At 46.1% G+C, this 128,323-nt stretch overlaps 1 protein-coding gene, 1 long non-coding RNA gene and 3 gene segments (V, D, J or C); 2 read left to right on the top strand and 3 right to left on the bottom strand.

Annotated features, from left to right (window-relative positions):
* Window positions 1–29,785: 29,785 nt before the first annotated feature.
* Window positions 29,786–30,661, top strand: LOC102970938. The segment is given in 2 exon segments: window positions 29,786–29,975; window positions 30,348–30,661. Coding segments are annotated over 2 exon segments (357 nt in total).
* A 10,418-nt stretch (window positions 30,662–41,079) lies between these two features.
* Window positions 41,080–81,860, bottom strand: LOC102966676. The segment is given in 7 exon segments: window positions 41,080–41,315; window positions 41,581–41,687; window positions 41,822–41,839; window positions 42,408–42,794; window positions 46,088–46,135; window positions 81,389–81,691; window positions 81,812–81,860. Coding segments are annotated over 7 exon segments (933 nt in total).
* Window positions 49,920–107,532, bottom strand: LOC122235315. The segment is given in 5 exon segments: window positions 49,920–50,183; window positions 50,449–50,555; window positions 50,690–50,707; window positions 51,267–51,653; window positions 107,469–107,532. Coding segments are annotated over 5 exon segments (582 nt in total).
* LOC102970633 (anionic trypsin) lies at window positions 62,248–63,669 on the bottom strand. Its single transcript, XM_007090834.2, has 3 exons — window positions 63,313–63,669; window positions 62,814–62,950; window positions 62,248–62,525 (listed from the first exon to the last, which is right to left on the bottom strand). The coding sequence occupies exons 1-3, from the start codon at window positions 63,440–63,442 to the stop codon at window positions 62,373–62,375; spliced, it is 420 nt and encodes a 139-aa protein (XP_007090896.2). The 5' UTR covers window positions 63,443–63,669; the 3' UTR covers window positions 62,248–62,372.
* Window positions 68,910–89,634, top strand: LOC122235321. Its single transcript, XR_006213380.1, has 3 exons — window positions 68,910–69,033; window positions 89,195–89,271; window positions 89,431–89,634. It is a non-coding gene; the product is annotated as an uncharacterized LOC122235321 (long non-coding RNA).
* Window positions 107,533–128,323: the final 20,791 nt, after the last annotated feature.

The raw sequence follows: 128,323 nt of genomic DNA, 5'->3' as shown, positions 1-128,323 counted from the left end.
TGCAATCTGTAAAGACAGAAGCTTTCTGTAGGACATCCTTGCTGGTATTTTCCCTCCAGTCCCTCATCCTCAATACGTATTTTAAGTGCTCCAAGGTGATTCCTAGGAAAGTTACTGTAGTGAATGGAAATGCTAAGAGCTTCCTATCACTAAAATAATTATGACCTCATCTCAAAAGAAAAATAACAAACCCTCCGCAGTTACTCATAGAAACAATCAGAGTTGCAAGCATTACGCATTTTAATAAGAATTCGGGCAGCCCCCACCGGCAGGACAGGGTTGATGCGGGCTCCTCTCACCACACTGCGTCTTCCCTTTGTCAGCTTGGTCTTCGCTCTTCAGATCCAGACCGGATGTGAGGCAGACATGATGCCCCAGATGGAGCAAATGATGCCTACTCTGCTCTTCCGGTCAAATGCGGTCTTGTCCTCTCGCTCCGGTCCCAGATAGCGTTCTCTGAAAACACCCTCACGACCCCACACAGGAAAAGTGGCCCGTGTTCCTGCAAGATCTGCCTCCAGCTCTAGACGGACATCTAGAAACAGCATCTTCTGTTTCCCAGGCTGCTGGGTGTTTCCGGGGCTTAGCTGACAGCTCTCTATCTCTACATTTATCCGGGATTCTGGAATCTCTCACATCAGACCTTGAAGCACCAACAAAGGGAACAAGTCGCTACCAAGAATGAGTCAACAGCACCATCCACAAGACTTGAGCCCTTTCAAACCTATGAGGCAAAGTTGAAAAGGAAGAGCAGTGTCAGGTTTTAAAGAACAAGTCTTCCCCTTATATTCATACCGAGTTGAGAACAGATCCGAAAACTATTTTAAAAGGTTGGAATAAAAAGGGAGTGAGGAAAAAAAAAAAAAAAAAAAAAAAAGGAAAGCACAATAGCCAAAATAAAATCTTAGTCATGCAGAAAGAAAGAAATGACAAAACTCTGGGGAAAACAAACCGGTGAAATATAACCTATGAAGCTGGAAGGCTCAAGATATGAGACCTAAAGCAATTAGTTTTTAAATAACAGAGAAGGTAAAAGGTTTGGAAAATACAGTAGGAAACCCTAACCTTAAAGTGATAGTTCTGGGCGCGCCTGGGTGACTCAGTCAATTAAGTGTCTGACTCTTGATTTTGGGTCAGGTCATGATCTCGCGGTTTGTGGGATCGAGCCGCACGTTGGGCTCCACGCTGACAGCAGGGAGCCTGCTTGGGATTCTCTCTCCCTCTCTCTTCCCCTGCCTTGCTCATTCTCTCTCTCTCCTCCCCCCTCAAAAATAAATAAATAAACTTTAAAAATAGCAATAATTCTGGAATGGGAAAGATCAAATACACAAGACAGAAAGAAAGTACAAAATTAACACAATTTATTTTAACATCTGGCACATATTAAGTACTTAACAAATATTTATCAAATAGTTGAATTAAGGGGCTCCTGGGTGGCTCAGTCCATTAAGCATCCAACTTCGACTCAGGTCATGTTCTCATGGTTTGTGGGTTCGAGCCCCACATTGGGCTCTGTGCTGACAACTCAGACTCTGGAGCCTGCTTCAGATTCTGTGTCTCCCTTTCTCTCTGCCGCTCTCCTGCTCACACTCTGTCTCTGTCTTTGTCTTCTCTCTCTCTCAAAAATAAATAAACGTTAAAAAATTAAACATAGTTGAATTAAAAAAATCATGAGACTGAAAATTCGGAGATTTTGCTATTTTCTAAGCACAGCTGATAAGCAAAATCAATGCCAATATACATTCTGGAGAAAGTTTTCCAGTTAATGCCTTTTAAGTTTACACACACACACACACACACACAGAGTTTGTATTTAACAATAGTTAAAATCAAGATCCTTTCATATTTTTTCTCTGGGGCATTGATTAATGAGAAGGTAGTAGAATAACACCTTCAGAGCTTTCAGAAGAAAAGTGTAAAACACTTGATGAGTTTCTCAAAAGCCGTTCTCAGCCCTTCTCCTTAGCTCCCCTCAATGTTGAGGTGAGGGCCTAAATAACTGCCCTCCTGGTCTTTCTTTCAATTAGGGGTGGATGCCAGGCCTGACTCTGGTTCTCGAGAAGAAAACAGACTTCTGCTGGCAGCACTTGTGAGAACGCTTTTGGCTTTCTATGAAGAGACACAGATTTGGCTGATGTGGCTTTCTCCTTTGTCGCGTCTTGAAATCTTCTGTTGGACGTTGTATTGGTCTCCTATCAATGCCATAAAAAAAAACTTAGTGGCTGAAAACCACACAAATGTATTATCTTACAGTTCTAAATTTGGGTCAGAAGTCCAAAATGGGTCTGAACTGGGTTAAGGAAAACAAACAAACAAACAAAACAAAACAAAACAAAAAAACCCCTCAAAGTATAGGAGGGCTGTGTTCCTTGTCTAGGCTCTAGGGAGAATCTTTCCTTGCCTTTTGTAGAGCAACTTCTGGGGCCACTGCATTCCTTAACTCATGGTCTTTATCCTCAAAGCCAGTAATATCGGCTGAATTCTTTTGCTGACTCTCTTCCCTCTCCCTCTTCCACTTATGATTATAGTGGGTCCACCCAGATAATCCAGGATCATCTCTGTATCTCAAAGTCAGGCGATTAGCAACCTTAATTCTATCTGCAAACCTAATTCCCCTTTGCTTTGTAAACTAACATAACGTCCTAATTCCAAGGATTCGGATGTGGATTTTTAGGGGACCTCCCATTATTCTGCCTACCACAGACATGATGGCTGGAGCTTCAACATCCCTATTAGCAACGGGGCCAAAGCCAGAAACTATGTACTCTTTTTTTTGGTTGTTACATGAGAAGAAAAAAAAAAAATCTGCAATTGTGGTTTTTGTTACCTGTAGCTTCATACCTCTCTACTGGGTAAGGACTCACACATTATATCCCCAGCCAAAGGTTTATTCTTTTTAAACATCAAGCTGGGGTCATTCTCAGATCTGCAAATTCTTGGAACACTTACCACTCAAGACTGTTTTCTAGTAAGGCACACAACAAATGTACTCTGAATAATCAAGAAATGAATAAGGAATTGCATTCTTTATCAGGGAGGTTGTGATTGAGAAAAAGTGGTTGTAATCAGTGAAACTATCTAAAATTGTAGGATAAGTAAAATACAAAACAAAATATAAACCTGCAAAACACTAATAACAGGAAAATTAAGTAATTGAGGGTAATTATGGCAACAAAAGTAAAATGCTCAATGTAAACATAAAAAGAAAGTCTTTCTTTTTTTTTAAGGAGATTTTAAACTCCCGATTAGCAGCACGCAAAATATGAAAGAGAAATGACAAAGGTAGAGATGTCATTGGTGTTAATTTCATTCATGCCCATCAAAGGAAGTCAAGAGCTATTGTTGGCATAATTAGGCAAAAATAACTTTAATGTTTTAAGATAATCATGTAAGATTATCTTTAAAATAGAGTGTTAAGGCTGCACACCGTAGATAAAAGCTAAAAGCAAATGGACATATTTCATTCATCTAAGAAAATATAGATAAAAGATAACAAGGAAGCATTGAAATACAGAAAGGATAATTAAAGTGACAGATGTCAAACCTAGTACAATAGCCTAATAAGCATAATATTCTAGAACTATTTCTATGGTAAGTCAATGGAATAAGTACATTATGAATTTTCTTCATGTAGTAAGCAACAGAAAATCTCTTCCAATTTTATAATATAATTAAATGAGCTATTGTCTTTTCCATGGCTGGAAATATTTATATAAGTGAGACAGTATTTGGGGGAACTTGACCCTTTAATTTCTCAAATGAAAATGGAATTATCAGTGGTGGTACAAAATAATAGTGTTAGCAATGAATATATAATTTTGAAATATTTAAACCATGGAATTAAAATACACATACACATACACACAATTGGAAGAAGAAAATTGCCATCCTTTCCCTGTTCCCCACCTCCCTTCCGCCTTTCTCCTCTCTTATCCCGCACCCTCCTAACCCAAGGAATGATAGGAAGATGATGTTGACTTGTCTATAAAATTGATTAGGCTCTTATAAGCAGTAACTTACAGGCTTCATCTGAGTCTTTGTGTAGCTAAAGTAGCAATCACGTAAGGAGATAAAACTTAGAGATGAGATCTCTTTTTATTTATTATAAACCCAAGAGGATACAGTGTGAGATGGGAGATGATTTTTTTTTTTAAATCATGGTATATTAACATTCAGATTCAAACAAAATATAGTTTAAAGACTTTAATCACTTGAAATTAAAATATGAAATTGTTTATTTCCATATTGGAAGATAGAGTAAATTTCTTAACCGGATTATATTCATTCATTCCATTCAAAGTAGATTAATGACACAGAGATATTTGATACATAAAATGTTAAATAAAACTAGTGTAGGGGCGCCTGGGTGGCTCAGTTGGTTAAGCGTCCGACTTCAGCTCAGGTCATGATCTTGTGGTCTGTGGGTTCAAGCCCTGTGTCAGGCTCTGTCCTGACAGCTCAGGGCCTGGAGCCTGCTTGGGATTCTGTGTCTCTTTCTCTCTCTGTGCCCCTCCCCTGCTTGCATTCTGTTTCTTGCTCTCTCAAAAATAAGTAAACATCAAAAAAAATTTTTTAAACAAACATTAAAAAAATCATCCTTAAAAAAAAACTAGTGTAAATTACAGAAATTTCCCATATTAACTCTTATTAAATCTCTACTGACAATACTAATTGCCCCCTTCTTCCCTCCCACAAATCTTTTTATTGCCTCAAAGCAGCTTTGCTAACACTGTCCTCCATAACAGAGTAATTACTAATTTTATTACGGGCAAGGTGGGCTTCCCTAATTGTTAGGTAATTAGATTTTTCCTCCTTGTAATTTTGTTCTGTACTATCTATGGGAATTAATGTTTGGCCTTGTGAGCTGTGCTTTTCTGAATCACTCCAACCTGTTGGATACTAGAAGAAAAAAATGGCATGTTAATGACTCATGTTGGTTGTAAGATGAGGAAGGAGAACGGATTTAGTGCCACCCTGTATTATTCTCTCAGAGACCCCAGAGTAAATAACTCAGGATTTCCCCCAAAAGAAATTTTAAACACCAGATTAACTTAATGTAATATGTGTAAGAGGAATGGAAAAATGAGATATTAATGTTTACATTTCTTGAGAAGAAAATCATACTTTTGCTCAAACTAATCTTTCTACCTAGAGGGATTTTCTCTCATTGTCATCTAGTTCTCTCCTGTTGATTCTTAAAATCTCATCTCAGAGCCCAGAAATAAATCCTCACAAATATGGTCAACTGATTTTCAACAAGTGTGTCAAGACCATTGGAGGAGGAAAGGACAATCTTTTCAACAAATACAGTACTGGAAAAACTGGATATCTACTTGCCAAAGACTGAAGTTGGACCCTTACCTTACATTAGATACAAAAATTAATTCAAAATGGGTCAAAGACCTAAACGTAGGAGCTAAAACCATAAAAATCTCAAGAAAACAAAAGGGAAAATCCATGACATTGGATTTGGCAATGATTTCATAGACATGACACCAAAACCATAGGAATCAAAAGAAAAAACAGATACATTGAACTTCATCAAAAGTAAGAACATTTGTTCCCCAAAGAAGAGATATGGCCAATACAGATGACGAATAAGCACATGAAAAGACACTCAACATCATTTGTCAATTAGGGAAATGTGAATCAAAACCCCAATGAGATACCACTTCACACGTGCTAGGATGGCTATAATTAACAAAATGGACAACAACAAGTGTTGGTGAGGATGTGGAAAAATTGGAACTCGTGGATCACTGATGAAAATGTCAAATAGTGCAGCAACGATGGAAAACATTTTGATGGTTTTCTAAAAAGTTAAACAAAGAACTACCACCTAACCCAGCAAGTTCATTCCTACGTATATACCCAAAATAATTGAAAGCAGGGACTAGAACAGATATTTGTACATCATGTTCATAGCAGCACTATTCACAATAGTCAGAAGATGGGAGCAATCCAAGCATCTATCGATGATAGATAGATAGATAGATAGATGATAGATACCAAAAATTGGTATATACACATAATGGAACATTATTCAACCAGAAAAAGGAGCCACATTTCGATATATGCTACAAGGCTCACCTTGAAAGTTTTAATTAAGATATGACTTGTTGAAATAAGCCAGATACAGAAAGACAAATAGCTTATGATTCTAGCTTTTTAAAAATTTTTATTCATTTTTGAGAGAGAGAGAGAGAGAGAGCGTGAGCGCAATTGGGGGAGGGGCAGAGAGAGAGGGAGACACAGAATCTGAAGCAGGCTCCAGGCTCTGAGTTGTCAGCACAGAGCTCGACACAGGGCTCAAGCCCACAAGCTGTGAGATCATGACCTGAGCTGAAGTCGGACGCTTAACCCACTGAACCACCCAGGTGCCCCATGTATAATTCTAGTTTTATAAGGTATCTAGAACAGACAAATTCATGGAAGCAGAAAAATAGAATAGAGACTACCAGGGGCTGGGAGAAAGCAAGGAATGGTTATTATTTAATAGGTACAGAGTTTGTGTTGGGAGAGATGAAAAAAATTTGGATATAGATAGTGGTGATAATCACACAGCATTGGGAATGTATTTAATGCCACCAAACTGTGCTTCAAATGATAAATATTAAGTTGTATATATTTTACTACAATAAAAAAACCCACCTCAGCTCACAGATTGCTGTTTCAGGAAAACCTGAAATCCTATTAAAGTCACTCATGGAGTCTATGCTTTACTCTCATCACATTTACTCTGGTTTGTAAATATGTATTTACTTGTGCAGTTTTTGAGAAGCTCTTTCTCTCCCCCAGGACTGTGTGCTCCATAATGATTTCCACATCAGACTCTGTTGCTTTTCTCCCGACAATGTCTAGCCCATTGGAATAATTCGGTATAAAAGCTGCTATTGGATCAATTTTTCTAGTATTAAAGAAGGGCATTAAAATACAATCTTTTGTATTTTACATACATTGCAAATATTTAAATCTTTTGTAGCCATGACATTTGTGAAGTTGACTAAGTTTAATAGGTCATATAAAAATATAATTTAGCAAACATGGCATGATGAGGCCACACTCAAACACAGATAGAGAAACAGTCTAATTATTCTATTGTTACATCACATAATTACCCATGATTAAATTATAGATTGTAGAAGGGATAATTATTCCTAATGGCTTCCAAGAGCCATCATTTTCTTTCATTTGAATCTGGTAGGAATTGAGGGAGGTAGCTGTCCAGCAAAAGGCATAGCAACACATTCTGATTTTCGGTAATTCATTCTGCAGACGAATAACCATGGCCAAGGAAGTTTCCTCTGAGAGTCGATGTGTCTTGGGATGGATTTCAAAAACACTAGCAGAGTAGGAAGTATTACAGACTTTTATATCTAATGATCTACAATAGCTTTTGACACAATTGCTGATAGTTCAAGGGATGAACAACAAAAAAAGAGTAAGGCTTTCTCCTATTTTACTTTTTTTTCATTTCTTGTTTGACTAGAAAGTTTAAGATTTTAGGATAGCTTCCTCGGTGAATGCCTTAGATTCTGAACACCCAGAAGAATGCTGACAAAATGTTCTTCTGTCAGCATATTTACGAAGCAATTCTCCTTCCAAACACCCTTTTTCTTTCTCTTTCCTTCCTTCTTTCCTTCCTTCTTTCTTTCCTTCTTTCTTTCTTTCTTTCTTTCTTTCTTTCTTTCTCTTTCTTTCTTCTTTCTTTCTTTCCCTTTCTTTCTTCTTTCTTTCTTTCTTTCTCTTTCCCTTTCTTTCTTCTTTCTTTCTTTCTTTCTTTCTTTCCCTTTCTTCCTTCCTTCCTTCTTTCTTTCTTTCTTTCCCTTTCTTTCTTCTTTCTTTCTTTCTTTCCCTTTCTTTCTTCCTTCTTTCTTTCTTTCTTTCTTTCTTTCTTTCTTTCTTTCTTTCTTTCCCTTTCTTTCTTCTTTCCTTCTTTCTTTCTTTCCCTTTCTTTCTTCTTTCTTTCTTTCTTCTTCCTTTCTCTTTCTTTCTTTCTTTCTTTCTTTCTTTCTTTCTTTCTTTCTTCTTTGTAGTAGTGATAGTGCTACTTACAACGGGGAATTTCTGTAGTTTACACTAATTAAATTGAAGTGATTTTACCATGTGTCTGTTCATACTAGATCTGCTTTGTTAGTGGTAAGTGTATTCTCCGGTTATGTCCCTTAGTCTGTTTTTCCAAATGAAAACATTTTCCTGCCTTTGTAAATAAATGATTAAGGACTTTAAGACTGTTTTTGTTGAGACTGATAAGTTTGTGTATGATTATGATGTGTGCCTTTCTCTGTGATCTAGGGTTTTTCCATCTGCTAAATGCCATTGAATAATTTCAAAAAAAGGCTGCTAAGAAACTGGTTGGCAGAGAGACAACATTCAAGCAATAGAAGTTAGTATAATATGATAGAGAATATTTTTGGTTTTTCCCTCTTAGCAGCTGCTTTGAATAGTCTCCTTGGGGAAGGTTGTTTTGTTTTGTTTGAAGGAAATGTGTTGGTGAGCTGTGGCGGTGGGGGGAAGGGGTGATTGCAGTGTGCAGGATCCTATACTGCAGGATGCTTCCGTTAACCCAGTGCTAGTGGGGTTGACTGTTATCCCTGACTTTTTTTTTTTTTTTTGGCTGAGTATTGTATGCATATGTAAATTTGGATATAGGGGCCAGTGAGCCGGACTGAACTGTTTTACATAATAGAGGGATGGGTGCTTAGGGGTTTGTGTTTAATTATTTTTCAAACAGCAATTGGATGGAAATTTCCAAGGGGAAGGGCAGTCAAGGGGATCAAACTTCCTTTCTTCTCAGTAAAAGGTATTGGTCGAAGGAGATGTGGTTGTCAACCCCACTAATCAGGGCTGCTGGCTTCCTCAGTGGCTGGTGGGTAATGATTACAGAGAAATTGGTGGCCCATCGGTGGCCACCTGAAGCTGGATCCTCCACGGGTTCCTAATCTACCAAAAATGAGAGTGTATTGTGGTCATAATTATTACTGTCCCTGGGGGAGGAACTTATGTCTACTTTCCAAGAGTCTTGTGGGAAAATCCATGAATGATTATTTCTGTATTATTTGAGATATTAAAAGATAACTATCTTTCTAATCTCCTGATGAAGCAAAAGTGTAAACAAACCAGGTTCCTGAAGAAAACATTGGTAGTATCTTGAAGGCAAGGATGCAATGACCCTGAGTTCCTTTTCTGTAGATAATGATTATTATCTATTAAGGCCTCTGTTCCTTTCCCCCAAAATGTGAAAATCACCATATACCTTTCCTGAAGAGCCACTTAGAGATTTTCATGTGGAATCTGAGATCGAAGGAAGAGGACCTGGGGAAACAGAAAAGACACAGTGAAGCTGGAAGATGAAGGGAGAAGAGAGGCAGAGACAGAGAGAGACAGAGAGAAGAGATTCCAGGGGAAACCATGTGACCAGTCTTCCCCAGTGTTTGCAGTTATAGATAACCTGTTGTCACCTCCAGGTCAAGAAGCTTAATAGACAGGAATGTTTATCTATCTCTTTTCTCTTTACTGACTTGATGTAGATGAGTAGAAGAATCCTGGAAGTTACATTGTTAAAAAGGCAGGTGGGGAAAAAACAACTCCTCAGCCTCTGAATTACTGCTTGGAGAGAGGACTCCTGTCAACCAGAAACCACCACTGAGGACTTAACATAAGCAAGAAATAAACTCCTACCGTGCTTGTGCCACTATGAAGTTTGGAGTTTGCCTGTGACAACAGCTAATGTGTTCTGCTGGTACCTGGAGGAAAGAGATTGTTCTTGTGGGTGCTGGAGTCATTACATCAAAAAAAGTAGTTAATTACCTGAGTCGTATTAAGAGGCCAGGAGATGGAACAGAAGTTTGAATCTCGGCATCTGAAACCCACACTGTTAGGGCTCCTCCTATAATGTGTATGTTTCTGTGTTTTGGAGAAGGGAGAAAAGGAAAGCATTAAATAATACAGAACACATCTGCCTGGGTTCTGGCTTCTGTAACTGGTCATGAGTTTTAAATTTCTAGTCATTGTGACCTTCTTCAACTCTCCATTCCTACCCTCTCCAGCACCTTAGCAGGAAAGAATTCTTTCTTGGGATGAATCACATCTTTGTTCCCAGAGGTGCTGAGTCTGTGAGGTCCCAGCTTCATTGGGTTGCGGCAGCTTTTGTTACCTAGGAATATTGGACAGAGGAACACATCCCAGGGAATTCTCTGGGTTCCAGGCATAGTCCTGCTTGTCACTATTATGCAACAGCCACCAAATTTCCCTTTGGTCACGGAGATCATTCATTCAAGCTGAGATAGTGACCACCTGATGAAAATATGTCAGAAACATTTACCCGTTACTGCTTACCTTTTCCCCTCATGTTTTCCACCTGTCCTGGGTGTTTGCTTGCTTGAGGTCTAGATTTTTCCAGTTTTTCTCCTGAAATTTTCATGTAATGTCCATGAACACTTTCTTATTCTTTGATTTTTGTTTGTTTGTTTTTATGTTATCTGTTTTCTAATGAATGAGCGCAATAGATCCTGAGACTTTCCCGAAGAGAAAAAAGACACTTACAATTAAATCAATGTCCTTGTCTTTTCTCTGAATGATCTGTTTCCTGAAGTCCATATTTTCTTTGATTGCCTTGGTCTTTCTCTTTTATGAAATTATGTTACTACATAAGTAAGAGTAATTAATGTAACTTGTAACAGTCTTCCAATTTTTAATACCTCAACCCAACAGAAGTCTCTTTGTTTCCTTTTCTTTTCACATGAAGGCCAATGCATATTTTCCTGGTCAGGAAGCTCACCTGGGCATCTCTCCTAAAAGAGGTGACTCAAAGATCCAGGATGAGAGTGCCCACGCCCTCCCATGGTTGACACAAAAGGTGAAGGGGGGGGGGGGAATCATGTGTTGGAGATTTGGAGTTTGGGGCCAAACCTGGAGACGTCATATGCTTCTGCTCACATTCCACTTTTCAGGACTAGTCATCTGGTTCCATCTAGACCCAAGGGGACAGGGAAATGTCATTTTCCTGGAGTCCCAAGAGGATAATAAAGTGGTTTGATAAATCTATAACATTCTCTTTACCACAGCTGCTCTCTTGTTTAAACAAAATATCTGCTGACACTCAGTTATCCAACCACATTTATGAAAAAAAAATGGTGGTGATTGCCTGGAGCTGACTCACATTTCTCCCGAAGTGGTGGCCTCTTCCCTGCATGAGAAGACCGGCCACACGCGCTCTGTTTGTGGGCGTGGTGGGTGGGCTGGCAGCCTTCACTGGAAGATAAACAAGCTGGCAACCTCTTCTCTGGAAGCCAGTGCCCGTCTTAGGTCAACACTAATTCTTTTGCAGGATGTTTTTCCAGCTTCATGTTCTAGACATGTTCTCTAAACATATTCATACATGTGGAGGTCAGGAAGGAGACTCTGACCCAGAACCCATTGAATAGAAGTTCTTCCACCAACCGTGTTGCTTGAAGTTCTTTCTCATGTTCTGGCTATGTCCCTGTGGATTCAGGGACTTTGTGGAATGGCCCTGTCTCACTTCCTGCTTTCTCTGCTACCTGTGCTAAGGCGTGTCTCTCTCCATTCTGATTTATGTATCACTTTGGCCATAGCTAGTTTTGATCTTTCAGAAACGCGTAAGATCTTGTTTTGTTAATATTTTCCTTTCGGTATTCAGCAGCCATATTAACTTCTTTTCTTTTGTGAGTCGTTACTAATACCTGTACCTCGGTAGTTCATTGCTTTTTGCTTTTTTCACAGTGAGGAGCAGTAAATGATATTTTTTTCAATCTATCATCTTAAAGTAAAAGCTATACATTTTTCACGTAGCAATAAATGGTTTTGCATGCCAATATAATTATTTTCTGTATCATTAAATAATCTCCTAAAACAAGTCTTGACATATGAACATTAGTCCATTTTGTATACTATAATGTGCCTTCTAACTTCCTCTGGTTGAACATTTAGCTTATTTTAGTATTGTTTTTGACAATTATAAACAACTCTGCAATGGACGTTCTTATACCTGGGATGTTAAATTTATGATGATTTTCTTATATCACACTCCTGGAAGTGGGATTGTTGACTCAAGGTCTTTGCCTTTTTAAGACTTTACATAGGTATGCAAATTGTTCTCCAGAAATACCATACTGTCATATAAGCCCATCAGCTGTGCATATGATCATTAAAAAGCTTTTTATCAATTTATTTATACTGGTAACACTTACTAATAGGGCACCTTGGTTTCCTCAGCTGTAAAGTATGGTCTAGGTACTGGAAGTCTTGTAAAGATTAAGACATACCTCATGCAAACATACGTAATCACAATATAGTACACATACATAATACAGTACACAGCAAATTTTGTTTTGTTTTATTTTATTTTTAAAGATTATTTATTTTGACAGAGACAGACAGACAGACAGACAGACAAAGGGAGTGTGGGGGAGAGGCAGAGAGACAGAGGGAGAGACAGAATCCCAAGCAGACTCTGCACAGTCAGCACAGAGCCCAGTGCAGGGCTGGAACCCACAAACTGGGAGGTCATGACCTGAGCCGAAATCCAGAGTTGGACGCTTGTGGGACCCCATAAATTTTGTTTTAAAAGTAAATTATTAAAAAAAAAATTAAAGAACTAACTGGCTGTCTTTCAGGGGTGTTATGAGGATTAAATGAGATAATATATGTGAAAATACATAGATAATATATGTGAAATATGTGAGATAATATATGTGAAAATATAGAAGTGGTACATACAGAGTCTATAAGGGCAAAGTGTTATTGTTCACTCTCCTTCTAATCCAGGCTTCTTGAATGCAAGAGTAATCTAAATCCCAAACCCCTAGCTAGGACACGGGAAAGCAAGCAAATCATGTGCACAGGCTCTGAGGCTGGGGGTGGCAGGACTCACCCATCACTAAAGAAGATCAAAGACACCAACAAAGGATTGACCTCAGGAAATTTACTTCCCCTTGGCCAAGCATTCAGATTTCTTTTTGATTACGGATTTATCTGAGCATCTGTGTGTGAGCAACTTATCCACCAGACTGCCATTGTTTCCTCCCTATACTCCATCCCTGTGGCTAAGTGATTTTCTGCTCACCCCCACTCCCAGGGGGTGGGGTCTTTATATGAATATGACCCAGGGACAGAGGGGACACATTTCTGGTTCACTCAAGAGCTCTGGAGGTCTTGATAATAGTTAGCAAGAAGGAAGGGACAGAATTTTGAAAAGAATAAAGAGGAGAGAACCAGCATAATAAACTGTGGATATTTAAAGAGATAGTCTTGGATATGGAAAGGTGAATATAGAATTATTAGACAGGTAGGTCCAGAAATTATAGAATGAAGAGAGCTTGAGTTGAACAGGTGAAGTGACTATGCAGATGTGCTTCTGCCTTGAGCTTTTCTGTAAATTTAAGGTCTTTGGGATGAAATATTGCCTGAATGGAACATTTTATGTTAAAAGCCTTATTTTCGTCTTCCTCTTTTCTTCCTTTTCCCTCTGCTTTCCTGTCTGGGGTGCATCCTAGTCAGTGAAATGACACCATTGGTTTACATCAACGGTCAGCTCTAAAATACATTTGACTAGGAATGAATGCCACTAGACTCATTCACGTGATCCTCGTGTCCTGCTTTGTTTCCTACATCTGTGCCTGGAAATCAACTCTGAGCATCTATCTTCCAAGTGTTGTCTTGTGAAGTAAATGAGGTAGGCAGGTGTCAAAAACAGGAGTGTCCTTTTTGGGTTTATATCAATTAGGTTATGCATTCTTCTGCCTGTAGGAGATGTTAAATAATCAAACAAAACTTCCTTGTTTTAATTTACATAGAAGAAGCCCAGAGTGAGGCAGCAGAGAGCTGGTAAAAAGACTGTGGGGGTGGTTTGGGCAAGAAAGAAGTTTATTCTCTTTTGCACGAAAGCCTGAATGTCAGTAGTTCAGGGCAGTTGTAGAAGCTGCGCAGAGCCTAGGACCTGGAACAACTTTCTGCTTTGTGTCCCCAGAGCACTCACTCGTGGTCCAAACGTGAGTGAAGGCATCCGGCTCAGTCACCAAGGAGCAGAACAAAGAAAGGGATCAACTTCCTTTTAGGACTGTCAGTGGAAGTTGCCTACCACACCAGAGCTTACATCCCTGTCATATGATTCGCTATAAGCAAATCTGGAAAAAGTGCTTTTTTAATTCCAAATTTCCATCTGCCCAACTAAATTTAATTTTGGTTTATTAGAGAAGAAAAGTAGAGAACAGATACTGGGGGACAACCAGCAGTTTTTGCCACAACGGAATCATTTACTGGTAGACCGCAAGGAGAAATAAAGGGAAAATATGACAGTTAGCCAACCCGTCTAAAGAAAGGAGAATTCTGATTCCAGTGAAACCAATAAAAGTTATACAAGAGAGTAACTGTAATTATGCCTGTATGACTTTGCAGTAAACAATTATTTATGAATTCGTGATAACAAACACTATTTTAACTTTTCAGCTTTGAGAGTTAACTTTATAGACAAAATACATAATACTTGGCCATGCTACAGAATAGAATGTGGATGGTGTCAGCCTTCACAATGTGACAGTGAAATTATAGATGACAAAGGTAGTGCATGGGAGGAAGGAGAAGAAACAAAGATGAAATTTAGGGTACCAGGGATATCACATTATGAAGTGAGGAGTCTAGGGATAGTATGGATTTTTAAGGGATAAAGGAATATAGATTATAAGGATGTGCCAAGTGTGAATATTGTTTATAGGTACAAAAGTAATTAATAGAGAATTTATGTAAACAATAATGTAATTATGGGAGGGTATTGGGCTCAGTTAAGAGAAGGGATAAGTAAACTAAATATTCATCTACGAAGACTGTACCACCACACTCTGGTTAGGTCTCCCTTCCCAGACGAGGATGTCCATTGTTTAATATGACTGCAAGGGGGCCATTCTACGGACTGAGGAGATAGAGAGCAGGGTGTCACCATGATCTGAGTGGATAAGATAAAAGTTATATGCTGGATGAACGGAAGAAGGAATGCAGAAATGAGTGAGTGGTTCCTAATGCAGGAGAATTCCTCTTGTTCAAGTGGATGCATCAGATTAACCAGTGGGATATAATAAACCGTCTGAGCCACCTGTACTCCTCATATGACTTTCCAGTTATCGTCTGCCTTCCTACAATGCCTTCTCCCAAGGGAACTAAGTGCTGCCTAAAGAGCAGTTCCCCAGAACCCACAATGATTTTATTTTTCATTATTGAATTTTAAATTCACAGGTTGGCATTCTAGCTTATCGAGCAACCTTTGATCTTGAATAGCCCATGAGAGACTGATCCACCTTTTCTGTGCTGGTATGAATTCACGAGCCTGGAAAACTTGGGATTGCAACTTGGGCCACAAGAACTTCACTGGGGGTATGGTGGCACCACAGAGAGATCGTTTGGTGGTCACCAAAGCAGATCTCCTGGAGATGTCCTTACCCTATTACTTCCTTCCTGTCATCTACCTAGTGTTTTTTTTAAGGGAGTTAAACCCTTACTCTCATAAAACTGCGGGAAAGCTGGCTTCTTTGAAGTTGTCTTCTGCCATTGACCAACTGATCCCTTTCTCTGTCCTTCTTGGACATTCTGTGAGTCCTTTCACATGTCTGTTTGGAGCCAAAGCCTCCTTACAGGGGGGAATACTTTCCTTGTTGCCAGCCACTCCTGTCTCAACTACCCCTTATCTTAGGTTCTCAGGCCCTAATTTCTCACTCCATGAATGCTTGGGTTCAAGTCCTGGCTTCACCCCTACCAAGCTATGGGTGTCAAGAGACAAAAATTACTTAACTTTAGGACTCCTTATTTTCATCCATAAATATAATGGATTGACCTTAATGAACTATGAGGACCTTGCCATTGTGGGAATTAATGAATCTATGGGCTCATAGGCAGACTTACCTAGACAAACAGTTCCCAATGTAATCAACTAAAGAGATGATTTTATTTTCGCATACGTTTAATTCAAGGGTTCAAAAATGACAGTAATTATTTTGTTTATTTATTCTAGAGACAATAGCTAATACTTGGTGATAATTTCCCATGTTAGGAGCCAAGTGCTCTCCCTCTTACAGGCCCTGGTGACCACTGCCACTCCTTTAACGAGATCCTCGTGATCACATCCTCCCCAGATCTTCTCTTAGGTGCCTGTGTTTGCTGCCCTGCCTTTAGTTGGAAACTGCTCTGAAGGCCTGGCCCTCTGCCCTCTGCTGATGTGGTTAGCATCACTTGCACCAGCTGCTTTCTTGCTTCTTCCCTCCCTCCCTCCCTTACTCCTTCCCTTCCTTCCTTCCTTCCTTCCTTCCTTCCTTCCTTCCTTCCTTCCTTCTCCTTCCTCTTTCCTTCCTTCTTTCCTTCCTTCTCCTTCCTTCTTTCCTTCTCCTTCCTTCCTTCCTTCCTTCCTTCCATCTCCTTCCTTCCTTCCTTCTCCTTCCTTCTTTCCTTCTCCTTCCTTCCTTCCTTCCTTCCTTCCCCTCCCCCCCATCCCTTTCTATCTATATTCGGCACATTTGGGTTACATTTTATCTAGTCATATATATGCCAGAAGTCACTAACTTATTTATCTATATTGAGCACATCTTATGAATACTGCCAATGTCTCGCAAACTACTTACCTCTACACTTAATTTCTCTGCTTGCTTTCTTGTCTCTCTAACAGATTCTAATGTTCCCATAGTGTTAGATATGTAACATATGGAAATGTTAGATATGTGCCATTTGTAGGTAGTATGGCACATGCACATTACAAACTATGTTTTAATGCCTTCTCCCTTGGTTTTTCATTCCACTGATATTTTTGAAGTCTAGACCAGTTGTTCTACACCACCTTCTTTCTTTATCTTCTTATCCTTTACTTTCCTTGGACTTGGGACATTGTTCAGAAGAAATATGGGAGTTCACCTGATCTAGACCAGCCTCTGCTATTAGTAAAAATGACACAACAGGGGCTTCTTCTTCATGTTTTTTTTCTTCTCTAATTATTGTTTCATTAAGCCTAGAGGTAGTGGCCACACCTAGGGCTTTTATGAAATATGCAGAAGCCAGCTCTCCTTTTCTCTCTCAGGGTGTGTGTGTGTGTGTGTGTCTGTGTGTGTCTGTGTGTGCGTGCACGCTTGTCTTGTTTTATATATAATCAGCAGACTGTTTCTGTGGCTATGTCCTTAGAATCTTGTTTTGTATCTAGGATCATAGACTCTGAATCATTCAAAGAATAGGCATGATGTACTTAACATTTTTAATGAATTGCAGTTAAGGAGATATTATTGGTCATTTAATCAAATCTTCCGTCCATTGTTTGTTGACGCTATCTTCTGGAGGTGGTTCTGAGCATGTTGGCTGATCACTCTCATCCAGGGGAACATGCTGTCTATAACAATGCCCTCTGCATATAAATGTTTAGGAGGAGGAGAAGGAGTATTTTTGTAGTCTGATTCAACTCACTTTGAACTTTTTTCTCTTTCTCATATTCCCTGATCTCTTCACAATTCTTCCTTTGAGCATATTTGGCTTCGCTGAGAGACACTTAGTCCACAAAGTCATTTAGTAACCCTGGAATTCTCAGTTTCTGTGAGATTCCCCCGTCTTTCAAATACCTGACATTCTTAACGCTACGAACGTATACGCCAGCAGAAAAGTCAATCTTGTTGCTTTGTCTTTTGGCTGTCCAACACTCTCGTGAAGAGGAGAATTAAAAGTACTTCATTGCTTGCCTCCAACCCCAGCTTTTTCTTGATTCTCTATCCTCGGGGGAAGCAAAAGCAAGCATTTACCCCATGTGGCTCTTTGGAGTCAGACTACCTCGGGTTGGCCTCTACGTTCAACTACCCGCTCATCTGGTGGCCGTGGGCAGAATTGTATAAGTCCGCTGTGCCTCAGCTTTCTTACCTGTGGAGTGGGGTTAATAAGAAAACCCCTGGAACGCAAGGTCTTTGTCGGGATAGAGTCCTTAAACATCTCGATGCTGAGAACGGTGCCCGACGAAGCGTAAACACTAACAGGCGACCGGGAAGGCCTCCCTGCCTCTGCTCAGCGGCAGTGTTGAGTCCCTGCTGTTCTCGCTCCATGATGAGGATTAATGCAGTGGAGTGGATTGAACACACGAGCTTTGTAGTCAGTCGGCGTTAGACCAGCCCAGATGATGCCTGTGTTGTGTGACCTTGGGCAAGGGATTTAGTCCCCTGCAATTTTTTTTTTAAATATATGAAATTTATTGTCACATTGGTTTCCATACAACACCCAGTGCTCATCCCAAAAGATGCCCTCTTCAATACCCATCACCCACCCACCCCCTTCCCACTCCCCCATCAGCCCTCAGTTTGTTCTCAGTTTTTAAGAGTCCCCTGCTAGTTAAATGGAACACCAACTACCCCTTGGGATGACTCAGCTTTACTTTCGGGGCAATGATACGTGAAAACAACTAGCTCGCACCTGAGGCCAGCAACTCCTCACTCTGTGTTATCTGTTAGAAAAAAGAAATTGCCCATGCCCTATACCTCTTTAATCCAGCAACGAAAACACTTGTTTGGGGGATTTCTTTGTCCTTTATTTTCAGTGTGCCTAGGCAGCTTCTTGTGCTTCCTAAGACGCTTTCTTTAGTAAGTCTTTACTTTCCGGAATTGTTTCCAACTCGCCTCTGTCTCAACTTGCGTCAGTGAGAGAAACCCCATTATCACGGAGGACCTAACTTTCAACAGAGAGCAGTGAGGGCTGAAGCCGAGGCGTAAGCGCGGCTTTGTCACATCCTCCCAGCTCCCAGGGATGCAGTGAGGGATAAACATCCCTGACGGGTCACGTAATCGTTGCTACTGACGTGACTCATTACAAGTCTGCAGTCTCAGGGTGTGCGGAGAGATGGGGTGCCCTGGCCTCTCCCATCCTGAGCTCGAGTTTTCCACTTTGGGGCACCTGGCTCTGGGAGGGACAGCAGCCGGGCGCCCGGCTTCTCCTTCTGCCTTTCCTCTGAACCGCCGTCCTTTGTGCCTCCTGCCCAGCTTTCCGTGACCCAGGGAAGCCACGCCTGGAGCCCAGAGCACCCTCTTCCACCGCGGCGTGACTCGATTGTCACCCTCCATCCCCTTGGTAGCACACAGGCTCATCCCTGTCGCTGTTGACTCTATGCGGCTGGTGTCTGCTCTGTTGTATATAGTTTTCTCTTTCTGTCAACCGTGTCTCGACATTGGCACCTTTGCCCCATCTCGCCGTCCTCTTTGGCCACCGCCTCTCCCGCCTTTCTGTCCCCTGGCGAGCTCTCAACAGCAGCCCGGCAGGAGCGGCCCCGGAGGGTGGCGGGCGCGTCTCCCACCCTGCCTCCGCTCATCATCTCAAGTCCACACTCCTCTCGAAATGGTGCTCTGCGGACCCCTTTCACATTCTAGAGATTCGGTGGCTATTCCTGTTCTTTTCTCCAGTGCCCCTCCCCGCCCCCACGTCCGTGTAGGAGCTCAGTCTCTCTAGTGCGGAACCCCTCAAGGTCTTAAATCTCACACCTCTTGGGCCAAGCACGGATGCCTTTATTTTACAAGACAGTTCGTCCTCAGCATCTTTTCTCTTGGCACTTCCCATCCACCTATCGTCTCTCCCTGCCTTGGATCATTCGCTCATGCCATCCCTGGTGCCTTTCCCCTAGGCACCTCCAGCTGGACCACCCCACGTCCTGTGAGTGTGAACTATTCTGGCACCTTTTTTTAGATGCTTTCCTCAACAGGTTTTACTATGGACTGAAAAAGAGAAGATAGGGTTCGAGCCTAATGACCTCAATTCATTTAGTTCCCTGCTCAAAATAAGCGGAGTGAGGCTCGGGCTCAGTCAATGGTACTCGGTAAGTGTTACATAAATCCCTCTGCCTCCAAAAACACAAACCCTGCAAATCAAAGTCTCTCTCGACATTTCCCTCCCCTGCTTTATTTTTCAGAAGCGACTATCATTACCAGTCTGGTGTGCATTTTTCCAGCCCTTTATCTCTCTCTTTATTTGCATCCCTCCCTAACATATAAGCCCCAGGGGAATGTATAGCAGGCAATCCATTACTACTGGTTGAATGAATGTGTCTGTGAGCATATGCACACACACGTACAGAGAAGAAGCTGCTTTGTGTATGTTTGTGAGTGTGTTTTGATATAATTCATATTGCTTTATATATATTATTCGGCAACTTGGTTTTTTTTTTTTTTTTTTTTTCACTTAACAGCCTATCTTGGGACTATTTCCATGGTACAACAAATTGCTTTATTTCATTCAACAATACTGCTGCATAGTATGGTATGTTATGGATAGTTATTTCCCATTCCTTTACGGATGGATATTTATGTGTTTCCTACGTCTTGCCACTTATAAGCAACGCCGTAACATAAATCCTAGCAAAACTTACTGCCTGCAAGTACGTGTGTTTTTACGGAACTGTTTCTTTGAAGTGAATCGTTCCGTCAGTGTTATGTGCATTTTTAGTAAACATTGCCAAATTACCCTCCACAAAGACTACTGCAGTTTACTTTCCAGCTGTGAAAACTGAGTGCATTTCCCCACATGCCCACCAGCGTCAGATATTACTGATTCTTTTCATTTTGCCACTTTGATGAGTGAAATGGTGTTTCTTTGTTTTTTTAAAGCTTCACATTTCACCGATCATTAGATTAGGCATCTATCTGTACGTCTATTGACCCTCCTCGTTGCACGTCTATCCGTTAGACATTTTGTGTTTTTTTTCCTCGTATTTCTTGGGCCTCTCCTGGGGCCCAAGAATTAATTGCCTTGTACTTGCCTTGTGTCTCAGTGACCTTCTCTCTTCAGCCTCTTCCATTTTCCTGTCTTCTCAGATTTCCTCCTCTTGGCTTTCGAACATACCCAGATTGCAATTTCCTTGGGATAAAAGACTTGCCTCAACGCTTCTGCCCCCCTTAACCTCTCCCTGTTCTCTCTGCCCGCCTGCTATCATTCGGGAATGTTCACATCCACCGCCCTGCCCTCACCACCTCTCATCAATGATACCAGTGGTTTGACTCCAGATTTTATTGACCTTTTTATGGCCTTTTAAATATTCTCACCCTCTCTTTCTGGCCACCATCTCCTCCTGGCTCCCAGGTGCCATCCCATTTTTCTTCTTACTTCTAGGACTACCTGCTTCCTTTCTCAAGCTTTTTTTTTTTTTTTTTTTTCCTTTCCTTTGTCAAAAAGTCTGGATTTTCAGCAATTCCTGTTTTTGGAATTGTGTTTGTTCTTTTCTCTCACTTGTTACTTTGGCGATCTCACCTGTTCCAGACCTTTCAATTATTATCTCTATGTAAGTACTCCCCAGTCAGTCCTGATATCTCACTAAAACTCTGGTCTTTCACTTGGACTTTTCCCTGATGAATTGGGCCACTGTAACTTCAAGATCCGAGCACTAAATTACACTTACCACCCTCCCCAACGATCCTTGTAATTTTGCCAATTTTTGTGGGTAACAACAAGGAGAAAAACCTTATTTTCTAACCAGCAGAATTCTCCCTAGATGGAGACTTAACTTTGTCTACTAGAAGTTTGATGAATCGCTTTCAGTGAAGGGGGACAGGGGAGTGGTTAATGCCAGAAACCATGAAGCGTGTGTAAAATGAAGTGATGATGGAACTGCTTTCCAAGGCAAAGCTGACCCACGGTCCCGCTTTTACAGGCTACTCTCTTCACAACCTGAACTGTCTGGGACAGTAATGAGGATGGCTGTGGACAGAAGAGGGAAAAGGTAGCTGGCATCCAGAATGGAGATCTGGCAAAAGAACAAGCACATTTAAGAGAATTTTATGAAGCTTTTCACTTGGTATGGAATTATAGATTTACACTATTTTTCCTTTTTAAAAAAAATGTATTTATTTTAAAAAAAAATTAATGTTTTTATTTTATTTTTGAGAGAGAGAAAGAGAGAGAGAGAGAGAGAGACACCAAGCATGAGCAAGGGAGAGACAGAGAGAGAGGGAGACACAATCTGAAGCAGGCTCTAAGCTCTGAGCTGTCAGCACAGAGCCTGATGTGGGGCTCAAAAGCACAAACCGTGAGGTCATGACCTGAGCTGAAGTCAGACACTTAACCGACTGAGCCACCCAGGCCCCTATTTTGAGAGAGAGAGAGAGAGAGGGCAGCAGAGGAGCAGAGAGGGCAGAGAAAATCCCAAGCACACTCTGCAATGTCATTGCAGAGCCCGATGTGGGGCTTGAACTTACAAATGGTGAGATCATGACCTGAGCCAAAATCTAGAGTCAGATGCTTAACTGACTGAGCCACACAGGCATCCCTAGATTGATACTATTTTTCTATTACTAAAGGTGTTGCTCTACTGTTTTCCTTCTTGCATTGTGTTCATCAAGAAAACTTCTGCTTCCTTCTCTTATTCCTCTGTATGAAATGGTCTTTATTCTCTGGCTGCTTTTAAGATCTCTATAACAATGTTTTTTTTTTAATTTTTAATGTTTATTTTTGAGAAAGAGCGAGAGAGAGAAAGTGACAGAACACAAGCAGGGGAGGGGCAGAGAGAAAGGGAGACACAGAATCTGAAGTAGGTTTCAGGCTCTGAGTTATCAGTGCAGAGCCTGACATGGGGATCAAACCCACGAACCGCTAGATCATGACCTGAGGTTAAGTAGGGCGCATAACCTACTGAGCCACCCAGGTGCCCTCTCTAACAATAGTTTTGAGCAATTTGATTGTGGTATTCTTGGGGAGGGATATGCATGTGTGTGTGTGTGTGTGTGTGTGTGTGTGTGTGTGTGATGCTTGGGTTTTGTCAAGCTTCTTGGATCTGTGGGTTTAGAGTTTTATCAAATTTGGAAAATTTTCAGTCATGATTTCTTGTAATTTTTTTAATGTTTATTCATTTTTGAGAGAGAGAGAGAGCGTGAGCAGGGAAGGAGCACAGAGAGAGGGAGACACAGAATCCGAAGCAGGCTCCAGGCTCCAAGCTGTCAGCACAGAGCCCCATGCGGGGCTTGAATTCATGATCCTGAACCATGAGATCATGACCTAAGCTAAAGTTGGACGCTTAACCGACTGAGCCACCCAGTCTCCCCTTGTAATTTTTTTCCCTTCTTTCCATCACTCTTCTTTTGTAGGGGGGACTCTAATTACAAGTATATTAGGACATTTGAAGTTGTCCTATACCTCACTGAAGGTCTGTTTATTTTTCAAAAATTCTTTTTCTCTATTTCATTTTGGTTTGTGTTTAATGCTATGTTAGTTCATTAATAGTTTTTTTGTCTGCACTGTCTGATAGGCCATTCATCTATACCAGTGTATTTGTTTTTCATTTCAGATGTTGTAGTTTTCCTCTCGAAGAGTTTGATTTGGGGCTTTTAAAAAAAAGATCTTCTATGTCTGTACTTAACATGCTACATCTTCCCTATAGGCTCTTGAACATATGGGATAACTTGTAATAGCCATGCTAATATCTTTGTCTTTTAATTCTCGTATCCGTGTCAGTTCTGGGTTAGTTCTTATTGATTCATTTTTCTCCTCATCGTGAATTATATTTTTCCTCTTCTTTGCATGCCCGGTAATTTTTTTTATGGCATACCACGCGTTGAATTCTACTTTTGTATTGGGATTTTTATATTCCTATAAATATTCTTGGGCTCTATTTTAGAACACAGTTAACTCACTTGGAAACAACTTGGAAACACTTGATTCTTTTGTGTCTGGCTTTAAATATTTGTCAGGTGGGACCAGACCAGCATTTAGGCTAGGGATAATTATTCTCCACCCCTGAGGCAAAACACTTCTGAGTTCTCTACACAATGCTCCGTGAATTTTAAGGTTTTCTGATCTGGCTGGTGAGAATATGCACTATTTCTGGCCCCATGTGAAATCCAGTCACTGTTCTCTTTAATCCTTTTGGATGGTGGTGTTTCCCGTCTCAGATAGTTTCTTTGCATCTGTGCTCTGATCGGCACTCTGCTAAATACTAACGATGTGAAGATCTCTCAAATTCTCTTTCTGGGTGGCTCTCCCTTCGCAGCTCAAAGGGGTTGCTGGTCTCCGCCTGGGTTTCCCCCCTGTTTGCCACAGCCCGGAAATTCTCTCAAAGGAGCAGCTCTGGTAATTATAAAATTCACCTGACTTTTCCTGTTCTTCCTTGCCTGATGTCTAATGTCTTAACCACTATTGTTTTTTTTTTTTTTAATTTTTGAAAATTTATTTATTTATTTTGAGAGACAGAGAGAATGAGTGGGATAAGGGCAGAGAGAGGGAGAGAGAACTCCGAGTAGGTTCTGCACTGTCAGCACAGAGCCCGACATGGGACTTGAACTGATAAACCTTGAGATCATGACCTGAGCTGAAATCAAGAATCCGACACTTAACCAACTGAGTCACCTAGGTGCCCCTAACCACTATTGTTTGTTTGTTTGTTTGTTTGTTTATGTATTTGAGAGAGCGTGCAAGTGGGGGAGGAGCAGAGAGAGAGGGGGGCAGAGGATCCAAAGCGGGCTCTGCGCTGACATCAGAGAGCCTGATGTGTGGCTTGAACTCACAAACCATGAGATCATGACCTGAGCAGAAGTCGAATGATTCACTGACAGCCACCCGGGGACCCCCTAGCCACTTTTGGTTTTTATATTTTGTCCCTTACTTCATTTCGGTTGGCAGTAGAAAATAATTTATTTTTTAAAATATTTAAAAAATAAAAATGTCATTTTTACATTTATCCCATATTTAGTATTGACATTTCATCAGTCGTATTTTGTAGCTGGCTTGCAGTTCATGAGACCCAAATGTTAAATATTCGCAAATATCATCCGCTAGTCGTTAAACCGTAGACGGCGTGACTTTGGCCCTGGAGGAAATATTTATGTTCACGATATTAGTCAGTGCTGTACATGTAAGCTTTTTCCCTCCTTTTTCATCCTAGCCCCCAGCCTTCCCTGACAGCTGCCTTACCGACTCCATCTGGACTTTTCTATTTTTTTCATTCTGCCTGAAAGATATCCTTTAACATTTCTTGTAGTGTGTATCTCCCAGTTCTGAATTATTTTCGTTTTTGCAAGGCTTTTGCAAGATCTTTTCACCGGCTCCAGGGTCATTGTGGGTGTGATCAGTTGAGTTAGGATGAGGTCCTAGTGGAGCAGCGTGGGCTCCTGATCCGAGAGGACTGGTGTTCTGAAAAGAAGACCGCCATGTAAGGGGGGATGTGCAGGGACAGCACCATGTGATGACAGGGGCAGAGTTGGAATTTCGGAGGTAGCTACCAACCAAAGGAGCGCCAAACATTGTCAGTAAGCCAACAGAGGTAGGAACGGGCAAGAGAGAATTTCCCTCCACATTTCAGAGGGAGCATGGCCCTGCCGTCATCTTGATTTTAGACTTCTAAACTCCAGAATTGTGAGACAATAAATTTCTGGTGTTCTAAGCCACACAGGGTGCAGCACTTGGTTACAGTGGCCCAAGGAAACTAATACAGGGGACTAATTGGATACCAGTTTCTTCATCATAGAGGGAAGCAGAACTCTCCAAACTCCTTTACCATTTGCCATCTGAATGACTTTTCCACCTCTTACCTTCCTTGGTGGATATAAGTTATCAGAAGGCAAGTATCACATCTTATTTATTTTTGTGTTTTCCATGGCGCCTCTTTAATGTTGAAGTTAACATGCATGTAAGTTGGCAATGAAATTTGGGACCCCAAGTATGGGTAGGCAAAATAATGTTATTTTCTAAAGTTAATATCATTTTATTTTATTTTTATTAAAAAAATTGTTTTAACATTTATTATTTTTGCGGGGGAGAGAGAGACAGAGAGACTCTATGAGTGAGGAGAGGCAGAGAGAGGGAGACACAGAAATGAAAGCAGGTTCCAGGCACTGACTGCCAGCACCGGAGCCTGACATGGGGCTCGAACCCACGAACCGTGAGATCATGACCTGAGTCGAAGTCAGATGCTTAACCAACTGAGCCACCCAGATATCCCAATACAATTTTATTTTTAAGTCCCCATTCCATCGGGATACGCCTGGTTTATTTGGGGGTTCGTTAGGTAGGCCATGCTTTTCTCCTCATCCTTCTTCCTGGTGGTATCTAAGTTATGGAGAACTTACAAAGTGTCAAGGAATTGGAGTGCCTGGGTGGCTCAGTCGGTTAAGCGTTCCACTTCCACTCAGGTCCTGATCTCAACAGTTCGTGAATTTGAGCCTCGCGTCAGACTCTGTGCTGACAGCTCACAGCCTGGAGCCCGCTTCGGATTCTGTGTGTCCCTCTCTCTCTGCCCCTCCCCTGCTCGTGCTCTGTCTCTCTCTGTCTCTCAAAAATGAATAAACGTTAAAAAAATGAATCGAGAGATGTGTTCTTTAAAAAGTAAAACAAAAAACAAAGTGTCAAGGCATTGTCAGGCAGGGTACTCGGTCTTTGGTCATTGTTCATCTTTTCTGCAGAATTCTCCTTCATACTGGGTGTTCACCATCTGTCTCCACCTATGTCTGCTCCTCTTTGGTGTGTCTGTTCCTCAACCTCTGCTGATCCATGCAGGATGCTCTATGTCTTTCCTATTTCAACCAGGAGGTCTCTCCAGTCTTGGTGGCTTCTCCCAGTTCATCTGTTCTGACACGAGTGAGAGCATGGCTATACCGGATCTATCCTGAGTTCCTGGGGGTCCTTAGAGACTGTTTTGGGTCTCTCTGTCAAGAAGCATTGTGGAGACATGTCTTTGTTTTCCATTGCTGCCGTAATAAATTGCCACAAACTTAGTGGCCAAAAGCAACGCACATTTATTATCTTACAGTTCCATAATTCAAAAGTTTGACGCAGGTTTTGCTGAGCTAACACCAAGGTGTCAGCTGGGCTGAGTTCCTTTCTGAAGGTTCTAGAAGAGAATCCATTTCCTGGCCTTTTGCCACTTCTAGAGGCCATCTGCGTTCCTTGGCTCGTGGCCCCCGTCGGCCTTCAAGGCCAGAAACATAGCATCTCTCCGACCCTGTTTCCATCAGCAAACCTCTTTCTCTTCTGTTTTCCCCTTCCACGTTTACGATTCTCGTGCTTACATTGGGCACACCTGGATAATCCAAGATAATGTCCCTATTTTACACAAAGCTGATTAGGAACCTTAATTCTACCTTCAACCCTAATTCTCCTTTGCTATGTAACCCAACATATTCACAGGTTCTGGGAATGAGGACGTTGACAACTTGGCAGGGGCATTACTCTGCTTACCACAAACCATTTCTACTTCCCAGTCTGTGACACATGGGGACCGGGGACCTTGTAGTCCTCACCCTGGAAATCAGAATCACTGTCGTCTGCAAGAAACTTTGAGCTTCTGATTCTGCACCTGTCTCTCATTTCTTTTCCTGATCAGGATGTAGAGGCCAGGGCACAGAGAGAGAGAGATCAGAGAAGTTCAGGAACATCTCCTTTGTTGACTCGCCTCCCTTTCCATTAGCCCAAGTAATTTTTAACTCCTTTATAGAGGAACAAATAGATCCTGTAAGAATCTTTCAAATCCATCATTTAGGGAGAGATTTCAGTTTTAAAATGAAAAAGAGAAGAGTTCTATTTATTGTCATTCTCCTCACGCATAAAGCTATATCCTGTCAGTAGTGATTCATTAAGAATCTAGCATGGAGAAAGAAACCCAATATGGTAGCAAGAGGATTTGAGGGGAGGCTTGCCAGAGAGGCGGGCACCCACCTAAGAAAGTGCCCAGAAGGGCAAGGAGACAGTATAGTTCAAGCCAGCCTTCAGTTCAGCTTGTCTGGTTGACACCTCCTCGTCTGGGCCGGAGACATGGCTGGTTCCTCCCGCTCGGAGATGGGCGGAAACAGAGCAGAGGACTTGTATTCTCATGCACATTTCAATATATGAATGAATTGGATGAACAAGGAATATTGCAGACGGGGATGGAGAGTGAGGGATATTTTTCTAAGGCATGAACCATATGGAAGGAGCTCCAAGCTACTGAGTTGTGACAGTGATCAGGGAGTCACGAGCCAGCTGGCTGCCCTGATCTGGAGGACACGTCTCTTCGCCCTCCAGTCTGTGGTGCCGTCTCTAGGGAGGAAGGCGGCATTGCTCTCGTGCGTGGTGCTGACACTGAGCCAATGCGGGCGATGAGTTACGTCGGCTCTCACGGGCCGTGCGGGGCCCACATGGCCTTAGCTGGTGTGAAAGCCTGCCAGCCAAATGAAACGATGATGCAGCCTCATCAAGAGGGAGAACAGTTCCCTTCTCCCTGTATCTGCGGCCCCTCTCTGTCTCCCTCCCTTCACTCACGCAGTACAAATTCTGCGAGCAGACAGGAAGGAGGACAGAAAGGGAAAGAAAAGGAGAAAAGAGGCTGTGGGTATGCCTGTGGGCACGTGTCCATCTTGGGCTTACTCCCTGCAGTCCTGACTTGCATACATGTTATACGGAGTCCTATCAACAGACATAAAAATGGAGATTGAACAACTAATTGGCTACAGCAATTTTTCATGTGTTCTAAATGTTCACAGGATGCATGCTATGCTTACCACTTGCTTTACCATTATTTAAATAAATACTATAAAAGGATTCATTCAACTGAAAAGGATTTTTTAAAAAAAAAACCCAGAATACGGTCCCACAAATACAGTGTGGCAGCTGAAACTCTGTTAGAAGCCAGAACCCCAGCGTGAACTTTGAATTGTGTTACTCGACCCTGATGAAATGGGACGCATCACAAATGCCCAATGTACTGCAGGCTCACTCTCCCTGTTGGGTCACTTCTACTGCCTCCTTTCCTAGGTGCTCACCTTAAACCACTCCATCACATGCAACCCAAAGTGAATAAATGTTTTGAAAACGAATCGTTCAGGGGACAGAGCATGGCAAAGGAAGAGGGCAGAGGAGGTTCTGAGGCACGCGTCGGCCGTCTTCCCGCCATCTTGGGGTCTTACGACTCATTTCAGCAGAATGAGGTTCTACCAGCTGCCTAGCAGATTCTCAGCCTTAGCTACTATGAACTGATGGTCTGGCAATGCTTCTTGCTTCTCTGTCATTCCCTCAGCCCCCCACCCCCATCCCACCCCACTGTAAATCTTCTCGTCTACTGCAGGCACAGGCTTTCCCTGGACTTCAAAAAACAGCCAACCCTTGTAAGAGTTGCCTGTACCCGGCAACATGCATCTTTCAACCAGTTTGTAAGTGTTATACTCCTTTTACTTTTGTAGATGACAGAATTGAAGATCAGGACTTTCTAAGAGTTCCTAAACCAGAAAGAGGTAGGGCTGTGATTTGAACCCCAATCTGTTTGATCCTAAGTCCCCATGACGTTTTCACTACTCGTGTTGCATTTTGGAGCATAAATTAGATCTAGTGAGGTCCTTAGAGGCACACGGAACCTAGGTTCTAACTTTGATGGGTTCAGTAGTTGACTCTGCCTGTCCAGGTCTCAGATTCTGTCTGCCAGGGACGAGGAGGTTGCAGATCCCTCGGTTGGCTGTCAGAACAGCTTCCTTCCCTCAGAACTGAGCCTTTTTTTGCTTTGAATACCCTGAAGACCTAAATCTCTTGAGCTGTGATCCGCTTTGGTGTCCTTTCCAGCCACCCAGGTGACATGTCCTAAAGCCGGTTTCCAGCTTCAGAGACTGAGATCTCTTTTCATCGTCCTGCCAGGGTCACGCTTTCTCTGATGGTTTCGAAGCTTCTCGATGGTCTCCAGGGGGAGCCAGAGAGTCATCTGTTGTTTACAGGGAAATAATGAGTCATTAAATATATTTACATACTAGGACTTGCAAGATTTCAATAAAGATAACCAGTACAGGGTAAAGCTGGTTCCCAGGGAGGATGGGGTGATTCATCACACACTTAAGAAAAGACCAGCCTCATTTCCGCCCCAGCTTGAGGGGAAATGAGCGCTCTGTTCTGTGGCAACAGGTCTGCGAGAGGGAGGGGCCCCACAGCCACAGCTCTGGCCCAGATGAGCCCACCCGTACCAGATGAGCGGAGGCTGGCTTGAACTATGTCCTGCTGTCTCCTTGCCCTTCTCCTGGGCACTTTCTTAGGTGGGTACCGCTCTCTCTGGCAAGCCTCCCCTCAAGCCCTCACGCCAACCCCATGCATCCAGAGCCTCAGCTGTCGGATTGACCTCTTTGGTACATTCCTTCCATTTTCTGGAATAAATATGGGACTTGACTCCCAGGGGCTGGCGTGCTGAATCTTAGTTTTCTCTATCCTCTGGGAAGGAGTTTGCTCTCGTGGTCTCCCCTTGTCCAGTGTCCCTCTGCGCCCTTGGCCAGAGGGAGGGTGCAGTCTACTCTTTTTGATGGATCCCACGTGCCCGAGCCATGGGAGGGCCTGAGCCTCCCCTACGTCAGGCAGGAAGGCAAGCTTGGCTGGGATCCTCCACTCTAAGGGGCCTTTCACTTTTCCCTCAGGTGTCAGCGCTCAGACCATCCACCAATGGCCACCTGTCAAGGTGCAGCTTGTGGGCAGCCCGCTCTCCCTGGAGTGCATCGTGAAGGGGGAATCAAACCCTTATCTATATTGGTACCGGCAGGCCGAGGGAGGGCCCCCCCAGCTGCTCTTCCGCTCCCTAAATATTGGCCAGGTAGACCCTGAGGCACCACGGAACTTCACAGCCTCCAGGCCCCAGGACGGCCAGTTCATCTTGAGTTCTCAGAAGCTCCTCCTCAGTGACTCTGGCTTCTACCTCTGCGCCTGGAGTCTCACACTGAGCCGGGTGAGGTAGACATTTGTGCAAAAACCCCACCCTCTCCGGGAGCCCTCCCTCTGGGGTTGGGCGGAGGATATTTGGGTTTCTGATTGTCAGCCAATGTGAGAACAACAGAATCCAGCCAGATTCTCCTTCACTAAGTTCTCAGGGAGAAGAGAAACGTATTCGCGTGTGGGCCCTGCGAATCGCACACACACGGTCAAGTCCCCAGTGTACGGATGCCTAAGCCTAGGCTGTTACCCTCCAGCCCTCAAAGTGAGCTGGACCCTGCCTCACACCCTGTTCTCTCAAAGTCCCGTCTGTCCACACTGGGGAGTGAGAGAGTCGGGAAACGCCTGCAGCGGGATGTGGTGTGGTGGCAGACAGGTGGACAATTATGAAGATGCCGACTCAGGTGACTTACTTGGTTAATTTCAGTCACCTGGAGAGTCTCCTTTTGTTGATCTTTCTGTGGCAAGTAGACATCTTGGGGGAGCTTGGGTGAGGCTTTGCGGCGGGGAGGGGCCAAGGCGTTCAGCCGACTGTTCTCGTGTCGGCTGGAAGTGCGCATTTGTTAGTAGCAGAAACCACACTGAGGGATTTTGACTATTGATTTGGATTTTGGGCTTTTTAATTCGTGTTCCACTGTGTCTCATCCCTTCCCTTGTAGCGAAAGAGGGAGCAGAGAAGCAGATGGTGACCAAAGAGATACAAGAGACAGGAAAAGGACGAGGGCACGCGTGTATGATGCTAAAACCCTAAAAAGAGAAATTATTTGGATGAGCATGAAGGAGAGGAAAAGGCTTCTGGGGGTGGCTGGGAAGAGATGCCACGGTTTCCCTGGCAACCAAACTTCCTTCCTCATCCCTGAGTCCCTCATTCGTCCCTCGTCCTCCTTATTCTTAACAAGGTTTTCTTTTCTAATGTCCCTTGTGCTCCACGAGGGGGCACAAGAATCTTAAAATACTCTGTCCCTGGGATCACTTCATCTGGGACAATTCAGACATTTGTTTTTATTTTCAGCATCATTCGATCTGCAGAGGGAAATCTGAGACAGAGACGGGTAGGGTTGGAGACGGTATTTAATAATGCCCCGGGGCTCCTATCGCCCCTTCAGTATCTACTTACGTATTAAGCAGCTATTATGTGCTGGGCACTCTGAGCCATCACAGGGATCAAAAAAGAAAAAAAATGTAGTGCCCTCAAGACGGTGCTGGGCCTAGTCACAGCATGGTTTTAATCAAGGCTCTTGGTTTGCTTTTTTCCCCATGTGTGAGAATATTAATTGACGAAAGCAATCAGTAATGCCATGACCACAAAAGGAAAGATGCTTGTACGGCACAAGTTTGGTTCACATTGAAGAGTAAACGATGTTTCAAGCCAATGTTTATTTGTTAACTGATTATTGAACGTTGGTGGAATTGGATCTCTCCCCGAAACAGTGCTGTCTGATAACTTGGAGTTAATAGACTTTAGAACAGGCTTAGTTTCACACAAAAACTGAGCAGATAACAGAGAAAGTTCTCACATTTGTTCTTCTGATCCCCCTGTTTCCTGTTATTAACATCTGACATTGGTGTGGTATATTTGTTACGTTTTAAAAAAATTTTATTTATTTTTGAGAGAGCGCGAGAGAGAAACAGAGTGAGAGTGGGGCAGGGGCAGAGAGAGGGAGACACAGAATCCGAAGCAGGCTCCAGGCTCTGAGCTGTCGGCATAGAGCCCGATGCAGGGCTTGAACCCATCAACCGTGAAATCACGACCTGAGCCGAAGTCAGACACTCAACTGACTGAGCCACCCAGGCGCCCCTGTTACTTTTTATGTCTTACCTGTCTATGGTTTTTGACAAATATACTGTGTCCTGTATTCCCCATGGCAGTGTCCTGTAAACAGTCTTACTGTCCCAGATCTCCTGCACTTCACCTGTTGACTTCTCCCCTCTTTCCCTGATCTTTTCACTGTCTGTATATTTTTAAGGCATTTAGTTTTTGAGGCTAAATTTACTAGTTGTCTTAACCTTGGGCGAATTATATCATTTCTCTTTCCTCAACTGTCAAACTGATTGGATTAAGTATATTAAATGAGGTAATGTCATGTTATAAAGCCCTATTATAGGGTCTGATTTTCAAAGGATATTATTTTCCTCTTTTAGCTTACAAGATATTTTGATTCCAACTCACCCAAAAGAAAGACTTATTTTTTTAAGAAAAACATTAAATTTTAAGCTATGTATTAAATATTTTAAAACGCTGAGCACACTCAGATGGCAAGCCCGCGAAATTTTCATCCTGTGTGGTACCCATTCCGATAGGGGTGCTTTCTGGTGGGGTTTTATGCAGCTTCAGAATCCTTCCTAACTGAAAGGGTTCCAGGTAATCACCACTCGTCAGGTGGAGTTGGTAGGAGGGTTAAGACAGATTTTTCATTCCTATAAGATATTCAGAAGTTCTGGAAAACCTCATGAGGGAGATAGAATTTTAGCGAGTGTTAGGTTTTTAGGAGTCTAGTGTTTAGATAAACAGAATGTCATTCTCAGCCAGAGTCTGTTTCAGTAGAAATGTGGAGGTCCCAGTGGATATCGTGAGTTCCAGGAAAGCCGTGAGTGAACAGCTCTGATCATTGCACCGAGCGACAGGGAGACGAGAGGACATTAGCAGGTCAGGGGAGGCTAGTCGAGGAGAGACTTGAAAACCATCCAAATTCATCAAGACAAATTCCTATCCTCCACGTTCCTGCCCTAGTCATGACTATGAGTCCTCATCCCTAACGGTTTCCCCATGTCTAAGGGCTCGGAGATCTACAGTCGCTTTAATTTCAGGGGACAGAAGAAAGCAGCCCAGACACCATCTCCCGCCAGGAAGTCACCAGTCTCACTTACGCCTGGGGCAGAGGAAGCTGCCTCCTCTCTAGGAGAGGTGCCAGGACCCCGTTCTTGGCGGACTCTGGAGGTGTGTCAGGAAAACCATTCCCACGCTTGTCATTCCTAGGCCACCGACATGTGGAAGACCCCAAGCTACACGCTGATGGCCAGCAAAACTCCACGCACTCCTGGGACCGATAGGAAGAAAGCCGGGGCCTCTCTCTAGCCAAGGAAGATGGGGAAGGCCCAGGTTTGGGGAGCTGGTGACACTGAAATTGGGCTGCTTCGTCTTTTTGTCCAGGATTATATGCTTTGGGTTGAGCATGTCCCAGCCCTGTGAGCTGCTGCAAAGCCGGCTTGGCCTGTTGTAGAGCCTGTCATTTCCTAGTCCCTCCTTCAGGGTATTGTCTCTCTCTGGTTTTCTGTTGTCTCTGCACTCAGGTCTCCCTCCTCCTCTTCCCCAGATGGGGTAGAAAATATCTGTCACGCAGACCTCGCAGATCTTAGCAGTAGGGGACGATGCTTCGAGAAACCCAGGGAATCAGGCACACAGACACCTGCCCAGATACCCAGGGACCGTCCATTTTCAGTCTGTTGATTATCTAGGGCTCTTTTTCCTGTGACTCATTAGCCCCTCTCATTAGATGACTGGAAGGAAGTTGGGGGGGCACAAGCGGGGGTGGGGGCCCATTTAGGGGACAGGTGGGAGGAGGGAGTTGCCTGAGGGATGTGGGGCCAGAAGGGACCCCAGTTGGGTCAGAGCAGTTTTGCAAGCTGTTTTCATTCCTCACTATCTCCAAGGTGCCCCCTGCGGCCTCTGCTGGGGCGGGGGGTGAGGGGGGGTCCGCCTCCAGCAGGTGTAGATGCCTGGTTGGGGGCGGGGAGGTCTGCATGGGACACTCAGGTGCCTAGATTCCCCCTCCAGAGGGGTTTTCCTCTCCTCTCTGTAGTTGTATTTTCCACCACCAGGGTGCTCATCTGAGGCCCAGGTAGAAAGAGTGGCAGGGAAGGGGTGGGGGCGGGATGGGGATGTGGTGAGTGTGGTTCTCGTGGTCCTCAGAGGGCGGGTGGTGGGGGGAAGGACTTTCACAGGCCCCCAGATGCAGGACCTGGTAAATGTCAAACCACATCCTGTTGTGAGTCCCTGAGATGCTCCAGGGGCAGGTGGGTGTCTGTTGTTACTTGGGCTGATGTTGCTCAGAGATAAACAGCTCAGCAGCCCGCACTGGGCTCAGACACCCCCAAACCTGCCCCAGTTGTCTCCTCAAAGACCCCAACCTGCATCTCTTTACTTCCTGCCTTTGATTCCAGGCCACTGTCCTTTCAACACTAGTTTCTTCTCCTCCTCCGGGGCCTGGCCTCTTTCCTGGAGGAGGGCCAGGGAACAGGTGTCAGGCTCCAGGTGCCGGTTGTTAGCACGGGGTTCCCGGGTCAGCCCATCCCCCTCACACCAGAGGCAGCCTCTGAGGCTCGGTGGCTCAGTGAGTGATTCGGGTCTAGGGAGAACTTAGATCCCCTGAGTTATCTCCCTCATGGTGATTCGGGGCCTGCAGACCTCGGATCACCGAATCAGAAGAGCGGAGTTTGAAGATTATTTAGACATCACTCTACCCCATCTCGTTACTTCACAGACGAGGAGACGGAGGCACAGGAAGCGACATGAGCTGTCCAGGGCCACGCGGCTGCGGACGGAGGGGGACCAGAAGCGAATGCTCTGTGTCAGAGCAGCTCCTGGATCTCAGACGAAGCTCAGAGGAACGTGGGCTCCATACTGAGCTGTGATCTCGCTATGAACGTCATGAGCCACTTGTGTAAGGACGAGAAAGGCGCAACGGTCAGACCTGAGTGGCAGTTGGAGGGAGGGGTGAATACGATGACTACAGCTTTAGACTCCTCAGAAACTAGATGGGTTGGAGAGATGAGCTGACGAACTGCGATAAAATGAAACAAGTCTTCCTGTTTCCCCTCCTCCGCCCGCCCCCCTGCCCCAGAAAGAGAAGAGCAAAGGTCTGCACACAGGAAAGCAGCATATGGCTCATTTGCAAGACCTGTGAGAAAGACCCAGGGTCTGAGTCAAAAGTGAGCTCTGCGAGCGGGTACAGGATGTTGAACATTGCCCTAACGGACCCAGTGTGGACGGCATCGAAACTGAGGAGGCAGAGCTCTCTCTCTCCCCTATGTAGGTCAGAGCCCACCTGGTGCTGCCTTCCGGGCCGAGCACCACGCTTTTAGAAAAGTGGGAGGGTAAAAACAAACATAAATGTTTTCAGAAGAGGGTGGCTGGGCTGGGGAGAGTCAGAAGTGCTCCAAACTGGGCCACCTGAGGAAAACATCCTGTGCGATGCATAGCGTGTGCGTTAATAAGATGAAGCCACCTTATGAAGTCAGGGTTGTGATTCAGCCCATTTTATTGGAAGGGAAGCCGAGTCTCCAACGTGATCGTATAGCTGATAAGAGCAGAGCTGAGGCTGGAACCTCGGTGTCTTTGGCTTAAAAGTCTATATTCTTTGTTGTCCTCCTGTTCTCCTCTCTCTGCTGTATGCTTTCCCTCCGTTGCACGCTCAAGCTTTTAAGGGTTCTGCTCATTCTCTCACAGACGTGTGGACTCAGCTGGGGTGGGCTTGCTAGCTGTCACAGGAAGTGTTCTCATGGGAGCACCATGATGGCCAACGAGGGGCGCTACAATGGGATGGATGGATACGCAAACAGGATAGAATTCTTCATGAGAGCCATCCGGTGATGAAATGGCCTGCTCAGATGGGGGGTTCTCTGTTCCCAGGACAGGTCAAGCATAACTGGGGGGGTGCAAGACTGCAGTGCATGCTTCCTTACCACCCAGAGTGTATATGATTCCCCGCCCCAGTCAAGAAGAAGTCTTACCGTGGGAGTGAGGGTTCCAGAGGACCGAGCTGGAATCGCTGGAGTGGCCCAGGACTTGGGCAGGAGTGGTCATGCCCAGGACCACCCTCAAGCCACTATCTTAAAAACCACTTCTTTATGTCAATGAGTTTGACTGGGAAGCAGTAGGGCCCTGGGGTTCAGTCTCCTGTGAAGACCACACTTCATACTCACGGAGGACAGCTGAGATAAGTTAGAGCTGGCTGATGACACTATCCTGGGGAGATAGTCACAGCCGTGGGCTCATTTTCAGGTCCTTCTTGTTGACATACAGATCCACTCACTGATCTCTGGGACCCCATGTTTCCCAAGGAGGGAACCCTATTAGGAGTGAAGTACAAAAAAGTAAAGATAGTGGGTGGAAATGGAGGAGAGTCCCAATGTAATTGGGACTGTGGGCATGTGGTGAGCAGGGACTATGTCCTCTGTTGGAAGGACATGATTCAGGACATGGTTCGGTGCTGTCACAGTAAACCCTAAAGAGAAACAGACAGGTATATTATGTTAAGGAACCCGGGGACCTCAGCTCCATAAACACAGCTCGAGAGAAGAAAGTCTCCAAGATGGGAGGGGAGGATATCCAACTGTGGACTGAGGCAGGAAACATTTTGTTTGGTTAACATCTCAGATTATGGGTTATTAAGGCCAAGCAGTCACCCTTCTGGTAACTATGGGAGTCTGCCACAAGCAATGGGAATGAACCATAATTAAAATTGTTGTCCAGGCTTTATGGCCTTCCAGGCTCTGTGTCTTATACGGGCATAGAGTAATTTCCATGGACGGGGCAAAAGTGAACCGGGTGATGAAAGTTTGAGAAGAGGTCAGTGGGTGAGCAGAAGAGCAATCCATCCATATGTCAGGCGTCATGCTGAGAATTGATATGGGTGTTGTAGCCATTTGTGATCTCCACCAGCATCTGCTAGCACCCCTAAATGAAAATATGTGTAGGCATGAGCGTGTTTTTGTGGTACACGTATAGTTTCAAGAGAGGGCTCAAGTACCAGTCCTCCGTTCTCACATCCATGATCTCACGAATGCTCCTCCTACATAGGACATTTAAGGCTATGTGTCACACTGACTGTTAGGGGCTGAGATCAGTCAGGCTGCCCTTCCCTGGGTCCCTATGGAAGAAGAAAAATAAGGAAATGTCTTATGGCAGGAAATGGATATATTAGTATCTATCAGGATCTTCCCCCCACCTTGTTCTACAATCCTATTCTCTTTCTTCTCCCCCCTCCCTCCTCCCTAGTTATTTACTTAAGAGAGAAAAAACATCTTTGTCTCTTGGATGGTCCCAGAACCTTCTTCCCCCATCCCCGTTGCCCAGCCTGTGTAGCTTGGCCATGAGCCATGCAGTAGGAAGGTGTGTGGGTCTTTGACGGATACTTGTGCTAATAGAAAAATTCTTCTGGGCAAGTGACAGTGGCTTGAGCAGCCCTTCTCCATAGGAATCTCATCCCCCACCAGGATGTTCTTCTGATTACATGACCAGTTGGATGCTCCCTTTTCCCTCTTAATTTCTAAGTAAATCTCTAAAGGTCACAGGGTTGAGGTTCTTCTCCTGGGGAGCTGCCCATGACGAGTCCGGCTGTGTCCCAGCGATGGTGAGAACTTGGGGGCCCTGGACATCCTCCTAGAGATGTTTTGCTTCTAAGTTTCTTCATTCAGTAAGCATGTTTTGCCCCTGTACTGGTCTCACTTGTGGAGTTTGTCCCTAGATTACCTTCTGCCCACAGGTTTCTTCAATGGGATGAAGTTTAAGTGAACCTTGGGTTGGAACAGGCAGACAGGCCTGGGCCAATGATGAGTTGCTTCAGTGCTGTCCCATTACAGGGATAACTCTGAACCCAGAAACTCTTTGGGGGCCCCTTTATTTTTATTTTTTAAAAAATTAAAAAAAATTATTTATTTTTGCGAAAGAGAGAACACAAGCCGGGGAAGGACAGAGAGAGAGGGAGACACAATCTGAAGCAGGCTCCAGGCTCCGAGCTGTCAGCACAGAGCCCGACACAGGGCTCAAACTCACAGACCACGAGATCATGACCTGAGCCGAAGTCGGATGCTTAACCGACTGAGCCACCAAGCACCCCACTTGGGAGCCCCTTTAATTGGAAAGGCCACATATCCTACTTTGCCGGGACAATCCTTATTCACCTCCTTTGTCCCAGGATCCCGTCTCTCGCTTTCAGTAGTGTCCCCGTTCATGCAATAAATGTTAGTATTGCCTTACATCTAACCTGTCTTTGCTCAGTTTCACCTGGGGAAGGATGGATGGGATGCCCAGTATTGGTTCCAAAAGACCTACTTAGAAACCAGAGAGAGGGACAGAGGCAGAAGAAGTTAACTTCCTAGTGCTGGGAGTTGAATACTGGGGAGCTGGGGGGTGTTGTCTGAGGGAGACAAGAAAGCAGCTGTAAAGATTTGGGGAAGGAGGCTCTCCTTGGGTCAAGCGGGCTGTGGGGTGGGGACTAGATGACATTTGTAACTTTCTCCATCTCTATTACGTCTCCTGGAGCGGGCAGGTAGAGGCTCATTCATCCTCCAGAGGACATTCCTTGGGTCCTCACCTCCGCCCACATCCTCCCAGCTGCCAGTGCCCCTGCTCAGCAGGCCCCCTATGAGGATCACCAAGCCTGCAGGCCCCATTTCCTGTGGGGGGGATCTCCTCTTCCCACCTCCCCTCCATCTCTGTCCTGCTCTTGCTCAGTCCCCCTCACTTCTCTGCGCCCACAAATGCCTGTCCTCGATGCCCTGTCCCCGGCCACCCCCTCTGGCCCACACAACACCCTCCTCTCTCCGAGGCACATTCTTGTCCCTTCTGTGCCTACTGTCCCTGGCCCACCTTCGTGAGGAAGAGCCATGCCTGTCTAAGCATGGGAGGTGCTGCTCTTCTAGGTACTGGTCTAGGACCTAAACCCCCCCATTTGGGGACTTCTTAGTCATTATAAAAACAAATGAACAACAACTAAAAAACTGCTGCTGTTTGAGAAATCTAGAAATAATTACAACTGATGGGAAATTGCAGGCGTGTGAGGCATTCCCAGGGTCACCCCCGCCCTGGGCCATGTCCTTTCCCGGCCTGTGTGAGCTGGGTCTAGAGAACCCTTAACCACCCCCCTCCCCGGTTCCTAGACACTCAGTGCAGTGGGATGAATAGCGTCCCCCCAGAATTCATGCCCACCCAGAACCCCAGAATGTGACCCAATTTGTAAACAAGGTCTTTGCAGATGTAAACTTTTCATCTCGGGATGAAATCCTTCTGAATTCAGGGTGTGTCCTAAATCCAACGGCTTGTGTTGTAATAGGAAAAAATAAGGGGAAATCCAGGCCCAAGAACATGGGAAGAAGGTGATATGCAGACAGGCCTAAAGTTGGAAGGATGCTGTCACAGCCAAGGGCCACCAAGAATGCCAGAGGTGGGAAGAAGCAGAGAAGATTCTCCCCCCTGGAGCTTCTAAAAAGGGATGCGGCACTGCCCACGCGTTGGTTTTGGCCTTCTGGCCTTCAGAACAGTGAGAGAATAAATTTCTACTGTTAAAACCATCAGGTTTGTGGTTCTTTGTTACTGCAATGCTAAGAAACAAATACACCCAGGGATCAAGGTCCCTTTACTCTGTTACTGTGGGTCTTGGGCTGGAGGTTGGGGGCAGCTACTCCAACGTCACCCGGGGACAGTCACACCCCTCTGGCCACTACTTGGAAAAAGCTTCCTGAATTTCCATCTTCAAAAGAATGTGCCGCAGTTTCCCGGCTTACCAGCCATTTGATCTGCGAACGGTGGCTTCCTTACCAGTGGAGTAGGGAGAATGACACCTGTTTCTAGGGTCACCGTGGGGATGAACTGGGGCACCCTTGTGCCTCGTCCAGCCCCAAGTCTGGAACCAAGCAGGCTACCAAAAAGGGATGCCACCTTCCTCAATCTTTCTCAGCTTTCAGACTTCCTTCTCACCCCTTTCTGCCTAAGCCAGCTTATCTCCGGTCTCTCTCACCAGTCTGTGCCTTCTTTCCCCTGGTGCATCCCTCCCTTCCCCTGGTGCAATGTTCTACCGCAGTGACTGTGATTTGCTTGTGAACCCAGAGTTTACCCCAGGAAGATAACTGTCTCTGCCCAGGCGGATGTGCTTGACGGGCTGCATTTGGGGTGGCCCGCTCTCCATCCCACTGAGCGAAGGGTCACTCAGGTGTCACACCTCAGCCCCTACCGGACCCCACCTCCCCCCTCCCCCAGGGCCTGCCTCCACATGCCCCACTTCTGTGAGATCTCTGGACTTCACTTATCAGGGGTTTCAACTCTGTGCCTTCTTCGGGATTCTTCTAGATAGGCAGACTGGAGCTAGGTCTGAAGGAGGCATTAAGAACAGACGTGGATAAAACCTAAATGCATAATAAATGAAACTTGAGTCTCGAATTGAGAAATGACCAAGCATTCCAACACACAGGTTGCCCTGCCCTGTGCCCATGCCAAGGTGGGGTTAGGGCTCTCTTGTGCCCAGCTCCTTACCCTGCAGACCAACCCCACACACCGGGAGCCTGGAATGGCTGGTGTGAATCAGGGAGCCCATCCTCCCTCAGGATGAACAGGAGGAAGCAGCATCGCTTAGGAAGAAGGGTCAGTGGTTTCATGTGCCAGAGGGGTGGTGCCTTTGCTAGGTCTTTGGAGGGCAGAACTTCACAGACACTTCTGAGACACAGACAGGCCTGGCATGACGCTTTTTATTGTTTTAGTCTCTTTCAGTGTCAGGGCTGAGGAGCTCAATCCACAGGGAAGTGGGGCGAAGGGACAGATAACCCGGCAGGAAGGAGATAAGAGGCGGAGAGAGAATCACGCTTTTAGAAACACAGGCTGGAAGCATGTAAAGGAGAATCCGGGGTGAGGATTATGAACTCAGGATACGCTTTTGGAGCTGGCCTCAGGAATCCTTTCTCTTGACCTGAGGAAGAGAGGGCATTGTCAGGGTCCCAGGGGCCACAAACAGTAAGAGAACCTGACTCTGCACCCGACTTGGGGTACAGCCGCTGGCTCTCCCCATCCTCTGGTGCCGCATCCTGTAACGTTCTCCCCAGTCTGGCAGCCACCTTATCATTTCTTTGAGACACAGGAAATATCAGGCCCGGGTCGGGCTCTGCGGTCCCCTCACATTCCAGGTTCTACCCTCTCCCTCCAGCCTGCCCTCCCCGTCCTGCCCGCCTCCGTACCTTGGCCATCAGCACGAGGACGCTGACCAGCAAGGCATATAGGGTGGCCTTCCCCAGCAGGATCTCATAGAGGATGGTGGCCGACAGGACCCCCTGCTGGTAGGACGCTGTGGGCGGGAAGGGACAGCACAGAGCTCCCTGTGAGCCAGCGCCCCTGGCTCCCCCTCGCCCCCAGGGTCCAGGGGTGCCCCAGCTCTGGTGCCGGGGAGGCAGAGAGGAAGTGGGGGAGAGGGTCACTCACCCGAAGTGAAGCCACAGTCTGCAAGAGAAAAGGGGGAGGGAAATGGATGAGAGACCCCATCTCCTAAGGCAGAGGAAGAGCTGCTAAGTCGGGCACACCTGAAACTAACCCGGTGTCACCTGTCAACTGTACTCCAGTTAAGAACGACACGAAGGTCACTAACATGACAGGCGGAGTCTGCCTCGCAGGTGGGCATGGACTCCCAGGCTCAGACCAGCCCGCTCTCAGGCTGGACGGTCCCTCCTGTGCTGAGCCAGCGCAGCCTCGTCATCCCTGAAACCCATGGAACGTGGTGGTACGGGGGTGGGGGCACCTCGCTCGGAGCTGAGCCCCACGGGCTGGGACACAGAGGGGCCCCAGCGGCAAGGCCCTGTGGGGCTGAGGATGCGGGGGGGGGGGAGGGGAATGGGGGGAAATGAGCCCGAGGGGCCCGCTTACCCTCAGAGTGGGCTTTGGTCTTCCCGCTCTGCCCCACCCCACCCACCCCCCGTTTTCTGCATCCAGTCTTTCTGGTCTCCTGCCTGCCTGGACCCCCTTTCTGTGCCCCAACTCACCCCCTGCCCATCCCCCCCGGCCCCCCGCTCACCTGCTCTGCCCCAGGTGTCGGCACTGACGTTCTGGGTGACGGGTTTGGCCTCGGGGTAGTCCCATTGGTCATCCTTCCCGAGCCCATAGAACTGGACCTGGCAGCGGAAGTGGTTCCGAGGGTTGTGCCAGAAGGTGGCGGAGACCCTCAGCCGGCTGCTCAGACAGTAGCTGGAGCCATTCGCGCTGGACTGTTCCTTGTAGGGCTCAGGGTCCGTGCTGACCCCGTCGCGCACCTCCTTCCCGTTCACCCACCAGCTCAGCTCCACGTGGTCGGGGTAGAAGCCTGTGGCCAGGCACACGAGCGTGGCCTTCAGGGTCCTGGAGATCTCTGCTTCTGATGGTTCAAACACTGTGACCTTGGGAGGGCTCACCTTTTTCAGGTCCTCTGCAAGGGAAGAGGGGTTGGGGCCAGGCCTGGTCTGAGAGCTGTCTGGGTTTGGAAGGACAGTGTGTGTGTGTGTGTGTGTGTGTGCGCGCGCGCGCATGTGATGGAGAGGGAGACAGAGAGAGACAGAGAGAGACAGAGACAGAGAGAGCTGGAAATGGGGTCATCCTAAAGCAAAATTATGGAGTTGTAGGTCCTGTGTGTTTGGGGGTCACTGTCCCATTCCTCTGTCATTGTTCTCCTGCCTTTCCTGTCCTTTGTAGTTACCCTACAGACATTTTGAGTAATGTCCCTTCATTAATGTTATTTGATTTCTTCTCCATCAGTAAAAGCTCACCTGCCTACATTTCACCATATTATGTAGTAGTTATTTCAGGGGAGCGAGCACAGGATTGGAATCAGAATAATAGGATCCAAATCCTAAAACTTGACGTTGCCCACCACTGTGACTTTCGGATGATGTCTTAATTTCCCTGCATCATTCTTCCTTCTTGTGAAGGGAGGATTAGGACACTGACTCTCCAGAGGGGCTGGGGGGTTTACGTGATGTAAACATTCAGAAGGCTCCCGTCCTGAGCCGGTGAATTGCATCTGAATCTAAGAGGCTCAGGTGTAATGGGGAACTGGGGATAAGGAGGGCATTTGGGGGCTGGGGATTTTCTTCAGATGACAATATACAGATGGCATAGGGTCATGCACCTGTGTGAGGGTACACTTTTGTTTTATGGTGTGCTCATGAGAATGTGAGATTTTCTGACTTTTTTTTTTTTTGAGGTTCATGAGGTCATCCTAGCCATTCATCTGCCTTCAGGTACCCCCCAAGGTTCCTAAGCTCAGACGGAGAGAAATGTCTCCTTATGTCAAATTCAAGGATTCTTCAACCTTCTTTGCTCTTTTGCTTCCAAATGTTATCCTTTTTTTCTACCAATCAGCTCCCTAAATAAGCATCTGAGATCCTCAGAGCAAATTCTTGCTAGCAGTTGCTTTGAGACAAGTTTTGTCCTGAGCGTCTCCTCTGCAGAGTCTTGGGTAAAGGCCCAGGCCACCTTCTCATCAGCCTGGCTCACTTCTCCTGGGCCTACTCTCCATTCATTTTATCCCACTCCTTTGCTTTCTGCTGATTTTTTCGTTTGTTTCTTGGCAATTCTGTTAAAATGCAAAATCTCATTCTTATGAGAATCTAGTTTAGCCTGGAAGATGGAGAAAATGTTCTTCTAGGGGATGCTTCACATTTCTAGGGCTGTGACCTAACTTCCAGGGCCAGCCTCATGGGTGTGTGACCCGTGTTCAGGACCCCACGTTTACAAAGGCCCCACTCTTGGCTTCCTGGCTGCTGTCACCATCTTGAAATTCTTAACAAGAGCCTGGCATTTTCCTTTTGAGCTGATCTGGCCTCCCAACCTGTCAGCTTCCTCTCCCTGCAAACGTCTACTTGCTAACTGCCCCTATGTCCCTAGGTTTTTCCTGGCTGACCCAGCCTGAAGTGCTAACAGGCTAACTAATAGCTATACTTGCCCAGCTCCATCAACCTCCCTGGTCAGCCTGGCGTGTTCAGTCTTGTCTCAAAGACCCTGGCTCTGGAATTGTACCAGCTTTCCTGGGGCACCCCTCTGACCCCCTCATTGGCAAACACTCAGTTCTTCCTGCAAAATTAATGATGTCCTTTGAGCTACGTGTGATGTTTACTGGCAGGACAAACAGGACCTGGACGGCGCTCTAGGGCACTGTCTACACAGCTCCTTGTGAGGCCGGGTCACTTTACCCTTCCATGTTTGTGAGTCCCTGCGGGGTGCGGGTGAGCTTGCCTAGGTGGGTGTAAGTTTGGTACCAGTGAGCCTCTGTTTGTATCTGCTCTGTGGGTTGGACTAGCCTCAGGCAGATTTGTGAAGTTTCTTTCTTGTTCCCAGTCCACCTCTCACATATAGCCAGGCCTCCTCTCCATTATCCACAGGTCAAATCCTGTCCCTCCTTTGGCACTGGGCTCACCCTCTGCCCTCACCCCCCAGGGACCACCGAGGGGAAGGGTGGGGAAGAGAAGGGCTGAATGATAACAATCCGCCATTGCCGAGTACTTGACATACAGGGTCCTATGTCATCTGCACAGCAATAGTAAGTGGTAGGTATTGGTGATGACATTGTAGAGGGGACCCAGCTTCACACAGATTCATCTGCCCAAGGTCACCCGCTCACTAGTGAGCCAGGGATTGGGACCCAGTTTTCTCTGGCTCTAAAGCCTGGTCTTTTCCTCACCCCTGCTGATTGCAGGAATCTGGCCTTTTCCCGGGACAAAGTTTAGCCAAGCCCCACTGGCTCCAGCTTAATGACAGTCTAACTGCAAATAGTGCCTGTTGTCATCAAAATAGTCCAGGTTCCTGTACCAGTCTTGTGAGTTTCTTCCCCTCTGTGGCCTCAACATTCTCAGCGCCAGGGGATGTTCCATCCAGGCGCTTTCCAGATCTAGGAGCTTGGGATCCCCCTGGGAAGTTTTCTCAAGCCACAAACACCAAGTCTGCATTTCAATGTATGTTTGGGACAAATGAACTCCTGCCCACCTGGGCTGTTGAACTTGGTGTGAGGTCTGAGATTTCAGGCTGGGTGGGGGTGGGGGCAGAGGGAGACATGAGGGGTTGTGAATGCACCCCCCCCCTCCCCCCCGGGCTGAGGTTCCAGTCCAGCCCAAGGCAGGACTGGTGCTGTAGGCACACCTCAGGGGCCTCCCGCTTAGGAGAGAAAGGCAGGGGGTTAAATCTAATTTTAAATGCTGAACAGTAAATCAGGGAACCCTGCTTGTTTGATGCCTTCCTTCACTATTTTTCTGGCCTCTCTCTTCCTCTCCCGCTTTTCATCCCTTTCCTCCTCTGTCCAGCGGCCTCCCCTCCATCGACCCCTCCCAGGAGCCGGCTAGGCCGGGTGCCCGCCATCCCTTGCTGGCCCTGCTTCTCCCCTCCCCCGCCCTCCAGCTCCCAGCTCTGCGTAGCAGCTACATCTGCGCCTCCCCCAGCCCGGAGTTTCCCTTCTCTGTCTGGTCCTCTAATCCGGTGGCCCTGAGTCCTAATCAACCCTCTCGTCCCCCACTCACCCTGGCCCTAAGTACCTCCGGAGCAGGAAAAGAGACCTAAAGCCCCCTTTGCCCTCCGCCTGGTTCCCGGCTGGGAGGACCCGGTCCCCGCCCCCCTTGCAGGGCTGGCCCCGCAGATGGACAGCGCGCCCCGGCCCACCCGCCCCTTCCACGGGGACAGAGGGGCTGGGACGGGGACGCCGGTGGTGGGGGGGAGCAGACTCCCCAACCTTACCTAAGACGGTGAGCCTGGTGCCGGGGCCGAAATAGCGCTCGTAGGAGCACAGAGGTCCAGCCCCGCACGCAAACCCAGCAGCGCCCACCCCGCCTCGCAGCCCTGGCCGGCGCGGGGAGCCCGGCGGGCGCCCAGCGGGTGCCCAGGGGGTGCCCAGGTGGTGCGCAGGCGGGACCGGCCCTGGCACCCGCCGCCTTCCCTCCCGACCCCGCGACCACTCACCCACGACGGTCAGCCGGCTGCCCGCCGAAGGTAGGGGCGGAGGCTGCACAGCCCCGGGCCCCCTGCCGCGCACCCGGCCGCCCCCCGCCGCGCTCACCTAGCACCGACAGCCGGGTTCCGGAGCCGAAGTACAGAGGATTTTGGCTCACAGCCCCCGGGCGCGGCACAAAAACAGGCCCGCCCCCTGTCCCCGGCCCCGTCGCGTTCCCCGGCGCCCCCCGGGCACCCCCGCTTACCTAGCACGGTCAGCCGGGTACCTGTGCCGAAATACTGAGTTTCTGTGCTCACGGCCCAGAGCCCCAGGACAAAAACCCGGCGCTGCCCTCTCCCGCCAGCCCAGCTCCCTTGCGCGCCCTGCACCCGGACCCCGGGAGTCCCGGCCCTGGCGCTGAGCCCCGTCTCTGAGCGGGACCCCCAAACGGAGCCGGGCAGCTGCCCACCTCTCCATCCCACCCCGCGGAGCGCTCGGTCCTTACCCAGCACGATCAGCTTGGAACCAGCCCCAAAATACAGCTGCCCGGTGTTTGCACGGCCTTGGGAACCCAGACTCAAACCTGCCTTCCCGGACTAGGGCCCAGGAGGGGCCAGCACCCACTCCTTGAGAGCCAGGGTCGGTGCGGGAGGTGTCCAGGCTGGGCAACGCACCCTCCCTCCCACCTGGAGCTTTCTTACCTAGGACAGTGAGCCGGGTCCCTGGCCCAAAGTGCTGCTCATTATTGTAGCACAGTGGGCAGGGGCTGCCAAAAATTTCTGCTTCTTCCTACTTCCCTTGGCACGAGCTGAGGGTGCACTCTTCTCCTTCCCAGGCTTCTCTCTCTCCCCACTTAGGGAACTAGCCTGACATAGTAACCTGGATACTGCAGGAGGTCATGGCCAATTTGCAGAGGAGAATCAGCTTGGCTTGGGGACAAGACAGTGGAGGTGGAAAATGAATGGGGATTGGTGAAGGGTGGTTTGGGCTGGAGTTAGGAAGTGTTCCAGGCTAGACCCCCGTCTCTTAGTACTTACAGGGCCTGCAACCTCTCTGGCCTTAGTTCCTTCATCTGAAAAATGGGATAACATCTTTCCCACAGTGTTGTTGTGAGTTCTTCACAAGTAACACATGTGCAAGTACTCTGTCAAGGGCGAGGTTTGTGAAAAGTGCTGTGTGATGATCCCACTTTGACACTTCCTGGGAAGCTGTCTGGAACAGGGGGATACAGAGGCGTTCCCTGAGTCCAGGTCCACGCGAGCGCCCATCAGGGACCAGCTCCCCAGACCTCTCCCAGCCACACCCCATCCAGGAGTGTTCCCTGGGCTGGGTGGGGATATTTGCTGAGGCAGAGCTTTTTGTAAAAGCACCTCCTCTACCTGAATCATTGTGTGCTACTCCCACCCCCACAATGTTACAGCGCGATACAAAAATATTTCCTTCCCTCTGGCCCCCTCCCCCAACCACCAGGCAGAGACAGGAAGCACAGGTGGCAGAGGGCTGGTGGGGCAGAGAGGCCCCTTCACGGAGGCATACACCACTCTGAGGAGACCTATGTCGCCGGGTCTCCCCTCTGGGACTCACTGTGCCCACCTGCACAGACTGGCATTTATAGTGAGGCGGGTGGGAGGAGCCAGGAGTGGAATCCACAGAACAGGTGATGGCAGCTTGTGGCATGGGGACAGACAGCTGGGAAACCTCTGTAACCCCCCGGTGCTCCCTGCACTAAGTCCAAGCTCCTCGTCCTTCGTGTATTGCACACGCAACATGAGCACCTACTATGTGCCAGGCCTCGTGCTGTTTGCAAGGACCTGAGCCTGCCCTCAGATGAGCCTGCACCGACCTCCCTAACGTCTTTTCCCTGCATTCCCTGAACCTCACCTCTGGCTAAGCACCCACAAGCACCTGGCCCTGTTGTTTCGGCTCTGGTTCATGCCTCTGACTGCCCACCACCACCCGCCCATGCGGATGATCAGACCCACTCTTCTCTGAAGGGTTTGCCACCTTCTCAGACTCCTCCCTGATGATCCCAGTGGGAAACCGAGAGCTAGCCTCTGGCTGCATTTTAGCAGACAGCTCACGTTGCCATTTCAAAGCATCACTTTGTATTTCAACGCTTTCTATACATGAGTTCCCCCCTCATGGTCAGGGAAGTGACTTGGATATCTTTATTTTCTTGGGGGTTAATAGCAGAACATTGCAGTGATATGGGCTTAATGAGTGAGTTAGTGCATTTGCACTATTAGTGCACTATTAGTGCATTCATACATATCAGCATATATATATACAATATATATTATATATGTGTTGTAGATACTAAAGGTCCCTAAAACCAAGTATCAGCCCTATCGCTATTTCTAGAAATCCTTTAAGAAGTCTTTGTTGTCTCATATATATGTATATATAATTGTATGTACATGCGTGTGTGTGTGTGTTGTATATGTGCACACACACATCTGAGTACCTCATGTGTTGCAACACAGAGAGAAGGCTGTATGTCACAGTCCTGTGAGTGTGGCTACTTCAGACAGGCCTTATGGTGATGTCTTCTCCTGAACTGGGTCACTTGGGGCCCACTCCTTTATGCACTCACTTACTCAAAGATCGTTTGTTGTGTACTCACACTGAACCAAAGTGCTATGCCATATCCCAGGGACACTGTAATAAAACATGTCCTTGTTCTCAAGGAGCTGAGTGTCAGGCGGGGACGCTTGAAGGGGTGAAGGGACAGTGTCCTTCAAGTGTGGCCTGTGTCTCATGAAGGGGGTGTGCACAGGGCACTATGGTAGTCAAGTATAGGATGCATGTGGGCCGCCCTCAGGGAGTAAGGGGCAAGGAAGCTCCTGAGAAGGCTTCTTGGGGGGCAGATGTTGGAGCTAAAGCTTTAAGAATAAGTAGGAGTCAGAGTACTAGGTCACTCCAGGTAAAGGAGGGCAAAATAGTCTGAGAGCACGTGGGTCAGGGATGCAGGGGGAGACGAGTGAGTGAGGTATGCGTGGAGCAAGGAGGCAGAGGACCACTGCCGGGTCCCCTGTGCCATCCTCAGGACAGTGGGCCGCGTCACCATGGTGACAATGAGACCACCAACAGCTCTTAAAGGATTTCTAGAAATAGCAATAGGGCCGATTCTTGGTTTTAGGGGCCTTTATTTTCTACCCTGCCGGGAGGGATCAGGGGATATTTTCACACCCCTCTGCTACTGAGAATACATCTCCAAGTCAGCGTGTTCTCTTCGCGGCCGGGAAGCCTGCTTGTCAAGTGAAGACGGTCGTGTCCTCAGTGAGAGGGTGGAAAGGGAGCTGGCCGATATGTGTGAAAGCAAGCTGCGTTAGCCGGGGCTACCTGACCAGTTGCCGGTGGACACGCCTGTGGGCGTGGGCTCTTTCTCAGAACACCTTTGTCCAGGGGGGACACGAAGTTCCTGTAGGAAACGTCACCATTTTTCTGGGCTGTTCCCGAGTAAGCCTCTTTTCATCTCATCACTACCATTCACATTTACTAAAGTTCTCCTGGCAAGGGAGGAGGATTGCCGACCACAGGTTGGGTCCCTCACTTTCCTCGAATACCTGTGGTCTCTCTCCTGACTCGAGTCACATGGAAGTCAGAGATGGGAGGAAGACATATCCCCACACTCACAAGGCAGAGTCAAGCCAGAACAGGCCATTTTTATTGATTCAGTCAATTTCGTCACGCGAGGCCCCCCTGGCTTAGGGCAAGTTGAGTCATGAGCGACCGCGTGTGCATGCACATAAGGGGTAGCTACTGGGGTAAGCAGAGGGATGAAAACAGCTCTTCAGAAGCACTGGCTATAAGTGGGAAAAGGAGGATCCATATTGGGGCAATGGCCGACTGGAAGCTCAGGACTCCTCCTCCGAGCTGGCTTCAGGAATCCTTTCTCTTGACCTGAGGACGAGAGGGCATTGTCAGGGTCCCATGGGCCATGAACAGTAGGAGAACCTGACTCTGCGCCCGACTTGGGGTACAGTCACTGGCTCTCCCCATCCTCTGGTGCCGCATCCTGTAACGTTCTCCCCAGTCTGGCAGCCACCTTATCATTTCTTTGAGACACAGGAAATATCAGGCCCGGGTCGGGCTCTGCGGTCCCCTCACATTCCAGGTTCTACCCTCTCCCTCCAGCCTGCCCTCCCCATCCTGCCCACCTCCGTACCTTGGCCATCAGCACGAGGATGCTGACCAGCAAGGCATACAGGGTGGCCTTCCCCAGCAGGATCTCATAGAGGATGGTGGCCGACAGGACCCCCTGCTGGTAGGACGCTGTGGGCGGGAAGGGACAGCACAGAGCTCCCTGTGAGCCAGCGCCCCTGGCTCCCCCTCGCCCCCAGGGTCCAGGGGTGCCCCAGCTCTGGTGCCAGGGAGGCAGAGAGGAAGCGGGGGAGAGGGTCACTCACCCGAAGTGAAGCCACAGTCTGCAAGAGAAAAGGGGGAGGGAAATGGATGAGAGACCCCATCCCCTAAGGCGGAGGAAGAGCTGCTAAGTCGGGCACACCTGAAACTAACCCGGTGTCACCTGTCAACTGTACTCCAGTTAAGAACGACACGAAGGTCACTAACATGACAGGAGGAGTCTGCCTCGCAGGTGGGCATGGACTCCCAGGCTCAGACCAGCCCGCTCTCAGGCTGGACGGTCCCTCCTGTGCTGAGCCAGCGCAGCCTCGTCATCCCTGAAACCCGTGGAATGTGGTGGCACGTGGGTGGGGGCACCCCGCTCAGAGCTGAGCCCCACGGGCTGGGACACAGAGGGGCCCCAGCGGCAAGGCCCTGCGGGGCTGAGGATGCGGGGGGGAGGGGGGAGTAATGAGTCCGAGGGGCCCGCTCACCCTCAGAGTGAGCTTTGGTCTTCCCGCTCTGCCCCACCCCACCCACCCCCCGTTTTCTGCATCCAGTCTTTCTGGTCTCCTGACTGCCTGGACCCCCTTTCTGTGCCCCAACTCACCCCCTGCCCATCCCCCCAGGCCCCCCGCTCACCTGCTCTGCCCCAGGTGTCGGCACTGACGTTCTGGGTGACGGGTTTGGCCTCAGGGTAGTCCCACTGGTCATCCTTCCCGAGCCCGTGGAACTGGACCTGACAGCGGAAGTGGTTCCGAGGGTTGTGCCAGAAGGTGGCGGAGACCCTCAGCCGGCTGCTCAGACAGTAGCTGGAGCCATTCGCACTGGACTGTTCCTTGTAGGGCTCAGGGTCCGTGCTGACCCCGTCGCGCACCTCCTTCCCGTTCACCCACCAGCTCAGCTCCACGTGGTCGGGGTAGAAGCCTGTGGCCAGGCACACGAGCGTGGCCTTCAGGGTCCTGGAGATCTCTGCTTCTGATGGTTCAAACACTGTGACCTTGGGAGGGCTCACCTTTTTCAGGTCCTCTGCAAGGGAAGAGGGGTTGGGGCCAGGCCTGGTCTGAGAGCTGTCTGGGTTTGGAAGGACAGTGTGTGTGTGTGTGTGTGTGTGCGCGCGCGCGCATGTGATGGAGAGGGAGACAGAGAGAGACAGAGAGAGACAGAGACAGAGAGAGCTGGAAATGGGGTCATCCTAAAGCAAAATTATGGAGTTGTAGGTCCTGTGTGTTTGGGCGTCACTGTCCTCTGTTGTTATTCTCCCACAACTTTGCGATTTTTTTTCTGGGTTCCTCCATGGACGCACACACTTAGACTCTCTGGGCTAAGGTAGCAATGGGTCCTGATTCTCTTGGCTGTCTTTGCAGAGTCTCTTAAACAAGGCCTTGTTCCATATCTATCAAAAGAGTATATGTGTCTCTTTTTCTTCCCCATTCAAAGTCCTCTTCGCCGTGTGACTGTCTCTTGTTTTAGATGGAGAAGCAGCTTTAGTAGAGCTGAATGAGACCGGATTGTGAGGCAGAGGGTTCTCTTGCTAGCAACATGATCCTGGAAACCGAATCGACTTTTCCTAATTATCATTGTTCTCTTGTACAAGGTGTTGAGTGTCCGTTTAGGGAGGGGGAGCAGGTACTAGAATTCGCCTTTGTTGTCTAGAAGACTCACTGTCCTGTTGCGTCTGACTATACTTTTTCCTAAATGCTTCTTTTCCCAACTCACTTTTTTCCTTTTCTTCCTTCCCTTTTCTCTTTCTTTCTTTCTTTAGCATAGATCCTGCTTTGAGGAGCCATGAAGTCTCTGGCTATTACCAGATGCTCCACATTCGTTGCACTTATACTGGGGCACATGGGGTATGTGCTAGCTTGCCCGGGTTGGCTATAATCCCGTGAAAGATATTGCTCATGGATTGAACCCTTTTTTCCTTCCAATGCCCAGCAAGCCTCCCTGCCAGCTTTGGAAATCCTAGTTCACAGCCAAGCTTTACATTTTTAAAAGCAGCAAAACCTTGCTGGGTATGAACAAATTCCAAATTCCAAGGGCCATTTCATCTGAGCATTCATGTTGTAAAGTCCTGGGCCCTTTTACATGCCTGTCAGATAGGGGAGAATTTCTGGAGTTGTTGGAAGCCATGACCTCATGTAAAGACACACAGGGATAAAAGAAAACACATCCATCTTTTAAGCTTCCTTTTTTTTTTAAAACCAGAATGGACTCTGCCATCTATGGCTCTATATTGACCAGAGGAATGATTTTTTTGGAGCAGAAATGTGGGGAACCCGGATGTTTCCACTTTATCCAAATTTGAAAAATGTTTCTAATGGGAAAATTGAGACAGAGGTTGGAAAAAGGCCAAACTCTGACACGTGATGATGAGCGCCAGGAGCAGAAAGGATTATCACGATGAGGTGAGCCTTTTATAAAGGTGTCCGTAGAAGTTAGTCCCTAACAATTTAACACCCCCAGAGGCTGGCGCTATTACCCCCATTTTATAGATCTCAGAGATTCTGAGATTTCCACTTTCCGATTGTTCAACCTCCCCCCGCCCCGCTGCCAACTATCCCTTGAGCCCCAGCATTTCGAACCTCAGTAATACGTACTTTCTAATTATTACACTCATCGGCATGTGCCTCTGTCTCTGCAGGACAGAGTCTGCTCGAGCCAACCAATCTGGTAGGACCAACTCTCCCGTTCTTCCCGCCTTGTCTCTGTTCCCAGCCCAGACTCATCCCATCCCTGCCCTCCCCTCCGCCTGCCCCCCTCCTCCGGAGCATGCCAATGGTGTGTTAGCGTTTTGTGATGGGCCCCTTACCCTACCATCCCAGCACAGGTCCTGAGGTTTGGAAAATGGGGCCTCAGCCTCTTTTCTTTTCTTTGTACCTTATCTGTTACTAAGGTGGCCTAAGTTTCCAGTTGTATCAGAAAGTTTATTCACATCTATCTTCTCGGATCCTGCCAAGAACTATGTCCCTCAGACACCCCTTGCAGCTTTCATGACACTGTGACGCGCCTTCTGTTCCCAGGGCTCAGAAATGTCCCTTAAACCCCAGCCTCGCCAGTCTATACCCCACCCCCTGTGCCTCCAAAGCCCTAGATCCCTTCAGGAAGACACACATGGGTCTTTGGAGACTGGTGGAGATGGAGAAGGAGGACAGGGAAGGCAAGGGTGGAGTTCTGAGCAGGTGGACGGTGTTAGAAGGATTTTAACATAGAAAACAGACCCATTCACCCAAATGGAGTCAACCATGAAGGACTGGAGTTAGCTCAGGAGGGAAAATGGAGAAAATCTGACTCAGATAGAGAAGGGAAAGTAAAACAACACACCCCTGAAAAAGAAGAGAGTGAAAGAAGGAGGACCGGAGAATGAGAAAACAGCAAGAAAACACAAAGCCCCCAAGACCAAGTCTACCCCCGAGGGTCTGAGACAAGCACAGCAGAGCAGCCAGAGAAACTCCCAGAGGGAGGGGGCGGCTCGGACTTCTGTCCGTCACCCTCGTCTCCTTCCTGGACTGATGGGTCATGCATGGGCACCCCCCCCCCCCGCCCGGAGCGTGGCCCCCAACCTGTCACGGTGAGCCTGGTGCCCATCCCAAAGTGGAGGGGTAAGTTATAGGAGCACAGCTGCAGGGAGCTGTGGTAAAACCTGGGGCGGGGGTCTCCTGCCAGAGGGCAGGTCCTAGCTCCCAGGGAACGGGCTCTGCCACCTTCTCTGCCTGGGTGCGTGGCTCTGGACCTGGAGAAAGGTCCAGGCATATGATGGGGAAAGAGGAGAAGGCTCAGGGTGGGAAGAGGCACACACATGAGAAGGAAGGATGAACCGAGGAAAGAGCGAGGAGGTCACATCAAGGACTGAAGACCCAGGGAGGACAAATAGAGGGTCCAGGTGAGCCACACCAAGAGCAATGGCAGCCACAGCTCTCCGGAGAAGGTCCCCAGGATATGAGAGTTTACCTGACCCCTGACAACCAGCCATGGGGAGAGATGGGGCCCCGGGTCCCAGGGACCACAGCTCTCCCACCCTGGTCCTGCTCCTTACCTGAGACAGAGCTGAGTCCTATCTCCAAAGTACTGTGCCTGGTTGCTCCACAGCACAGCAAGAGTGTGACAAACCCAGAATTGCTGCTCTGGGGCCTTTCTTTCCAGAAGCTAGCATCCACCCAAACTTCTGGGGGCTCTAGCACCTACTCTGTTCCCCACACTCTCTGCGCCTTTTCCCGCTGTGCCCCCGTCCCCACCCTGTCTCCGGAGTCCTCCTGGGACTGTACTTTTCCAACACACTACCCCCCAGGGAGGCCGCTTGCTTCCCCAAGACAGAGAGCTTGGCTCCACTTGCAAAAAATTGTCATTGTTGCACAACACTGCAGGCTGGTAGGAAAACTGCCCACCTGCATGCAATTCCTGCCCTTCCCAAGTGTACCTGCCCGCTCTCTTCTCCCTTTCCGTAGCAGAATTTTGGCACTGGGAGGGGGAGGGGGGTACACATACAGCCTGAAATGTCAGGGGACCAATGTGGCCATGTGACCCCCACCCCTTTCTCCCATGTCCTTCTCTTTTCTGGACGAGGGGGGAAAACAGCAGGACGAAGCTAGCTCTAAGGCTAGAGGCTTCCCATCTACCGTGGCCGTGATGGGGTGTGCTCCAAGGAGACGGGAGATGGACACGGTGACCCCAAGACGAGACTACTTGCCTCCCAGCACGGGAACCCAGACTTGGCATGGCCAGTCTGTGAAATTACCAGGGATGGAGGCCGTCCCCTCCCGATCGCCTCAAGGCAAGAATTCAGATCTTTCTGATAAAAATGTGCTTTAAGCTAAGCCCCCAGAACGGAGGCTCCATCTGGAGCCCTGCCCCTCCTTGTAGGTTCCCAGCCCTCCAGCCTCGACGAGCTTACCTACAACAGTGAGCCGGCTCCCTTCCCCAAAATAGAGGGTCTCTCCATAGCACAGCCTCTTAGATCTGCTTCAGAACCTCCCCTTGTCTGCTGAGCTCAGCTGGGATTCAGGGACAGATCGGGGTGTTCGTGGATCTCTTCACTCACAGAGACACCAGCCCTACTTTGCATATCCCCGTGCATATCCCCGTGCATGGACAGTCAGAAAAAAGGAGACAGCGTGGCCTCCTGTGAAATCCAGAGCAAGGGAAGATATGAAACCCCTGCAGAGAGTTCCAGTCAGTGAGGAAGGTGGGCCAGCATCAGGGCTCATTGATTGCCTTCTGGGCTCTCTGTAGGTTTCCTCTGGCAGGTAACTACTCAGAGGGGGCAGTGCTATCTCCTCTCCCTCCTCTGCCGGAACCACCGAGGCTCAGCTCTGAGTTTACAGAGGACCACCGGTGGCTGCGTGGATTTACCCTGACCGGGACCCTCCAAGGTACTGGTTCCCAGATGCGGGCATGACATCTCCTTGTCCAGGACCCAGGGGCTGGGTGATCCCTTCCCTCCCACACTTTCCGGGATAGAATCCTCCCGGTCACACCCTGCCCGGAGTCCCCACCGCCTTACCGACGACTGTCAGCTTGGTCCCTGGGCCGAAGGTATAATCATAGCACATCAGAATATGGCCACTCTAAAATGGACCTGCCATTTTGGACCTGCTTCCCCTATGAGGGGCTTGGAAAGACCCAGAGTATAGCTTACCTATAACTGTGAGCCTGGTGCCTGCTCCAAAGAAAACTTCAGTGTTCACACAGTGACTCCAGGCCAGGAGGCAAACAAATTTGAGGCGTGGAAAGAAACGGGGGCTGTAGTTGGTGTCTGAGGATGCTGGGGTCAGAAATCCCCGCCTGTGTTTTACCGATATTGCATAGAACATTTTCAACTCTGACTCCTGGGGCCACAGAGCATGGCCAGAGTGTATCCAGAGGGTCCCACACTACTTTCTTGATTTTTTTCTGAGGGTCCATTAAAAGGACGTGGATCTGGAGAGAAAGGCAGGGTCCTAGAGCCAGTGACCATATCCACGGAGAGCGGGGATATCTCTGGCTTCTTCCTCTGTGGAATGGGTCACCTCCCATGCACCTTCCCACTGACCTTGCCCCGGGTTCTGTGGGGCTTGGGGTGAAGGAGTCTCCCTGAGTCCTTCACCCGAGGGGCCACTGAGACATTCTTCTCGCATCTGGGCTCTCTGCCTGGAAGATTCAGTCCCCATCCAAGCCTGTCCTTATCCATGGTCTTGGCTCGACAGGTGAACAGGGGTGAGGCGGAGGCGTTCTGACCTGAACCACCCTCGGGCCAGTGACCCAGGACAAAAGTGGAGAGACTGTGGGTTGGGAACGGCAGAAAGGTTTTTGTAAAGCTTTCCCGTAGAGTTGAATCACCGTGGCCCCCCCTGTCCCCACAATGTTACAGCTTTGTACAAAAAACGACCCCTCCCATGGTTCTGCCCATCAGAGCCTGGGAGAAACCACCAGAGCAGCTGCTCCTTCAAGGGCATTGGAGGGCAGGTCAGTGACATCACTCCCCCTGGTGCGAGGCGGTGGCAGGGGTGCAGACCGGGCCGGGGAGGGGCTCCTCCCCACCCCCATGCCCTTCCTTCAGGATGTTCTTGGCTTCTCAGAGCTGTGTGTCTTTGCAAGGCTGGCTGCTGCAGGGGCTGGTTTTCCCTGGTTTCCGCCCCTCTGCAAGATGTCGTCACTGTGGGGACCCACCCTCCCCACCCCCCAACCCAGCAAGAAGCAGCAGCCCCCTTTCAGCCTCAGGCCTGCCTGTGGCTCTGTCACTCAAAGGCCACAACTTTCATCCGGGAATGGGATCCCGCAATACTCAGACCCTTTGGCCCAACTCGAACCGCTAGGGTGGTCTGGAGGGGAAGTGACCTTGAGCTACACTGCAGGGACGGGGTGGAGGACAGGGGCGTGTAGGGGTCCCTAGGTAGAGACAAAATAACAGCTGAGAGCTCCAGCATATTTTCAAGTGGGTTTGGACATGGGAGGGCTCCTGTGTGCATCAGCCTCCCTTCCTGTGGACTTCAGACGTCAGGTTAGGAAAAGGGAGTTGGGGACATGGAAGTGAATAGTCAGATGCATAAAGTTGCAGGAACACTCAAATGCAGTCATGGACATAGCCTTCTCCTTTTTATCCCCGAGGGGCAGACACATTTAAGTTGCTGGTAGATGTTTTACTTTCCTGCACAAGAAGACCTTGAAATTCAACCTCCAGTTGAGTGGCCTGGATCTTATTTCACTCGATGGTGTTTCCTTTTATTGCCTTTCAAACTGTGAAGTTTCAAACTATTAAAATCTGGAAGAAAAAAAAAAAGACAAACTTCACTCCTTAATGATGACACACTTCCGTGGAAAAATAAACGCAGAATCCAAAGAGAAATGACAATATGGGGAGAACATTTGCAATCTTCCTCATGAGGGCTAATCTCCCCAGTATATAATGAACTCCTAGAAATCAGTAAGAAAATAATCCAGCAGCACAATAAAAATGGCAAAGAACAGATGGTTCAGAGAAAAAGTACTGCAAATGGTGCTTCACCGTAGGAAAAAAATCTTGCAAAGAAAAAGCTGCATTGAAATATCTTTGTTCACCAATGTGACTGACAAAATTGAATTAGGGAAGACATTCTATTAACTTGTGTGTCGTGGGATATGCATTTCTACACGTAAAAGGATACCCATCTAAGTGGGGACCAATTTGGAAATATCTATGAAAGCTACAAATGCATTTACTTTTTCACCTGGAAATCTCACATCTGGGCATTTATCCTGTAGTGATTCTTGCAGACAAATAAAAAATGTTTGTAAAATATTTGCATTATCTGGGGGTAGCAAAGAGATTGGGGAAAGTCCAGTGCCCATCAGGAAGGGACTGGATAAGTGATCTGTGATACATCCACAAAATGGAATATTGCTCGATGCTAAAAAAAAAAAAATACAAATGTTTCATGATACTACAGAAAGCTCTCTAAGATATATTGTTAAGTGGAAAAAAAGCAAGCTGCAGATTAGCATTGCTGTACATTGCCTTTTGTCCGGCAAAGGAGGGGAATAAGAACTGCTTGCTTTGTTCTGCATAAAGATACACCGCAATGATACAAAAGAAACTGATCAAAGTAACTGCCTACTAAGAATGACTGGAGGAGACAGAAACAAGGTAGAAGTAAAAAGCAACATTTTTCAGTCTCAACTTTATTGTATTGTTTCAGTTTTTGAGCCAGGTGGCTATATGATCTATTTAAAATAAAACTTTAAAAATTTAAAGAAAATACAAAGAAAACATTGCTTTAGGTAATATTTTGAAATGTGCTACTTAAAAAAGAAACCTACTTGTGTAATTTACAACCTCATTATTTTTTCCAAAGAAGATCAGTTTACCTAAGAAGATATGTTATGGTCCTGACTTGACATACTGGGTCCCCAATCACTCAGGAAGCTTGTGAAAAATGCATATTTCTCAGTAGTCCTTGGGATACGTTGTGTTAAAAATCTCTAGTATTGGAGTTATTATGTATTTAAATAAACAATCAAGCACAAAATTACCCTGGGTATTTCCATTTCAGCATGGCGCTTGGGATGCACGTCTTGTCCCCGGACCAGGAAAAGCACAGGCGCGAGCCATGAAGAATGTCAGAGTGCTATCTGGTGGTGTCACAAGCTGGGTAGTGTGGCTCTTAGAATTTAGGGAAAAAAGGAAAAGACAGTCTGTGCTTTTTACTCACGAACAGTGCTGGATCTCACAACACTCTGCCAATAACCTGAATAAAAGGTCACGGATGGCCTTTATCGAGTGGAAAGTGGCAAGCTTCCTTCTTTATTCCTTTCCCACACTGAGGATCTCTTTCGTCGATGTAATGATTTATTTTGATCTATTTCCATTTTCCTGCCTTATTGCATATGAGTAATATACCCTCTAGGTAAGTTTCCTTTCGGCCATTTAGCTGGGGACTCTCCACCAGGCCGGCCTTACAAAGAATACCACTCTGCCTACTTCCAATCCTGATGGAGTTTGCTCCCGTTTGCTACTCAGTCATGCTGTCAATGTGTGTAAATGCCCGTGAAGCTTTTTTTTAAAGGTTTATTTATTATTTTTGAGAGAATAAGAGACAGTGTGAGCCAGTGGGGAAGGAACAGAGAGAGAGGGAGACAGGGAATCTTAAGCGGGCTCCGCTCTGTCAGTGCAGATCCTGACGCAGAGTTTGATCTCACAAACCGTAAGAAGCGACCTGAGCTGAAATCAAGAGTCCAACACTTGCTTAACCGACTGAGTCGCCAAGGTGTCCCAAAGCTTCCCCCCCGCTGTGAGAGGAGTTTAGCTGGTTAGGCAGGTGTCCAGTGGGGTCATTCATCATCTTGGGCAGCAGGGGGCAGCCTGTCCTTATTTATTTTAGACGGAAGTCCTTGCCATCTCAGCGTGGCCACTTGAGGGCGTGAGAAGAATGTAGTTAGTGCTGGAGGGGACCCCCCCCCAACCCCCCCACCCCCCCACCCCACCCCCCGCCCCAGCGGGAAACTGGGTTACCTGCCTGCCTTTCTCAAGGCTGAGGTGTGGGAAGCAGATAAACAAATTGCATCTCACATGTGTGTAATTCTTGAAACTTTTCAAGTGAGTTCTAGATTCATCTAAACCCCAAATGTGTCTCCTGATTTCCTCAGATGAAACTGAAATCTGAAGAGGCTAAATGAGTCGCCCCAAGTCATACATAATGAAGTGACAGCTGGCACTGACACCCAGCCCTCCCTAAGTTCTAGGGCTCTGCTGGGGCCACTGCAGGGTACTGAGGCCTCCACCCTTCAAGGAAGCCTGCCTCCTGGAGCCAGACTGCCGGGACTCCCACCCACCCCAGGCCCTCTACTTATGTCTGTGAGGCCCTGGGCCAGTTACCAAGCCCCTTTAACAATAATACCACCTACCTTATGGAGTTCTTGAGAGATCTGAATCAGATAATACACATAAAGCTTTATTATGGTGGCTGAATATAGTCAGCAAACACGTTAGGGACTACTGCTTTCACGGAGAGCACTGGCCTAGGGATACCTTTGCTTCATTGGTTCTCACGCTTTAGCGTGCGTCACAAGGACTTGGGAGTCTTGTAAAAATGCAAGAGGCCAAGCTCCATCGCAGAATTTCTGACTCAGGAGGTGGGGGAGGGGCGCCAGAATTTGTAGGTCTCCTAAATTCCCAGGGGATGCTGGTGCCGCCGGTCCCCCAGTCTGCACTTGGAGAACCATTGTTCTGGAAGGCGCTTTCTTTCTTCTGTACATTTCCCTCCAGTCCTAGCTCATACTTGAGTCATTCAACCACTGGGTGTCTATTCTATTGTAGATGTTGTGTAATCACTAAATGTGCCAGGATGAGTAAGACAAGATTACTTGCCTAAGGAGCTCACCGTTGAAGGCCAAGTAGATACAACCACAATTACTAGGCAGCAGGAGCAGGACTGACCGCTGTAAGCATGCGGCAGGAGGAGGAGGAGGACTCCTCGCTCAGACCACAGGGCCAACGGGGCCAACACAGGGCTGGGGGGGAGGGGAGGATCCCGGAGCAGGAGGCGTCAGAAACGACTTTCCTAAAGAAGGTGAAGGGGCAGGTGGGAAGGCATCAAGCCAGCTGGACCAGTAACACGCAGAGCTAGAGGTGAGAGGTCCGTGGCGTGTTCGGAGGAGCCACCAGGATCTCTGAGCACAGGAGCAGAGACAGAGAGGAGAGGAGAGGAGTGGAGAGAGACCGAGGATGGAAATACAGGCAGGGCAGAGAAGGAAGACCCTCCCATCTGCAGGGTAAAGAGCTCAGGGTGTATTTTAGAAGCTGTGGGAGGTCGGGAGCCGATGTCACATGCAGGACCTCTGTGACTGCAGTGCTGGGAGATGGTCAGGGACCAGAGCCCCCGTGAAGCGCAGGGAGGCAGAGAATGGCCCGCAAGTCTGTGAAAGAGCAGAGCCCACGGCCAGGCAGCATCTCAGACCCCAGCAGCAGCAGGAGAGACAGTGAGGTGGGTAGAGAGAGCACAGGCTTCGGGGCCAGGCTAACGAGGAGCCCAAGTTCAGATTTACTATCTGTTGGAGGAGGGACCTGATAAGCCAACAACCTTCTCTGAGCCTTTGCTTTCTTGTCTGTACCACTGGAATAGTAACCACTTCAGAGTCAAGAAGGGACCAGATATAAAAATGTCTGTAACGTGCCCAGTGTGGTAGACACGTGTGGGTCTCATTACATGGGATGAGTAAGAGGCAGATTTCTGCAGAGTGTGGGGGCTGTTGTCTCCCTTAGACACACAGGAGCATGTTGTGGGGGAGGGTCCAGTGTGGCCTTCTGCTGCCGGGAGGCAGTACGACCTGGGCTAGAAAGAGTATGTGCACAGGGGGCTCAGCAGAGGCCAAGGAGATTGGCGCAAGGGTCTCTGAGGTGATTAGCTCTGGGTCCCAGTGAAAGGAGGTAGTGAGACCCTGCAAACTATGACCTGTGTGGTCCCACACGAGCCCTGCAGTCCAGACCCGGGGGAGTCCCAAGATCAAGGAAACTCTTTAGCACAGCCTTCTGCAAGGTATTGTTCTCTAGTAAATAGCCCCCCATTGCCCCCTACTTATTAGTTTTTAGATTCCTTCTCTTCACATGCTGCGAAACCAGTATTCCATGGAACATATCTCGGGAGCTGGGGCATTCTGTTTGTCTCTAAGGGGTAGAGCCCTGTCTGGCCTCAGATGGGAGGATGTCCACAGAGCGAGGGGGCAGGAAGGAGCAGGTGCAGACACAGGCAGTTGTGAGAGGCTCACTTTATTAGGATAGGGATGGCAGGGGGCCTGGGGGCTTTAGCTGTTGGCTGCTATCGTCTCCTTAATCCAGTCTGTAAAGTTGCACACCTTGGTGTAGACGCCAGGCTTGTTCTTCTGGGCACAGCCATAGCCCCAGGAGACGATGCCCTGGAGCTCTCCTTTGCAGACCACAGGGCCACCAGAGTCACCCTGGGGAGGAGGCAGACGGGACAAGTGTTAGAAAGGAGAAAAGGAATAGAGCCACACGCAGTCTGAACCTTAAAAGACTGCGTTCTGGTCAGATCTGTGGTTCTGCACCCCTCCCATGGTGGCCCGTTCTCTGTTCTCACTCGAAGATGACTGTCACACAGACAAGCCTTCCTTGCTTCTTTACGAGTCCACTGCACGGAGCCCTCCTCCACCAACCCCACAGCCCCGGCCGGGTGTTCCAATCCTGCTGCTGGGCAGGGGTCTCAGCGTGGGAAGGGGTCGAGTCACCTGGCAGGAGTCCTTGCCTCCCTCGAGGAAGCCAGCGCAAACCATGTTCTCCGTGATCTGCCCGGGGTAGGCGGCTTTACACTGGGCCTGGCTCAGCAGCGGGGCGTCCAGGCACTGTAGCAGCTCCGGGTAGTTGGCTTTGAGGAGCAGGAAGAGATCAAGGAAAGGAAAAACGGGAGTCAGGCCAGGAGAGGGGACAGCCATCCAGTGCTGAACACGGAGGGCGGCCAGGGGAGGACTCCAGGCACGTAAGCCCCAGTGAGGGACAATGGGGTTCGGTTCCCAGAATGATCACTGCTGACCCCCTCCCTGGATGTGACAGTAGAAAGGGCTATATTTGTCCTATATTTCAATTCTAGGGAGTCAACTCCTTAAAGCTTTGCCTCTTTCTAGCACCCAGCCCCGAGCTCGGAGTATAGAGGGGTTCAAGCTCAGGGGCATGCTTGGTTCTGGGAAATGCGGGGAAGTCGGAGGGTGAAGCAGTGGGGGTCCCACTCACTGCCAGAGCTCAGGGTGTTGCCCCAGCCGGAGATGAGGCACTGGGTGCCGGCGGGGGCACAGGCGGAGGGCAGCGATATGGTGGACACCCGGGCAGTGAGGGCTGCAGGTGAGGAGAGCTTGATAAGCATGATGTCATAGTCCAGAGTCCAGCTGTTATATCTGGGGTGGCGGATGACCTTGGCCGAGTTGATGAACTGCTCATCCCCCTCCAGGACTTCGATGTTGTGCTCTCCGAGCCTCACTTGGATGCGACTGTTAGGAAGAGAAGCATGGGGAAAACCTCTTGTCCATATGCCCACTTTTCCCCAGGGTTCTCCAGGTTCCTGCTCATGGGTAGGACTGTAGCAATATCACCAGGCAGGAGAGGGGTGGTGGGTCAGTGCAGGTGTGAGACCAAGAACTTTCTGCTTGAGAGGTGGGTGGTCATGGAGCAGGGATGAGGTGAAGCGACCCAGTGGGGACTGCTCCTCAGCCTGCTTTCCCCAACAAACCGCCATGCACCTGGCACCACAGGCACAAATGACCTGCTAGAAGCTTCCCATGCATCCCTCAGCCTCTGTCATTTCACTACCTACACGCAGCGACCTTATTCCCTCCCTTCTCGGTCTGGTAAGTGCCATCATCCTGTATGAGCTCACCCAGTGGTTCTCAAAATGTTGCCCTGGGACCTGCAGCCTCAGCATCACCTGGAAACTTACTAGAAGTACAGAGGGTTGGTCCCTGCCCCTGCCACCACCCCTGGATCTGCTGAATCAGAAGCTCTGGTGTGGGACCCAGCGGTCCATGGTTTAGCAAGCCTTTCAGGTGATTCTGATGGAGAACCCTTGGTCCGGGCAATGATCCTCAGCTCTGACACAGGGTAGAGTCACCAGAGGTGGAGAGCATTAAAAACTCACCAGTGTTCAAACCCCTCTTCCTGAAAATTCTGAGTTAAGTGCCCTGGGATGGGACCCAGGCGTCACTATTTTTTGAACAGATCTTAGGTGGTTTCAATGGGTAGTCAACTGGCAGAGGAGACTCGTGCAAGGTCCTTGCTGCTTTCCCACTGGACCTCACCACCCCCAAAAGAGTCCCTCCCTACTTTTCTGACCCATAGCCTTTGCTGTGTCATCCATTTGCTTTGGATGGGAGAGGTTTTCTATCCAGTGCTCCTCTTTGCCCCCTCACTTCTGTGAGTGGGTGGCTGGTGACAACCTTGCCTCTCAATCCACCCATCTTCCCCAACTTCTGCACTCCCGGGCTGACCCAACACCTGATAGGGCTCTGGGTGTGGGGGACCCAGCACTTACGACTTGTAGCAGTGAGCCGCAGACACCACCCACTGGTCACTGATGAGGGAGCCGCCGCAGAAGTGGTAGCCCGAGTTCAGGGACACCTGGTAGGGGATGGAGTTCTCCTCACACGTATAGCCCCCAACGATCTTGTCATCGTCGTCAGTGGGGAAAGCAACTTGAATGGAGAAAGGAAGGGAAAAGCCAATTCAGCGGATGTGGGCAGGGGGAGCCTGGAGCCCTGTGGTTGGATCATGCTAATCAGGAGTCCTCAACAGGCACAGAGATGACAGACTGGCAGGCAGGGAGTGTTACATCCCCAGTAGGTACCTGAGCGCATAGCTCTCTCCTGAGCCTCTCCGTGTGTCTGCAGGGCACATAGCCCGGTGCCTGCTGGGGCTCAGGCCCAGACCTCTGCCGGGGGCACCGGGCAAGAACACAGGACATGCCTCACACTGCACTCGGTGTGACACAGGTCTGAATGTGGTTTTCTCATCCACTGAATGCTTCTCATCCATCATTGCTCTACTCCTCATGGCTGTTTGAGCCCCAGATTGTCAGGATGGATTGGCCTAGAGAGGAAAATCTGGCTAAGTAGCCCTGGCTGTACCCAGCTTTTCCCATAGCTAAAAATCTACAGGAGCCCCCAGGCCCATTAGGCAGGACAAAGGTAGACCAGCTGTTATTGCCTAATAGAACAGTGATTCCCAACCTTGGCTACACACTTGGGAATCCTAAAGTCTTTTAGGAAATTAAAAAATTCAATACACAGGGGCTACTGGGTGACTCAGTCACGTAAGTGTCTGATTCTTGATCTCGGCTCAGGTCGTGATCTCACAGTTGTGGGATCGAGCCCCACAGAGGGCTCTGTGCTCACAGCGCAGAGCCTGCTTGGGGTTCTCTCTCTCCCTCTGTCCCTGCCCCTTCCCTGCTCACTCTTGCTCTCTTGCTCGCTCTCAAAGATAAATACATAAACTTAAAAAAATAAAAAATAAAAAAATTCAATGCACAGGCCACACACCAGGCCAACTAAACCAGAATTTCTAAGGATAGGACTCTGGCATGAGTATTCTTTCAACTTCTCTAGGCATACCTGAGGTTGAGGACAGCTATAGGAGAGCTATCCCAGAGTTGCCAGAATTAAGCCTCAAGACCCCCGGTTCATTTCATGGATGACTGGCACCTGGTCTCCCTTTCCAGCCCCTCCCATCAAAGTCCTAAATGGGTCGATGATGGGGTTGGGAATGAGGTCAGCACAAGGTGGGAGAGTCTTACAGAGAGCCCAAGAATGAGGAGGAGGGCTCCCTGGCAGGGGAGAGAGACTATCAGAACCCAGGTAAACACAGAAGAGCGGCAAAGGTAGAGCAGGTGTCTCTGCCAGGAGAGGGGCGAGTGGGGCCCGAAGCCACGCATGGGACTCACCAGCAGCTCCCACAAAAGCAAGGATCAGGAGTGGAGTCATGGTGGCAGAAGTAGAACTGAGTGAGTAGTGGGGATGCTTTTATACCTCCCGAAATGAGGGCGAGGGGTGTGTGTGAGGGTGGAGGGTCACCGCTCCTCCCGGGACAAACACACCTGTAACTTTCCCTTCCCGGGGCCTTGCCTCAGCTCTGTGTTTGGCCATCTGTGGTTTCGTGACCCACCGGTGATAAGAAAACTTACCTTGTGAGGGCAGAGAGGAAGAGCAGGTGACTCCTGGGAGGGTTCTGGGGTGAGGGGAAGAAGCCAAACCCCCATATGTCACAGCTGGACCTTCTTAAGCTGAGATGAGAGGAGGAGGAAGAATGGCCTGGGCCCTCTGACCTCATGGAGATTTATTGAACTTACTCTAAGCAGGATCTGATATTGGAAGCAAACTTGGCTGCTGGTAACCTGAAGCCCCCACAAGGAGAGAGAAGTCTTGTTTAAGTCTTGTATCTGTAAGCACGAACACCCTTCTCCCAAGTCTAAACCACTGGGTAGGAAGGCCACACTCAAGGGAACCAGCATCCCAATGTCAAGAGCTGATGAGAAGGGAGAGGCAGAGTTTCTTGGGAATCTGGGCTTTCAGCTGGGTTTCCTTCCTACCTAGGCTTGTGGACAGGAGCGTTTGGAAGGAGAAATGAAGTAGGCATTTGCCTGATGTATTTGGAGGACAGAAGGCCAACACCATATCCCTCCTCCTCGTCCCTATCACGATGCCGATCTTTCTCATCGCTCACACTGTCTTGGGTTTTCTCTAAGCAACCTCTTGGTTGCCCTGGGAAGCTGCTCCCGTGTGATGAAAACTTCCCCCACCTGCTGGGGGCTGGCAGCCTGAGGTCCAATTGTGTGCTCCAGATCAGATACTAAAAAGGGTTTGAAAGTGGTAAACGTGGGTTCTGATCAGAGAACCAGCAGTAGGTAGAGAGATTAGCACATAGTGAAGGGGTCGAGTATTTGATCATCGGGAACAACAAAGGAATGGGGGAATTCTGGAATTTTCTATTTTAGATGCAGTGAGACTATTGTACTGGCCTCAGCCCAGAGTTCTTTTTCCCAGGAATGACTTCAGTTTAGGACCTGCCACCACCCACCAAGACACAACCTTGTAACCTATTGAGGCATAACCTGACCAGAGGGGACTAGAGGTGGAGCCAGTGTCTGTGCTCAAGTGTAATTATGTGAACCAGGTGGAGAAGCCGTCTGGTGAAGACACTTCTCCTTCTCAGCTCCTCTGAGCTCCAGGGTGGTGAAAAGCTGGAGCGGGCATAGTCCATGTTCAAATTCTCTGAAAGGTGGAAGTGAGGAAAGTTTCTGGCATTGGTGAGCAAGGTGAAAAAGGCCTAGAAGTCTGGTGGTGAGACAGGAAGTAGGCTGGGGGAATGGAGTAAATGGAAACTGGCAGAAGTTGGGGAAAACACTATCGTGGGACTCGTGGTGTTGGGAGTGGCCCATAGGATGTCTTCTGGTCCGGTGCCTGGCATGGCTGGAGACCAGATTCCCCACAACAGGGGAGCCACTGCTCAGAGCTCTGGCCTTGCCTATGGCACCCTCTCTCATCCTGATGGGCTCACACCTCTGGGGGAAGGTGCTATATTTGTACAGTGCCTGACAGCTTTTAACGAGCTTTCACACACAAACAGCAGTGGCATTCTGAGCTTCGTTTGTGTTGAGTTTCAAATTTGGCTTTTCACAAATGTTTTAATTGTGAAATGTGCAGAAAGAAATTATTTCCATTTCTAGAGGAAGAGACTGAGAATCAGCAAGGTTCGGTGTTGCCCAAGAACGTACATCTAAAAATGGCAGAGCTGGCCTCAAGGCTACTGGAAGACGTGGAAAGCGTTGGAAGTCTGGGAATTGCTGCAGGTGCCATCTAAGGGAATGTCGATTTGGGATCGAGCCAGAGGCTCCCAGAGGACAAAACGTACCTCCTGATCCCTCCTGATGCTTGGCTCCCTGGCAGAAATAGAAGATTAATTAGTCCTCTACCTGGCACCCGGTCTCAGAGCCTTACCTTGCCATGTCCAAGGCATGGATGGCATATCTCTCTGTGCTCCTGGGTGGCTGCCCCCGGTTGTGGAACCTTGACAGTAGGGGCTTTCCCCGTAACGTCACCAAATATGCTATTTTATCCCTTTGTTGTGGGGTGTTCGTAGGAAGCCCTGCTGTAGTGGATAAAGAGAGGAACACGTCCAGTGTTCCCTGGAGAGGTGCACTATGAAAAGGGGATCCTTGGTAGGAAACTGGGGAGCAGGGAGAACATTTCTGGATAGGTGCTTGTGGCTTTGACTCTGAAAGGGAACACCCAAGAGCTTGAGGACTTTCTGTGTTTAAAGCCTCAAGACTAGCTTTTTCCTGATATTTTGTGCTCTTCCTCAGAATAAACTGTTACACCCACAACACAGCACGAAGTCAGTTTTCTTGAACGTAGCAGGAATCACCTTCTAGGCAGAGAAAATAGCTGTAAGTGACACTATTACCTCATGCTTTAGGCTCAAGCATGTAGGATGGATTGAGGTGCCCCTTTGCCCAAATTCAATATGGATAAGTCTGTGCAGCTCTTACACTCTTTATTCTGAGCATTTCTCTAAGACATTCTCCTAGTTCGTATTTCACGATTAGGGTATCAAACCACCGGCTTTTAATTACAGTAACAGTGAATAGTTTCCTCGTGCTTACTATACCAAACATTGTCTCAGTCTTTCATGGACCTTTTTGCTTCACTTTATTATAACAACCACCCATGAGGTTGCCCATTTTGTAGATGATAAAATGAGCCATGTAGAGGTGGAGTAACTTGCTCAAGGTCACACAGCCAGTAAGTTGTAGAGATGGAATTTAAGCACAATAGTTGACTCTAGAACCCGCCTGCTCTATCATAGAATATTCGCTTCCCTTCTTCGTTATTTGATCTGCAGTGCAGCCTCATGAGTTAGGCAACAGACACAGTTTTCTCCGTTTTATCATAAAGAATCTAAAGCTCAGAGGTAAGTGACTTCTCCAGGGTCACCTGGCTGATGAATGTGGAGTTGACACCAGAGGCTTTCCCTACACAAGCTAAGTTATTTCCCATTGTGTTGCTACACACTGGGGTCTTTGGGACATCTCAGTGGTCTGAAAAGTAGATTTTGGTCAGATTCCAAGTCACTAGTTGTGTTTTTTTTTTTTTTTAACACTTTTCTCCCAAGCCCACCCCTACCCCCCACCAGGCTCAGGTATTTCTCCTTCGCTTGTAGTCAACTCCCCCTTCGGCCCAGTGTCCTTTACTGATCTCCAACCACATTGTCCAATTCTGAGCTGTCTTCTCTTTAAACTTCCAGCTTTTTTCTTCCTCCATTATTTTTTTCTAAACCACATATTTTCACCATGGCACAATTTCTCATCCGATAAGAACTGCTTTCTTGAATATCTGAGCCTGGGAATCACTGACTCTTGATAGTGAAGGGGGCCACTTTGTGTGGCCCAGAAAAACATGAAGGCTGAGACCAAGGTGTCGAGGCGTAGGCTGGCCATAGCTGATTGGCTAAATGGAGGTATCCACCCTTTCTCTCCCCCTTGTCCTGCTCCCCACCTTGAAGCCAAGGAAGATCAAGTTTTGTGCCCAGAGCAAGGTTCCATTTGCATATTTTACCTATTCTTCAGGCTTCTTTATAGGGGTAAGTGGGAAGTCTCTGGCAATTAAGGCTTTAACACTAGTTAATGAAAGACTGGTTCCTGTAATGTTACGGCCTTCCTGTTCACATTCCCACCCCTCCTTGTCTTGTCCCTGAGCCTATTAGAGCTGCTTAAGTGGCTCCAGCATCTATTGGAGGGTAGTAAGCAGAAGAAAGGCAGGAGAGAGTCCAAAAGGAATAGGCATGTGGGCTGTTATTATTGTAGCAGTCATGACTTGTCCCATGACACTCAGATTTAATTAATGGCATGTGTATTTATCTTTCTAAATCAGATTAGATCCAGATCGAGCTCCACAAGCAAAGTTCAATGATAAGCCCAATCAGTCAGTTGGGCTCTGTCCACTCATTTGGATTATAAAAACTCTAGAATGTGTTGTCCATTTGGAAGGCAGCCGCTAATTTGTCCACTTCTTATTGGCCAACCTGCCCAGAGGATCTCCAAGGCTCAGCACGGAGTGCTCACTTCACACAGGCACCTGTACAGTTCCAATTTGAGGACAATCCACTTCAGAGCCACTGTGTTTGAGCAGGTTCTGGGCTTAGATCTCTAGAACCCATCACATCTGTTCCCTTTCCCAGCCTTGGGAATGCAGCAGAGGGGACTGGCACGTTGTGGGGCCACCTTTCTCTTCAAACATAAAAGTCAAAACATCAGTTCGTCCCTGTTAGAACAATTCAGTTCATTTGCTTATGGGATTACATTGTCTAAACTCTTTTTCTCCTGGGAAATCCATACTGCCTGGCAAAATTTCCTCTTTTCTTTTGAATCATATTTATTTACTCAATATATTCGTTTTCTAGGGCCACCAAAGCAAAATAACACAGACTACGTGTCTTAAACAACAGAAACCTACTTTCTCACAGTTCTGGGAACTAAAAGTCTAAGATCAAGGTATCAGAAGGATTGGTTTCTCCTGAGGCCTCTCTCCTTGGCTTGTAGATGGCCTTCTCCTCACTGTGTCCTCATGTGGCCTTTCCTCTGTGGGTACAATCCTCGTGTCTCTTCTAGGATGTCCTAATCTCTTCTGATAGGGATACCAGCCAGATTGGATTAGGGCCATCCTCATGGCCCCATTTTTAAGTTAATTAGATCTTTAAAGACCGAATCTCCAAATACAATCACATTCTAAAATACCGGGGCTTAGGGCTGTACTTGTACGAATTTTGGAGCGCATTTCAGTCTGTAACACTCAGTAAATATTGGCTGAATTCCTGTAGCATTCCTGCAGTTTTTCTAAGCTGTAAGGAAATAGCAATGAAGAAGATAGGAAATGTCCTTTCATGGCATTTATGTGTATATCTGGGTGTGGCTACACATATGTGAGGAGGTATATTTATATCAGATTATGGTGCTTAGGTATTGTTAAAATAGGATAGAGTGGTAATAAATGTGAGCAACTTCTGGGTTCACAAGTGCTGTATTAGGTAAGGGGGTCAGGAAAGACCTCTTTGGGGGAGATGAGATTTGAACTTGAGACCTCACATAAGAAGGAGCCAGTCATGGGGTGCCTGGGTGACACAGTCTGACTCTAGATCTTGGCTTGGGTCACGATCTCATGTTTCATGAGTTTCAGCCCCACATCAGGCTCTGTGCTAAAGGCGCAGAGTCTGCTTGGGATTCTGTCTCTTCTTCTCTCTGAACCTTCCCTGATTGTGCGCTCGCACTCTCTCTCTCAAAATAAATAAATCAACTTTAGAAAAATAAAAAAGAAGGGGCCAATCATGTAAAGGAAGAGTAGGGAGGGCTTTCATTATTCCCTGCTGAGTCTATAACAGAAATAAATCAACACACACACCATTGCTTTTTAAATTAAACAACCCTGTCATCTAGCATATGATATTTACCTTGCCATTGGTTTTAATTGTAAAAATTGACCATCAACATATTGAAATGGTCTTACAAAACTTAATGTAGATTTTTTGACATGAAATGGTATTTGTGGAATATTAAGAGAGTAAGTTATAAAGCAGTATGTGTTGTATGATCTAACTTTATTTAAATGAGTGAGTTTACGTTTTGCAAAAATATGCATGGATTTTGTGATTCAAACAGCTAAAGGAAAGAGAAACAATGGCAGTAATAAATAAAATGTTCCCAGTGAGGGCGATACCTAACCTTGAGGAAAGAATTACTAGTGGTAAAATTTCATATATTATAGTGAGAAAGAAATTTAGGCAGGACTAAATTAATTGTCTGTTTTGTCTCTATCAGGCATAGTGTTCTGTGTTTTATGTGGATGATTTCATCTCATTCTCAATTTCTACAATCATAAGCCCAGGGTCGTGGGATCAAGCCATGTGTCCGGCTCTGCACTGAGTGTGGGGCCTGCTTAAGATTCTCTCTCTCTCTCTCTCTCTCTCTCTCTCTCTCTCTGCCCCTCTCCCCCCTTGCATGCTCTCTATCTCTAAAATTAAAGAAAACATAAATAAAAATAAAAATATACAAGGGCAAGATGCTTTCAAAAATGACCGCTCATATTTGTAAAAGATCCAAGTAGAATTTCTAGAAACAAAAATATAATTTAACTAGACAAGGTCAACTGAAGAGTTAAATGGCTTATTGGAACTGAGGAGTGAATTAGTAAACTGGATGCTGTTTCCAAAGAAATGACCCAGAATGCACCACAGGGAAGCAAAAAGAAGGAAAATGTGAGTGAACAGTTAAAAGTTCTAAATGACAGTGTGAAAGAAATGTGAACACAGGTTAGAACTACACCTCAGGCCATCTTTCCTCCCATAAAATGGGAACACCTAGATTTAGAGGCTGAAGTTCTGGCCCCTTGAGATGATCATCGTCACCACTCCCTTTCCGACCACACTTGTGTGGCACTGTACTGATGATTCCAGGGAAACATGTCACCCAGGCCAGAATACGGGCCCAGGGTTTTTCAGCTGGAACTAGGACACTCCCATGCAGCCTTGGGTGTGGATTGATGGTAAAGACAGGTGGGGTCGGAGCAACCCTGAGACTCACACTTGCTCTTGAGAGTGAATTGAAACTGGGCTTGTGTATCTACTCTGTGCATGTCTAGCTTTACAGATCTGAGGGGCAGCTAACACACAGTTCTGACTGCCATGATGCGACGTGAGACAAAGATCTAGGGTGCTTTCCAAAGGAAAAACAGCTGTTGGCGGATAGAAGAATGTGGCTTTGCGCTAAAACTCCTTGTGTCTGCTCAGTGCGTCTCTTACTGGGGAAGGCTGGGGGCACTCCCGTCCCGCCACAGGGACTTGGAGAACAATGGACCTGCCTGGTGTATGGCCCGAGGCAGCTTTAATCACCACCTTGTTCTGTGGAACCCCCTCTCGCACTTCCCTCACCTTACAGATTACACAGCAAATGGACCAGACTGGCACACCCAACTGTGGTATATGGTAACTCCCAAGTCTAGAGAGGCCCTCTCAGCATCACACCTCTCTCCTTGGCAGACAGTATAAGGTTTAGCAGCTAAGAGGGTATAATCAAACACGTCCCAGACCTTGGACCACTCAAAAGCTCATCAATGTGGCAGGTCCCTGAACTTTTGCAGATTTTACGTTGGTCCGGCATGCATATGGCATACTGAGGCATCTTGAGTGCTTTATGATTCCAGGTCACCAAGAACAACCAGCAAAATGCCATCAGTCTAATGGACCAGTATGATAGCAAGATGGCTAAGAGCCTTCTGAAGTATATCAATAGAAAACGAGCCAAATAGAGCTTTGAAATAAAATAGTTGAAGGGGATTTCTGACCCTGCCCCTTGAAGGCAAACTGTGTCCAATGGTCTTTCCCGAGTACTTCTAAATACTCTTACGAAGGAAATTTTATCCGTAGCCTCCTGACAGCTATACTTTCTGTGTCTGGCTGGAGTCCCCCTCCCCCACCCCACCCCCAGTTCGTCCTGCAGATTCTCTCCCTGTGGCCAGTCTTCCCCTTCACACCCAGACCTGCCCACAAGCACAGGAACAGCCAGAGCTGTGGTTTCCCCCTCCCACCTGCCTTGGCTGGGGCCTTGGGTTCATCCGGTGGGAGCCAGACAGGAGGGAGCTGGCTGAGGTTCTTGCTCAGACCTCTGATCCGTGCTGAGTACTGTGTCTCCGGCACTACAGAAGTAAAAGCTGCTATCTTCAAGGCTCACGTTGCTTATGGTCATAGTTGAGAACACTAGGGTTGGGCGGCTGATGGGAAACTTGTCCTTGGTAAATCCATGTTCGTAAGTGGCCTCCAGACCCTGGTTTGTGGTTGCCATCAGCACCAAGCTCTGTCCTGGGAGCTGATGGTACCAGAACATTAAGGTGAACTGGATATCGACCTCACAGTGGATTGTCACGGAGGTCCCGCGTTGACAGATGTCTCTGTGTGGCTTCTGAGAGAGGAGAGCGCTGAACACAGTGTCTAGTTTCAGTGAGAGAGAGAGAGAGAAAGCTGACAAGCTCGTCCCCAGGCAGGAAGGTCTTTTCACTATTTGCTTTAATGTCACTTTGGATCCCTGGCACGGCCTCCATTTTGTTCTTCCAACTGTTATACCATCAGAATCCACTAATCCACTAATCCAGTTCCCTCATCCTCTGATGGGTGGCCTCAGACCCTCTGCTCCTCCACTGGGCATCAACATTAATCCCAAACTTCCCAGTGGGATCAGACTCATACTTTGTCCCAGGAGAAGTAGCAGGCAAGTCAGCATCTTTAGGTGATAGCCTCTCACTTTCCCTGAGAAAAGGCACTGAGAAGGCAAACTCAAGTTCATCCCTCCTCCCCAGCGTGGTCTTCCTTTCCTACTGCGTCTGTTTCCCTTCTGTAGTAGGAGGAGGAGCATCTGCAGAATGTGCAGAAAATCCATCTGCCCCCTAGTGGAGCTGTGTGGCTCTTCACTTAGGATGGATCTTCACTCCCAAGGCGTAACATTCACCTGCCATCCATCCGCCACGTATCCATCACTTCCCCACCTGTCATTATGGAGCACCACATAGGTGCTACCCTTTGGGTAATTGCCACTGGTGAAGCCTGAAAGATCACACATAGGCTTTCAACCATTTCTCACCTCCTCACAGAACCTTTGCATTTCCATATACATTTTAGAATAAGCTTTCTAGTTAAACAAACAAACAAACCCCACCAAAATTCAGTTGGTTCAAGAATTAGGATTTTGTTGAATCCATGGATGAATTTGAAGAGAACGCTCATTTTAACAACATCCAGACTTCCAATTTGTGAACATGATCTATCCCACGTTGCAAAGTTGTCTTTCGGGGCACCTGGGTGGTTCAGTCGGTTGAGCCTCCAACCCTTGATTTCAGCTCAGGTCATCATCTCACGGTTTGTGAGTTCGAGCCCCACATCGGGCTCTGGATGACATCGTGGAGCCTGCTTGGGATTCTCTCTCTCTCTCTCTCTCTCTCTCTCCCTGTCCCTCTCTCTGCACCTCCCCCACTCATGTGCTCTCTCACTCTCAAGATAAATGAAGAAAACCTAAAAAAAATAATAATAAAGTTATCTCCCATTTCTCTGAGTAACGCTTTTTGCTTCTCAGTATACGTGTCTTGCATGTCTTTTGTTAAATTTGTTCTTAAATACTTTGGGCTTGTTTATATTCTTTTAAATTCAAATTTTAAAACTCATTTATCCCATTGTTTGCCATAGCATATAAACTGCAGTTGATTTTTGCATGTTAATATTATAGCCCATGCCCTTAATAAATTCACTTATTAATTTCATAATTTTGTAGTTTCTTTTGATATTTTAATATAAATGGTGATTTCATCTCTTAAAAGGTTTTACCTTATCATTTACTCTTCAGCCTTTTCGTCTTTTTCTTGCCTGGATGTGCTGCCTAGCACCTCCAGTAATGTGGGACAGAAGTGCTGTGCATGAACGTTATTGACTCGTCTATCATGTTGGAGCTAAAGTGTTGAATATTTCTGCCGTTCATTATGCTGTTAATTGTTGGCTGCTTGCAGATGTCCTTCGTTAGACTGAGGAAGTTCGTCCTGTTCCCACTTCTCTGAGTGTTCCTATCAACAATGGATATGGAATTTTATTAAGTGTTTTTTCTATCTCTAGTGATAACTGTTGTACTTTTTATACATGTGCTAATAAGGTAAATGATAATGACTTATTTTTTTAATTTTTTAATTTATTAAAAAATGTTTTTTAACGTTTATTTATTATTGAGAGACAGAGAGAGACAGAGCATGAGCAGGAGACGGGTAGAAAGAGGGAGAGACACAGAATCCGAAGCAGGTTCCAGGCTCTGGAATGTCAGCACAGAGCCTGACATGGGACTCGAACCTGCAAACCGCACGATCATGACCTGAGCCGAAGTCGGACGCTTAACCGACTGAGAAACCCAGACGCCCCTAATTTTTTAATTTCTATTTTATTTTTATTTTATTTTTTTTTAATGTTTATTTATTTTTGAGACAGAGACAGAGCATGAACGGGGGAGGGTCAGAGAGAGGGAGACACAGAATCAGAAGCAGGCTCCAGGCTCTGAGCCATCAGCACAGAGCCCGATGCAGGCCTCGAACTCACGAACCGTGAGACCATGACCTGAGCCGAAGTCGGAGACTCAACCGACTGAGCCACCCAGGCGCCCCTTTAATTTCTATTTTAGAGAGAGAGACTGAGAGTGCGTGTCCAAGTGGGGGAGGGGCAGAGGGAGAGAGATCATCTCAAGCAGGGCATCCCATGCTCAGTGCAGAGCCAAACCCGGGGATGGACCCCACGACCGTGGGATCATGACCTGAGCTGAAATCAAGAGTCAGACGCTTAACCAACGGAGGCACCCAGGCGCCTCTGCAGTGACTGATTTTTGAGTATTGAGCAAGCTTGTTCCTGGGATAGACCCTATTTAATTATTTGAAAAAAAATCTATTTTGACTTGTTAACTATTGACATTTCAGGTATCTCTCTATTTTTTTCTTTTAGTGATTGGCTGAAAATTATCATACTCATTTTAAACTTTTTACAGTATACTTATGATTAATATCGTAAAGATTCATTGAAAATATAAAACTTTGTGACTACGTGGGCTTGTTCTCTCCAACCTCATCTTTTGTGGTATTGTTGTATCTTTATTGTGTCTATCTGCCACATGCCCGGCAATGCACTGCTGAAATTTTTGCTTTCACCGGTTGTGTGTACTACAAGGAATTAAGAAAAATCTCTAATATGTATCTACACTTCACTATTTGTTGTGCTCTACATTTCTACCTCAAAATCCAAGTTTCCAACAGCTATTGTCTTTTGATATTTATCTATAGACCACTGGAATCTGTTATTCTTTTTGCACACCCCCTCCGCCCCGTTCGCTAGACACTAAAATTTCTATTGCCATAAATTCAAGTTTACTGAATTTTTCTTCTGTTATCTCTGATCTGTTCCAAGCTCATTCAGTGAGGTTTTTTTTTTAATTTCAAATATTGCCATTTTAGTTCTCAAATTTCCATTTATTTCTTATAGTTTCCATTACTGTGTTGTGAATTCCCATTTGTTTTCTTCATTACAGTAATATTTTCTTTTATGTCCTTGAACATGCTTTAAATCCTTGTTCATGAATTCTATCATCCAGGTAAGCTCAAAATATGTCTTCACATCAGGAGTTCAGAGCTTGGAGCCAGGCAGCTGCCATACTGATGTTCTTTTGACTATAGGTCATGTTATTTATTTTCTTCATATAGCTAGTAATTTTTTCATTGTGTCTTAGACACCGTCAAGGGTATGTCTGGATTTTGGTTATCTCTCTGAGGGGTGATTGGGTTTTTGTTTTCACTGGCATTTAACTTGCTAAATTCAACCTCTGAATTCTGTTCTCTTCTGTCTGACAAAAATGGAAATTTCTGTTCAGTTCTTTCACCCTTAGCATGGCTGATTGGAGTGCTTCTCTCATGCATAGTTCAGGCATTAACCAGAGACTGGGACAGATTTGCATGCAGAATTTTGGATTGCCATTTTGTGGATATCCTTTTTCTGAGATATCCTCGCTAACTTTTTAGTCAATTCTTCATGGGTTTCTACTTGACTGCGATCTATTTTTTGGCAAAAATCTATAGAAACAGAAAACTTACCTTTCATCCAAGTGTTTACTTCCCCGTAGATTCTGCCTTCTTTTGGTTGCTTTTCAGCCCATTAAGATAAACTTTAAACTTGTTTTTTTTTTTTTTTTTTTTTTTTTGGTCCAGAGTTCATATTTGTGATTTGTGAAGGAGGAGTCTTACAGGAGTTATCATGGCATTACAAGAACTGCCTCATTCTTTTGAATGGCTGTTAGGTAATCAGCAGACTTTTATCGTTTGGTTGGTACCTATATCTGAAGCCTCTGAGTCATCTAGATTATTTTTAAGGAGGTCATCTTCTCCAGGCTGGATCTGGGTTTCTGATCGTGTGAACTGACGCTAGATGATGTTCTGGATGAGTTTCTCATTTAGTGTAGCCACAGTCTGTGTTTTGGCAGTAGCTGAAAATTAACCTTGGAGTCTTCCTGCTTCAGTCTGGCCTGGTTGCTAACTCGTTGTTCCATACAGTCGTTATCCTGATGCTTTTTTTGGTTGTTGTTATTCTGAGTCAGATTCCCTATTTTCTGAATCCTGCCGTTCCTTCCCTTTTCGACTTTCTCCTGTCGTTTGCTGATACACATTATCCAGGAACTTCCTTAGGAAGAGTGAAATGGAAATAAAGAGTTTAGATCCTGGCAGAAATGAAAATTGCATTTGACTGGTAGCTTGGGTTGGTTGAGAAACATAGACTGAAAATTGTTTTCTATCAGAGTTTTGGAATTATTTTTTACACCACCGTGTTCTAGCATTCAGTGTTGCTACTGAGAAATGTGAATCATTCTGTTTCTCATTTCTTTATTTATAACTTGTTTTGACTTTTAACATTTTTCTTTGTCTTGCATCACTTTAGATCATTTTGTCCGCACTGTTCTGAAACTGAATGAAGATATACCTTAGTTTCAGTTGTTTATATTCATCAAACACATCACTGGCCTTTTTTAATGGCCATCTTTACTTGTCCATCACTAGGGTGATACCGTTTCTTCTGTTAACACTTCATCGTTCTACTTCAAGATGGAAGTGTTGAAAGTATATGCTACATCATGGAAGACGTCTTTGGTGCTGGCTCTGCTGCTGGCACAGAGGTAGGAGACCCAGATATTTGGCTGTGTGAATTATATCTTTCTACTAATGGTTGGATTTGAGACCCATTGAACTGAGCTTGGAAATTTACCCACATTGGACTCCATTATCTGATCGTTTCAAAAGCAATATAGGAACACTTATCTCTGCCATTAACTTTCCAGCTGTGTGGTTTTGGGCAAGCTATTTAGATTTAGGTTTTTCATTTATAATTAGTAGGCAATAATACTTGTATTTCACAGCTGTATGTTACAATAAACTGCTTGGGGTATCTCACGCTTGTCTAGGAAAAAGGGGGGATGTTCTCTTCTCTTTCATTGCCCCTGTTTATTAAGAGGCTATCCCCACTTTTCCATCATGTCCTAGCAAAGCCTGTTTGTATTTTCATTTAACACAGAACAATTTGCTGTATTTACCCAAGTCACAGAATTTTAAACCTCTCTCTCTTGGAGATTAAGGATAGCATCATTCCTTCTACGAATTTCTCAGTATCTTAATATAATGTACCTTTATCCAAAATCATGGTTTACATTTTCCGAATGCTTCCTTGTACTCTTATGGTAAACATTAGTAATATTTTATGTGCTTTTAAGAGTGTATTCTGTGAACTCTCTTTGGGACACTTTTTTTTTTTTCAATTTATTTCTAAACTCAAGCCTCTTATCCGAATCTACAATCCTTTCAACCTCTTTAGATGTCTTGTATAATTCATTTGGTGTATGATATTCAATCTCTGCATATTTTCCATTTAAGTCATGTGTTCTACCTCTCTGCTTGGGCGACAGCTCCTTAGCAAGGTAAGATGCCTTTGAAGGAGCAAGTGGCAGCGTGTAAGGACTGAAACCTGGTCCGGGGTGGTGCTCTTTCCACCAGGGTCTCAGTTTAGTTGGGGATGGTCCCAGAAGGCACTGGGAATGCTCATATCTGTTCCCCTCTCTTGAGGTTGATCTTCTGGGTTGGTGCAATGCTTGCTGTGGGAAGTTAATAATTTATGAGAAATTATAGGACTCCCAGACACCCTGAAGGCCCACCGAAAATAGATGTTTGCAGATGTGTTCTGTCGTTTCACACTATTCTGCGAAGAGGTGCTTTCTCTGTTCTAGATGTCGACCTCCATTGGGAGACCTATGATCCCTAACTTTTTTTAGAGAAAGAATGCCACCTTTTCATTCCAGCAGGATCTCTCACAAGAATGTTGCAGGATATTTCTTACTTTTAATACTTTCTCTTGCCTTTACTTTTTATCTAAAATCAGCTCAAACTGGGTGCTATATGTAAGTGATGAATCACTAAATTCTACTCCTGAAACCAATACTACACTATATGTTAACTAACTTGACTTTAAATAGAAACTCTGAAGAGAAAAAAAAAATCAGCTCAAGTCTTAGCTCTCATGTGAACTTAATACTGAATATTGTAATGTGATCGATTTACTTTTTTCTCTGAGTTCTACACCATAAAAACTTAGCACTGAATCGAAGCATCTAATATGCCTGTTTTGTCTCATTAATACTTTTGCACTGACATTTGGATTTCCAATATCCTTTACATTTCTTTTGTATTCCCAAAGCAGAATAGGCTCAATTAATATTTACTGACAGGATAGTGTATGTTTCATTCCTAAAACAAACAGATATTTTCTCCAGAGGATTGTGAGTACAGATATAGCACGACTAATTCTTTTTCTTTTAAGTTTTTTAATTTTTATTTTGAGAGAGATCTAGAGAGCAAGAAGGGGAGGGGTGGAGAGAGAGGGAGAGAGAGAATCCCAAGCAGGCTCTGTGCTGTCCACACAGAGCCCAATACGGGGCTCAAACTTACAAACCATGAAATCATGACCTCAGCCAAAACCAACAGTCCGGACATTTAATGGACTGAGGCACCAGGGTGCCCTTAGCCTAATTCTTACCACCTTCTGCATCAAAGTGTATTCCTTCCCTGATCAGAAATTTCCAATCAAACATCATCGCGCATTTAGAGAAACTTAAAAAGATCCATTTTTGTCGGTTTTTCTCTTTCTCAACTGAATAAACAGAAGTCAAACTCCACAAGCTTTCTCTTGAATCAGCACAAAGACAGGAACATTTAGCTAAAAAGTTTAGACTGTGTGAGCGCCCTCTAGCGAAATGTCAATTAAGAGCATACGGTGATCCAAGTAGCAAACAGTATGAGGGAGGAGGAAAGGAGCAGGGAGGGAAGATTGATACATGGTCATAGGGCAGGGCCGCTCCAGTGTGAATAAGTGAGAGACTTCTCCTCCTGGTTGGGGTGGGGGTCTCATGAATTTAGGTTGGGGATGACACATACGGTGGGGCGGGTTAAGTAAGTTCAGAAGGGCCCCCGACTTGGGAAGCGGTGATGAGTGGGGCCTGAAAAACATCCACGCTCTCCTAGCCAAGATGCGTGTGTACGGCCTTGCTTCCCCTTAGAGGCCGCCTTACTTCTAATTGGCACGAATGTGCCATGGGAGCCAGTGCAGCTCAGCCCTGAGTTGGGGTCACTTCCTCCTGATATCTGCCCTTTTTGAGCAGAGAGGATGTGGCTGTGAGGCACTGTGGATTTACTGCTGGCACAGAGGTACACAGACGTCTGGTTGGTGCTGGCAGAGTCCAGGGTCAGGGGGAAGGCGTTCTTCTTCTTCCTGGAGACCCTGTACCCGTCAGGGGCATCTCCTTTCTCAGTACTGTCAATATTATACGACCGATGGAGGAGCTGCAGCCCCAGACCTGGGTCTTGTCGATACCAGTACGTTCTTTCGTGGTCCATATTCTGCAAACATTCCATCAAAACTTTCATTCCCACTTTCTCGATGAGATATCTCGGAGTTTGGGTTCCTTGTGTGTCCACAAAGCCTAAGAAGGAAGGACAGATGAGGCGAGAAAAGAGGCCAGGAAGCCTGCTGAGGGATAAATCTTGTATTCAGGGCCTAGGAATAATGGCACAGGGGTCTGCTGCCAACTCCCCAGACTCACTGACTCCCCGGAAACAAAAGGCCACAGCACAGAGGAGCCTGGGCCCCATGGCAGGCTCGAGGCAGGAGTGGCTCTTCTCTCAGGCTCCAGGTTGGTTGTCTGTGATGTTGCTGTCCCTGCCCACGCTCACGATCCCTTAGTCATCTTCTAGATGCTGGAGACTTTAGAGGTGCCAGAGTGAAAGCCATCTCTGTTCTGCAGTGAGTGTGTGTGTGTGCACGTGTGCATGTGCTTGTGGGTGCTTGTGTGTGCATGCATGTGTATGTGTGTGCGTGCATGTGTGCGCATGCGTGTGTGTGTGCATGCACATGTGTGTGTGCACATGTGCGTGTGTAGAAAACAGCTGGCAAGGTAGGCCTGAGATGGCCATCCTTAGAAGGACCAGCTTGCAAGGCAGGCATCTGGGCACTGGGACTTCAGGAGCGTTCCCACCACCTAGTAACTGGTAAGTGTAGATCGTTTTGCCTGGACTGCGTGCACAAACAATGTAATGTGTGCTGAACACCTGCTTTGTTTCTTTGGGTGTGGAATTTGGGTACGTATTAGGTAGAGAGTGCCTGTATGGTCAGCTGGATTAACTTTCCTGGACTGCCAGGGTGTTCCACAGACCGGGTGACTCTCCCTACGGAAATGGGTTTTCTTGATGTTCTGGAAGCCAGAAGTCCAAGATCAAGGTGTGGCCCGGCTGGTTTCCTCAGAGGCCTCACTCCTCTACCGGCAGGTGGCCTTCTTCTCCCTCTGTCTTCACACAGTCTTTCCTCTGTGCGTGTCTGTGTCCTAATTCCCTCTTCTTACGAGGACACCAGTCAGATCGAGAAGGGGCCGCACCAGTGACCTCATTTAATCATCTCAATTAATTACATTAATTACCTCTCTAAAGAGCTCATCTGCAAATATAGTCACATTCGGAGGTCCTGAGGGCTAGGACGTCAACACAGGAATTTTGAGGGGACACAGTTCAGCCCATAACACCAGCTGCCCCACACAGTTGGGATGCTGTGTCTCTAACGGGCCTCCCTGGGCAGAACCCTTGCTCGTAGGCTCTGTGTTTTCCTTGCAGGGGAAGGTATGCATCTTCCTGGGAGGGAGAGAGCATGAGGATGTCTGCATGGATTTGTCCAGACTGCACCTTGTCTCTTTCTGCCACCGCCTGCCTGTGTATCCTAACTCGGTCTGTATGGTAGAGCTCAGCCAGGGGTCCTGATGTGCCGGGTCCTTCTAGAGAGTCTCAGGAAGTGAGTCTCCAAGATGGGGACTTTTTTTCCCTGACTAACTCTGATGGGGAAAACATTATGTTCTCCCTCCCTCTCTCCCCCAACCCCTCTTTCTCTCCTCTCCATCTCTCAACATACATTTCCTTCACAGCAATTTTAGTTTTTCATACGATCTTACTGAGCAACAATAGTTACCACAATTAGCGCACTGGTTACAAAGGCAGGCTGTGGAGCTGACTGTCTGGGTTTGAAATCCGCTTTGTCGTTCATGTTACTGGCTGTGACCACGGGCAAATTCTGGGCCTCAGTGTCCTCATATGTCAAATGCGACTAATAACAGTACCAACCACACAGGGTGAATGTAGGAAGGAACAAGTTGGTACCTATGGACCGATTATAAACGGGCAGGGCTCCGTAAGTGTGGCTGGTCAAAGCACTGACTCATCACCACACCGTTGTTTACTGAATACTGATTCTGTGTCAGACAGCATGTTAAAATTCTTCACCCACATGATTTCTTGGACTCATCCTTATGTTCCCCTTTTGGGATAAATCTTTGTCTAAAAAGACTTGCTTTCCAAAATATTTCTCCAGGAATTGTTTTCCCATGAATTCAAATTGACAAAAAACCAAAACCGCACTTGCTGTTAAACTCTTGATATTATACTCTGGTTCATTACCAACTATCCTACACCAGCCCTGCTGTTTCTTCTTTAAGCTTCATGATACTTCTGTAATAGGGACTTCACCCAGGCAGTGTCCGATCCTGCTTATCTACTAGGAAGGAAAAGCTTCAAACTGCAGAGTAATTCTGACTCAACCGTCAATATCTTTCCCCTGAATTCCCCGGGAATCTCATAACCAGAAACGGCCAGAAGCAATACGTCTGACTTCGTGTTCTGGTTCAAATTCCATCTTCCTGTTGTGCTGTTCTCTGCTTTTGAAATGATTAGCTTTAGTGTTTAGGGGGTTTTATCAGATCCCTAGTAGCTCCTTGCCATCCTGGGCACATCCTTATATCCAGGTGGCATCTCGAATTGCAAAGGATCACCAGTCCCCGAGTCCTCATTTCTACATGTCCGTCCTTAAGTACACATGTAGTACGCTGAAAGTATTTAGTTGTAGATATTTCTTTTATCTTTTTAATGTTTATTCATTTTTTATTTTTGAGAGAGACACAGAGCGTGCGCGGGAGACGGGCAGAGAGAGAGGGAGACCCAGAGTCCAAAGCAGGCTCCAGGCTCTGAGCAATCAGCACAGAGCCCAACGCGGGGCTGGAACTTCCAAATTGCGGATCATGACCTGAGCTGAAGTTGGATGCTTACCTGACTGAACCACCCAGGCGCCCCTAGTTGTAGATATTTCTGTTCTAATTGTTATGATTTGCTTCCATAGATGTAGGGACATACAGAGATGTGATTCTTCCCATGAGTAATAGGCTAATTCCTTCATAAAACACTTGCCTTTTCTGTCCTCTGTGTTGGTGGTGGAGACACAGTGGTGCCAGTGCCCACACGTGCAGGTCCACCTGGCAGTGTAGTGGACACCATGGGCGACCAATGGTGGAGTCCAGGTGTGGCTGGTTCCAGGTGCAAGCACTAGTGTTACCGGAGGGTGGGAGAGACGCTGGCCCCTGTCTCACGGAGTCAAAGGATGACTCTTGCAGACAACAGAGAGTGAGCAAAGCGGTAGAGTGTATTGAGAGAGAGTATAAAGCTCTCAAGAGTGACAGGGTCCCGACTGGGTAGCCACCAAGGATTTTGGTCCCCGACTTTTTATTGGGACCTTGTCAGAAAGTTCGTGAGACTCCACGCATGGCACCTAGCCCAGGCGGGTCTGGAATACCTTCATCTTTTTTCTCTCCAAACCCCTCTGTTTCTTCAGCCTCCCACTTGTCGCTGCAACCTGCCTCCCCGAGCCCCCCTTCTCTCTCCCTGCCTAGTGTCACCCTTCCCTATTCACTAGGAGTGCACTGTCTGCAGAGAAGTAGAAGAGGACAAAGAAGAAGGGGAGTGGGAGGGAGGGAAAAGGGAAGGAAGAAGAACTTCTGAGACATCACAAGCAATGGATAAGCAGGCATTTAAAAGGTCATTTTCAAGGTAATAGGAGAAATGTGAATATAATTCTGGCAGTATATAATAGTAAGGAATTACAAATAATTTTGTTAGGTAGGTAATATGATATAACAAAGTGTTATTCTTTTTTAGAGCTTACTAAAATCTGGAATAAAATACTGTGATGTCTGGGAAATTGCTTCAAAATGTATCAGCCCAAAATGCTGGGGAAATGGATGATGGGGGGCGGGGGAGGGGAGTAGCAAAATGTTAATTATTGAATCTGGGCGATAGGGCTCATTGTATTATTCCTCTCTATGCTTGTGATTAAAATTTTTCATCATAAAAAGCTTGAAAATGTAATATGAGGGGAAACATGGAAAGTACAAATTATTTTCATCTAACGCTTCACCTCCAACATGCTTTACCACAGTACTAAATTAAGTACCGTTTTCTGTAAAGTAACTGTGTATACTCCTCCAAAGTATTGGGTTACAAAGGACAGCCTGAGGAGAGGTCCAGAGTAAAAGAGTACAGGGAAATAACAGCTAAATACAGAATGTAATTCTGGATTGGAATTACATGGGCCAGAATCTGTTTTCCTGTTTGTTATAAAAGAATCATTTGGACAATTGCCAAATATGAATAATGTAGCAGATACTGATGTAAAAAAAAAAAAGACAATAATAAAATCCAATTAAAAGTTGTTCTGCTTGTGTTCCCACCATGTGCCAGAAATTCTAAACAACTTTGGTGATAAAAGACTCCTTTTGTGTAATATCTGCCCTTCGGCGACTGCCTTATTTCACTTAGCCCAGTGTCAAATACCTAGAAACAGAAAACAAGCAGTTGCCGGGGCCTGGGGGAGGGGAAGTGGGGAGTCGCTGTCCAGCAGGTACAAAATTCCAGTCTTGCAAGATGGTTACCTTCTAGAGATCTGTCTATAACATTGTGCCTGTAGTTAACAAGACTGGATTGTACATTTTTTAATGTTTATTTATTTTTGAGAGAGAGAGAGAGAGCAAGGGAGGGGTGGAGAGAGAGGGAGACACAGAATCTGAAGCAGGGCTTTGGGCAAATCCAGGGCTATCAGCACAGAGCCCGATGCGGGACTCGAACCCACAAGCTGCAAGATCATGACCTAAATGACTGAGCCATTCAGGCGCCCCCAGACTGGATTGTACACTTAAATACTTGTTGAAAGGGATTCGTGTTAAGTGCCCTTATCACAGATATGCACACACACACACACACACACACACACACAATTTTAAAAAATAACCCTACAGAACAAAACAAATCCTCAACAGGTGATTTTGGGGCATGTTAAGATTTGTAATTATTACATGACTGTTAACAAAAAAAATATTGTGTAGAGGAGGGAATGCTAAAATATTATTTGCTCTGGCAGTTGAATAGGCTTGATACGCCGTGGGCAGGAGGCAAAGGATTATAGGACATTTCTGTTACTTATTATGAAGAAGAGAAATCCCAAACTGAGACATACCCCAGTAAAGCTTACTTCCACAGTGCCTCTTTGTCACAGTCTTCTTCCTGAACTCACAATAGCAATTTGGGGCAGAGGGTCAACACGTCGGCTCTGAGCTCAGTGACCCCATAGTTCCCATGAAGGGTCTTTCCTTGGGAGAGCTTGCCTCCACCCTCCCGCCCCCCCCCCCCATGTCACCATAGCTCCTCTCTGAGGCTGGAGGTGATTATGGAGTCTGTGACTAGAAAATTCTGTCCCTGAATCTTTAATGGTGAAGCTGTTGCAGAAATGGGGCATGGCTAGCTCAGAGATCAGCAGCATCTATGCTTAATAAGAAAAGCTTGTCTCAGAGAATTTATCCATAAGATTTGTCATCTAAGCTGCTTATTAAAAGGGTGCTTAGCTGGAAAGAGAGATCAGGAAGACAGATCCTGATTAGAATTCTCGAAGGCCTCTTAGAATCCTTGTATTGATATTTCTCGAACACTTGCTATGTGCCTGGCCCCGGGAAGGCCCTCATGGACCACAGAGGCATGCTCCATGCCTCACGGAGCTTCGATTGGATCCATGGATCCATCGTGCAGTGCTTCAGGCACAAACTGGAAAGGTACATTACCTTAAATCAAAGAACAGATGGCCCTAAGGAAAGATTTAGAGCAAACAGTAACAACACGGTAAGACGATTGCAGAACTGAGATGTGTAGAAGGTGTGTGTGTCCAGGAAGTGACCAGGGACATTTGGGAGAGCGTGGGAAGCAATCAGGAGATCAGGAGAGCAAGAGGGAGCTTGCCAGGCAGGCCTGGCAGAGGAAACGTCGTGTGCAATTGGATGTTATCCTGGCAGAGAGGTGGCGGCGACAGCTGAAATGCAGTTATAAAATAACGCTGAATACAATGTTGAGCCTTGGAGAAATGAAGTCTAGAGGCCGACACCTGAAATTAGAAAGGCAGTTTGTCTAGAGATGGAGTGGAGCTGGAAAACGAAATGTGGGCGATGGGGGAGGGAACAGGGCAGTGCAAAGGGCCAGACAGCCGGGGGTCCTGGAAGGAGTCCCTGAAGCCCTGCGTGTCTGGGTGGAAAGAAGCTCCCTCTAGCAGGTGCTTGGAGGGAAGCCAAACTGACCGCAGGGGGATCTTCTCAGGTTGCCTGGGCTGCGGAAGCTATGTACAAACCCTGAGGAGGAACGAGGGAGAGAGGACTGTGACAGCTCATTCCCAGGTGCTGTCCCCCCTCACTGTCTCCCATGTGGGTGCCACCTCCCTGCTGTGACAACCCTTCTGGAGCAGAACGGAAGTGGCTGGGCAGTGCTGTGGGTTAACCGCTGGCAGGTGTGTCTGAGAAGGGCTAGATGTCTGAAGGTTGGGGAGAATGCTCAGTCTTATTTATAAGGCACCCTGTCTCTTAGACTTCCCATTTGTTGGTACCCCTGGCACTGAGTAAAAGATTAATTGTAGCCTCACTCCCGGCTCTTGTCTGAATCAGCATATACGGGTCATGGTATGTATTTTGGTCACATCACAGAGTCACCCTTTGTTTCTGACCCTGGGATTTCAGTGGCGCTGACATTCATGGGCACTGTGGATTGAAAGAGAGGGTACCTGAAGAGAGAGAGCTTAGGAAGGACGCCAATGTATGACCACCAGAGAAAGGCTTAATGTAGTGGTCTGGCCAACCAAGTTCAAAGACACCTACTGTGCCCATGAACCATCTATCCCAAGGAGGATATCATGGCAGGTGAATTCATGGTAGGGTGTCTGTGTTGGCTCTGCTGTTAGTGTAATAATACCTGGGTACCCCACTTTTAAGGGAAGAACATAGAAATAGTAGTCCACCAAGGACATTGACAATTAGTGAGCAAAAATTAATGTAAAAAAAAAAAAAACATGACTAGGATTCTAAATCTGAAAATTCTCAAACTCTTGTAGATATTTCTTTAGCATGACTGAGATTGATTGAGGTGTGATTTACGCATCAGAAACAGATTCCATAAAGCAGGCTGTGGGTGCATCCTCTAAGGAATGGTTTAGAACCAGAAATCTCCTGGTCCTAGAATCAAGGGTAACAGAGTAACCTGGTGCCTAAGGCAGGTCCAAGTTAAGAATAAGGGCATCCTAGCTCAGATCCCTAGGTCCTATAATAGAGGGCTAGGTGTGTGGGACTCTGTATAAGTATGAAGGGGTCTGTCTACATCCTTGTCCCATGGGTTCGCATGGGATAAGGGGTCACTTGAGATGACTTCCAGGAAAGAGGTCATTAGATGGCAGAACCATTTACAGGAAACAGTCTCTTGTCTTATAATCTCCATTTACATCTCCGATTTAATTAATATAATTGTATTTATACTGAGGATGTGATCAAAGGTGTAATGGAAACTCAGCTTAGACTGGAGAAGGAACAAGTTTTGTAGTTTAGAAATGTCTGGGCAAGTCTTTCAAAAAGGAGGGATTGGTCCACTGGAAGCCTATGTGAATAACAGCGTAAGATGCCTCCTTGAGAGAGCTCATCCTTCCGTAAGGGGTGGGGGATTGGCGGGGTGGACCAACCCAGCAATGCAGCCGTAGTTCTTGGAGGGATGAGTGGATTCTGAGCTCAGCTGTTGTATTTTGTTTTGTTTTGTCTTGCCAGATTCTGCATCCTGGATGAGGTTCTCTGTGTTCCATTGTTCCAGGGTGTAACTACTATTTTGCTGGTTGGTGAGGAATGTATGTCATTGAACGAGCCTTTGTGCTAAAGTCTGTGTAAGAGATTGGGGATCAAGATACAGAACTGTAATTTTGCCCTTCCAACACAGAGAAGGGAAGGGAAAAGCCCGGGCAAAATGTTTCCTCTTGTGCTTCATTAATAGAGGTGTCATTCTGCAGGAAACTACCTGGGAGGGATGACGGAGCCCGCTGGCCCCGTCTGGCACATCGTACCGCTTGGCAAATGTAATGGTTCGGAGCAGAAGCAGCAGCAGTGGTGGGCAGGTGTTTTAGGGCCCATCAGAAGAAGAAAAGGATCCTGTGGACACAGTGGTACCCGGAGAGGCAACATCCTTGTCAGGCTGACATATAGCACAGAGTCAACAAGGGGCCGGAATATAATAAAAAACTCTATTAGAGCACATGAGTTGTCTGGCTTGTCTACAGATGTGAAAAACCCTGGAATCTCCCCAAACTATGTGTAGGAGAGAAATTTGTAAGGGGTCTAGATACTGGACTAGTCAGAGAGGCTTTAGAAAGAGGGTCTGAGAGAAGACGGAGTCACTCATTTACTTAACAAGTCAATGGCAAGTATGGAGATAAAAAAGGTAAACAATATAGGCATGATCCTTGTTCTCATTAACCTTAATATTTATTAGCATAAGCTTAAAAAAAAAGTTTATTTTGAGAGAGAGCACGCATGAGCGAACTGTGGAGGGGCAGTGAGAGGGGGAGAGAGAGAGAATCCCAAGCAGGCTCCTCCGTTGTCAGTGCAGAGCTTGACGTGGGGCTTGATCCCATGAAATACGAGATCATGACCTGAGTCAAAATCAAGAGTTAGACGCTCAACCGACTGACCCACCCCGGTGCCCCAATTGTGTCAACTTTAAACAGTAAACAGTTGAGCACATTGATTGTCTTGAGGCTAGCATGTCAGGCTGTCATAAGAGCAGGGGGCAGAGGCCTCACCCAGCCAGGGCTTCGAGGAAATCTTTCTGGAGGAAATGACTTCTGAATTAGCATACAGAGGAACGATCGGTCAGCTCTCCGGGTAGGTGGGGAGAGGAAGGGGGCTGTAGGTAGAGTGAACGTTACTGGTAAAGACCCAGCAGTGAAGCAGCAAAGGGCATATGTGGGGACCTGTAAGAGATGGAAATGCCCCGTAGTTGTGAGTGAAAGACAGAGGACTTTCACGTTAGGAAGGTAGAGACAGGTATGCAAAGACCACATCATGGAGAGGCTTGGAAGTCTCCAGTTTATACCGGAGACTTTGGCCAGGTTAAGAAAAGACACTGATGGGTTTCAAGCTGGAGACAGTGGCTTCTGGATGGGGGCAGGTGGCAAACGGGAAGTGGGGGGTGACTACTTCGAAGGTGGTTGAGGAATCCAGGTGAGAGACATTTGGTGGGCCACACTATCATCGGTGAGGTCAGAAACATTGGTAGAATTGGCGAGGGATGGAACATCTAGAAATCTGCGGGGGTGCGACGGATGGGGGGGGGGTGGAAGGATGGGATGTGAGAGGGGGTGAGGCTGACTCCTGCATTTCTGGCTTGGCCGTCTGGGTGGATGGCGGGACCATGTGCTGAGATGAGGAAAATGGGAGATGGCAGATTTTCTAAACAACCCAGAACGTGCTCTTCCTCCCAGTGGCCAACATCCGGGAACAGGACCTGGAATGTGGGACAAAGTTTGCAGAGTGACTGGAGTGAAGATGGAGGGCTCGGGTTGGGCGGCCCTGAAGCCCGGTGAGGAGAAAGGGCTGCAGCCTGAGCTTGGGAGGAGCTTGTTCAGGGTCCCCGGATGTGGGGAGTCAGGGAAGGACTTCTGCCCACACTGATGGTGGAGGGAATTTTCCTCCTGCTTGTGTGTGTGTGTGGGGGGGGCTCCCCAGGAAGGAGCCTCCTTGCTCTTGTGGTCCTCTTTTTGTGCAGAGAGGATTTACTGCTGGCACAGAGATACAGAGGTGTCTGGCTGGTGCTGGTGGACTCCAGGGTCAGGGGGAAATTCCTCTCCTCCTTCTGGGAGACAGCGTACCCATCGGGGACGTCTCCCTTTTCAATAAAGTCAACATTCCTCGAATAGTAGATCAGCTTCAGACCCAGCCCTGGGTCTTGTCGATACCAGTACATAGCGTCATGGTTCATGTCCTGAGAACAACGCACTGTCAACTGCTTTCCAGTCCCGGTGATGACGTGTCTTGGGGTTTGGGTCACCCTGGCTACCATGGGGCCTGTGAGGGAAGGAAACAGAGCTAGAGACAGCCGAGGAGGGCATCCGCCGCTCTAGAAAAGGACTTGAGCTGAGACCTGCAAGCTACGGCCAGGTTGTCCACGTGTCCCGAAACTCACCTGCTCCCAGGAGACAAAGCACGACCAGCCCAGGGGCCGGAAACCCATGGTGGCTTCACACAGGTGTCTCCTAGCCCCCGGGGCTCTAGTCGGTCTCTGTAATGTCTCCATCTCTGCAGCTTCTTGGCCCTCATTTTCAGGGGTGAAACCACTCCCCTTTCCTCCTAGGGCTGGAGTGAAACCCAGGCAGTCAGTACCGGCTGCTGCGGTCGCTCTCCTTTGAGGCTGCGTATTTCTGCGCACTGGACAACGTCTCATCGGTATCCTCTTGCCCAGCTTGCAAATATTGGTGTATTTTAAATCTTTATGATGAAAACTGGTATAACATGTTGGTCACTCAGATATGCGAGAGCGTGAAACTTACACTGTCATCAAAATTGCACTTTAGAAGTCTTCACTTCTACTCTGCAGAGAAAATTCCAAGTGTTTTCCTATCCTTGTGTACCCACCGACTAGCGTCCACCGTTTACAAGAGGCTCATGCGTAAAAATCCTGTCAGGTCCCCAGGGCGGATTATTTCACCGGTCTGTATCCAGTTCAACATGTTAGATGCAGGACCCTTTCCCCGTTAGCACAGTACGCGTAGTTGTGGGCACGAGTGGCTGCTTTCCTCAACGTTGGTGTTAGGCATACCTTTCTTCCTTTCCCTCTTCTCTCTCTCCCTAAAGGCAGGGGCGACATCTGCTGGCTTCAGTGACCTCACATATTTACCAGCCCACATGGTTTCTTTGTCTGCTATAGACTTACAACCTCTTTCTTGCGGTCTCCTCGTGCCGCTCCGCACGGAAGCATGGATATGTCCCGGATCCTGGCTGCGACTGGCTGTCTATCCGAGTCACGGGAAGTTCTGTCTGTGGCTGGGGCCATCGTGGCGTCTCTTCTGAGTTCCTGCCACACATACTGCTCCCTTTTCTGGGTCACTGTGTCCTTCCTGCATTGAGGTGACTTGCCTGGGGTTGCCCCGAAAATTTCCCCTCTTGGACACCTTTGAGTTTGTTTGTGCTTTGTTGGAGCCAGAGTATTCTTGAGGGGCCCAGGGGAGGAGGAGCGGGAAGAGACTGCCTCATCTCCCCGAAATGCTTCCATCCACGGCTAGGGCTTCCCAGAGATTTTGCCAAATCATTGTCATCCCCAGTCAAGAAGTGGGCCCTCATCCCTGTTTGGGGGCAGTGCCGGCAACTCAGAGATGGCTTTCTTGCCTGAAGTCGCCTTCAAGCTGGGGCTCCAAACTGTCACCATTCTAGGCCAGTGAGAGAGGCGCGCTTGCTCTCAGGATGGTAACTCTGCTCTAAGGAGGCGTGTTCTCTCTTCGTATGTCGCTACCAGTTCTGTTCCTTCCAGGAAAAGCATGGCGGGGAGCAGGTTTGGCTCCACTTCAGCCCTTGGTGTTTTCCATTGTCCTGAGAGTACTCAATATCCTAGCTGGGAGACAGGTGTTCTCCAGGAAGGGAAGCAGTTTTCATTCTCAGGAGCCCTCCTCAAGTCAACAATTTCCTTGTTACTTAGTAAACCTTGTCGTCCTGAATTTCACCTTTAGAAATCTTTCACAGTTTACCTACCTCCACAAAACTAAACCCACTATTTACCTCCCATCCTGTGGGTTTTCCCAGGTTCCATGGTGCTTCCCACATCATAGAGGTGGATAATTACAATTTAAAGATTTATAGTTCATCCCAAGCATTCTCCATGTTAGATTAACCCAAGATTCAGGAGGTATCTGATTAATTTTCTTAAAAATGTTTATTTATGAGAGAGAGAGAAAGAGCAGGGGAGGGGCAGAGAGAGAGGGAGACAGAGGATCTGCACGGATAGTAGAGAGCCCGATGTGGGGCTCTAACTCATGAGCCATGAAATCACAACTTGAGCTAAAGTTAGATGCTTAACCAACTGAGCCACCCAGGCACCCCCAGGAGGCCTCTGATTCTGTCGTCCTTTCCCCCAGTAGCTAATTCACTCTCCTCAGACACAAGCCGCTCCCCTCCACCACACCCCATGGCCAGTGATCTGGTCTCTCTTTTCTTTCTCTATATCAACCCAAGACTCTAAAGCAATGCCACTAACCTGAGTTCCTGATACCCTTAGATCACGAGCCAGTTCCTATACCTTCCCACCTTTCCTTCTTGAGGCTTCCTTGTGACCTTTCCTTCCCAAAGGCCACCACTTTCAAGAGTTTTGGAGCTTTCTCCCAGTGGGGGGCAAACTTCTATGTCCCTAACAAAGAGACTGGAAGAAAAGAGAATCCTGTAGATGGCCAGGAGCCCTGAAATATCTCCCTCGTCTTTTGTACTTTAATGTAATGCATCTTGCTCTGTGCTGTCCATCTGTCCATGGACTTCTTCAGTGTCTGCTCTCAGCCCCCTCCTTGGGCGCACTACTTAGGAAATCTGCATTTCCCATGCATTCCTTCTGGGGTAACAGTCTTGGGACAATAATGCTTATGCCTGCCTCTGCCACTGAGGAGCCATTTCTTAAAAAACCCTGTAAGGGAACACATTTATCCCTTTAAGTGCATGGCAATATTTTTCTATGGGTGATCCCGAGCCCAGATATAGGCTGTAGAATGGTTACCACACTTCAAATCCTATTTTACTTATGCTGCAGCCATTTTAGTTCTGAGGAATTTGCTCTGCCCTATATATTTCCCTATTATATGATTAACCTTTGAAAGACCTCATGAGAGATATTTGTATACTGGTTCTCTTTAACTGGTGATACAGTGTTCAGTTTTATCAGATTTTCTCATTTATCATTATTTGAAATGTAGTGTTCATAATAAGGAATACGCTAGTGCCCTCTAGTGGAATCTTACTGCAATTGGCAGAAAAATGGGCTCAGAAGTTCACACCCCATAAAATGAAAATGTTCAGAGTAGATTACAACAGGGAATTAAGGTTGTAGATACAATGAAGGTTACTAATCAGCAGGCCTTGATCGAGGAGACTATCCTGGGTTATCTGGGAAGCTCAGTCTAATCACATGGGTCTTTAAAAACAGGGAAACTTGGGGCGCCTGGGTGGCATCTGACTTTTGATTTTGGCTTAGGTCATGATCTCGTGGTTCTGAGATCAAGCCCCATGTGGGGTTCTGAGCTGATGGTGCAGAGCCTGCTTGGGATTCTCTCTCTCCCTCTCTCTCTCTCTGCCCCTCCCTCTCCCTCTTTCTCTCAAGATAAATAAACAAATAAACTTTAAAAGCAGGGAATCTTTTGCAGCTGTGTTTAGAGGGAGACGTGAATGTGTAAGAAAGGTCAGGGAGATAGATAAAGATAAAGGTGGGGAGTAAAGGTAGAAGCGGGGAGTCACAAGGCAAGGGTGCTTGATTTTCTCCTAGAGCCTTCAGAAAGAAATGTAGCCCTACCAATACATTGATTTTAGCTGAATGAGACAGGTTTTAGACTTCTTTTTTTTTTTTTTAATTTTTTTAAATTTATTTTTGAGAGACAGAGAAAGAGACAGAGCACAAGCAGGTAAGGTGTAGAGAGAGAGGGAGACACAATCCGAAGCAGGCTCCAGGCTCTGAGCTGTCAGCACAGAGCCCGACGTGGGGCTCGAACTCACAGACCATGAGATCATGACCCAAGCTGAAGTCGGACACTTAACCGACTGAGCCACCCAGGCACCCCAGGTACTGGATTTCTAACCTCCAGAACTGTAAGATAACAAATTTGTGTGTGTGTATTAAAAAATATATTTACTTATTTATTTTGAGAGAGAGAGAGAGAAAGAGAGAGAGAGAGAGTGAGTGTGAGCAGGGGAGAGGCAGAGAGAATTCTAAGCAGGGCTGCTGGGCCACCTTGTGGGTGGGGGTGGGGCTCACGAGAGCAGAGTCACCGTGTACCTTGGGTTTGCCATTTTTTGTTCAGAGGATGTGGCTGCATTGATAAACTGCTGGTGCAGAGGGACTTGGGTGTCTCAGTTACTGCTGGAACATTCCAGGGACGGGGGAGCTCATTCTTTTCCTCCTTTCCCTCTCTCTCCTCTCTCTGTCTCCTTTTCCCTCCCTCTTTCCATCTGCATGCTTGAGTGTGTTTGTGTGGTCACCTTGCAAGGGGGTGGAAGCTTCAAAGCCAAGGGACTTCTGCTGAGATTCACAATAACAGCACATTCTAATCTGCTGTTTGGAATGTGACTTCCTGTGTCCCATGTCACAACCTCCCTGCCTTCTGGGCAGCAGCACCTTGGTGGCTCTGAGCTACTCAGTGCTGGCCGCTGACTGTCAGACCAAAGGCAGAATTCTTTCCAAGAGAATAGGCCCCCTGAGGCTGGCAGTGACTCTCTTCTGGAACATTCTGGTCCAAAGCCTGTGCAGAGGAGGCATTTGCAAACATGGAGCGCGCCAAAAGCAGGAACTGGCAGCATCTGCCTTTAAAAATGGCATCATCTGATTCAACCTCCTGTCCTTATTATCCCTCTGCCTCTTCTTAGGCTTCTCCCGGAGTGACTTTCTTCAACAGCAGCCTTCTTTCAGGGGCTCAGGAGTGGGGCTCTCTCTGTGTTAGTTTCCTGTCACTGCTATACCAAAGTATCACAAACTCAGTGGCTTGAAACAACGTATATTTAGTAGTTTGGGTTCTCAATGGGTTGAAATCAAGGTGTAGCAGGACCCTATGGTCTTCTGGAGCCTCTAGGTGAGAATCCGTTTCTTTGTCTTTTCTGGCTTCTGGAGGCTACCTGAGCTCCATGACCCCTTCCTTCCTCTTCATTAAAAACAAATTATTTAATGTTTATTTATTTTTGAGAGAGAGATAGAGAGAGAGAGAGAGAGAGAGAGAGAGAGAGAGAGAATGAGCAGGGAAGGGGCAGAGAGAGAGGGAGACACAGAATCCAAAGCAGGCTCCAGGCTCCGAGCTGTCAGCACAGAGCCTGATGTGGGGCTCAAACCCACAAACCATGAGATCATGATCTGAGCCGAAGTCAGATGCTCAACCCACTGAGCCACTCTGGCGCCCCCTCCATCTTCAAACCCAGTCACAGAAGGTGGAGTCCTTCCCACATCACTCTGTAAGGACCCATGGAACTGCGCCCACCTGGATAATCCAGAATAATCTCACCATCTATCTCAAGGTCAATTGGTGTGCAAATTTAACTGCATCTACAGATGTAATTCTCTTTTGTCATGGAAGGCAATATATTCAGATTCTGAGCATAGGGAAATGAATACTTTGGTGGGGGGGGGGGGGCATTATTGGGCCCACTAGGAACCCTTAACCAGAAAAGGAAGGTAAGGTTGGGAACTGATTAAACTTAAGGAATGTAATTTTTAGGGGGAGAAGAGGAAGCAAGCCCAGGACCCAGTCACTGTGGACACTGCTGAACCATTTATCCTTTCCTTTAATGGACATATAATGAATACCAATTGGGTGGCAGGTTTTAGACTATGTTTTAGACTATGGGAATCCAGGCACGAACAAAAAGGACAATGTTTCTGTCTCTAGGCTGATAATATTTAATATTGATTGTTCACGGTACTTGTATCCCAAGCACAGAGGAAAATTCTGGGGAAGGACTGATGGCAACACGTGTCTTCTTACATTGAAGATTTTGTAGTCCAATGGGAAGTTAGCCATACCAATAATCATTTTAACTTGGCATCTGCAGGAAGGAAGAATTGTGTAAGGTGTAGTGAGAGTACAGAGGAAGGAGCTCACGATCTTGGGAAAACAAAGCACATTTTAGATAGTGCTATTGTAAGTGAGATTTTGAAGAGCAAAATGAGTTGAGGTCATTCAAGGGAAATGCTATGTGCTGCATGTTTGGAAATAGCTGGAATTCGATGTTGCTAGAGTCAAGTGTGTGAGAACATGACTGCCGGGAGGTGTGGGTGGATTTTCTAGAAGGGCTGTGATCACACCTTATATATGCAGGAAGTTTTGTCCACCGCCACACATCTCTGTCCTGGGGATTCACTTCTGTGTCTTCCGAAACCCACCACCATACCCAGGACTCTCTTGACCCTTATCAAGCTTGAGAACTAGAAAAAGGTTTAGTAGATGGAAGGAAAAAGAGCACTTGTCAGCATAGTACACATGTGCTTTAAGAACTGGTAAACCTAGGAAGACAGAGGGGCGGGAAATATCTCGAGTGACAATTGGAGGCCGGATCTGGTCAGGTCATTTGGTTTTCTCCTCCTGTGAGAAGACCTGAAGACTCTGAAGCACGGACCTCTTCCAGGTACATACAGCACATGGGTAGGTCTTCCCTAATGCCCAACTGTGATGGACCTAATGGAAAAAGAGATCCGTAACTCAAGAGGGAAAAATAAAGAGCTTTTTATCATTATTCTGGACTCTAATGAGAACTTGACATTCTAATGCAAGGATGTCTTTCTTGTAAGGTATTTAGTTTCCTTCCTTTCAAATTGTTTAAAAGGATTGTCATAAGTTTTTTTCCCCATGCTAATATATTTAGCTTTTATGTCTGATAGACCACAGAGAGCCATGGACGGATGCAGCGGAAGGGAGTGACATGGCCAGGTTCTTGCAGTCAGGATGATGGCACTTGGTACTGGGAGGCTTATACCGCATTAGATGGGGGAGGCTGGAGCTGGAGAAATAGTTAAAGAGGCTACTAAATTTACCTGTGGAGCTGATTAGAAGAGCATGAACATGGCAGTGGTTGCACTGAGAGAAAGGATGAAGAGAAAGGTTATGTAGGAGTTAGAAATCAAAGCACTTGGAGACGGATTGAGTGTCCAGGGTAAAGGAGAACGAGAAATGTAGGACAACTTCAATCTCATGCAAGCAAATGCCTCACGCGTCAATTCACCAAATCGGCAAACCAGAAGGGTGGCTGTGGGTCAAAGGTGACACGTTGTGTTTAAACTCCAGGAGGGAGTAGTCAGTTGGTGTCCTGAATGGACTTGAGTTGAAATTAGTAATGGGGGTGGAGGGGACGGATCTAGAACTCATTAATTACAGAGTGGGATTCTTTATGCTCCCAGCCCCCATCTTGGGATGGTGGAAGGCAGCCACCTTGTAGAGAAAGACAAAAGACTGATAACTTCTCAGAAAGTAGCTTTTCTGTCTAAGAAAGTAACTTTTCTCTCCTCTTCCAATGATCACTCTCCATCTATGGCAGCAGGTGGAATTCAGTCCTGCTTGACTCATTAGTACTTGGGTTACCCTGACAAGAGCTCTGTTGTCTGATCACGGAAGAGTAGGTCAATTCAGGAGAAAAACAATTTGCTGCCCGAGACACTGATCAGTATCCAGATGATGCTCCAATTTCTTCTCCAGGAAACTTTCGCAAAGTGGCTGATAACGAAACTAAAATCACATCCGATAATGTCCTGCTAACTGGATCCTGATATCTGTTGTTTCCCCGAGGCCCCACATCAAGGTTGTTCACTTTCTGACTCATTGGAGTTTCAAGAGATTATACTACCTCCCCCAAATAATCAATGAACTGTTAAGTTATTTCCATGTCAGGTTACCTCAAAATTCCTAGTAACGAAGCTTATTACAGATCGCTTTCCCTCTGCCCACCGAGTTTATTCTCTTCAAAAAAGTTCTCTCAACTCTCACTCCATCCTTTTCGTGGGCAGCTGTTCTGGTCTCATCTCTTGTCTCTTTTCTCAACCCAGAGACTAAAACGATATGGTTCTTTAGCCTGAGGCTTTGGTGTCCTTCCAGTAGGAACTAGATCTTTCTTCTTCCCCTTTCCTTCCTGTAACTTCTCTTTGCTCCCTTTACCAAGGGCCACTCCGTTCTACTTTTATTCTGTGTCCTTGATAAAACAATAGGAAGAAAAATTGATCTATTGTGTGTCCAAGACTCAGAAACATCTTTCAAGTAGTTCTGAATTCTAATTTAGTGTATTTGGTTGCATGCTCTCTGAATTTCCTGTCCCGATACTTTTGGTATGTGTTCTCCTTTGGTGTGGCAGACGGAATGCTCAGAACAACGCCCAGGGACCCTTGCCCACGTATTAGCCCCTCCTCTTTGGGCATAGGTGGTACCTACGGATATGACAACTTGTCGCTCCTATGATTGTGTGACAGTATTTGGCAAAAGGGATATTATCCAGATGACCCCATCTTACTCTAATCACATGAGACCTTTCAAGGCACAGTTTTCTCCAGCTGGTAGCAGAACGAGGGGGTCAAAGAGCTTTCTGGGGCATAAGTAGGATTTGATGTGCATTTCCGTCCTTGAAGATGAAGGGGACCAGAGAGAGAATGCAAGGAACTGAGGGCGACCCCCCAGTGACCACCAACAAGGAAACAGGATCTTATTCCTACCACCGCAAGTAAGTGAATTCTGCCAATAATAAGAATGAGCAGGGAGGAGGAGTGGGCTCCAGAAGGGAGTGCAGCCAGATGACATGGTGGTTTCAGCAGACCTTGAGCAGAGAGCCCAGCCCCACCACCCTCACCTTCCCACATGCCGAGGTGCAGGATGATGAATTGGTACTGTTGCAACCCGTCTAATTTGCAGTGATTTGTTACACCGCAACAGAAAACGAATACAGTTGGTTATCACCCAACATTTGCCTTTGGGGAACTGCGCAATGAGCCTGCTGCGTCTCTGATCTACCTACTCAGCACCACACGTTTTCGTTTTCAACATGACACCTGCATCTACCCAAGTGAGGTTCTGCTCCCTAACGATCCCTGTGAACAAACACATTTTGTGTCTCTTATTACCTACCGCTCTCCCTTCCACGAACTTTTTCTCCTTCTCGGTAATCCTGAGTTCACGAGTTGTCTGAGAACTTGTCATCACCCTCTGTATCTACGTTACTCACGCTCAGGAGTTCACATCGGAGGAAGCCCCCCTCCCGACTTATTTTCCTGTATGACTCAATTATTGAGAGACGCCATTGTAGAATCTTTGAAGGATCTTTGCAAATCTGAGGGTCTTTTTCTTTACTTGATCAGGCTTCAGTTTTATCAAAATTCCCCTACATCTGTATCTGAAAATTGAAGTTCGCATTAGGAAATATTCACTTTGGGTTAATGCCCTCTGGTCTAGTGTAATATCAACCAGGGGTAAAGATTTTGATTATGACAGGAAAGATGTCTTAGAGGGACAAGAATGGGGAAAAAAAAGGAAGCAAGGAATATTAAGGTCAAGGCAGGGATTCCATACAATCTCATGTGATAACTTTCCCTAATTTGGGTTAGGAATCTGTTTTTTTAATTTTAAAATTTTTATTCATTTTTGACAGAGAGAGAGAGAGGGAGAGAACAAGTGGGGGAGGGGCAGAGAGAGAGAGAGAGAGAGAGAGAGAGAGAATCAGAAGCAGGTTGGACGCAGGGCTGGAATTCACGAACCACGAGATCACGACCTGAGCCAAAGTCGGAGGCTTCACGGGCTTAGCCACCCAGGTGCCCCACGGTTTGGGAATCTTGAAGGCAGTGTCCCCTCCCTCCTTGGTTCACCTCTTTCTTGTGCAGAGAGGATGTGGCTGTGCAGCGCTGTGGATAAACTGCTTGCACAGAAATACACAGATGTCTGATTGGTGCTGGCAGAGTCCAGGGTCAGGGGAAAATTCGGCAACTCGTTTCGAGAGACGTGATACCCCTCAGGGACGTCTCCTTTTTCAAAGGCTTCAGTACCAGTTGAGTAGTAGATCAGCTGCAGGCCAGATCCAGGGTCTTGGCGATACCAGTACATTGAAAAGTGATTCATATCCTGTGTGCACTGGAGGATTAATTTCTTTCCTGTCCCCAAGATCTTATGTCTTGGGAACTGTGTGACTACAGCATCCTTGAGGCCTGTGGCAGAAAAAAAAAAAAAAGTGGTCAAATAAAGGCAGAGCCTGGGGAGGGGAGACTGATGCTACTGTCCTGAAAACACGTTCTCTGGGTGGATCCTGGGAAGACGGTGACAGGTGCCCAGGACTCACCTACTCTGACGAGACAAAGGACAACACAGCAGAGGAACCTGGTGCCCATAGCAGGACCTGATGAATGGTGCCGTCTGGTGCTGTGATGAACTTAGTCTCTGAGGCCCACACTTTTTCAGCTGCTTCCTGGCTGGAGACCACACCCGCCTCCCTCACTGCTTCAGAGAAGAATCAAAAGCCTCTTAGGCTTAATAGAATGTGGTTGGTTTCCTTCATTTAGGTCACACAATCACGTATGATGTTCTCTTAAAGCATTAGCGTGGCAGGTTTTTTTGGTTTTTTGGTTTTTTTACCTCTATGAATTCTAATTTCCCTTATACGATATATCCTTTCTGATATGGTGGGTTCGTGTTTTTAGAATTTTTACCAGACCCGGGGCACCTGGGTGGCTCAGTCAGTTGAGCGTCCAACTTCGGCTCAGGTTGTGATCTCATGGTTCATGAGTTCAAGCCCCACATCAGGCTGGCTGGTGTCCCCCTGTCTCTCTGCACCTCCCCCAGTAGTATGCTCTCGCTCTCTCTCTCTCTATCTCTCTCTCTCTCGAAAATAAAAAATAAAATCAAATAAAAGCATTAGAATTTTTACCAGACCCTTATTGTGAGTTGAGCAGTGTTGCATGAACCCTTGAGGATTTTCTCCAAACACTTCTCTGGAAACTCACTTCCTCATGGGAAACCATGGTACCTCTCTCCGCAGCTTGAAATTTTACTGTAAAAGTACTCTGATTTTAGCCAGGCTTAATGTCTTCATTTCCATGAATTTCCACCATATAATCTCGGCATGCTTTCCCCATAATGCCTGTGTTTCCTGGGCTGTGAGCAGGTTGTGGTGGAGGGAACGGAACAGGAAAAGGTGCACAAACAAAGGAAAATCTGGTAGGTGCCTGGAACATGCTCAGAGGTGGTCTGGATCTGTTGTAGGAACTCGTTTTACCGGAGGTTTACCAGTGGGGACAAACACTTTGCAGGCACTGGTAGTTGTTGATCCCTTTGGGTGACCTCGTAACTGCTCTCAAAACTGCTTGCCTGGGGAAAAAAACATTTCAGGGAAATTGTGGGATGTGAGTCACCACAGATGAACTGAAGTTCCAATGTCATAGATGTGGCTTTCCGCCGTTTAACGCTGTTTCTAGGATGATTTTTTTTTTTTCTCAAATTCTGGGCCACCTGAGGAGGTGGCTGTGGATCGTCATAGAATGCTAGCACAGAGCGCAAAGATGGGTCCAGGGCCTGAAGAAACCTCCTCCTTCTTCCAGGAGGCACTGCACGCATCAGGGAATCTTCTTTGGTGTGGCCAGCAGCAAGTGAGCTGTGGATCAGCTGTAGCCCCAACCCTGGGACTTGGTCACGCCAGAACATTCTGTTATGAGCAAAGTCCTAAAGACATTCAAACAAAAGCTTCCCCTCCCCCGCCCCCCCCTTTCTGGATTTCCTGAATATTCAAGTGACCTGGGAGAGAAGGAGGCAGAAGTGATAGGCAGGGTCCACCAGGAAGGTCGTTTGGTCCATGAAAAAAAAAATAAGGTTTATGCCACAGCCTAGAAATCCCAGTGTGTGAGTTTTCCTTGCGCTGCATGATCTCACCCGCTCCCAGGAGACAAAAAGCTGGTTCCTCAGAGGAGCCTGCTCCCCAAGGCATGATAAAAGAAGGGACGCGTCATCTTCCAGCTCTCATCAGCCTGTAGGTGGTTTGCCTGTGATGTCACTGTCCCACCCGCGCCCATGGTCCCAGATCCTGCAGAAATGGAGTCCTTCCTTCCCATCACAGAGCATCACCCGGCTAGGCTCCACTCCTCTGGGCAATTCAGATTGGGAGACGTGGTTGTTCTTTTGGGTTTATACTTGCTATTCCTTTGCGTTCTTTCTGCCTCAGACATAGCTTTTCATCGCCGGCATTCTTTGACGACCACTACTGCCTCTAGGTTAGCGGCTACTATGGAAGGCTCTAGAGGGAAACTGCCTGGATTCGAATACTGGCTCCGCCGCTTCCTTTCATCGTAGGTGAGCAAACGAACCGTTTCGTGCCTTAATTTTACCGTCACTAATTCGTGCCAATGAAAGCGTGTGCCTCGCGGAGATGCTGTGAAGATCGAATGGGTTAAAATTCAAACGTTAAGAGGTTGTAACAAAGCCCCGTATAAAGTACCCACTCATTAAGATCGAGCTCGCAAAATGGTGAACTAGAAGCGCTGCTAATGATGTTACCGCTACTAACATCATCATTTATTATTGAGTCAAATTTTTGTGCTGGGGGTTGCGTTAGGCAGTCCATACACGTTTTCTCGACTAAATAAAAACTCTGGGAGATACATATTACTGACTCCATTCTACAGACTAGGAAATGTCTTTAGAGAGGCTCAGCACCTTGGTAAAACTAGGAAGTGGCCAGGTAAGTCGAATTCCAAAACCTGCATTTTCAACTATTAATAATGAATTTCTCAAGGTTTTTCTCTCTCTCTCTCTCTCTTTCTCTCTCCTTCTCTCTCTCTCTCTTAAGAGTTTGACTGGAGTCTTATGCCTTCAGGAATTATTTTTCAATTTACTCTAACTTCTAAAAGTAAAAGCACACTTAGTATGCTGTCTCCATCTGCCTGAAATGCAAAATATTCTTTACTCTCTGGTGTCCTAGGCTAACTCTGTCTATTCTTGCTGCAAACCTTGAGCATACTTTCGGCAGATGGCTTGCTCAAGCCCAATTTTTTTTTTTCTAAATTCTTGGTGGGTCTCTTTTCTTCCTTTTTTTCTTTCTCTTTCTTTCTTTCTTTCTTTCTTTCTTTCTTTCTTTCTTTCTTCTTTCTTTCTTTCTAAATATATTTTTTAATCTATTTTTGAGAGAGAGAGACAGCATGTGAGCAGGGGAGGGGCAGAGAGAGAGGGAGACACAGCATCTGAAGCAGGCTCCAGGCTCTGAGCTGTCAGCAACGGAGCCCAACGTGGGGCTTGAACTCATGAACCTGCGAGGTCGTGACCTGAGCCGAAGTTGGTTGCTTAACTGATTGATCCACCCATGTGCCTCCTATTTCTTATTTGTAAACAAATATCTTCAGCCTTTAGCGAGTCTGAAGTGATTCCAAGTACTTTCTTATCATGCCGAAGCATCCTTGTTAACCAGGTTGGGCTCTTATTATGAGAATTAGGATAGAATTCTGAAGAATTTTGTCTTCATGTAAACATTTCTGTTTATAGTAAATACTTCATCCAACTGATATTTCTGTTGTAGTGATTTCTGTTCCTTTGGCTACCAGTTTGCTTCCAGTAAAGGATAAAGTTGCAGGGAATATGATTCTGGGAATGTGCATGCCGCTAAATGCCCCATAAACTCTCTTCCCACCTTTCATTTTTATTGGGGCTGCTTTGTTGCTGGGATGGTGATGGTGCACGTATTTCTCTTAGGGCCATTAGCCACTGTTCTGCTTAGACTTTCTATCTGCATTAGAGTCAGTTTTGTTAGACTGCATTTTCCTAAAATGTGATCCATTTCATTTAGGACTTGAAGTTATTTGTGGAGAATTGTACAAAATACTGTTTTTAAAAATGTACTCTATTTTGATAATTTTCCCTTGTCATTCCTTATTTAGTATATTTGTTCTCCCTGTCTTTTAGTTGACAAGCAATTTTCTATTTTTCCCAAGAACTTATTATGTATTTCTTAGTTCTACTGTTTCAAAATTTTCTACCTCATTAGCTTCTGCTTTTGTGTTTATCTATCAATCTATATCTATCTATCTAACTACCTACCTACCTACCTACCTACCTATCATTCCCTTTATATTGACTTTTTCAGGTGCTTTTTATTTCTTCCTGTGGATTCAAGGTACTGTCAGTGTCATTTTCTTTCAGCCTGATGGCCCTAAGATTTTTCTGTAAGGCAAGCCTGCTAACTAGTAATCTCCTATTTTTTGCTTATCTGGGAATGTCTTTATTTCACCTTTGTTTCCAAAGGGTATCTTTGTTGGGTATAGAATTCTTGGCGACTTTTGTTTGTTTCTTCTTACATGTCACATATCTTCTGACCTCCATCATTTCAGCCATATTGCTGGTCTCCTACACATGATGAGTCATTTTTCTCTGGTTTATTTCAATATTTTCTCTGTGTATTTTGGCTTTCTGAAGTTTGACTATAATGTCTAGATGAGTATCTCTGTGTTTATTGTACTTAGGAGTCATTAAGTTTCTAGATTCTCTTGATTAATGTTTTCAATGACTAGAGAAATTTTTGGCTACTTGCTCCTCTCTTTCTGAGATTCCCACTTTGCATATATTGGTAAAGTTGGTGGCATCCGATAAATTTCTAAATTTAGTCCATTTTTGTGTAAAGAGCATTTGCATGGGCAACACTGGGGTGTCTCCTGACACATAGCAACAGAGTTCCAAAATGCATGAAGTAAAAACTGACAGAAATGACAGAAGACATGAACATATCAAAACTATAGTTGGTGGTTTCAATGCTCTACCTTCAAAAAATTTAAAAAAAAATTTTTTTTAATGTTTATTCATTTTTGAGAGACAGAGAGAGATGGAGCATGAGTGGGGAAGGGGCATAGAGAGAGGGAAACACAGAATCCAAAGCAGGCTCCAGGCTTTGAGCCGTCGGCACAGAGCCCGACGCGGGGCTCGAACTCACGTACTGAGAGATCATGACCTGAGCCGAAGTCGGGCGCTCAACTGACTGAGCCACCCAGGTGCCCCTCTACCTTCAAAAATTGATTGCACCAACTAGACAGAGAACAAGTCAGGGTAAAGAGACTGAACAACACTATCAACCAAGTTGATCTAACTGATGGTTTTAGAACACTCTACTCAACGGCCAAAGAATATGCATTCTTTTCAAGAATGTATAGAATGTTTTCCAATATAGACCACATATTATGCCATAAAATAATCTCAGCATATATAAAAGGATCGAGAGAATGCAAAGTATCTTCTCAGATCAAATTACTTAGAAATAAACAACAGAAAGAAATTTGGAAAATTCCCAAATACTTGGAAATTTAACAACATACTCTTAAATGAATCACGGATTACAGAAGAAATTTCAAAGAAAATTATATTTTTTAACTGAAGAAAGAAATATAAAATATGAAATCACATGGAATGAAGTAGTGATTAAAAGAATATTTATAGCGTTAAATGGCTACATTAGAGAATAAAAAAAAACAAAGGTCTGCACTCTAAGCTAAATTTCTTCCTTCAGAAACTGTAAAGAGAAGCAAAAAGTATACCAAAAGTAAGAATAGGGAAGGAATAATAAAGATCCAATTTGGGGTCAAATAAACAGAAAACAGAAAAACAATGAGGAAATCCATGGAACTAAAAGTTTGTTTCTTGAAACAATCCACAGAAGTAATGAACCTCTAGTTAGACTGAATAAAAACGCAGGGGACAAGTCAGTCCTCGAATGTGGAATTGGCCATTCCCCATCTTCGTAGAGACTGACCCAGGGTTAGTTTTCTACCCACACCGTCATTCAGACCGCACTGTCTTCTCAGGGCCGAGGAGTCTGGGAAAATCTTCGGTGGCTTTTGTAGTTTCAGATGAGGTTAAGGTGGGGCTTCCTCACTTTTTTATGCAGGCTGTAGGTGCCTGTGTAGCACTGTGGATTCACTGCTGGCACAGAAGTACAGAGATGTCTGTGAGGGGCTGGTGGACTCTAGTGTTAGGGGAAAATGCTCCTTCCTTATTCTAGAGACGGTTGATCCAGAGGAGGCCTCTACTTCCTCCGTGGTATTAATACCATATGAATAATGGATCAGCTGTAGTGCCTTTCCTGGGTCTTGACGATACCAGTACATGTTCTCATGGCCCATAGTTTGAGAACATTCCAGAGTAATCTTCTTTCCTGTTCCTGAAACATAGTGTCTTGGGGTCTGGGAGACACTAGCATCCACGAGACCTGAGAAAAGGAGACACAAATTGACGACAGGGTCCCGGGTGGACCTTGATGCTGGAACCAGGTTCAAAGCCAGAACAGGGGAAAATGTTTCTTTCTGATTTTAAAGAAATCTGTGTCAGTGACTTACCTGCACCCAGAAGGTAAAGGGCCACGTAATAGAAGAGCATGACAGCCATGGCACAGTTAGAGCAGGAAGGGTGTCTCCCAGTTCTGGGGAAGAGGGGTGGGCTCTTGATGAAGTCACCACGTGACAACACAGTCCCTGCAGATCATCTGGGCCCGACAGCCATCCTGTTGACATAGCGGTATCATCTATCTCCCTTTACCTATCAAAAGACTGATATTTCTGTTTACTTTTCTCACGCCAAGTAGGCTCAATGCTTTGCTGGTTTATCTTAAGTCTCTACTCTTTTTGCAAAATATTAGATTGCAACCCTATCACAAGCTATGAAAGGGAGGACTGCAGAGCTTTGAAAGGCCACAACAGGAAGATGTGATCTAGTTGGGAAGGTCGGGAAAGGAAGGGCTGTTTGGGGTGAGCTGAAGGATGAGCTGGAATGGATTTTGCAAAGCTGAGAGAAGAGCTCAAAACCAGGGCCCAGGGAACAGGGCGGCTGGATCAGACAGGGCACAAGAGACCGTGTTGGGAGGATTACACGAGGGAACACATTTAGGTCACACGTGGGAAGGGCTTAGGGCGGCAAGCGACATGTGCTGGGTTTTCCGAAAAACGTATGGTCATTGTCAGGTGCTAATTACATTGCTTTCTTGGTCTTGTTTCTCATGGACTTGGGGTTCAGATTTTGCCGACTTTATCAACTTAGGCTCCATTTTATCAAGTTCATCTTTCTCTTCACTGCACCGTCAATCATGATAGAATAGAAAATTCAGACCTGCAGTTCTTTCTAATACATGCTTTGGTAACACTGGCTAAAATATTTTGGGTGCTGTCGCAGTAAACAGCATCCACACCAAGTACTGTCCTCTTTCCCCCATTTGTTTTCAACAGAAAAGTCTGTAGCTTCAGTCATGAGTCACAAAGATTAATCCCAGGACCCCTTCCCCCTTCCTCTGCCTCTTTTTGCCCTGGTTCACTGGGATTCACAGGTGACAGTCACTCAAAATCTTGCTTAGCTGCTGCTGACCCGGGATTTGGAGCTGACAGATGACCTCTTCAGACTTTATGCATTTTTTTGAGTTTATATATTTATTTTGAGAGACAGAGACAGAGAGAGAGAGAGAGAGAGAGCTTGAGCATGAGCAGGGGAGGGGCAGGGAGAAAGGAAGAGAAGGCGAATCCCAAGCAGGCTCCACACTGTCAGCGAGAGCCTGATGTGGGGCTTGAACTCACGAACTGTGATATCGTGAGATCATGACCTGAGCTGAAATCAAGAGTCAGATGCTTAACCAACTGAGCCCCCCAGGTGCCCCTGGTCTTTATGTATTTTACGTATGACAACTGCACACTCGTGTTCATTCTTGGTCTCTCATACATCCCAAAAGAATATACCAATTTTGACTTACCAAACCCTGACATCTTCTTGTCCGCGAAAGCCTTCCTTTAGACAAGGGTGATCATTAAAATTGAACAACATTCTGGGGGGCCTGGGTGGCTCAGTCAGTTAAGCGTCCGACTTTGGCTCAGGTCACGATCTCACAGTCCGTGAGTTCGAGCCCCGCATCGGGCTCTGGCCTGATGGCTCAGAGCCTGGAGCCTGCTTCCGATTCTGTGTCTCCCTCTCTCTCTGCCCCTCCCCCATTCATGCTCTGTCTCTCTCTGTCTCAAAAATAAATAAACGTTAAAAAAAATTAAAGAAAAATTGAACAACATTCTGTCTTTGCTTTTACTTTGAAAGCTGGCCTTGCCTTAATAGGTAGCATCTAGGAAGAACAAAATAATAATGAAATTTTACTGCCCCCTGCTGAAAAAAAATGTGAAAAGGATGAATAAACACTTAGAGATTTGGGAAGGGTTTTCTGATGAATTTTAAAGAAATAGGAAGGGGGGAGGCCCCAAGTTGTTCTAAGTGTGAAGATTTAAGAATGAGTGGTGAACGGATGAAGACGCCAGCAGTAACTGGGTGTAAAATCTGATTCTCACAGTGGAAGGAATTAAAGAAAGAAGAACTTGGGGCAGGTCTTGGGCTGGGGCAGATATGAGAGGCTCGGGTCCCACTCGGATGAAGGAGTATTTGAAAGAAGACGTATTTGAGTCTATTTTTCTTTCCTCCCTCCCTCCCTTCTTTTCTTCCATCTTTCCTTTGCTAAGTCAGACATTATACACAGTTCTAGGGATATAAAATTGGAGGGACATCAGTCTTCTTTCCAAAAAAAATTTTAGTTGATTTATGTATTTTTGAGGGAGATAAGAGTTGAATAGGGAAGGGTCAGAGAGAGGAGAGAGAGAGAGAATCCCAAGCAGGTCCTGTGCTGTCAGCACAGAGGCCAATGCGGGGCTCGAATTCACAAACCGTGAGATGATGGCCTGAGCCAAAAATGAGAGACTCTGAAACCAACTGAGTACGCAGGCACTCCTGGAGGGACATCACTCTTAAACTAGAGAATATATAGACTCGGTGAGAGTCAGTCTAGAATACAATAAGTATAGTATCTGGAAGGGATAAGAGCTGAATCTTCTCTGTCCACGGGAGTCACAATAGCCGTTACAGATAAGCTCATCTCTGAGCTAAGAATTAAAGGCTGTGCAGGAGTGAGCCAGCAGTGAAGAAGTAAGTCCATCTCGGATGAGAGGGAACATTTGCAAAGGTACAGTTGTCCAACTGGCCTTGGCCTCGTCAGGGAAATGTAAGGCGTTTCAGCTGAGCTAGAGTCTAAAGGGCTGAAGGGAATGTGGATGATTTGGCTGCATTTTCAGACACAGATCTTTTCATGAAAGTCTTTGTGTACCGTGTGAAGAATGCCACATGCAATCAGGCTGGTGGCAGCATCTAAGACCGAGTAAAGCAGATGAAGTAAGAGGCTGATAGACCGTCAAGAAGGGCACCGAGGTTTTTTTCTGGGGAGTGGATGATGAAAGTCTGCACTGGAGTAGAAGCACCAAGGAAGGAAAGGAGCAGCTGAATCAGATAAACATGTGTATCGAAGACTGATGTGTCCCCTGTATCTCCCTTCAGGCGTGAAGGACAGTTTCCCCATCCATTAGGGGTGCTGCGGGCTGACGGCCCTCTTTATGAATTGTCTCAGCTGTCCCCACCACCTGCGGGCACGCCCTTTCTCAGGGCAACACATTCACACTGACATCGTTGCAAGGAGAGTGGGGTATAAGACCTGGCCCCCTCACCTCCACCTCGGGTGGTTCTCAGGGCCACCCTATGGCTCAGCTAAGGTTTTTGCTAAGGTTGCAGAACAGCCCGGCTTCTTCCTCAGTCCATCCTTCCTTCTTTCCCTTCTACTTATGTTGATCACAGCGGCATTTTTTTTCAATATATGAAATTTATTGTCAAATTGGTTTCCATACAACACCCAGTGCTCATCCCAAAAGGTGCCCTCCTCAATACCCATCACCCACCCTCCCCTCCCTCCCACCCCCCCATCAATCAACGGCATTTTCTAATAACCCACCGAACACTGATCTCCCCTAACGAAGTCTGCTTTCTAGAAAACCAAACCTATGACAATATGAAATACAGAAATAATAGATTTGCAAATGGATTTAATGAGGGCTTATGGAAGGAGGAATCTAGAATGGTGGTTTAAGACTGAGAAGAAACACAGGGTTTGGGCCAGAATGGGTGCATGTAGGGGAGAGGGCATGATAAATTCAGCAGTAAATCACTTGAGTTTGAACTGTAGAGCAGGTCCGGGAGACAGTTGAGTCCACCAGTTTGGAACTTGTGAAGAAATTGTCATGATCATGAGTGGGAAGGTTGAGGATGGATATCTATACTAAGGGGAAAAGAAGGCAGAAGAAAAAGTCCTGGGAAAATCTACTAGACATATCTAGTAAATAATTAAAGAGTACAGTTAATAGTTTATGAGAGAAGAATTATTATTACAGAATGAGGCTTTGATGAAGTGTGCATAGAAAGCAGAGAACAAAATTCTAGCAAACCGACCTTTTAAAGGGAAAGCAGATGAGCTAGAACTCACACAGGAGATTTTTTTTTAATTTTTTTTTTTAACGTTTATTTATTTTTGAGACAGAGAGAGACAGAGCATGAACAGGGAATGCAAGTGGTTAGGGGCAGAGAGAGAGAGGGAGACACAGAATCGGAAACAGGCTCCAGGCTCTGAGCTGTCAGCACAGAGCCCGATGTGGGGCTCGAACTCACGGACCGTGAGATCATGACCTGAGCTGAAGTCAGACGTTTAACCGATCAAGCCACCCAGGCGCCCCCAGGAGATTTTTTTTTTTAAAAAAGGTATGACATTCTTCTCAGATCAGAACGTGTAGAAAATGAAATAATTTGGGTTCTTTGAGTGAACTGTCACTGAGTCATGGATTCTTTTGCCAAAATAATTGAGGCTCATGGAGTACAGAGACAAAGCACATAAGAAAGTCCTCAATTTGATTCTTAGGCAGGTTTTATGCTATGGAGCCCTTGATTGAGTATTTTTGTGCCGGGAGTTCGCTGGCTCCCAGGAGGGTCCCCTATGCAGGGGGCTGGGGGCTTATTCCAGGGCCTTTGAGAGAAAGAGGAATCTCCAGGCTCCGAGCTTTGGCTCCATGATGGGGAGAAGGCACATTTTTGGGAGATCCACTACATCCAGATAATGACACAGTCTACCTGCTCCTGCAGGTTAAGATTATTCTCAGCAGAGATCCACATGTGGGGCAGTGGATGAAAGATAACTTTTCTAGATCCCAGTCCTGGTACTTGACAAACTTCACCTTCTGAGTCAGATTTAAATAGTAATGGAATTTATTTAGGATGAAGTTTTAGAAAACAAGGTAGTCGGTTTGTTCCTGGTCTAAAGGCACTCAAATACAGAGCTGAAGAATGGCTGGCTCTTGGAGGAACCAGGACAGAGAAGGGGACAGCAGGATGAAGGGGCAGTTGGTAGAAACAGAGAGGAGAGGAGCACAGTGCAAAGTGGGCAGAGACAAAGGCAAAAGAACCATGAAAACCACATTGTGTTTGAGCTAATAAGAGATGTTCTTATTGAAAATCATGGTGGGGGCACCTGGGTGGCTCAGTTGGTTGAGCGTACAACTCTTGATTTCAGCTCAGGTTATGATCCCAGGGTCGTGGGATTGAACCCTGCATCAGGCTCCTTGCTAAGCATGGAGCTTGCCTAGGGTTCTCTCTCTCTCTCTCTCTCTCTGTCTCTCTCTCTCTCCCTTCCTCCCTCCCCCTCTCCCTCTTCTTCTCCCTCTCCCTCTTCCTCTCCCCACCACACCCCAAAGTAAAAGAAAAAGAAAAACAGAAAATCATGGTGGTATTGACAAATGTCAGGTTTATTCTAGAATGACACTATTGGGCTAGCCCCACTAGAATACATAAAGAGGGTCAGTGGGCAGGGAGATAGGTTCAGTCCAGCCTGTGGTTTCAGTCACCCCATGGCCTAGGGACATTGATCTAATGTGGCCGCAAGCTCAGATTGAGGCACATGGAGCATAGAACTACTGAGACCTCTAAAGATCCCCACATCTCACATGGGGGAAGCCTTCTGTGCCCCTCTGAGCAAATGTGCCTGTCTTTCTGTATAGAAAGCAGGTGGCCAAGCAGCACTGTGAAAGTCTCTGGTGGCACAGAAGTAAAGAGCTGTCTGTTTGGGAATGGCAGTCTCTAGGAACAGGGAGAATTTCTCTCGCTCCTTTCGAGAGGCACTGTACCCATTGGAGACCTCTCCTTTGTTAATATTGTCGGTACCGTAGGATAAGTAGACCAGCTGTAACCTCAGTTCTGGGTCTTGTCGATACCAGTACATATAGGCATGATCCATAGTCTGAGAACACTCCAGTACAATGCTCTTTCCTGTCTCTATAATCCCATTCCTTGGGGTCTGGGTAATGCCAGCATCCACGGAGCCTATGAGAAAACAAGACAGAAAATGGAGCCAGAGCTCAGGAAGGGTCCTCTTGCCACAGGCTCAAGGGAAAAGCTTCAGCCAGGACCTGGGAGATGTAAGGACTTCCCTATGTTTCCCAAACTCACCTGTTCCCAAGAGACAAAAGGCCACACAGCACAGGAGCAAGAAGACGTCCATGGTGGGGAGAGGCAAGATGGAGGCGTTTCCAACTTGGAGTGTTGGGGAAACAGGGCACGGAGATAGGAAATGGGAAAAATTCGGTCAGTGATGTCCTTGCCCCTCACAGCTTATCTGGCCTTGGAGAAAGATGCAGCCACACCCCTTTCCCCACCGGGCCTTACCTTCGCTCCCTTATTACTCAGGCAGGTGGTGCCTTGGTTTACTTACTGGGGGTCCTACCAGAGGATGTTGAAACTCTTCAACTCCCCCCTCTTCTCTTCCTCCTTCTTCTCTGCCACCGACCAGAGACTAGTCTCTTCCTCTTCCCACGCCTTAGCTATTTCAGTAGCTCAAGGGCGTGCCCTCATCCCTGTTGAATAGGCTATGGAGTAAATCCAGATTCCTTTCACATAAAGAGAAACTAGTTCCTGTGGAGGTTGTGACACTGTAACATTTCTTTCTTTCTTTCTTTCTTTCTTTCTTTCTTTCTTTCTTTCTTTCTTTCTTTTCTGCATTTATTCTTTTTTTTTCTCACTCAGGTCTAGGTAGGCTATGCAATTTGAACATATTCACCATAAAGTTTGAGAGTTTTGTCTTTTCCTAGGGGACCAGCACTATTAACTTGGGTCCAAATTTACATTGCTCTTCAATGATGCTCTTGTTCTGGTCAATGTTTCCTGGGCACAGATCTTTATGGAAAATACAGGCTAATTGTAGGAAGGTATTCTCTTAATGTGGGTATACGCTTTAGAGAATACTTAGCACCTTCCCTCACATTTGAATGAACTGAAAAGAGTTCCGTGAAGAGGAAATTTTAGCTCAACATAAATTGTTCCTGACTTTAGGAGGAAAGTCTTCAGTATTTCATTACGACAAAGTACAAAGACAGCACAACCACGGGCATTGAGGACGGCGCCTGTTGGGATGAGAACTGGGTGTTGTACGGAAACCAATTTGACAATAAATTTCATATTAAAAAAAACCCAAAAAGATAGTGCAACCACAAAGATCATGTGAAATATTGATGTGGTCAGTTAATCTTCTTTGCCCCTCCAGGTCTGTGCCTCTCCTTGTTCCTTATCCAGGGATATACCAGAGCCTCCTACACTAATCGGTTCGGCTGTATATCACATCAGGAATGTCTCCTTTTTAATAGCTTCTCTTTTGATTACGAAAATTTATAACATGTATAAAACAGATGCTGTCATGATGCAATGAGCCTCCCGTACCCCCACGTGACCTGGCTTCAATAATTACCAACTCATGGCCTCTCTTGTTCATTTGCCACCATTTCTCTCTCTCTCCTGTTATTTTGAATACTCATTGCTTTATTCAGGAGTATGCAGGCACATTTTGCAGCCAGAGTACACGTTCTCTATGACATATTCCAGTGTTCTCTCCCTTCTCTCTCTTTCTGGATAGAGTTCTTCATTAATCATATCCATAGAAACTTGGGGTTCCCCCCCCCAATAAATTGCTTATCCAGGGGCTTGATTAAAAGAAACAGGACAATTGTAAGAACAATTGTCATTTGGGTTTGTCCTTAGTGGGAAAATCATCACCCGAATCTGCAATTCTTAACATAAACATGCTGCTTTGCTGCCCCCGCCACCTGCTGTGGGCAGTGACTGGAGTGGGAGAGATTTTGGAGGTGAATATAAACTGTTTTCGGGGGTCCTGTCTGTTGAGGGCTAGTGGAGTCTGACGGGCGAAGTGTGCAGACGCGTGACAAGGAGAAGAGAAACATACATCGTACTGGGACCAGAATCTGTGCCAGAGGAGGAGTGAACGGCCATCATCAGTGAACGACCATCACCCATCATTAATTGGGTGGGAACAGAATTAAAAAAGACACTCCAATTTCTTCACAACCCAGACGGTCCTTGATGGCACGGACCAGTATCCCCCCTCCTCTGGGATGGCTCTTATGATTCTTAAATCTTATTTACAACCCACTTCTCCTCTGACCCATCCCTCACCACAGGCAGAGCACGCATCTCTCAGTCTCCGCCCACACCCTGCTTTTCACAACGTGCTGTGTGTTCCTGGGTGTGATCCTAGGGACACTGGAAGCTCTCTTCTCATTTGTGAATTATTGATCTGTAGACATATCCTTGGGCACAAAGAATTTTTACTACTGGTTAGTGCTTTCTGTGTTGTAAGAAAACTCACAAAGATGTTTTCCTGTTTTCTTCCAGAAGGTTTGTAATTACAGCTTTTATACTAGGTCTATGACCCATCTCAAATTGACTTTTGTTTACGGGATGAGGTATCAGTCAAGTATATTTCATTTTACATGATCATCCAATTGTTCCAATGTTATTTGTTGCAAAAACTGCTATCTTAATGCACTGAAATTTCCAATCCATAGACATGATACATCTTTCCATTTTTAATATTTTCTTTAATTTCACTTTGTGATGTTTTGTAGTTGTTCACTGAACATCTTTTGTTAAATTTATTCCTGTTATCCTTACTATCGTATATGGTATTGTCTCCTAACATTTCTTTTTCAATTGTTTGCGATTAGCACAAAAACACTTGATTTTTTATATATTGACCATGTGTCTTGTCTTGCTACATTCACTAATTATTTCTAGCTGTTGTTTATTGAGTTCCTAATGTTTTTAATATACACAACCATGTGAACGGAAAATAATCATAATTTTATTTATTCCTTTACAATAGTTAGGACTTTTTATTTTTTTCTCTTATTTTTTTTTTTCACTTGTCACAAGGTCTGGTTAAGACCTCCAATCTAATGTTGAAGAAAAGTGGTGAGAGTAAACATCATAGCTTAATCCAACCACAAGAGGAAAGTGTTCAATATTAACCATTAAACAGGACGTTCGCTGTGTGTTCTTTGTTGATCACCTCCAACAGACTGGGAAAATTCTGTTTACCAGTTTGATAAGAGTGCTTACTTTGAACGAGTACTGGACTTTGTCAAATTTTTCTCAGCATCTATTAAGATGATCAAATGAAGGGCGCCTGGGTGACTCGGTGGGTTAAGCGTTGACTTTGACTCAGGTCATGATCTCACAGTTCATGAGTTTGAGCCCCGCAACAGGCTCCGTGCTGACAGCTCAGAGCCTGGATCCTGTTTCAGCTTCAGTGTCTCCCTCTCTTTCTGCCTCTCCCTCATTCATGCTCTGTCTCTCTCAAAAATAAACATTAAAAATAATAAAAAAAAGATGATCAAATAATTATTCTTCATTATTCTGCTAATAATTCTCCTACAATAAACCTACTTGGTCATGATGTATTACCACTATATATGGATATACACATATGCACACACATCCATATGTACATGCATTTGGATTTGATTTGTTAATATGTTGAAAAGGATTTTTTTCATCTACGTTCATAAAAATATTGTTCTGCGATATCTTTGCCAGATTTTGGCATCAGGTTTTTGCTAGCTTCACATAATGAGTTGTGAAGTAGTTCTAAACTCGTAGTTCTAGTTTAGTTTATTTTCTAAAAAAAGTTTCTGTAAAGTTGGCATGATTTTTTTCCCCCTTAAATGTTTACCAGAGTTCACCAAGAAATGAATCTGGGTCTGTAGTTTCCTTTGAGGGGATGTTTTTGATAAGTAATTCAATTTCTTTACATTTCTAATTCCACCCTGAATCAGTTTGGTAAGTTTGTGTTTTTCAAGTAATTTCGTCTAGTTGTAATACTTATATATGATATCCCATTATTTTAAGGTCTGTTGTGTTTATGGAGATATTCTCTTTTTCATCATTGATATGGGAATTTGTGTCTTTCCCCCTTTTGTCTTGACTGCTATGGGTTAATCACTTTTATCAATTGATCAAATTATGAACACAGTTTCCTGTAAATCCTGGAACATATTTCTATAATAATAATTATTTAAAATTTCTTGTCTGAAATTTCTGTGTTATTTCAGGGTTGGTTTCCATTGCCCATTTCCCCCTATGTGTGGGGGATATTTTCCCATTTCTTTCCATGTCTAATACTTTTTCATTGCATGACTGAAATTGTGCATGCTGCATGGTTGAGAGTCTAGATTTTTCTTTCTCCTTTCTTTCTTCCTTTCTTCCTGCCTTTACTTAGCGAGTGCTATGCGATTTTTCTCTAGAAGCCATTTAATTTATTGACAGATCAGCTAGCTCCCAGGGAGGCTTGTTGAAGTTTGTTAGGGCAGTTGTAGAATGGCTCTTGCTCTTGGACCTGGGTGGCCCCCTTCTTGAAGTGTGACCCCCAGACTTGAGGTGCCAAGTGTATTCCCAGGGGATTCAGTGGGCTCGCTCCTCTCTGGCTGGTCAGGATTCACATGGACCCCTGGGCTGTGTGGCAGCCAGAATCTCCAGCCCTGCTCTCTGTCAGGCTTCACTGAGGCTCTCTAAGTGTCTGCTATTTGGTGTTTGACCCCTGGGCAATATTGGAGCCCTTTGTCTGCCATTTTCCTTCCCTACAGCAGCTCAGCCCTGAACTCTGCTCTCTGTCTCCCTGATGTTGCTCTGCTTGGGTTCCATGCTCTCGTGCTGCAGTTTAGAAGCTGTTCCAATGCACAGACCTGGGGCAATCATGACACCCCCTTTCATCTTCCCTCCTCTCTGTGATGATGGCCCTCCACTGCCTGCTGTCTGATGCCTGAGAGCTGCCTTAAAAAATTCCATCAAGCTTTACAGTAGCTTCTAGATGTAGGCAAGTATGGTAACAACTGTCTGTTCTGACTTGAAGCCAAATTCCTGTTATTCTCATTAAGGTCATATAATTATGACAGTGTTTATTGCACTTTTAAGGTTCTGATCCTCTTGTCAAGCTGACATTATTATAAGAAGTTTGTAAGAGTAACCCTCTGATAGGGTTCTTGATCAAACTGGGTAACAAGATTCATCATTTAAGGGTTCTTAAACAATTTTCATAAGTATTATTTATTTCCAAATTTACATGAGACTTTTTATATTCATATTTTCTCATTCCTTGTTAAATTGTTGGTTTGATCCTTTTCTTAAATTATTATTATTTTAAATATTTTCCTTTGTGTGATTTTTTTTTTAATGTTTTTTTTTTGAGGGGCGGGGCACAAGTGGGGTAGGGGCAGAAAGAGAGAGGGAGACACAGAATCCGAAGCAGGCTCCAGGCCCTGAGCCGTCAGCACAGAGCCCAGTGTGGGGCTTGAAGCCACAAACTGTGAGATCATGACATGAGCTGAAGTCAGATGCTTAATCGATTGAGCCACCCAGGTGTCCCCTTTTCTTAAATGATTATATCCATCTTTATAGTAAATGCTGATAGTTTTCCGGGTATCACTTAAAATTTGTTTCCCTAAGTTTATTCCTCAGGAATTTGTTTTAATTTGTCCAAAGAAAAAGTTCTCCCCACAGAGCATATAACATTCTCATGTTTTTGGTTAAAAAAAAAAGTCTATTTGCCATAACTATACATGTTATTTGAAATACACGTATCGTGTCTCTCTTTTTACTCTTCTCTCTTCCCCAGAGACTAAAATTCCATGCAATGTAACTAAAAAATTCCCAATCTTTTTATGTCTCAGTGACTTAAAATGGTGAAATTAATGTGAATCAGCTATCATATCAAGAGCTCAATGAAATTGGTGATTGCCCTGGATGGCATTTGGTCCTGAAATAGACAATCTGAGGACAAATGTTAAGTCTTTAAGAAAAATGTGTGAATTTTTACTGCTCCTTGCTGTAACCAGCCAGCAGAATCCGGTTAGAAAAAGAGGGAGAAAAATTCATTTGGTTTACTCCAGGGGGCAAAAAGCATAGCCGAATGGATTGAAGCATTTTCTTTTCATTTCTGGATGAAATGAGGTTGTTGATGGGTGGTAAGCGGTGTGGGGGGCAGCAGTGGTTGGAAATGTTTGTGTGATACCCAATGATGGGAGTAACAATGGGGGAGAAATAGCGGTGTCTTTCATGTAATGGAGGTAACGTGCACCTGCTCAGAGGATACCCACCTGTTTCTCTCCATACCTACTGGCTCTTTGAAGTTTGAGACAGGGGTGCACCATATAGGGAGGCGATATTTCAGCTTTATTCTAAAATTAAAAAGGGACTGATATCTACAAACCTTTGAGAAAAATACAGAACTCTCAGTAGAGAAATGGCCTAAGAATACAAATAGACCATTTCGAGAACAGAAATCCAGGACCACCATCTAATGAGGAAGGGCTCAAATTCATTAGCAGTCAGAAAAAATGGAAATGGGAGAAGTGGGGAGGGAGAGACCATCATCCAGCTTTCTAGATTGTTGCCAGTTGATAGTATAGGAGTGTAAAGTAACTTCTCTCTCTCTTCCTATTAAATTATTGGTTTTATTTATTTTTCTTAAATTGTCATCTGCATTTTTAAGGTAAGCACTGATGGTGTTCTAGGAGAAAGGGGGTGGATGAGAGATTGGAATCTCTTTACCTTCTTAGACTGCAATAATCTAGACAACTGGATAACACCATAAGAGGGTGGGGGATATGGGAAGCTTTATGTACTTTTAAGTGAGATTTGAGACTCATACACCAACCTGCAGGGCCCTCTGATGGTATCTAGATACAGAAAATAATGTACACAAATGGTACTCGATGTCTCAGCAGTCATGATTCTGGGTGTACAATCCTATAAAATGATCCTACAGGTCCAGGAAGCGTTGTATACAAGCATACTCAAAGCTGGCATGACATCAGAGGAAAACTGGGTCTTCCCGGAGAAACAGGCATGGAGCGCTGCAACTCACTTAGAAGCAACAGACTACACGTACATACAGAAGAATGAAGCGTTTCACTCACCTGAGCTGAGTGGGGAAAATCTAAAAGGCAGAATTACATGCATAATAAAGATTTACATGATTTTAAATACATGCGTGCATGCACACGTGGTAAAGGTTGAATGCTCTAAGAGAAGGCTCATGGTTGGATCATGACCAGGCTATTGTTTCCCCTGGATTTGACCCCAGGTTTAGAATGAGGTGAGCTGGTCAGTAGCATTGCAGTGGAATGATGACAACTGAACTCGTGACCTTCAGTTACCATCTCATCATCACCTTCCACCGTGAGGACTGGAAGAAAAGAGAAAGACAGAACACAGGGAGAGAAGAACATGAAGTGGACAAAACAAGAAGAAAAGTGAGCCCCGAGAGGCAGTCATTCCAGCCCCTGGCCCAAGTGGTATTTTTTTCCACAATTGTCCATCACTCCTTGATGGCTGCTGAACATCTTTTAGCCTCGTATTAAAGCCTCTGTGGCTTAGGCTAGCTCCAGTTGACTTGTTGCTTCCTTTCAACCAAATTTGCCACCCGCTTCCTGAGTGGGGTCCACGACGAGTTTGTGCACTAAGAGGAGCTAACACTTCCGCGCTCTGCGATAGCCACAGAAGTACAGCACTGAGCCTCCGGGTTCAGAGGACCGGGTTTCCAGGCTGCAGGGTGAGTTTGGGGGACATTTAGCTGAGAATCGCTCCTTGAGCAAGTCGATTTGAGTAAGCACTTGATTGTTCTGAAAGTAAATTAAAAAACTTAAACTTTTTTTTCTGGGTCTGTTGATATCGGTAAACAAAAGTATGTCCTTTTTCGGGGATACAATCCATCCTTGTTTTCTGTCCTTTGCCTTTGACCAGATGTCCTGGAGTCTGGGTGACTTTGGCATCAAGACAGCCTTTAAGAAGAAGACACAGAAGCTGTAGACAAAGCCCAGGAGGGATCCTGTGAGGGAAGAGCTTGGGGCTGGGAGTCGACAAGTGGGAACTGGATTTTTCTTTTGTGCTCAGGACTCACTGGCTCCCAGGTGACAAAGGGCTGCACAGCAGAGGAGCCCTGAGCCCATGGTGGCATCAGAGTAGCAAAAGGATGAGGCTTTTTCAGGCTCCATCAAGAACCTTCCTGTGACGTGATTGCTTTGCAGACTCATAATCATCATGAAACTGCTTCGTGTCAATGAGCTAAAACACATCATGACATTGGAAGGAAAGCTTTTATCCCAGCTCATTAAATACACCCAGTTTGTGTTTTATTCATTTAGAAATATTCATTTTATTTACTCTTTGTCTTTTTTTCTTTTTTTAGAGAGAGAGAGAGTGCAAGCAGGAGAAGAGGGGCACAGGGGGAGAGAGAGAGAGAGAGAGAGAGAGAGAGAGAATCCCAAGCAGTTTCCGGCTCAGCACAGAGCCCGACGAGGGGCTCAATCCCACTACTGTGTGGGATCATGATCTGAGCTGAAATCAAGAGTTGGACGCTCCACTGACTGAGCCACCCAGGAGCCCCTAGAAATATTCACTTAAAAAAATTTTATATCTAGTTTTGCCAACAGAAACAACATCTATTGATATGCCCCGATTCGAGAGACCCCCCGAAAACAAACCACCAGAGTCCAGAGCCAAAGCCAAGTGGCAAGGGTCGTTTATTGCAGGTTCGAACCCGGTCCTCCGCGCGCTCGTTGCCGGTGACGCAAGAGGCCCCGAGCAAGGATCTTACAGCTTCTTTTATAGACAGGCACAAACAAGTTAGGGATTTTTTTGAGGTTACAGAGTTGTTATAGGTTGACATTTAAATTTGAACGCTCAGCAGAACTTGATTGGTTCCCGCCTTTATTTCAAACCATTCAGCAGAACTTGATTGGTTCCCGCCTTTATGTCAGACTACGACCGGGCACCCCTGGGTGGTTTTGGGAACGGCGGGGGAAGGGAAAGATCTTTTCTTTGCAGTTGTGAGTACACCTGGTAATTTTTCTCTTAGCCTCTCACTATTTTTTAGAAAGTTAGAAAATAAAGATAAAACCACATGACTGCCAAAGATGATGCCTGTTAACACCTTAGTGATGGTCTTTCCAGATCTCTCCTTTCCTCCCCCACTCTGCGTGCATGTGTACATTCTCTTTGATAAAAAGTATGTCATTCTGTGAACACTGTTTTATAACCTTTTAAAAAATTGTATTAACTTAATATAATTTTCATAATCATCATCTTTCACTATCGATGCATTTTAATTTTATCTACTACCCAATTTTTATTCAGAGTTTAGCAGCTGTTTGAAAAAACCCTTTTACATGGATTTAAACACAGTTTCTAACCCAGGACTGGGCATTGCTTTTGATGATTAATTATCTAATTATCTTTCCATTTAATACAGGCCCCTTTCGTTACTGTTGTTTTTGTGATTCTGAGGCTAAACACTGCTTTGCAGAATATTTCACCTTCTTGATATTTTTGGTATGTGTTGGCTTGTTCATTTATTGTGAGATAACCTCTCATTTTCTTCTCTGATTTTTCTATCAACCTTTAATTTAAGTAGTACACTTCTTTTCTTGTGATCTATTTTTGCTTATTTTCTTCCTTCCTTCCTCCCCATCCCCATTCTAGGGAAGTAATGTTAACAGCTTAATGTATACCTTTCCATAGGCTTCTCCTTTCTCCTTCAATTGTTCAATGAGGTTGTTTTCTCCACATTAAAACACTGATATTGAATATATATCCAATAATTTGATAACATACCAATACAATAAGCACTTGAACAAATAACCCCACTCCGGAAATAAAATATTGCCAGCGTCTTTGAAATCTCTTGGTTTTCCCTCCCAGACCTCCTGACCTCCCAATACCACCCCTCTATTCTATTCTATTCTATTCTATTCTAATTACTCTCTTCCTAGACTATTAGCTCCTGGCAGAAAGGATGTGTTTCTATTCAATTTTGTATCCTTTGCATTCAGAAAGGGAACCGGGCACAGTAACATCTCAAGAAAAGACACAGATAAATGTAAAAGGAGTGATTAAAACCCGGGAGGCGCACAGAATTAAGTGTATCCCCTGGGTCTGTTCTCTTGAGTGCTTGATTAAGAATCCAGAGAGAGGGTGCCTGGGTGGTTCAGTCAGTTAAGTGTCTGACTTTGGCTCAGGTCATGACCTCAGGGTTTGTGAGTTCAAGCCCTGAGTCTAGGCTGACAGCTCAGAGCCTGGATCCTGCTTCGGGTTCTGTGTCTCCCTCTCTCTCTGTCCCTCCCCACTTGTGCTCTGTCTCCCTGTCTCTCAACGATAAATAAGGATTAAGAAAAATTTTTTTAAAAATTGCAAAAAAAAAAAAAAAAAAAAAAAAAAAAAGAATCCAGAGAGTGCAGGAAGGCTACTCGGCAGAGGGGGAGTTTAGAAAGATTACAACAGTGGGGCCACGGGCTGCAGCAGGTGTGCGTGCAGGTGGCCAGTGGCCGTGCTCCACTGTGGTGCGGTTCCAGAACAGAGGTACAAGCCTGTTTGGTGTGCGCCAGCTTCACAGTGAGAGGAAGTGAGAGGAAGTAGCGCCTTCTCCTCTCGAGAGACACTGTGGCCTTCAGTTACGTCTCCCCTCTGAACATCTTTTTCAACCGTTGAGTGGTAAATCAGCCTCAGACCTCGGCCTGGGTCCTGCCAGTACCAGTCCATTGCATTGTATCGCAAGTTCTGTTTACGCTCCAGGGTCACATGGCGCCCAGCCCTGCTGAGCAGGACTGCTGGAGTCTGGTAGATTTCAGCATGCGTGGGTCCTGTGGGGGAAAGGCTACAAAGGCTGAGGATAATGGCCAGAAGGGGGGGCCCAATGCTATCGTAAGAGCAAGGTAAGCAAGGTAGCCAAGTGGGGGGCTGCACACCCAGGATAGGAATTTGCTGACTGGGTGTTGGGCTCACCTCTTCCCAGGAGAAACAGGGCCACTTAGCAGAGGGCGCAGCTGCCCATGACAGGGGTAGAGTCTTTGTGAAGGTCTAGACACGGACTGAGAGAGCCCAAGGGAGGGGACTAGAACATAGGGCTCCCCCTGACTTAGTATGCAGAAGTTATCACCGCTAGAAGATGAATGACCGTCAAAGCTCATTTTGCAGATGGGTACAGTAAGGCTCAGAGATCAAGTCACTTGCGTCTTCTGCCTACGCAGCTCTTTATATCCCTTCTAAAGGGACAAGATCCCGAGTGGTGAGAGGACCAGGTTCCCCGTTTCCCGGTCAGTCACACCCGATACACCCCGTGCCTCTGTGCTCGCTGTGACGAGAGCTTGGAAAAGAAATGCCTGCAATTTTCAGAGTCTATTGCTTGTCTATCAACTGCCCTGTTCCTGTCAATACTGTTGCAGATACAAGAACATGTTCGAATTGTTCGTGGTTATAAGATAAAGCCAATTCTGCCCATCCTCTGTATTTATTATAATTGATATGGTAGATGGAGCACAGACTCCTTGAGTGATTTTGGTGATAGCAAAGGGTCCTAAGCCCACCCTCCCCTGGGGCCCGGACTAGGGCCTGGGCTTGCGTCCTGGTCCGGACATTTAGTAGTTACCTAAAGGTGGACAAGTCTCGTGCTTCCCTGTAATTTTATTTTCTTATTGGTAAGATGGGTATCATGAGTACCTACTTCAAAAGTTGTTGTGAACTTTATATAAATAAGGAATTTAGGATAGTTCTTCATACAGAATAAACACCATATTTGCGTTTGCTATTATTATTCTCTGGACCTGGTGTTGTAATCTATGGGATTTGTGGAATTAGTACTATGTCAGAGAAAATCGGACATTTACTGACACAGAATTGTGCTAGCTAACTAAAATATCAGTTTCCAGTATTGAGTTGAAATGCATGCAATTAATGTAAATTCATTGCATAACATAGTTTCTTTTTGAGAGTTTTAGATAAATGAAAATAAATAATTGCAGGTTAATTATTTCTTTTTTTTTTAATTTTTTTTTAATGTTTATTTATTTTTGAGAGAGAGAGAGAGACAGAGCATGAACGGGGGAGGGTCAGAGAGAGAGGGAGACACAGAATCCGAAACAGGCTCCAGGCTCTGCACGGTCAGCACAGAGCCCGACGCGGGGCTCGAACTCACGGACAGCGAGATCATGACCTGAGCTGAAGTCGGCCACCCACCCGACTGAGCCACCCAGGAGCCCCAACAGGTTAATTATTTCTTAAATGCTATTATTTTGGTAGATTAATGGTTTCTTTATTTTTATGTCTGAGGTCATCTGTAATAAAAGACAATTTCATGGGGCACCTGGGTGGCTCAGTCAGTTAAGCGTCCAACTCTTAGTTTTGCCTCATGATCTCGCTGTTCTGGGTTCGAGGCCCTCACCAGACTCTGCGCTGACAGTGTGGGGCTTGCTTGGGATTCTCTCTCTCTCTCTCTCTCTCTCTCTGCCCCTCCCCTACTCATGCACTCGCGCTCTCTCTCACTCTCTCTCCATAGAAATAAACACTTAAAAAAAGACACTTTGGGGTGCCAGGGTGGCTCAGTCAACTAAGCGCCCAACTCTTGATCTCAGGTAAGGTTCATGATCTCACAGTTTGTGAGTCTGAGTCCCACATGTGGCTCTACATTGATGCCTCGGTGCCTGCTTTGGATTCTGTTGCTCATTCTCTCTGCCCCTTCTCCCCTTATGTGTGCCCTCTCTCTTTCTCAAAATAAATAAATAAACTTTAAAAAATTTTTAAAAAGACACTTGTATGATGAAGCTTAGAAATGGTTGCTGCCTGCTCCTAGAAGAAAGGGGCCTGTGTGTTTGTCCGTGTGTGTGTGTGTGTGTGTGTGTGTGTGTGAGAGAGAGAGAGAGAGAGAGAGAAAGAGAGAGAGAGAAGGGGAAAGGCAGTGGTATAATGATATAGAATTAGGAGCATCAGAAAGTGCAGCAGTGAGTGTAGAACTCGGAGAAAGAATTGCCTCCAATGACCAGGTCTAGGCTTCAAGTTCTCAATCACATCTGCAAAGCTGAGGATCTCATTCCTCATGCAGGGACTCTTAACCTTATTCATACATGGACCCCTTTGGACATCCAGTGAATCCTAAGGACCCCTTCTCAGAATAATGTATTAAACCCACGAAATAGAATATATTGTATTATGAAGGAAGCCAGTTATTCTGAAATGCAGTTATCAAAATATTTTAAAATAAATTTATGATATGTTAATATGACATCTTTAAAAGTTATTAAAAAATATATTCTGGTGAATTGAAAACTACCCTCATTCAAAGTAGTAATAAGAGTAAATGATATTTATTTTATGTAATGAGGTATAAAAATATCTATGACTTTCATACCAACTGTAATATATGCAAAATATCTATGATTTCTATTATTGCCTTTGTCCAGGTACTGTGAACAGTGCTATGTTTATTAGCTGTATCTATCATGAACTAAGGTCTATAGTTTAGTTAGAGGTTAGTGAAGATAAAGATAACATTTATCCCATTCAAATTCATGGATTCCCTGAATCCCATCTATGCACACTTTGGAGGTCCATAGGTCACAGATTAGGATTGCTGCTTTTTTTTATTTTTTCATTTATTTTTGAGAGAGAGAGCGAGCATGAGCAGGAGAGGGCCACAGAGAGAGGGAGACACAGAATCCGAAGCAGGCTCCAGGCTCTGAGCTGTTAGCACAGAGCCCGATGTGGGGCTCAAACTTGTGAACAGCAAGATCATAACCTGAGCTGAAGTCAGATGCTTAACCCACTGAGCCATCCAGGTGCCCCAGGATGATTGCTTTAAAAGAGGATATGATTCGCATTGCAATATGTGGAAGGAAGCATTAGGAAGCTCATATATTCCCAGAAATAGTTGGCCCACAAGTCTCAGATTTGTCAAAAGTGTCCTGATTTTTTTTTAAAAAAGAAGAAAAAATGTAAACCACTACTTTAGACTGATTTGCAGACCTAAATTTGACCATCATGGGTACTTAGTGTAGTTGTATTCTAGTCCTGAGAATGTGATACAGTTTCTATAATCTAGCTTTCTATGTACCATCTTCAATATCAGCTACCTTCCACCTCCCCTTCCTCCTCCTCCTCTTCCTCATCTTCTTTATCACGACATCTATGCAATTCTTGATGGAACTTACCGGAATAGAGAGTGACAGTGACACAGTGTGATAGAGATATAGTTTCTTGCATGGAAGAGTGAGGCTTTATGCAAAAGAACTCTGCAACTGGAAATAATATCTCCAAAATGGAATAGCAAAAAATCTACACAGTATAAACTGTAAAATAACCTCTTACAATAGCAAACGTAACTAATTCTGAGACACGTCAGATCCCAATGAATGGTAATATATGTGCGTGTGTGTGTGTGTGTGTGTGTGTGTGTATACACACATATATAGTCTTCTTGTTGACCAAATTTAGACCATTCTGGTGCATTCAAGATCCTTGTCACATTCATTGCTAATTTGTGTCAGGTTTCAGAGGCAGCTCAAAGGAGTAAATAATGAAAAGTCGTATTATTAAATGTCTTTTCCCATATTGCAAAAGATTCCATGACCCGTTCCCATTCCATGCCTTTGGTGAGGTACTTCACCATCTGGGATGTTTATATATTTTCTTATTTAAAAATTTTTTTCTTTATTCTTATAATTTTTTTTAATTTAAAAAAATTTTTAGATTTATTTTTTATTTAAATACAAGTTAGTTAACATATAGTGTAATAATGGTTTCAGGAGTAGAACTGAGTAATTCATCTCTTACATAGAACACCCAGTGCTCATCCCGACAAGTGCCCTCCTTAATGCCCATGCCTATTTAGCCCATCTGTCCACCCACTTCCCCTCCAGCAACCCTCAGTTTGTTCTCTGTATTTAAGAGTCTCTTAGAGTTTGTCTCTCTCTCTGTTTTTATCTTATTTTTCCTTCCCTTCCCCTACATTCATCTGTTTTATTTCTTAAATTCCACATATGAGTGAAATCATGTATTTGTCTTTCTCCAACTGAGTTATTTCACTTAGCATAATACATTCTAGTTCCATCCGCATTGTTACAAGATTTCCTTCTTTTTTGATCACTGAGTAATATTCCATTGTGTGTTGTATCTATCATCTATCTATCTATCTATCTATCTA

This window comes from Panthera tigris, chromosome A2 (assembly GCF_018350195.1).
Source record: "Panthera tigris isolate Pti1 chromosome A2, P.tigris_Pti1_mat1.1, whole genome shotgun sequence".
NCBI classification, from domain to species: domain Eukaryota; kingdom Metazoa; phylum Chordata; class Mammalia; order Carnivora; family Felidae; genus Panthera; species Panthera tigris.
Note: the sequence above shows the minus strand (reverse complement) of the source record. Positions and strands in the feature narration are given on the sequence as shown.

Excerpts from the sequence above, each read along its gene's own strand:
- LOC102970633 (XM_007090834.2), bottom strand. The coding sequence starts at position 63,442 with ATGCTTATCAAGCTCTCCTCACCTGCAGCCCTCACTGCCCGGGTGTCC. Across the intron at positions 62,951-63,312 it reads CAACACCCTGAGCTCTGGCA|CCAACTACCCGGAGCTGCTA; the intron begins GTGAGTGGGACC and ends TGCTCCTCAAAG. Across the intron at positions 62,526-62,813 it reads GAGGCAAGGACTCCTGCCAG|GGTGACTCTGGTGGCCCTGT; the intron begins GTGACTCGACCC and ends CCTCCTCCCCAG.